At 40.6% G+C, this 144,179-nt stretch overlaps 8 protein-coding genes across 10 annotated transcripts; 3 read left to right on the top strand and 5 right to left on the bottom strand.

The window, feature by feature from the left end:
• The first annotated feature begins 1,773 nt into the window (after positions 1-1,773).
• Positions 1,774-11,414, top strand: LOC124151566. The gene is made up of 9 exons (XM_046524085.2): positions 1,774-2,423; positions 3,658-3,837; positions 4,666-4,783; positions 6,426-6,593; positions 8,065-8,241; positions 8,689-8,850; positions 9,356-9,461; positions 10,571-10,695; positions 11,107-11,414. Exons 1-9 carry the CDS (start codon positions 1,822-1,824, stop codon positions 11,374-11,376), a joined length of 1,908 nt encoding a protein of 635 aa, XP_046380041.2. The 5' UTR covers positions 1,774-1,821; the 3' UTR covers positions 11,377-11,414.
• Positions 11,415-22,611: 11,197 nt separating this feature from the next.
• On the bottom strand, positions 22,612-58,878 carry LOC124151568. 3 transcript variants are annotated; one of them, XM_046524088.2, is made up of 7 exons: positions 58,814-58,878; positions 32,345-32,470; positions 32,086-32,145; positions 29,278-29,346; positions 27,315-27,619; positions 25,837-25,941; positions 22,612-25,201 (listed from the first exon to the last, which is right to left on the bottom strand). In XM_046524088.2, the coding sequence occupies exons 1-7, from the start codon at positions 58,815-58,817 to the stop codon at positions 24,683-24,685; spliced, it is 1,188 nt and encodes a 395-aa protein (XP_046380044.2). In that variant the 5' UTR covers positions 58,818-58,878; the 3' UTR covers positions 22,612-24,682. The 3 variants fall into 3 exon arrangements, with proteins under 3 accessions (XP_046380044.2, XP_046380046.1, XP_046380045.2); XM_046524090.2 differs by having other exon boundaries at positions 25,837-25,901; XM_046524089.2 differs by lacking the exon at positions 32,345-32,470 and having other exon boundaries at positions 58,814-58,876.
• A 12,481-nt stretch (positions 58,879-71,359) lies between these two features.
• Positions 71,360-77,460, bottom strand: LOC125378729 (heparan-sulfate 6-O-sulfotransferase 3-B-like). Its single transcript, XM_048394681.1, has 3 exons — positions 77,434-77,460; positions 75,153-75,232; positions 71,360-72,151 (listed from the first exon to the last, which is right to left on the bottom strand). Exons 1-3 carry the CDS (start codon positions 77,458-77,460, stop codon positions 71,500-71,502), a joined length of 759 nt encoding a protein of 252 aa, XP_048250638.1. The 3' UTR covers positions 71,360-71,499.
• Positions 77,461-79,550: 2,090 nt separating this feature from the next.
• LOC124151567 lies at positions 79,551-94,661 on the top strand. Its single transcript, XM_048394450.1, has 9 exons — positions 79,551-80,209; positions 81,344-81,523; positions 82,376-82,493; positions 83,568-83,735; positions 86,751-86,927; positions 90,236-90,397; positions 91,221-91,326; positions 92,709-92,833; positions 94,308-94,661. The coding sequence occupies exons 1-9, from the start codon at positions 79,611-79,613 to the stop codon at positions 94,575-94,577; spliced, it is 1,905 nt and encodes a 634-aa protein (XP_048250407.1). The 5' UTR covers positions 79,551-79,610; the 3' UTR covers positions 94,578-94,661.
• A 3,994-nt stretch (positions 94,662-98,655) lies between these two features.
• On the top strand, positions 98,656-119,990 carry LOC124151564. The gene is made up of 12 exons (XM_046524083.2): positions 98,656-98,725; positions 100,913-101,725; positions 102,440-102,754; positions 103,648-103,799; positions 105,007-105,094; positions 107,058-107,108; positions 107,486-107,665; positions 114,680-114,853; positions 114,954-115,127; positions 116,312-116,485; positions 118,485-118,669; positions 119,374-119,990. The coding sequence occupies exons 1-12, from the start codon at positions 98,671-98,673 to the stop codon at positions 119,584-119,586; spliced, it is 2,574 nt and encodes an 857-aa protein (XP_046380039.2). The 5' UTR covers positions 98,656-98,670; the 3' UTR covers positions 119,587-119,990.
• A 60-nt stretch (positions 119,991-120,050) lies between these two features.
• Positions 120,051-123,037, bottom strand: LOC124151565. Its single transcript, XM_046524084.2, has 3 exons — positions 122,935-123,037; positions 121,826-121,878; positions 120,051-120,872 (listed from the first exon to the last, which is right to left on the bottom strand). The coding sequence occupies exons 2-3, from the start codon at positions 121,872-121,874 to the stop codon at positions 120,100-120,102; spliced, it is 822 nt and encodes a 273-aa protein (XP_046380040.2). The 5' UTR covers positions 121,875-121,878; positions 122,935-123,037; the 3' UTR covers positions 120,051-120,099.
• Positions 123,038-131,911: 8,874 nt separating this feature from the next.
• On the bottom strand, positions 131,912-133,520 carry LOC124151547. Its single transcript, XM_046524065.2, has 3 exons — positions 133,424-133,520; positions 133,168-133,222; positions 131,912-132,732 (listed from the first exon to the last, which is right to left on the bottom strand). Exons 2-3 carry the CDS (start codon positions 133,211-133,213, stop codon positions 131,960-131,962), a joined length of 819 nt encoding a protein of 272 aa, XP_046380021.1. The 5' UTR covers positions 133,214-133,222; positions 133,424-133,520; the 3' UTR covers positions 131,912-131,959.
• A 6,507-nt stretch (positions 133,521-140,027) lies between these two features.
• LOC124151562 lies at positions 140,028-143,661 on the bottom strand. Its single transcript, XM_046524082.2, has 3 exons — positions 143,569-143,661; positions 141,418-141,475; positions 140,028-140,828 (listed from the first exon to the last, which is right to left on the bottom strand). Exons 2-3 carry the CDS (start codon positions 141,461-141,463, stop codon positions 140,059-140,061), a joined length of 816 nt encoding a protein of 271 aa, XP_046380038.1. The 5' UTR covers positions 141,464-141,475; positions 143,569-143,661; the 3' UTR covers positions 140,028-140,058.
• Between the last annotated feature and the right edge of the window lie 518 nt (positions 143,662-144,179).

Below are 144,179 nucleotides of genomic sequence, written 5' to 3'. Positions count from 1 at the left end.
ACTTAGAATGCCAGATCAACAAGCAAGAGAAGAGGGTTCATACTAGAATTGAGAGATTGATGTCAGAGTATGAATTTATTTGGCGCAATGAATATGTCACACTCTGATCATGAGATGCTGTGTGCTGCAGGATTACTCTGTTTAATGCACGATAGGGTGGTGAGCCATCACGACTAAAAGTTACAAATTTAGATGATGCAGTTGCCTGGAGATGGGTCGATGACTCTATAGCGGAACAGTTCAATAGCAGGGAGAAAAAAGCTCTTGAGTGAAATGATGGTTGCATACCAAGCTGGAAAAGGGAACCATTTAGTTCCAGTCCTGATCCCAAGAGACTGTGTCGGTGCCTTGTCCATTCTTACAGACTAAGACAAGAGGAAGAAAGTTGGGAAATCTTGATCAATATCCTTGTTTTTCCAAACACACAGCAGTCAGCATATCATGTGCCAGGTTGGGATGCTATTAGGAGTATGTGTCATGCAGCTGGTGTGAAGCTTCAAGAGTTGTTGACAGCATCAAAACAAAGACACAGAATAAGTACAATATATGCTTCACTTGAGGTTCCTTCCTAGCTACCATTGCGAGAGAATATTTCTATAAACATAGGGGTCACAGCAAGGGTGTCAACCAGTATCCTCAACCAATTCAAAAAGTTACTAAAGTTGGGAAAACCTACTTCACATTCAAGTGAGTGAGTATGGTTTAACGCCGCTTTTAGCAATATCACGGCGCGGGATTCCAGAAATGGGGCTCACATTCAAGGTGAGTCATTGACTTTGAAGACGTTTTGTAGTCAGCAGGCTAGTGTTTGTCATCACGTAGTAGCCGGACAACATATAACTTGTTTGAGGTTGGTTGATTCATTGTTTAACGCCGCACTCAGCAATATTCCAACTATATGACGGCTAAATAACCAAGTCTGGACCAGACAATCCAGTGATTGACATTATCAGCATCGATGACATACATCAGCCAAGTCAGCGAGCCTGACCATCCAATCCCGTTAGTCGCCTTTTACGGCAATGCAGCATGGGTTGCTGACGATGTGTTCTACCTCGGATGTTCACGGGTCCTGCATCAATGTTTTCAAGCACAAGTAATATTTGTTTTGTTTGTTTTTATGTTTAACGCCGCATTCAGCAATATTCCAGCTATATGACGACGGTCTGTATGTAAATAATCGAGTCTGGACCAGACAACCCAGTGCTTAATATCATGAGCATCGATCCACGCAATTGGGATCGCTGACATGCATCAAACCAATTCAGCGAGCCTGACCACCCGATCCCGTTAGTCGCCTTTTATATAATTTTCATTATTTTAGCAAATAAATTAAATCAAAGATACAACAGTGCTATAAAGCTGCCTTCGAAATAAAATGAGATCCGGGGTGGAATAGGTCTTAAGCAACCCATGCTTGCCGTGAAACGCGACTATGCTTGTCGTAAAAGGCGACTAACGGCATCAGGTGGCCAGGCTCGCTGACTTGGTTGATGCATGTCATCGATCCCACATTGCGAGGATCGCTGCTCATGATATCAATCACAGGATTGTCTGGTCCAGACCCGATTACCTACAGCCGCCGTCATATAGCTGGAATATTGCTGAGCGCGGCGTTCAACAAAAAAAAAAACCCAACCAATTGAAATAAAATGAATATTCCATGTCCGCTGAGGTCACCACGTACAATCTACTAATAAACCTACTTACAAAGTGAATGTACTCCGATCGAGCTGATAAGATAAGAATATCTACACGAAACAGCTGTTATTGGTCTTTGGCAACATTAAAACGTTCAGTGAATCATACTGAGCTGCCACCATGATCGTCAGGGAGATTTGTGTCTACATTTGCTGCCTAGTCGGGCTTGTGCCGTGCATTGCGCAGCCAAGTAAGTCGGACTTATTGATGGCAGCACAATTTTTACAGTATGAAGTCCGCGATCTGCAAATCCCCAAAACCAAACATGCGTTTCCACCGTTTCGATGGGATGAAGAGCAGGGCATGTGGCCAAGTGACGTCAAGATGAATTTCCATGGCAACCCGGATTATGCTCTCTTTAGACAAATATTCGGCATCTTTGATAACAATATGTTTGCGACAACATACATAATGGCGTGTGTTGCTGAGACGAAACGATACATGGACGATCGATGGCATAACGACACGTCTTATGGGTTAATGAATGGCATCAACGCCATCAAACGTCATCATGATCTAAATGTGAATTATTCCAATTCCTTAATGACATTCTGGCCTCAAACGTATAACGACGAATCCAAGGTTTATAACAGCTACCCCGTAAATCTCAATGACGCGATCAAGCTGACTGAGCATTTACCTCTGAATGCAACCTATGCTTTTCTTGAAAGACTTGGACTCAAGGATGTGGACAAAATCGTCCAAGAGGTCATGCGGATAAGGTACACGTTATTATAGACTAATGGGTTTCAGAGACTTCACTTATGTGCGCGATGTACATTTGGTTGTAGAAGATACATGATTTTCATTATTACAGGGGCCACGGGTGGCCCAGTCGTCTAAGGCGCCGCGATTCGCTGTGCAGAGTTGCGTCCCTTGGGCACGCCAGAAACCTATGATTGTGGGTTCGAATCCCGGCTCGCCCCGATTATGTTTTTAGGTTTGTCAGCACCATACCCGTGCTCGTGGGTTTCACCGAACTGGTAAACGTCTGAGACCTGCATCACTTCGGGCTTGCCTCCCACATTAAGCTGACACGCCGTGATATTACTGGAATACTGTTAAAAGCAGCGTTAAACCCAACTCACTAACTTCATTTTACAAGTCCATGTTAAAATGTCGTCCAGAATGGAATACGTTATTTCCTACGATATCTTCTTCCATTAGTTGAGGTTTAATCAGGACAAACATAAACCATGGTTCAATCATTGCTTTTCAGTAGGTCCTCAATCTGAATTCCTGAAAACTCTAAACTTATCTATGTACAAAGCAGTGTAATTTTACGTTCTTTCTGTGGTAATTTATTTGACGAGACCCAAGTATTCAAATTAAACCTAAAATTTCCCGGATGTCTCCAATTCCATTTCCCCACGAAGTGAGTGAGTATGGTTTTACGCCGCTTTTAGCAATATTCCAGCAATATCACGGCGGACGACACCAGAAATGGGCTTCACCCATTGTACCCATGTCGGGAATCGAAACCGGGTCTTCGGCGTGACGAGCGAACGCTTTAACCACTAGGCTCTCCGACCGCCCCTCCCACGTTTTCGTCACAACGAGGTTCGATTGTATTTGGAACTGAATAAAGTTTTACGATCTCATTATCAAACATACCCAATGATAACCAAATCTCGATTCCAAGTTCCGAACATGAATATACTGTGAAATAAGATATGTGTGTAAAGAAAAGTTTGTTCTGATGACTCCGTGAAGATTCCGGGATAGAATAGCATGCTTGTCGTTAAAGGCGACTAACGGGATCGGGTGGTCAGGCTCGCTGACTTGGTTGATGCATGTCATTGATCCCAATTGCGTGGATCGATGCTCATGAAATCAATCACTGGATTGTCTGGTCCAGACTCGATTATTTACAGACCGCCAACATATAGCTGGAATATTGCTGAGTGCGGCGTTAAACTACAAACCAACCAACCAATCTGATGAATCATTTGCTAGAGGTGTCTACACACTGGCGTTCCACATCCCTCCGGACTTCGATGACACATTTCTCAACATTGGTCTGGGTTCCATCCTTGCCGAAATGGCCAAAGAGTTTCCCCGGGCGTTCAAACTTTGGTCGTCCCACAACACCAACCTTACGTCCGTGTTCGATGCTCTCAAGTACTACGCTTACAGGTGAGACACTGTTAATGTATTTACCGTTATATGACATGCCCGACGTTTCGACAGTTATTGTAAATTCTATGACATGCATCGCTACGTAAAAGAATACAGGCATTATCAAACATTGTATCCACGATACATCCAATTTATATGTATTCTTGTACCTTAAACGTATCTGACGAAATGATCGCGAATATACCCATCATAGAATAGGTCTTCAGCAACCCATGCTTGCCGTAAAAGGCGACTAACGGGGTCGGGTGGTCAGGCTCGCTGACTTGGTTGATGCATGTCATCGATCCCAATTGCGTGGATCGATGTTCATGATGTAAATCACAGGATTGTCTGGTCCAGATTCGATTATTTACAGACCGCCGTCATATAGCTGGAATGTTGCTGAGTGCGGCGTAAAACAACAAACCAAACCAAAACCCTTCATACCAAAACGCTTACCTATCCATTCTTCACAAAGGAAATTTGTTTTGCCGTGATGGGCACAGTTCAATGCTGATTTTAGTCATATTCCTGAAAAATAACAGCGAGAACAGCAAGAAATATAAACAATATATAATTTATCGATGTTGGTATACTAATATTTCCGCGCACTGGCGAACATTGTGAGCGTTTTATTCACTTGGCAATTGCACTGACCCCGCGGTGTGTACCGTCTACTGCAACAATGGACAGACACCTTGAAGTGTGGAAATACCTTTCTAAGGTCCGTTTGGAGGTCGTTTTTCTATCTTTACGTTGATGGGGGTGGTCGTCTTGCTGTAATTTGTGATTCAAGAAATATGTAAAAATATGTCTTAACTTAATCCCTATTTGCTTTGCCCCAAGACCGTTCTCCGGGGACCAACGTGTGAACACCATCGACACCAGGAGCTACTACTACCTTAGGCCGTGGTTGGAGCAGGAGAAGGCAGCCGGGCGTGATGTCGCTCTTGTGCCAACGTGGGTGAGTATGTACCCATGAGTTCTCTCGCTACAGAACGGTTGTCATTTTGTGAATTATTACGTTGCCGAAGTGACTCTTCCTTTTCGCAATGTGTGAAGCCCATTTCTGGTGTCCTCGTCGTGATATTGCTGGAATGTTGCTTAAAGCGGCGTAAAACCATATTCACTAACTCGCTCATCCTATTCGGTCGATTTTTATAGTTTACATATTACAATGTAATCACTTCATTGTTGAAATTGGTGAAATTCAGGTACAGACAATAATAGACTGACACCTGTTTTTGAATTCAGTTGTTAACCCAATTTCAATTCCTATGTTTCACGTCATAGTTTTTTTTATTAATGCACACCTTGAATATCCGGGTTAGAATTGGTCTTCAGCTTGTTGTGAGAGGCGAATAACGGGATCGGGTTGTCAGCGTGGCTGACGTGGTTGATGCACGATGTCATCGTATCCCAAATGCGTAGATCAATGCTCATGTCAATCATTGTCAGTCAGTGGATTGTCTGGCCCCAGACTCGATTATTTACAGATTGCTTTAGTATTGCTGTGTGCGGCGTTAAACAACAAAGAACCCATCATTGACATGACAGTTGAAAGTAAGAAACGACAAGCAGTAACACTGCAACATATTTATTTTTACAGGACTGTGTGATTACGTTAAGTAAGTTCCATACATAGATGCAATGTTTGTTTCTGCAAAGACCAATGACAAACGCTCCTCGTGCATTTAGGGTTCCCCGGCGTGCTGGTGTTGCTTTTGACAACCACTGGTACTATATGATAACTTAGACGGTCCTTTTTGTATTGTGTCAATATTCGTTTTATAAAAAGCATCAGTGTTCTAATAGAAAGGATGTCTTATGATTATGATTTACAAATGACATTATAGCGTGACGGGATTACCTTTGATGTTCGACCCGTGAAGATTCCGGGTTGGAATAGGTCTTCAGCAACCCATACTTGCCGCAGAAGGCGACTATGCTTGTCGTAAAGGGCGACTAACAGGATCGGGTGATCAGGCTCGCTGACTTGGTTGATACATGACATCGATCCCAATTGCGTGGATCGATGTTCACGATGTCAATCACTTGATTGTCTAGTCCAGACTTGATTAGTTTACAGACCGCCGTCATATAGCTGGAATATTGCTGAGTGCGACGTTAAACAACAAACAAACAAACAAACCTTTGATGTACAAACATGTGATCCCGTCACGCTATAATGTCATTTGTAAATCATAATGTTAAAGACATCATTTCGATCACTGGATTACCTTTGATGTTCAAATATGTTAGACCCGTTAAGATTCCGGGATAGAATAGGTCTTCAGCAACCCATACTTGCCGTAAAAGGTGACTATGCTTGTCGTAAAAGGCGACTAACGGGATCGGGTGGTCAGGCTCGCTGACTTGGTTGATGCATGTCATCGATCCCAATTGCGTGGATAGATGATCATGATATTAATCACTGGATTGTCTGGTCCAGACTCGATTATTTACAGACCGCCGTCATATAGCTGGAATATTGCAGAGTGCGGCGTTAAACAAGAAACAAACAAACCAACCAACCAAATCAAATATGTGACGATTTTGTTTCCTCACATAACATGCTACACATTACCTACGTTATGAATGTTCAGATCCAGGACACGGATGAAGTACGCACGTGGTATGACAAGGGCGTCATGATGCCTTTTAACATCAACAACGTTGACGTCACTGTGTGTGCCAACTTCATCTACGCCTTGACATCAGGCATCATCACTGGCGTCCTTCAGCCATCGTTATTGGATGATCCTGAAGTTATGGTAATGGGTTTTGAATGTTCATAAAGATATGTTTTTTTATAAATATGAAATACGTTTTTCATTTGATAAAATGAAGGGGATTAGGAAACACTAGTGGTTAAAGGGTTCACTCCTCACTCTGAAGACCTTGGTTCGAATCCCCCCATAAGTACAATGTGTGAAACCTATTTCGGGTGACCCCTGCCGTGATATTGCTGAAAGCGGCGTAAAACTATACTCACTCACTACTTGATATTAGGATCTATACCGAAACGCCGCCTTTACAGTAATTAAAGAAGTTGAAATCCATAAATTGTGTCCACCCCAATCCCCAACTTCATATGACCGGGGTCTAGTGGCAGAGCGTCCGCCCGTAGCGCGGAAGGTCCGGGGTTCGATCCCCGGCCGCGTCATACCAAAAGACGTTAAAAGGTGGTACTTGTTGTTACCCTGTCTGGCGCTCGGCATTAAGGAGCTAAAACTTGGACTGGTCGGCTCGGGGTCAGTATACTGTTTCTGAGTGAGGTTTTCATGTTAAACTGCGGCATGGTATCTTAGTGAGCTAGCACTATAAATTGGCATCAGTCCGGACTAGTACCAGCAGCCACACACACACACGTGCATGCACGTCGCTATATAAGTGCAATAATCTTGGACGCAACGTTAAACCCCATTTCACCTCACCTCACCCATCTTTATATGGCTATATATGTTGTTATTTTTTTTAATATCGCAGCACAGAAAGCATTAAAAGACACGTGTCGCCTGGCTCTTTACCTATATGATCTTTGAACGTTGTGACATCATTGGCACCATCTTCCTTAATTGCCAGACAATGTCATGCACAACCTTAGATGTACATGTGTACGTGACGAGTGTCATCAGTAGGGCAGGATACGCTCACCATTGGGCGAACGCCTGGTATCATCACTATGTGATAGCGCTTCTTAGACGCATACGTATGTAGAATTGGTCTTCAGCAACCCATGCTTGCCGTAAGAGGCGACTAACGGGATCGATGCTCATGTTGTCAATCACTGGATTGTCTAGTCCAGACTCTATTTATTTACAGACCGCCGTCATGTAGCTGAAATATCGCTGAGTGCGGCGTTAAACAACACACAAACAAACAAATATGATATGGTCGGAATCGTACAATGGAGGTACAATAAAGGTTTCTTATGAGCACAGAAAGGGTTTCGTCGCTATTATTTAAGTATTCATGACGTCTGGGTGATATTTCGTAACGTGACATTAACATAACAGAGGAGTATACCAGATCTGAAATCGTTAACATCTGTCAATCATGCACACTTGCGGTAATGACAGGTTTGTTTTTGTTCTGTTTAAAAGAAACTATATTTCTTGCTGAGAGAATATTTAAATAGTTCCTAAAATAGCCCCATTAATACCACTAGTGTTTGAAGTTATTAGATTAATGAAACGGAAACGTGTATGTATTTTGTTCAGACAAAGACTCCTTGCATTACAGCACATCTACAACGACACAGCCAGGATGATCGCTTTCCAAGTGTCGACAAACTTCTCCGACCGAGCAGACCTGGCGTTGACGTACTACCCCTCTGTCATAGAGTTCTACTGGTTCGTGGCCAGGACGTACAACAAACTACAGGAAACTCTGGACAGGACGGGATCGCTGCCACATAAGGTGATGCATCAACGTCTCATGGACTTTGCTTTAGTCATTCACACTCACAAACCCCCACATGCCAGTGCCCAATAAGTATAAGAGTACTTCATGTTATATATCCCCTGGGATAGGACGAACCCATGAAGAATGTTATGAGCTAAGACAACAAGACCGCTTGTTCAGTGACATGCATCAGATATAGTAAAAGCTGTACTAATGACTAAAACAAGGCTTGGTCTTCAACCGAAGATCAGAAGATGTTGAGGATTTTTAATATGGAAAGGGTTTTGTCTCTTCAATATGTATTCACACATAGTTGTCTGGTTCAGACATGACCGCATTTGTATTCTTTTCTACAGATGCAGATGCCGTTGTACTGATATCGTGTCGAACATTTGGAAGTGGATGCTGCGAAGACCAATCGACACATGCACTTGTTCAAGTAATCGGTGTTTCAATTTTTAGGGTATGGACCAGATTCTAGCGGACTTCAAGGACGTGTTAAGGACATACGCTAGTCCCCGGATCCTAGACCTGGGAACCCCGTCCTCTATGTATAACTTCTCGACCTTATACTACGACGACTTCCTCGGCGATGCTGACATAGACTACAGCAACAAATCAGCTGTAAGTTTCAGGCCAAAACGTATGATTAACTGTTTCGATCAGCAGCGTTATGACTCTCAAGTCATTTACTTAACATAAATGCGGTAAACAACAAACAAACAAACAAACTATACTTAATAAGTGAGATCAGCTAATTAACACACTAACAACAGGTAGTCAATGAGTCGAATATTAACATTGAGTTATCATCGTAGCACTGGTTCCACTTTGGGGAACATTCCCCCGGTGTCTCCACTCGTTGGTACATGTACTTGATTAATCTTCAGAGTACTATGTACTGTTTTCATCAATGATATTAAACATTCTTGTGTCTGGTGTTCATGTCGAGGGTAAAAATTATGCGTGTGTAGTTGCTTGCGAAGAGAAAAATACGTATTTGACATATAGAATTAAAGGAAGATTGAGTGGCTGATTTGTTTTGGAAAGGAAACCATAGTTAGAGAGTTACATTTTGGGATGAAAATAATAGTTGCGTATTGCGTATTGTGTGCTGTGTATAATTTAGCCAGATCCTGAAGATCGTATATTCACCACCGCAATGGCCATGACCGCTCTGCTGACCATCTGGACAACGCAGGACCAGCACACAGGGAAGATGATCTGGGATGCAGGTAGGTTTGTTAAGTCTTAGCGCAGTGCTAAGTCTGATTAGTTCAGTATTCGGTCGCCCCTGTATTTCATCTTTAGACTTTCGACAGTAAATACAATTCAAGATTTATCATGCGGGACCATGCTTTGTTAGTTGGTCTGTTGTTTAACGACGCACTCAGCAATATTCCAGCTGTATGACGGCGGTCTGTAAATAATCGAGACTGGACCAGACAATCCAGTGATTGGCATCATGAGCTTCGATCTAGGCAATAAGGATACGGTGACATTCATCAACTATGTCGGCGAGCATGAGTTGGTTTGATCGCCATTGTGATCAATACCATCTTCCCGAGGCAAGAGAGTTAACTGACTTTGAAAGTCCAGTTTCCACCCTTGCCGAACTAGACTGGAATTCCTGGGCTCGATCGTAGCGCCACCAGTGGCTATTACGAGTTATGTCCTTTCTATGCTTCTCCTGTTGACCAATCAGATTCCACCTCTCGTATCACTTGCATTTGTTTCAAACAAAACGATGGCCCTCAGTCAAGACGATCTGATCGATAATCAAGATCTATATTGTGATAAAACGAGTCTGACATCGCGAAGTGCATCAAATCACGTGAGCACCTATATTTAAAACATGATAAGATTAAGAAAATATCTGTTGACAACGAGTTAACGGTGCACATGCTTTGCAAATCCTGCAGTCGACCGAAATCTGCATGACACTCTACGAACCGGGTTTCGATTTCGGTGCGCGATTTTGATTGGACTATGCTGATTAGTCCAGCCAAATGTAACTCCATAATACCAGCCTAGTTCGGCAAGGGTGGAAACTGGACTTTTATAGTCAGTTAACTCACTTGCCTTGGGAAGATGGATCAATACAGTAATAGCACAACATTTAACAAACTTTGTCGATCCCACAGTTATGACAAAGCATGGTTTGGGGACGTACATTTCCACAGGGTATGTGAATTATTTCAACACAGTGTCCCAAGTTAGACGATAACTACACTACCTGATAACCTTTCAAATTTACCCAATGTTACTGACCGCAGCATGCTGACATATAAAAGATTTAAAATGTCGGTCCATACTATTATCGCCTTCGTGTTTATCCTCCTAGATACGCCCCTGGACATCAAGAGGGCCGCCAATATGACGGCAACGTGGTTGTACTACAACATCAACGGCGAACAACCGCTGTTGGCATGGAACGCGTTTTTCTCTGGATCATTCAAAGGCTACACTGTCAGTAAACGTTTGGTATTTCTTCATCTGTATGAGGCCTCACCACTGTGTACACTGTACTAGACTTTAGTATCAGGACACCTTGCGAGTTGTTCTCGCAAAACAATCGTTTAGAATGGCAACTGTATCTCGTAGTTTGAAGGGAAGATATCCTAGACTTATTTAAATATTTCTTGTATCTACCTAACTGGTGTTATAATAGGTCTTCAACAACCCGTCCCTGCCGTAAAATGTTACCCTGTTTGTCGTAAGAGGCGACTAACGGGATCGGGTTGTAAAACAGTTCACATTAATAGGTGGAATCTATTTCAGAAGATAATTGAGACTGATTATTCTCTGGCATTGAATTGTTTGTTTAAAGTGATTGCACAATTCTACAAAAAATACACGTGCATTGACATTTCGTTCCAGACGGACACATTCCATTACCCGATGAACAGACTTGAATTATTCAATGGGACGAGAATAAATAAGACTGAGATTCGCAACGAGAAGTTTATTCAGGGAGTAGAAGGGTTCATACCCGAAAACGAATACAAACAAATGATGGAGAAACTTCACACACCCACCGTCTTCCCGGGCTACAACTACAACGGCGACTTCTTCCCCTTCTGGTCCTCTGAAGCCTACACCTACGCCATCGGGATGCTGGGATTGGGGAAATACATTGGGACTTTATAATAATGCCAAAATATTAATAAATTAGCAAATTGTCCGGATATTGTCTTCAGTTATTCATTTAACATTTATATTGATGAACTGAATATATCTTTAAATTTACTAATTGCCACATTCGATCTAACTCTGGTAATCTAACTGTCAATAAAATCGACAAAACCCTTGCCATATTCATAAGTAATCTCTGCCAAAAGTCGTTTGTACAACATTAGCATACGATCGTATTCGCATTGTACGACAAGCATTCACTTCTCAAACGGAATGCTCGGGTTCGAATCCCCACATGGGTGCAATGAGTGAAGATCTGTTTGGTGTCCTTGTCGTGATATTGCGGGAATATTGCTGACAGCGGTGTAAAACAAGACTCACTCACATTTACACCTGTATGACCTTGTTACGAACCCAGACCAAGGACCACTATGACAGGTACCATTGATCTAGCCATCTGTGTACTGATTGTAACAGGATATATAATGTTAGTTTCACCTTTTAATGGGTCCTGGCTTCGTATTTCTTCTCATGCAAAAAACGACCAAACCTTTTCATGCTCATAAGAAATTTCCGATATCAGAAGAGTGAATTGTTCAGTACCGACTACATCATGTGAACGTGTTTATCAATCGCTATCAAATAGTGATGATACCAGGTGTTCGCGAACATTTGAACGTATCCTGGCCCACCGGTGGCACCCGTTACAACACATGCAAAGGCAAGTCAATTGTTCGCCTGATTTGGTTGATTGGTTTGTTGTTTAACGCCGCACTCAGCAATATTCCAGCTATATGACGGCGGTCTGTAAATAATCGAGTCTGGACCAGACAATCCAGTGATTAATATCATGTGCATCGATCTACGCAATTGGGATCGATGACATGTATCAACCAAGTCAGCGAGCCTGACCACCCGATCCCGTTAGTCGCCTTTTACGGCAAGCATGGGTTGCTGAAGACCTATTCGATCCCGGAATCTTCACGGGTCTTTGGGATCATATGGTACAAGTCAAAATAGGGATTTGCATTGGACATCATGCGTCAGATTTGGAAATAGCTGTAATATGACCGTGACTTGTAAACAAACATCATGAACTAAACGGGATTCTTAATCTCTGGGTTGTGGTTAAAGTTGGGTGGACAGAATGTGTATTCCTTACTCCTTGGTTGTATTTATTAATAACATACAACCTCCTCTCACTATTAATTTCATTATCTAACAGATTATATTATTATCACGCCCGACAAGCAAGTTCGACAGCAGGTCATTATAATTTATGGACCGATGTTTCCCCTGTTTTGAAGGTGCCTGCATAGTTGATAAAGATAATTAAGGTCAATGAAATTAATCACAAATTAAAACAATATATAAGGTACCTTTTTATTGACTTTTTAGGTAAAACAAAATACAACGTAAAATCGTCACTGTATTGCTATTAGCGGCGTAATACCATATGCATTCACTCACTCAGTGATATTTTCGACATGTTCACAACCATTGATATAACATTGATGCGTAACTGATGTTTTCAGAATATCGTCGTCGTTTCCTCTACACACACAAATGGCATGCTTATTTTCACATATTATATAGTGTTTTGAGCTTCTGGTTTTATATTTTAAGCAGCAAACTGAGTTCATCCTCACAGTTTTCATTCATAGACGCGTTGATCATTTAATATCGCAGTGATTTGAGGGCGCTTTTCCTGGTTTCTTTAGTGAATCTATACACCGAATCTCTTTACATTTGATACAATGGCAAAATCACGAAAACTATTTCACTACACTGAAATAATTAAATAATAACTTTAGACAGACATGACATACATCCTGATAAAATTTACCTTTCAGAAGGATTGTCGGATTTGCACGATTTAGAAACAAACTTATTCAGCAATCATTTATAGAATTCATGAAGAAACAGTTATATACGTGCTGGCGTCCATGAAGATAAATACAGTAATCTACGTTTATAACGAACACTCTTATAACGAACTTATTTTTTATTCCAGGCCATTTGTTGTATATATGCTGTGTATATGCTTAGAACGAACTTCGGTTATTACGAACTAAAATTAGTGGTCCCTTTGAGTTCGTAATAACCGTAGTTTACTCAGTATGTGATATGTGAGAAATATTTCAGTGGTCTCCAGGTTATTGGTGATGCTATTGGTAACGACTGTACGGTAATAAAAATATTCGAGAATTTTTAATCTTATCACAAGATGAGGCAACAAGTGTGCATCTTACATTGGCATTACATCTAAACTACTTCCCGTATCGGGCGGTCGGGTAGCCTAGTGGTTAAAGCGTTCGCTCGTCACGCCGAAGACCCGGGTTCGATTCCCGACATGGGTATAATGTGTGAAGCCCATTTCTGGTGTCCCCCGCCGTGATATTGCTGGAATATTGCTAAAAGCGGCGTAAAACCATACTCACTTCCCGCATCTTTCAACGCGACGTCGATATAGAGACGGAGTCCAGCTGAACTAAGCCATGCCTGACGTCACATAAACGAGCTTTTGAAATGGTGGTCTGTACCGACTCCAAGTTTGGGGAAAGTTGACGACGCGCATAGAGAGCCGGGAATCACCTTACAGGAGAAGAAAACAAATATCTAAACTGGTTCAAGACTATGTGCGTCGTCAGCCTGCGATATTCTGATACGATGAAACAGGGCTTAACCTACTAAAATCTCAAGCTCGCTCTTGTCACTGAAAGTTAAAGTACACTCTCTTATTTGTTTAAGGATTAGTGTAGGTTTACCGAAATGCGAGCCCTTGTGATATTAACGGACGGGCCAGTGCAGATTAACTACGTTCATATAAACAGTTGGGGTTTGTTTTAAACTTCTCTTGGGTGATACATCAAATAATGCGAGCTGTTTTCTGATACCATTTTTGTTGCGGCCATTTATGATTGCCTTATGATCAATTTCTTTTCTTATAGATACTACTTTAGAAAATCATATCTTGAAAGTTTTTTGATAGAAAAGAATGAAAGTGTGCACGAAGTTACATGGCAGCGTTTTTGAATGCGAACATTTGTACACGCATGCGCTTGTGCATGCGAGCGTCGTTTATTCGTGTTTGTGTATGCGTTTATGCGTGTGAATGTGCGAGCATTTGTGCGTGCATACGATTGTGGCGTGTGTTTCTTCGTGCGCGCGTTTCTGCGTGAGTTTTTTTTTTCGTTTTTGTGTGCACGTGCGTTTCTGCGTGAGTTTGTTTTTTTCGTTTTTGTGTGCGCGTGCGTGTGTAAAAAATGCTTCAGTTCAGAGCTTGTTTTCTGTACAGTTAAACAATAGAACATCCAAATGGACCACCGTTTGTGTCAAACTGGATAATTCAATGTCTTCAAGTAACACATGAGCCCTATATTACTGATTGCACCTAAATTTTCCAATGACGCGATGTCTTCCTCTGCTTAGAAAACATTATCAGCTACTCATTCAATAATCTTGACATTAATTTCGACGAAATCGTGCGTGAAGTGATCGGGAGATCTCACAACTCACCGTTGTTTACAGCAACCACGGTCATTTTACCGCCATTGACGGCTTGAAACGAACTTTAGTTGCAAGAGAATGAATACATATAGCGTTTTCGCAATCGAAATACATGTAGCGCGGGAAGTCTCTACGGTGACTGGTCAAGTTGTTCCATACGAAAAAATATCTGGCAACAGCAATCACCTGTACCAAAGTGCTACGCTTATGGTTCTTATAATTTTCAAATTTCAAATTTATATATAGTAAAGCTGTACCTAAAAAAGCACGATATTGGAATATATTTTTCTGATAAAGTGATAATTTCAGATACAATTTCTTCGATTGCATTCCTTTGTAGTTCGTTATGTCCAGTCCGTATATGATGATGATGATGATAATGATTATTATTATTATTGTTATTATTATTATTATTATTATTATCCAAACACCCACCATCATCATCCATCAAAGATCCACACATCATCCATCAAAAATCCGTAAGCATTCATTTCAATCCATCATCATCATCATCATCATCATCATCATCTATATATATATATATATATATGTGTATATATATATATATATATATCATCTATATATATCATCTATATATATATATATATGTGTATATAAACTTGTCCTCGTCGCTATATGGCTGAGTGAGTGAGTGAGTGAGTGAGTGAGTTGGGTTTAACGCCGCTTTTAACGGTATTCCAGTTATATCACGGCGTGTCAGCTTAATGTGAGAGGAAAGCCCGAAGTGATGCAGGTCTCAGACGTTTACCACCTCGGTGAAAACCACGAACACGGGTATGGTGCTGACAAACCTACAAACATAATCGGGTCTAACCGGAATTCGAACCCACAATCATAGGTTTCTGGCGTGCCCAAGGGACGCAACTCTGCACAGCGAATCGCGACGCCTGAAACGACTGGGGAACCTGTCCCCCCCCTCTATGGCTGAAATAATGCCGATGCGACATTACGTTTTAACTCACTCACTTACGATAGCCATATGTACATGTAACTATTTCTTTAAGAATGCGAAATCGCGAGAACGCGATTGCGACACTAGACTAATTCCGTGACCTCGTAATCTCGCAATCTCACGTTTTTTCTGCCCATACTATACAGTCATCTTGAACACGGGCGCCTAAGTCGTCTGAGGCGTCGCAATTCGCTGTGTAGAGTTGCGTCCCTTGGGCATGCCAGAAACCTATGATTGTGCGTTTGTCCACTCTCCAGCTAACACGCCGTGATAAAACTGAAATATTAATACTGTTCAAAGCGGTGTTACGCCAAACACACTCACCTATTCAGCGCCATGCACAGGCTGTGAATTAGGGCACATTACTAGTATAAGCAAGCATAGCAAGTGGATGTGAAGGCCGCTATGAATTAATAAATAGAGTTTGATTGATTTTTATTAAAAAAACATGAGTGGCGGAAGACATTTGCATTACATCTTTAAGGTATCAGTGTACGAATAATACAAAAGGGAGCGATTCACATGCATCATGCGTGTTCAGTAGGGCCACGTGTGTGGAGTATTTCATCAAGTAAAGAAAGAAGGACCACACATATATTTCTATTTCATAGGAACTTGGAGGCAATAAAATATTGTAAGACGGGATGTTTTTTAGTCTGGCGCGAGCGGATGAAAATTTATTAATTTATTTTGCACGGCCTAAAGTAACGATGGTGTCGCGTAAAATATCGGATCAGCTAATTTTCTCCGAACGCTACACATTGTTCTGTGAGAATTTTGTTTTAATGAATATGCTCGCCGTGTGTAATATAGCCTCATGGTGAATGACAGTGTCACCGCGAATAGCTGCAATACTGCTAATGCGGCTTTAAGCAATATATGGGTACAATGTGTGAAGCCCATTTCTGATGTCCCCCGCCGTGATATTGCTGGAATATTGCTAAAAGCGGCGTAATACCATACTCACTCACTCACTTCAGCAATATAAACTCACCCAGCTTTTGAACACTTTAATGTTGTCACTGTTACTTGACATTCATGTACATACTTTCTTTTGTTAAATCATATTGAGCCTGTTGAGGGTTTTAATTTAAAGTACACAAGAACCTGTAACAGCGGGAGAGGACTTGTATACAAAACATAGGACTTTGTGTATGTAAACAACATAGCATTTTCAAGCTGTCATAATTTTGCTAAATACTACTTTGAAAATGAAGAGCATGAAAGAAGTATGACCACAGGACTACTCACGTGCGCATGCGCCTAAACCTTTTGACATTACGCACGCTCACAGACAGCGTCTTAAACGCGAGGACGCGAGAAAATGAAATGTCGCATTCTCTCGTTCTGGCGAACACAGATTGAGGTCCAAATGTTGTTTTATCGCGTATCGTTATGTGCAAAAAAACAAAAACACACGAGAATGTCGGATCGCGAGAACGCGAGATTTTGGCCACATGTCGCGTTCTCCCGCCCACCATTCTCGCACTTTGGGCATCTTTAGCTCGTTTCCAAAGGTCGAGATCGCGAGAAATCGAGATCGCGAGAATGTCCCTTGCAGTATTTCATACGTAGCAGAAATCCAGGTAAAATCCTCGTCAGATCCGGACATTGCAATAGGCACAGGGGAAATCAATGAAGTGCTGAATTGTCAACAATGAATGTTTGATGTTGTTAGCGTCGCGTCATTTAAGTTCCTGGTACTATCCGTAAAAACATCTCAGTAACAACAGAGCAGCCTTTCAGGTAGAGCGAGCATCAGTTGTTCAACACCGCTCCACTCAGGCGAGCGTTAAAAGCGTCATTCTATATCAAGTGCATGCAATTTGAATGGCTTGTGCACTTGAGGGGGTCGAGACTGAACAGGTAACAGAATGATAAATCACACGCTGCATTCACCATAAATGGATCATGTCATGGTGAGGTGAAATATGGTTTAACGTCGCGTCAAATATTAGTGCATTCATATAGCGACGTGCATGCACGTATGTTCGTGTGTGTGTGTGTGTGTGTGTGTGTGTGTGTGTGTGTGTGCGCGCGCGCGTGTGTGTGTGTGTGTGTGTGTGTGTGTGTGTGTGTGTGTCTTCTTGAACGAGTCCGGAGTGATGCCGATTTATAGTGTTTGCCCACTGAGATACTATGCCGCAGTTTAACATGAATACCCCACTCGACGACAGTGTACTGACTCCGAGACAACCAGTACTTGTTTTAGCCCCTGAATGCCGAATGACAGACAAGTACCATCTTTTAACGTCTTTAGGTATGAAGCGGTCGGGGATCGAACTCATGACCTTCCGCTCTCCGGGCGGACGGTCATGACTTTATTTTCTATGTCAGATTGGAGAGCACAATGGTGAGAAAGGACGTTACTGTGGTCATCGCATTGTGTATCTTTAACATGTTTAAAGCGGGTTTAACGCCGCTTTTAACAGTATTCCAGTAATATCACGGCGTGTCAGCTTAATGTTGGAGGAAAGCCCGAAGTGATGCAGGTCTCAGACATTTACCACTTCGGTGAAACCCACGAGCACGGGTATGGTGCTGACAAACCTAGAAACATAATCGGGGTGAACCGGGATTCGATCCCACATTCATAGGTTTCTGGCGTGCCCAAGGGACGCAACTCTGAACAGCGAATCGCGGCGCCTTAGACGACTGGGCCACCCGTGCCCCCAGAGTTGCTCGAGGACAAGGCTAATATAGAATACGTGTGCTGAAAATAAAGAGAGTTTAATGTATTATCCCCATCGTTTCTGTTATAAAAGGGGCACGGGTGGCCCAGTCGTCTAAAGCGCCGCAATTCGCTGTGCAGAGTTGCGTCCCTTTGACACGCCAGACACCTATGATTGTGGGTTCGAATCCCGGTTCGCCCCGATTATGTTTCTAGGTTTGTCAGCACCATACCCGTGCTCGTGGGTTTCACCGAAGTGGTAAACGTCTGAGACCTGCATCACTTCGGGCTTTCCTCCCACATTAAGCTGACACGCCGTGATATAACAGGAATACTGTTAAAAGCGGCGTTAAACCCAACTCACTCATTCACTGTTATAAAATTGACAATTATGTCATGGGTATCCATGTTCAAAATGTTATGGATTCCATCATGGCATTTCTTAATGGACGGCCCATTCCGTGTTGCTTTGTGTCAATCTTCACAAAGGACGATTCCTGTTCCAAGTACAGAAACAAGCCTGCATGAAATGTAAGCATTATATAATTGTCAATTTTACCGCAATAAAAATATGCAGAAAGCATTTACAAACACGCAATTTCATATCAAGTTAATAAATCATTAAAATTAAAAAACAACATCGAAGACAAAGAAGTGACAACTAGACTGACCTATGTCTATCCACACATTATGTGTACTGGAAATGTGATCGAAATTACCGTAACCGTCCACTGATTTCCTCCAGCATATAAATACTTGACATGTTCTTCTCCTTATTTGCCGAATCTAACTAAGAGATCAATTCAGACCCGCATGTTCCCCCAAACAATACTGATGCCACGAATTGTAAACCTGCACAAGGATTTGATTGGTTGGGTGGTTTGTTGTTTAACGCTGCCCTAAGCAATATTCCAGCTATATGACGGTGGTCTGTAAATAATCGAGTCTGGACCAGACAATCCAGTAATTAATATCATGAGCATCGATCCACACAATTGGGATCGATGACATGCATCAACCGAGTCAGCGAGCCTGACCACTCGATCCCGTTAGTCGCCTTTTACGACAAGCATAGTCGCCTTTTACGGTAAGCATGGGTTGCTGAAGATCTATTCTACCCCGGATCTTCACGGGTTCCTGCACAAGGATGACACCAAGGAACAGAAGGTCCTTCTCTTCGTGAGATGGTTTGGAAAACTTGTTTTCAAATTGCTGGGACTTTATGGATCCTTGATTGATTGATTGTTTGTTGTTTTACGCCGCACTCAGCAGCATTCCAGCTATATGGCGGCGGTCTGTAAATAATATTAATAACATGAGCATCGATCCACGCAATTGGGATCGATGACATGCATCAACGAAGTCAGCGAGCCTGACCACCCGATCCTGTTAGTCGCCTCTTACGACAAGCATAGTCGCCTTTTACGGCAAGCTTGGGTTGCTGAAGACCTATTCTACCCCGGATCGTCACGGGCCTATAATTTAGAAATATTTATGAGAAACATAAAATATATATAAATTGTCAATACAAAAGAACATCTAGTCTAGAATATCCACTGCAACAAACTCCATGGAGAAAAACAGCTGTGAAAATTATATGAATGGACCACTTAAGATTAGCGATGACACAAGGTGTTCGCGAAAAGGTTAAGCATGTACGGCAGCACCAATTTCACACAAAGTCATAACAAGATAAGCATTTATTGCTTGACGCCGCACAGTAGTATCTCTGTCATGCGACACACGAATGCAAAGAAAACACTCACCATTTTGTCGTGACCTTGCAAGTGTTAAAGTGCAAACCATTTCAATAGTTTTATTTAAAATAGTGCAAACCATTTCAAAACTTATTAAACATTTCATTTATCTAAATACCTAACTGGTTCAATATTTTTTCCAAGTGCACCGAAACTCTATGCCCTTTGTCTGTTGACTATATTCAGCAAACATTCGGCGTATCACTTATTATCATAAGCCCCTCCGGGCAGGACCCTTAATCTCCAGCGCTATCTATAAATTTCAATTAACACCTCCTTACGTCGCCGGAGGTGAGGTGAGGTGAATGTGGGTTTAACGTCGCGTCTCTGATTATTGCACTTATATAGCGACGTGCATGCACGTGTATGTGCGTGTGTGGCTGCTTGTACTAGTCCGGACTGATGCCGATTTATAGTGCTAGCTCAATGAGATACCATGCCGCAGTTTAACATTTATACCCCACTCAGACACAGTATACTGACTCCGAGCCGACCAGTCCTTGTTTTAGCCCCTTAATGCCGAGCGCCAGACAGGGTAACAACAAGTACAATCTTTTAACGTCTTTTTGTATGACGCGGCCCGGGATCGAACCATGGACCTTCCGCTCTCCGGGCGGACGCTCTACCACAAGACCACGGAGGCGGTCTTACGTCGCCGGATCTTACGTATATACATACACGTGGGACAATGACCTTGCCTCTCGTTACGTAATACCTCGCTCTACAAAACCCGACTGACATGGTAAGTCAGGGAGACAGCCAGAAGGTAAGTGACAGAGCGAGTCTCCACCCGGGAACATTGGCCACTCGGTCCCGGTGTGCGTTCTGTCACGTTAATATCAACATGTACCTTCGACCTAGTCCAAACCATCAACAAAAAACATGGCTGCTGTCGTCTTAAACTTCACCCCTGAGTTTTGTCTTCCGTCATCACCCTGAGCTACCATCCGAGGGTCGAAACTACACGCCCTTGGACACAAGTAACACCTTTAATCCTGAGAGAGCACACATGGCTGATCCACACGGTACTCCAAGAAAGGATTACGAGGTGAAGCCATCAATACATGTTTTAAATGGCAGAAAGAATCTTCCGTACTTCACAACTGCACCTAATGTGTTTTCGTAGCTGTCTGTACACATATGGGCCATGTGTGGATAGCTGTCGATTGAATACCGCGTACATTGGCCGTTGCCGCGCTTTAATGCATTACGTCAGCGTGTGTTTGCACAAGATTTCAACCAAATAAAAGCCGCTTGAGCTTGTTCCTACAGAATGATTTCGGTTGGTTGGTTGGTTTGTTGTTTTACGCCGCACTCAACAATATTCCAGCTATATGACGGCGGTCTGTAAATAATCGAGTTTGGACCAGACAATCCAGTGATTAATATCATGAGCATCGATCCACGCAATTGGGATCGATGACATGCATCAACCAAATCAGCGAGCCTGACCACCCGATCCCGTTAGTCGCCTTTTACGACAAGCATAGTCGCCTTTTATGGCAAGCATGGGTTGCTGAAGACCTATTCTACCCCGGATCTTCAGGGGTCTCCTACAGAATGAATGGGATTTTTTCCATGCTACTTTGCGTTTCCTGAGACCATCTTTTGTTGAAGTGTCCAACCCAATATGTAGGGGACTCCACCTCGTTATCCACATCATATATATAATTGTCGAGCCGCTCGTAAGGGCACATAGGCTTTCACACAGGGTACATCGACTTCCACACAGGGTACATCATATTCCGAGGGACCAGTTGACACCACGAATGTATTTTGCGAATTAATTTAATATTGTTAATATTTTTAAAATCTACAATATCGTTATCAATAATGCAAGAGAACTGTTGACCAGACATCATGACATCCAATCGCCCTTGAATTACAATTTGATACTTTCGTTAAGATTACTAAGATCGCATATGATAGGTGTTCAGGTTCGATATAGTATTATCATATTCTAATCGCAATGGTAAGATGGGATCATTTCCCAGTAAGGTACGTACATGAAATCTCTTGAAATTAGCATTGAAATCGCATTTGATAGGTGTTCAGGTACGATATAGTATTATCATATTCTATTCGCAGTGGCAAGATGGGAACATTTCCCAGTAAGGTACATGAAATCTCTTGAAAGTAGTGCGTCTGCAAATTAATGCGACTTAATCCCCAGCCAACGCTGTTGGCATCCAGGACATTAACATATCTGCACATTTGTCAAATCGTTCACTGTTATTGTAGAGGTTTCCCAGCATGGCCTGGCAACATTCGTCTTTCTGGTAGATGCGTTAACGTTCCTTTGTTTTAATTAACATTGTTATAATCGTGTTGAACACTTGTTACATGAAACGCTGAAGCAGAGATAGATTTGCTTTGCTTTATTTGCTTCTGATAGATAGGTATGAACACTACAGAAGAAAATGTTGGCAAAACCAAACCATAATGTTGCAAACTTTTTGTGTGTAACCGTGAAAATTAAGTTGATCTTAGACATGAAAGTGCACCTGGGGAAAGTGTTAATCGTCCAGATTAACTTTATCTAAGATCATCGATACACCATGGACTGCATGTAACAGCTGTCTGTGACTTATTTTTTGCGAAAACCTGGTGTCATCACAGCTTATCAGTCATCCATTAATATGAAACTCCCGAGGGACCAGTTGTGACCACGAATGCATTCCGCGAAATAAATTTAATATTGTTAATATTTTTAGAATCTACAATATCGTTATCAATAATGCAAGCGAACTGTTGACCTGACCTGATCGTGACATCCAGAGTAATCGCCCTTGAATTACAATTTGATACTTTCGTTAAGATTACTAAGATCCCTTATGATAGGTGTTCAGGTTTGATATAGTATTATCATATTCTATTCGCAATGGTAAGATGGGAACATTTCCCAGTAAGGTACATGAAATCTCTTGAAACTAGTGTGTCTGCAAATTAATGCGACTCAACCCCCACCCAACGATCCAGATGGTTTGGATAATCCTTTACCTCGAGTAAGTGAGTGAGTTTGGTTTAACGCCGCTTTTAACAGTATTCCAGTCATATCACGGCGTGTCAGCTTTAGGTGGGAGGAAAGCCCGAAGTGATGCAGGTCTCGGACGTTTACCACTTCGGTGAAACCCACGAGCACGGGTATGGTGCTGACAAACCTAGAAACATAACTTTTCCTCGATGTTGCTGTACCAATCTGTTGACGGTCAACAGCTCTGAAGGACATTTCGGTATTACCCATGCCAATTATTCGCCAAACTTCGAGTCTTGAGGAACATGAATTTAGTGTCCGACGCCAGTTACTAATTGGATAAGCGTCGACTGATAGAGCGATTTTAATAAAGTGGGTGGCTTGTTTCAGTCGCTCCATGCACATGTTGTGTGCGTTAGAACCGGTGCAACTCTGTCCAAGTGTCAAATCTCTCTAGAAGGTTTTAAGTTAAGGCTCAGATCACACCCTGTAGGGTCAGAGCACTCCACCAGGTTCAAATGACTCCCATGACTAAACATTTACTATTTCAAATATCCATGTTTGATTGAATGTTCTGGAATGTCAACACTGCAAGTCCACAGATGAACAACCAGTTTCTACCTTTTCAGGCAAAAAGGTCACATGAACAACTGGAACCTTTAGAACTGTATGGAGAAGTAGAATGCTGCAAAAATGTAGGGGAGTAATTTGAGCCCAACCTTCTGAGGCTACAGTGGTTATTTGGGCGAGGAGAGTGACCTGAGCCTATGCTGAAAGCACCCAAGAGTGAATGTTGAAGGGATTGATTTCAACCTGGGGCGGTCTAGTGCTTAAAGCGTTCGCTCGTCAAACCTAAGATCCGGTTCGATAACCGATATGGGTACAATTTGTGAAGCCCGTTTCTGATGTCCCCCGCCGTGATATTGCTGGAATATTGCTAAATGCGGTGTTAAACCATACTGACTTCCTGATTTCAACCTGCTACACATGCATCAAACATTTACATTCTTAGCTTAGGATAGCTGTTCGTGACATTACCGATATGATTGTGACAATTACTTTTTCAGGTGGCACTTTACTTTTTCCCAGGTGTATATTCTTATCAATTTTTTCAGCTTTAGAATTTCTTTAAGGCAAGGTCAGTTCATGCACTGAGCCTTTTAAAGCAATATGTAGAGCACTTGCACAAGGTTTTGACATTAATGGATATTTCACCTAGTAACAATTGGCACGGTGTCCGTGGAGACTACAAACGTAAAAAGCCCATAACCATCAATGATGCCAAAAGGTAGCATCGTATGATTCATTAAAACTATGAAAACGTCAACAAAGTGTCTTCCTGAAGATATTTCGTGCAATAAGATCGCAACAAAAGCACACAAAAGAACAGATTCAAGAGGATGATAATCAAATATGGACAGTCTCTGGGCTGCTTGTCAGGCACCTTTTGTCTTTAACTGGGAATATAAATGATTGAAATATGGAAAAGTGTCCCCTCTTTTAATTTCATATTGAAGATTCTTAGGTCGTAAACTTTCGACATGTTTTCCAAACAATTGCATAGCAATCATATTCATTGCAGCTTGATCATACCGATGACACTTCCCATACTTGTTAATGGCATGATTACAATAAAGAACCGAGTTATCAGGACACATGCAATTATGATTAACAGCACACGTCGCCCATGGTGCAATTATCGCATCCCTCACAAACTCGTCATTATGAAACATCATAAAATTGGCTTCTACCATGGTAAATGGGGAGTACATGCATGGAGTGGAATTGAAATAGTTCATCATCCTTGTGTCAATAAATTGTGGAGCACGTCCTCCTCCTCCTCCGATGGTCAGCCCCTGCAGGAGGACGTCCTGGACAGATTTCCCAATTCCCTCTTTCGACAGCCTGATAGAAGAGTCCAACCACACCACAATGTCAGCAGCCTTTATATTGGCCTGAAAGTCACCATAGTAATTTCATTAACAAACATGTAAATATATATAAGGAATACATAATAATATCTACAATTGTTTTCTCTTTTCCCAAACACATGGCGCCATCACTGATTATCAGTGTCTATTTATATAATTTTCATCTCTTTCGACATAATCATGATCAAGGCTGACTGTTCTCTGGCTTTGGCGTCTTGAGTTTCTTTTAAGATGAACCGCCATCAAAGTTGACCTTTTTACGAGAAAAGCTGTAACTTAACCCACAGCATGACTTCCGTGAGAAGTTTGAAAACGTTTTATTCATGTAGTCATGAAACCTTTGTGCTGAAATTTCAAACTGAACAATTGAACGCTCATTTGAACGCTTTCAATATAATTTAATAACACACCTGAAATTCTAAATTTCTGAGAGGGGTCGCATTCTTTCTTTAAGGAATATGTTTTGACAGTTGATATACTGATCTTTAGAAAGAGCATCATATTTCGGCGCCATATTTGTACTTTTTATTTGTCTTTCAGCGATCAGGAAAAAATTTTGGCACCTCTTGTTGTATCCAGTAAGACGGTCTCATGGATAACAGGAGAAATCATCCAAATAATCATCCATGCACATTCAAGCAGTACACCAAACACTTCACCTGTATTATCATGGGTTTCCAGATGTAACAGTTAAGCCGCCTCATCCATGGGTCCAACTTTTGCACTGGAAAGATTTTAACATCACATTTGCAATGCTTTTCCAGCTGAAACAGATGCTCAATGTGTCAGGGGTGAGTAGGGTTATCACCACTTTCAGTCATACCAAGACGTTTAAGCTTCAAAGAAAAGGAAAGCCTGAAGCGATGCGTTTACCTCTATGGTGAAAGCCAAGGGCAAGGACACGGGCTGACCTACCAAATATCATATATTTTGCTGAATCTGGGATTCTAACCCACGACTACAGGATTCTAGCACGCCTTATGGACGCAATTTCGAACAGTTTGCATTAAAAATAACGCAGAAAAACAACACGTAACTCTTGTATTTAGTGGAGTGTTCAAAATAAGAATTTAATCGCAGAATAGATGTTCTTTTAATTCGGCTAAATTGACAATAATCGCCAACCACTGAAGTGATGGTGTAAATCCTGCTGGGGTCCATGCAGGTAGCAAAAGTACTGTAAGTCCCCATGGACCCTAGCGTGGTGATCTACCTTCAGTTGTTGGCGATTTATAGTCTGTTTTTATATTGTGTTGCAAAATGATGATATATTTTTACATGCTCTCTAACTAGTTTTATGTAAATCTGTGATATTATAGTTATTATACTGCCCTTCGTCGGCAGAATTTTATACAGTTTAACATATATTGTTAATGTCAAATTTTGTTTCGTCACGATATGGCTGAAATATTGCCGATGTGACGTTAAACTTTAACTCACTCACTAAAAATAAGAAAATACTAATAAATAACAAATGGTCCGACTACTGTCAGAAACAAACATTTTACCATCCTTGATTATCGTATTCACCCACTCGCAAACAGAGCGTCGTTTCCGAATTGACGCCACGATCTGTGTTTCTTACTGACGTTGTACATATTTTCTCCCGCTCGTGAGCTTGCAATCAACAACTTATCAAAATACTTCTTTCGAACGCGACTCACAACCCCGGCCTGAAGAGATTAATCCTTGGTATAAAAAACTGATAGTAATATGAACATTAAGGTGGAAATGATGTGATACTGAAGATTAAGAACAGTAAGTATGAGAAAAGACCTTCAAGGTGTTCCCAGATGTGTTTATGATGGAGACCACAATGAGAAGTTGCTGATTCCGGAAGTAGAAGCAACGAGCCCCGAACGGATTGATTCTAACTCCTAAATCAGCAGCTTTTCAATAGATTCCTGGCTCCAAATCAGCTGCATCGCAACAGCGTAACAAACTCAAAATGGCCCAAGAAAGGACTCAAGGTGAATGAAATACATTTATTTATAAAACTGTTTATTTCTATTGGAAGGCTAATGATGGAATCGTGTCCATCGAACCAGACTCACAACGCATCTGTGATTGTGAATGGGTGTTAAACATGTATCGAGGAATGAAGATATACTAGTCAGGATAGTTATGGTTTACATACCTGAGCGCGTTCTGTTGGCTTAAGTCCCAGATCATAGTACCTAAGTGAATAATTACTAAAGTGTGCTGGGATGATTTCATGAAAGTTTTTCAGCATTGCTTGGGATTCCATAAAGTGGTTCGACGATGCTCCCGTAACGAAGAGAATCCGTTTTCCTGTAGGTTGTACTTGCAATTCCTCCAACTGACTCATTCTTTTCAGTGTTGTCATATCCTCTGCGCGCATCGAGCTGAGAACATTCTGGAGTCTGACTACAGGCCGTTCTGGCAAATCCTGATGACATTCTGGATCAACACATTGAGATGCTAAAAATCAACAAAAGATGCACAAATATAATATTGTAAAAGTTTTATATATGACGTAAACGTGAGATTTAGTTGTGAGGTATCAATTTATATACACCATTTTAACATTTTTTGTATACTAAACAGTGCCGTGAAAAAGAAGGTACACACTTTAAAATTGGATTTGACCATCATGAACAAACAATATCAAATTGTTACTAGGCTGAAAACAGCCACCAAAACACTGCAAACGTTTGGTCCAAACCACAACCTGAACCAACGCCGAACCCTACTTTAAAGAATGCGGCAAATGGGAGCCAACCACATACAGACTGAAAAACACTTCAATCGTGGACTCTGCAACCATCGTTAGACAGTGGTACAACACAGGACAGGGCATGATCAGGGACTTGCACACTTTGCATGCGCGCAACACGTTTGCCACAGCGACATAAACGGTAGCAACAGCGTTTGGTCGGCGCATAATGGGGTGATGGTTATGGGAGGAATTTGTGGCATAAACGTTCGGGACATGGCAACCTCAACAACCAGATCTACAGGGATGACGTTGTTCAACCAGTGGTGTTACCACTCCTTCACCAGCAGCGACTGGTACCACGTTTCCGGCATGACAACGACAGGTCGCGCACTGCAAGGGTCGTGCAGGATTTCTTGACTGCGCACAACCTAAACCCCATTGAAAACTGGTGGGAGCATTTGGCCCGTCCGATCAGGAGGTGTCCTCATCCACCACAGATCCATCAACTGAATGACGAGTGGCAACAGATTCACCAAAGGACTGACATCAATGAAAAGGCGAGTCCGTACGTGCATTGTGCATCTTATTGGCCTTTTGGAATGTATGCTATCTGTCAACCACCCCAAATTAACCATTAAGATGCCTGCTTCACTCGAGACGTCCTGTGTAATAACCTTTTTGTGAAATGGAATTGAAAGCCCGGGAATTAGGGTAATTGTGCATGTTGTTTTTTTTGGTTCGTTCACGTAGATGTTGCAACCGGATTTAGCGATCTTGGGCGGCATTGTTCTGTCGGCTATGATGAATCTATGTGCTGTCTGTGAACCATCGTTGTTGTGGCCTTTGATAGAATAACCAACCAACATAGGCATCGACGTGTGTAGATAGATAACGTCTCAATGCATGTACATTTCAGACCCTTGAAAATCCGGGATAGAATAGTTCTTCAGCAACCCATGCTTATCGTCAGAGGCGACTAACGGGATCGGGTGGTTGGTTCGACGTGGTTGATGCATGTCATCGTATCCTAGCTGGTCGGATCGATGCTCATGATGTCAATCACTGGATTGTGAGGTCCATATGCGATTATTTTACAAACCGCCGTCATATTGCTGGAATATTGCCGAGTGCGGCGTTAAACATCAAAGAAACAAACAACAACAAGCAAGTACATTTATAGGCAGCTGCGTTTTTTTTCTATTAACCATGAACGCTTGTTTACAGTTACGTTGCTGTCCGTTGGCTCTATTCTTCGCATGTCGCTATTAGGAACAACTCATTGTGAAACTGGTATTCACCTTGCGTTCAATTCCATTATCTTTTCTGCCTATTCCTTTTGTCACCTACATGTATGCTACTTTTAAGAGCATTTGTTTATGAACATGTATTTCATTATAAAACAATCAATGTTAAGCCTCACATGGATTCATGTCTTTTTTGCATGTAGGTGTTTCTGGAATAGTCGACCAGAGGTTGGACTTCTGCAACGCTGTAAATATAAAATATCTTTTATGAATATCCTTACAGACAATTTGTGCCGTATCTCAGATATAAACGCCATTGACAAAAGATTAATAGATAAATATGAAAGAAAACCTGTGAAGATCTTTTTGTCTGATGAGGTGGCTGATGCGATCATGTTGTCAGGCTCGCTGATTTGGTTGATGCATGTCATTGTTTCTTAACTGTGTAGATCGATGCTCATGGGATTGGTCACTGGATTGTCCGGTCCGGGATCGATTATTTACAGATCGGAGTCAAAAAGCTAGAATATTGCTGAATGCAGCGATAAGCAGTCAGCTCTTCCCAGTGCTTACTGTCCTCCTCCACAAATAATTACAAGAACTCATATCAGTTCAAGAGTTCATCAAGAGAGAGTAGTCCAAGGTTGAAGTTCGACTTGGCTAGAAGCATTGACATCAACGGGCTATATGGACTATATGGACCTTATGTCTATTCTTCTTGGTGATTGATTCATGATGTTTAAGACTAAACGTTTTTTATGAAATAGATCGATTGCATTAAGTTAGTGAGTGAGTTGGTGTTGACGCCGCTTCTAGCAATATTCCAGTTATATCACGGCGTGTTAACAAACACGTTAATCGTGATCGTGTTCTGGAGTGGACCTTGTATATAATCCATACTTTTCATCTCCCGAGCAAGCACGCATTCACACATACATCATCATCATCATCATCATTATCATCATTATCATCATTATCATCATATATTTCTAAAAAAGAAACAGAAAGAAAAGAGAAAGTTTCTTAACATGATAATAATTTATATTTAACAAGATGCCGGTTATACTGTACAAATATTTGGCGATAAACATTTTGCTTGAAGATTTGTATGAACATTTAAACAGAAAGACGTACATAAACAAACACACTTACACTCAATGGTACTTACATGTATCTATTATACATATGAATTTTGCAAGGTTCTTAATTTCTGTTACATTTCTGGAAAATATATATTTTTTGTATATTATTATATTCGGATATTGCACATATTTATTTGAGATAAGTTTAGATCTAGATTCACGGAACGCTTCACATTTAGACAGGTAGTGGAATTCATCGGCTACAGCTGGCGACATACACAGTTTACATGTCCAAAATTCTCTTTCTATACCAAGCCAACGGCCAACTTTGACAGGTTGATTATGGTTACAGGTTCTATGTTTTAGAGTAGGATAATAAATTTGTTTAGGTAGAAGAAAGTTTTCAAATGACGGGATATCTTTTAAAGATTTATAATAATACACTTTTGAACTTCTCTCGACGTCAGATATCCAGTTTTGATAAAACTGATCTTTTCAAGTTGTTTTTTTCTATCTGAGCAGTTAGCCACGGGCTGGAAACGACATAAGATCACACTTAATAAGGATTTGCCTCACATTTCTTATCCAGTCATTTTGTTCATTGGTAGATATGAATTGCAAATGAGCAAACTTATAAATAATTTGTGATTGTTTCGGTGCAGGTCCGGGTTTACACAGTTTATACCAAACGTCAACCACCCGTTCAGCTGCATAAATCGACAAAGGTATTCTACCTATTTCTCCATAAACCATAAAATTTGGGGTCGCATTTCTAAGACCACATGCAAGTTAAAGGAATGTCTGTAAATAATCGAGTCTGGACCTCACAATCCAGTGATTGACGTGAGAATCGATCCACGCAGTTGGGAAACGCTGACATGCAGCAAACAAGAGTGCGAGCCTGACCACCCGATCCCGTTGGTCGCCTCTCACAACAAGCATAGTCGCCTTTTACGACAAGCATGGGTTGCTAAAGACCTATTCTACCCCGGATCTTCACGGGTCCTCATCTACTGGATATCCCAGCCCACATTAGGATGCTTCCCCTATAATATATGCTAGTCCGCATTGTGGTACCTCCTCTGTTTCCGGATATGCCAGTACACACTGTGATACATCCCTCCAACTGTATAGGGCAATCCAACCAACGAAGCTTTCTCTCCTGCTGGAAATGCCTCGACCTGAAGCTCTCAGGGGGTCACGGGTGTCTCACTCGTCTAAGGCGCCGCAATTCGCTGTGCAGAGTTGTGTCCCTTGGGCACGCCAGAAACCTATGATTGTGGGGTCGAATCCGAATTGCGTTGGTTCCTTACCAAAATTAAATTCACGAAACCCTTTCCATAATACCAACTTATCGGGGGGTCACGGGTGGCCCAGTCGTCTAAGGCGCCGCTTTTCGCTGGGCACGCCCAGAAACCTATGATTGTGGGTTCGAATCCCGGTTAGCCCAGATTGTTTCTAGGTTTGTCAGCACCATACCCGTGCTCGTGGGTTTCACCGAAGCGGTAGACGTCTGAGACCTGCATCACTTCGGGCTTTCCTCCAACATTAAGCTGACACGCCGTGATATAACTGGAATACTGTTAAAAGTGGCGTTAAACCCAACTCACTCACTCACTTTGATGCTCTCTTCCCAGTTGAATGAACAAGCGAGTATGTTTGTAATCCATAATACAAGGCCCGAACAGTGATAGTTATTTTAACAATTTAGTATGGTAAAGGTACGGAGAGAAGACGGTACGGTAATACCTGTATGCGAGTTTTTTGTCATTTTATCTTTGTCTATAACAAATTATTATTTTGATAAATATTTCAACCCATCCAACAACAGAAGTACTGAAATTGAAATCGTAACAAATCTAGCGTACACGTATGTTCACAATACACGTGTTACAGACGTACCTTCAAGTTTCTTCTGATAGAGATTCAACAGTTTTCTAAAGGATTCGTCGACTTTTTTACCTGAAAAAAGAGAAATTTCAAATATATTTCCTCAACTTCAAAAAACCCTTATTGATCTAATTTCTCATATACGAGAATTATGAAGACGGAGTTGCGTCCCTGAACCGTGTAGGGATCCCATGTTCCCATGGTGAATAATGAATAACATTCAAGTGAAAAAAGCAATCAGAAATGTTGAATGAATAAAATTGAATATTACCAGGAAATTCTGTCATGTTGTCTGTATACGACATAGAGTTTTGCGTTGTTTGGTGTCTGTGCCAGCACATCACCAGCAAGAGAATGACGACAGGCGCGAACAGGCACACATATATCTTTTTGTAACCTGAAGAGGAAGCACCATATATGGCATTATCCTCTGACTTCGCTAAGACACAAAGACAGTACATTAGGCGACATATTTATCTCTTGGTTTATGGATGCGCCTCTTTCAAAGTCCAAATGAACTCTTGGCTCTATGCATCCACGAATTTCCATATTTTCAATATAGATCGCGATTTCATGCTTGAAACGTTCAGAATAACATGATTTAACCCAAATCTTTCGTCAGAGTCTGAAAATTATCATATACGAGGACAGTACCGTTTCTGTAATTGATTGGCTGCCTTGGGTCACGTGCTTAAATTTGACCAATCACGAACCTTGTAGCATATTATGTGGGTGAAACAATATAAGTTTTGTTAATGTACACTGACATGTATGTACACTTCGACGTGTGTGTTATTCATACAAAGCTTCGAGAACGGAGGTATTGGCTCATGTTAGTGAGCGGACAGCCACTATCATCGGGAAATGGGTGATGCCAATATTATTTGTAATTCTTTTTAAATGATGTTCCGACTACGTAAACAAATGAAAATAAAAAAGGTAGGTGGATTTTATGAAATCTTATATTTGCCGAAAATTGTTTAATGTTCACTTCATTGGTCCTTAATCTGGATGGTATGTGATTCATAAACACAGTCTCGTCATGAGTTCGGAATCGTACAATGTCGCTTTAATTTATGGCACGTACTTGATCGGCGCGTATTTCCCATTAACAAATACAATGATAACGGTAATAATTTTAGTCAAAATAATTAGGAAAGCGCAAGGCTCAGGAACGTCTGAGTATAGGAAAAGGATTAATTTTATACTTTCGAAAGTTATATACTCGTCAAATACGCAAAAGAATATCAACCGGCTTTTAAAACTTATTTTTTTAGAAGGTGCTCATTGTGTTTATTGCCAGATAGTTTATGCATATACATTTTCCCGATATTGCTTATTTTAAAGTTTATTAATAGTTTTAAGGTTCGTCCGCCTAATTGACGGGATTCCACTTTCTCATTTGTACATGACACTTAAACAGTGTTCTGTTACTGTAAACAGATTAGTTTCAAATTCCAAACTGGTGATATCTATTCAGACTAATGCTTAGTCTCTAAAACTGTATAGTTTTGAAAGAAACAAGAAACTCCATTTAAATTGAACAGGAGCCCCAGTTATATGGGAGATTCCGAGATGAACCTACTCTATGGATATCTAAGCTGCCACCCAAACCGACCCAAACGGGACCCGAAAGCTTATTCTATGCTATATGGTCACATGGAAGTGCACCAGAATTATACATTGTATTCCGGACGATTGTGTTCTTTCATCTACTTTTAAATGTTGCCTATACACTTATAATCTGGACGTACTACTCATTGTTCTATTTATGTCATCCTATTATATATATATATTTATATCAGATATACATTAACGCATGTTACCATTCTAAAGTCATACTCTCATATAACCTTACATTGTTCATAGTATCAAAGTTTATTCAACAACATCAAGATCAGCAATTTAAACTACTGAAACACCCAAACACAAGGCTGTTATCAAGCGCTGGTGCAGACGTGATGCATCGTAAAAAACTGTATCGTGATGTCATCAGAAATACAATTTCTTGCAACATTTATACTACGAGATAGTAAGGCTAACGCTTACTCACCGGTGGAACGTAGACAATATCGCTAATACAGATATCACGTATTTGAATGTTAATACTAAAGACAACACTCATTATTTTTGCAGTGACGATATAACACTTATACACGTTTATTGGTGACTTTCATCAGTTTTGCTATTAATTTTAATAACTTTGTTTTCACATATACAAGTAGCAATACCCGACTAGCCTGTCATACATACTTATGGGGCAGTTTTCAACCTTGTACTGACTTACTCTGGTGTTCCCGAGGGGAGGTTTTTGGCTTGGGTGTTATACCCCGTTTTTCTGGTAATCCTATTATTACTTCATTTTTATCTAATGACACCCTGTTCTCTGGATCACGGCTCCGTGACTATCCATAACAATTAAGATGAACATTCAGATCAAGTACATGAATGAGTTTGTTTTGACGCCACAGTCAATCAAAGACCAATGCTGTGCGGTTTGATTATACACTTCTACCAGGTCGAACATCGTGGATCTTTTTCTACCTAAAGAGAATCATAGTTCATATGCTAATCCATCTATTGCCTACGAAAACCGTCCCGCTCAAGATGACCTTACTCGTTGTTAAATCCATTCAAATGCGCTGAAATGTGCGTGTCAAGGACAGCTGATGTCCGATGCTGAAGAACCGCGTTCACAGCTGACCGACTTGGTATTTTTCTGCTCTGACAGAAACTGGATATACTGACCCACAGCTGTTATAGATATTTAACTAACCCCTGATCAAATAGATGCCCTTCGTTAATCTCTGTGTGGAGTACCGTATATACCTGTGATAACGATACCTGTGGCGATGCTGATGGTGGTGGTGATGATAATGATGGTGACGGCGATGATGATGGTGATGATGATGATGGTGATGGTGATGATATGCTGATATCCTTGCATTTTACAGTGGTGATAAATATTATCTGTGATTGCAAACTTTAACATTTGAAAAATGAAAACACATTAGGTTGATCATAATTATGATCAAGGCCGCTGGCGTTGCCTAGTGGTAAAAGCGTTCGCTCCTCGTGCCGAAAGTCCAGGTTCGATTCTCTGCATATCATAGGCACAATGTGGGAATCCCCCGCCGTGATATTGATGTAATATTGCTAAGGCGGCGTAAAATCCAACTCACTTAAACTCTCATAAATCACTGTGCCATTGCTAACAAGGTTCTGCAGATGGCACCGGAGTATGTCAAGATTCAACTCTCGGTTGTTCTTCTTCCATTATATCTCACTAGGTGGCGCTACTGGCTTCGCTAGGTCGTTCATTCATCCACAGGGCTGTGTACATGAATGGCGGCACTTTCTTAAAGCGGTTGTCAAGTAGGAGTTTATGTCCTGGGAAGTTCACCTCAACCGATTCCAGCAGTCCTGCTTTTATCTGATCCATTGACCTAAGTTTGTGGCTCTGTGACAACACGTACAAAAGAAAGTCTTTGTACAGGAGATGCAATGGGCTATTCATGGCATATCACAGGCTTTTACGTATTGTGAACCGGCCTCGCGATATCTAATCCGCTGTCCTCGCATAGATATTAACATATCTTCGAGATCTGTCTGAATGAATGGCGTGACAACATTCAAGGAGTACGTTAACGGTTATGTGAAATATTAGAATGATTCCACCATAGAAGCCAAATCTTAAAGTTGTTTGATTCTTCGGTAGCATTTTCAATAAATGTTGTTCACGAAAGGTTCCTGAATACATTAATCGAGATTACGCTATCCGCATGGATGACCTATTCCTGCATAGATATATCTAGATCGGTGACGCTAAGCCGGTGACCCGTACCCAGATCCGGACATACCAGTGAAACAGGCACTCACTCACTCACTCACTCACAATGTATCAATCTATCAATCTATCAATCAAACAATCAATCAAAATGGAAATCGAGTGACGGATGCTTGACTCATTGTAAGTCTTTGTACGCCATTGTATCGTTGCTGGTGGTACCAGTTACCGGTTTGGGCTAGACGAAGCATTGACGAACCAAGAGTTTAATCAAACGTCTCCTTGAGGGAGACTGGTATCACACCTGTGATCCCTGGCGATAAGAAATATGACATTGCGTACCAGGCCAGCAGTTAGACGTATCAACGTGTCATCGTAATTTCTCCTCGGCGTAATATATATCTTGCAGGTGTACGTAAACAGGATGTGTTTGGTAACTTGAGCAGGAAGCACAAGTGCACGCGTACGAAGGGATGGTATTTCAGATGACAAATTAAAGAAGACAGAGAGATTGTGACCCAAATTTAGTGACTGTACGCAAACAGGATGTGTTTGGTAACTTGAGCAGGAAGCACAAGTGCACGAAGGGATGGTATTTCAGATGACAAATGAAAGAAGACAGAAAGATTGTGACCCAAATTTAGTGTCGCACACACGAATTTTTATTAAATGTATCCTCGAGAGTCAGTAAGAAACTAGAAATAACTGCCTTTGTTCTGTAAATCTCACCAAGTTTCAGCTTTCGCCCCTTTGTGGAATGAGGTTTCACATTTGTAAAATGATCTCTGTTATCTGTCTGTACCATCAACTTAACTGCCCTCACCCCCTGCAGTTTTCCCGTCCCATATTGCCAAGCGGGTGACCCACAAGGAGGAATACGGCCCTCCCTCAGTCCAGACTCATGAGTTATACTGTGCCTACTACAATAAGTTGTGAATACGTAGCCTTGCTGTGGCCAAACATTTTGTAACAATTTGGCAAACTTTGATATGTAAACAGCACATATAATTCAGTTTTATTTCATCTTAACATATCAGTTGAATCCCACTTGACCTTTGAAGATCCGGTTAAGAATAGATTTACAGCAACCCGGCCGCCCATGCTTGCCGTTATAGGCGACTATGCTTGTCGTAAGAGGCGACTAAAGGGTTCGGGTGGTCAGGCTCGCTGACTTAGTTGATGCATGGGATCATATCTCAACTGCGTGGATCGGTGGTCGTGATATCAATCAGTGGATTGTCTGGTCCAGACTCGATTATTTACAGACAACCGTCATATAACTGGAATATTGCTCCGTTTTTTCCGTTTTTGTTGTTCTTTGTGTAACACAAAGAACAACAAAAACGGAAAAAACGGATCCTACTTATTTTGTGGATACCATAACAATAAATCAAACCAACAGATCGTCTGAGCTAGCTAAATATAAAAAAAATAGTCGATAGTTATATTTCCCTCTGTTGGTCCCACGTAAAATGTTTTTTTCATGAATGCTGTAAATCATGAAATTAACGCAATAATAAGTCAGCACATTAATGCGAGTATAGAAGAACCCTGGCCTCAAATGCGTCATGACATTTATGAGAGTAGCGTTGCAAAAATCACTATAGTCATAAAAACGATTTTTACATGTATAAATACATACAGAGGAAATGCTTTTTTATTGTAGATCGACGCTTACATGCGCATATAACCTATTCACCAGTACTGTAATATTTAATTCATTTGTCTTTTGATACATATAGATAGGAATATGGAGAGGCTGTCTGAAGAAATATAGACATGCATGGGATCTTTTGGATAGTTGTACTTCACGGCTAGACAAACGCTTAGTCCCTGAAAATACATTATTTTGGTTAAAACGAGAAACTATAATTAAATTTAAAAGGAGCCCAAGTGAGATGGAAATTTCAGCCTGAACCCGTTGAACATCTAGGCTTGTTTCATTTTGGGCTATAGCATTGCAGTAAGGCCTGGGCGGAAGGGAAAATAATATGGTTCAGGGACTGTGAGACAAACTGCATCACGGTCTGTATCGCCGTCATGATCTCTAGAGCTACGAAATTTGAGCCATCTGAGACAGCCACTCGACACCTGTTTGCACCCATCAGATACCAGTCACTACTGTCACTACTCCTCTCTCCAAACGAAAAAAAACCCGAAAAATGTCGGAAGTGTATATTTTTAATCCTTCTAATTTACTATTTAGATACATGATTTAACTTAAAAGTAATTATATAGATATGTGATGCTGGTACCGTTTTGTCGCCATTGTGTAGCTATTGTGGAGTTATTATGAATATCAAATACATGTCTTGAAATATAGACTTGTAAAAGAGTTAATCAAAGAACAATATGCAGCCATTGAACTGGCGTGTATGGATATATTATCCATTTACTTATACACACTTATTATGGACATATACAGAATTTCATTGTACCTTGTTATTGAAAAAATACCCGTGAAGATCCGGGTTAGAATAGGCCTTCAACAACCCATGCTTGTACTAAGGCGGCTAACGTAATCGGGTGGTCAGGCTCGCCGACTTGGTTGATGCATGTCATCGATCCCAATTACGTGGATCGATGCTCGTGATGTCAATCACTGGATTGTCTGGTCCAGACTCGATTATTTACAGACCGCCGTCATATAGCTGGAATATTGCTGAGAGCGGCGTTAAATAAAAAAAACAAAACAACCAACCAACCCTATTAAAGGATTGCAAAGCAGACACCCAGATGTTCATGAAACGGCCAGTAAACGATGATCAGCAAGCCTTGGTGATATTAGTTGTCAACCACGCGATCGTCGGGCACGGAACGCCCTGATTAAGCTGTATTTGCACACCAGATGGAGTGAACAAAGTTGACGAGATATTTAAGCTGACGAATGTTTACTGAGCATGACGTTAAATAAAACTTGAAACTTAAAACTTGGGCCTAGCATGCAGAAGCTTGCGACACATTGAAATCAGATCAATTAACGAAGATACATGTACACTACTGTCCAGAAGTTGATTCCCCTTACACGCGTTGAGAACGCGTATAACACGCATGTGGCACGGGTGTGCACCGGGGGTGCAGCGCGTGGGTAACCCGTTGAGCCTGCGCGTGCCATGCGTGTAACACGGGACTGGGTTTCCACTCCGTGATCCATTCCACTAGGACCGTGATCCGGACCGTGATCCATTCCATTAGGACCGTGATCCGTTCCACTAGGACCGTGATCCGTTCCACTAGGACCGTGATCCATTCCACTAGGACCGTGATCCGTTCCACTAGGACCGTGATCCATTCCACTAGGACCGTGATCCGTTGTGACAAGCCGACAGTAGAACATGGAGTGAATTTAGATACGCGTTAATTGTTTCGGAAAGCACCGAGTTGACACTATCGTCGCGGGTCGGAAAATGTTCGCAATTAATAAAGTGATTGTGTTTGTGGATTGCGGAAATTATCGTTTGAATTTTTGCCTACATAAATCATTCCAGGTGATTCGAAATATAATGATGTTCGTTCGCCAACTTTATGCTTCAGATAGTACAATTATGCTAGAGCAATCACCACCACTAGTGTTTTATTTTTTCTCACTTAGGGATATGTTCCTCTTCCCCACACCCCATGTTTTATTTTGCTTTGGTAAGAATTAATAACAGGTAGTTTTGTGGGGGACTCTACCATTTACCATTAACATTATAAGAGGATATTGGAAATGAACATAAACTACCATGTTGTCCGGTTGTAGATAGAATTTGTGGTCTTTACAATCATCTGGCGTGTACAAAATGGGGTATTCGCAGGACGACGACCCCTCGAATATTTTCCATTCGCAGGACGACGACCCGCCGGTACGCCTTTGGTGTGTTGTGTTGTTTTAGGAGGGGATTCACTCCTTGGTTAGTGTCAAAAACTGAAATATGTACACGAAAACTGAAATGTGTTCACTGAATTGGTGAACTCTGATTTTGATAATCTAGTGAGTACCATTTACTCAACTGATTGACTCAACAGTTACTCTGTTATAAATCTCCGAAACATGGTAGTCTGTCTAATGATCAAGAAACCTAGTGTCAAAACCTAACAGACTATATAATAAACGCAGCCAAAACCTCCATCCCCTTCAAAACATCTAAGACAGTCAAACCGACGGTACCATGGTGGAATGAGGAAATAGAACAGACTAGACGAAAACGTAAATCAGCCTTCAATAAAGCAAAACGCGACTACAAATATTTAAACATAGCCCACGAACTAAACCACCAGGTTCAAAAACTAGTCCAAATAGCCAAAAGTAGAGACTGGAAAAAATTATGCGAAGGTATAAATAACCGTACAGATGCCAGAATGGTCTGGCGCAAAATCCACGCCATCAGAGGCTTAAAACGACATAATAGCATTGAGAGTAAATAAGTTATGTTTCTTATGACAATATACATGTATGTTATTATTTCAATCCAATTATGATAATAATATTTATCATATAATGGGCAGGTTTCTCGGTAGGATAAAGCCAACGGATAAAAACGATATCCGTTGGGGTCATATGCGGATAGAGATGCAAATATCAAAGGTCAAGTAGGACTACTTTCACTGTTTATAAACAAACATGGCGTCGTCCTCGTCATTCGGCGATCGAACAGCAGAAGACAGAGGGTAATCTGCTACAGTACCAGGCCGGCCAACGTCTCCCACCAAAAAAGAAGTTCTGTGATATACAACGTAGAATCAATCAACTGAAGACGAGACTGATCCAGAATAAAGTCAGCGTAATTTTCTTTGCTGACTCAGCGTCTCATCTTCTCAAACTGTCTTAATTGCCCATCACTTTTGTGAATCTTATATGTAAGTCATCTTGTACATATACATTCAAATTATTTGTAAATAAATCAATATTCCACCCTTATTGTCTTTCTTTCGTTCGTTTCAAATCCAGTTCCACTTTTTTACTTGCTGAGTTGTTAAAATAACACTCGATACCCACTTTCACTGTTCATAAACAAACATGGCGTCGGCCTCGTCATTCGGCGATCGAGGCAAAATTAACCATCGGGAATCTGGATAAACAACAGGGATAATTGCTATCATTATCAAAAGAACAGTCTAATATACTGAAAATCAGTGTCTAACTGTGACGTAGCTAAGGCATTTTATAAGTTTTGGCTACTTTGGAGGTATAAATTTCGAAACAATTTTGCGAGGGCGCGAGGCCTAGCCAAGCGGGATCAGTAGCAATATCTGTGCTTGTAGACCTCTGCGACTTGAAACCTTCTCCACAAATTAAAATAGTTGGATTTGGCCGAAATATGTTTGAATTGATACCTTGTTTGGTTTTGTCGCTGTGTGAACATCTGACTACACTTCTTAACCTTATGACAGGACAGACCGACTGTCAACAACGTCTGACCGTGCCCGTGACGTCTCATAGACTAGGGTTAGAGTAGCTTCCCTTTGACAAAGGGCAGTTACTCTAGCGGACAGACCGATGGATTGCCGCGAAAGGCAATTAAAAACAACTGTTGTTTTGCGTATATGTTGGTTCGCCACTGTATAAGAAAGAGATTTCAGTTGGAACTATATTGGCTACTGTCACTGTCCGACTGACACATCACTTACCCTGTGACGTAATAAATATTAAAGCGCGCATTCCAGGAAAACTCGCAATGTTTCGGTAATGTTTGTGAGAGAGGGATAGCGATTTTAAAGCACAGAATTAAAGCATGACATTATATGATAAAGAGGTTATCACGCTTGTGTGTTTGGGGATGGTAAATATCCTGTATTAGGAATAAACACTATGTATTTAGCTCGCCAAGGCTCGCTAAATACAATGTTTATTCCTAATGCAGGATATTTACCATCCCCAAACACACTCGCGTGATAACCTCTATATATCTACAATATTCTTTCTGTAATTTGATGATGTATGGCTCCAGACAATTGCTGACATGCCGAACGACCAACGCTGTGTCCAGCTCGGCGACTACGTCACCACAACCTGGGTTGAGACAGAGAAGGAGCCTTGGAACCATTTCAACAACCAAGGCCCTCGCACCAATAACCACCTGGAGGAATGGCATGGACGCTTAAAGAAAGTCATCGGCTAAGCCCATCCCAACATCTTTGAGCTGATAAGATTTCTAGGAGCTGAACAGCAGAAGACAGAGTGTAATCTGCTACAGTACCAGGCCGGCCAACGTCTCCCACCAAAAAAGAAGTTCTGTGATATACAACGCAGAATCAATCAACTGAAGACGAGACTGATCCAGAATAAAGTCAGCGTAATTTTCTTTGCTGACTCAGCGTCTCATCTTCTCAAACTGTCTTAATTGCCCATCACTTTTGTGAATCTTATATGTAAGTCATCTTGTACATAAACATTCAAATTATTTGTAAATAAATCAATATTCCACCCTTATTGTCTTTCTTTCGTTCGTTTCAAATCCAGTTCCACTTTTTTACTTGCTGAGTTGTTAAAATAACACTCGATACCCATTGTTTAACTAGATTGGCGGATTACAATATTCGCAGGACGACGACCTCACTTTTTGCTAGTTTGTTTTCATACGACGCAGGGGGTCGTCGTCCTGCGAATGAACCTACAAAATGTATACAGAATCTCTTTAGGGTTTGCGGTTATAACAATTGCCCAATGCGCATACTGAGTATTGCTGCTTGGGAACACCAAAGAATACAGTTTATTATTAGAGGAAATTGATGTGAATACTTATACCATGCAGAAACGATATCGTAAGGCTTTTTAATCCTCTCTCTCTCTCTGGGTAATCCTGTCACGCTGATGGAAGGAAGTCAACCTACAGGTTCATGCATTCTTTGTCGGGGTCGACTCTCCTGCTGATTGGGAGACAGACAGCAGTGGTCGTCTCATTTATTTTATTGGCTTTACATTTCCACTAATCGTATATAATGGTCAATGTCACGACAATGGTGTTACTAGAATGTCAAGACCATGCCCCAGCCCGGGCTAGGTTAAAACAAGAATTGCAGTTAGATCCGCTATCTGTCATAGATCTCCTAAAGCCAAGAGATGCAATAGCGAAGGCCAAACTAACTCTATTTCTGAGAGATGGACAGCTGCTCGAACGTATATAAACAGAGCAGCCAAGGATAAAAATGAAATCATATCAATATAAGAAAATAGAAATCATATCAATGTAAAAACAGAAATTATGTGAACACCGAACTCACAATAGATATGTGAACCCTTCTCACACACAGGAGTCCCAAAGAGGGACAGGTCAGCCGAAATTGCCTAGGCAGAAGGCGACCTCTTAAACACTTAATGCAACAACAACAACAATGGTTAACGTTACTAAACTACAAACAGACCACACCAAGTTAAACTCCCACCTTCACCAAATTAAAAAACACAAAATCGGTTAGGGCCCCCACTGCAACTTAAAATAAACGCCTAATCACGTAATACTATATTGCACACATTACCAGCAACACAGAACAACACTCCAATCCACATAAAATTGCAACAATCAAATGACACTAGCAACGGTACTAACATCCCTAAATGACTTACAAACCTTTAAAGAACGAGGCATATACCTTATCAAAACAGGCCTAATTGGCCGCATTTAAAAAATACAAGTACAACAAACAAGCTGCCAATAAACCCTTAAATTCTTAACCTATAAAAACACACAAACTCCTTTTAGTATCTGGGTAATTTTTGTCAAAGTTTCAAAAATTTAACATTACCTTGTCCGGAAAAATGAAATTTGATGATAAAAAAACCCAAAGCAGATGACAATAAAACCGATCGACCAAACGCATCACGGCAACGGCCATGGTAACCCGATGCACGTGAGTTACGTGCAAATTAAAATGCACATGCGTAGGCCCATTTCTTGCCCTATAAAAATCCACCCAGATCGGATAATATTCATTCGTTATTGAATTGCTACCATATGCCAAGATTGACAAGAAATCAGCGACACCAACCCCTATTGCAAGCTTGACAAACCGCCTGGCAAGAAGCCTATGCATTTCAAGTCCACGTAAGGACCATATACATGCTCCAGCAATGGTACCAGACCACGAACACTACAGATGACCGACCACGTAGTGGAAGACCGAGGGTCTCCATCCGACGTTATAATCGTCAGATTGTGCGACAGCATCTTCAAAATCGCTTTGTTACTGCTGCGGAAACCGATCATGGGGACACACAAGCGACACATTAGTGCGGACACCGTGCCTCGACGATTGACGAACAGACACCCCCACTGTCACAGGCAACACCGAGGACCCATTCTGACACCACGTCATCGCTGGGACCGTTTTCAGTGGGCAACACAGCACCAGCATCGGCGCAACCAGCTGTGGAGAAGAGTCCTCATCTCAGAAGAGAACCGTTACTGTATCTCAACAGCAGATAGGATAGAGAGAGAGAGAGAGAGAGAGAGAGAGAGAGAGAGAGAGAGAGAGAGAGTCTGGCGACGCCGTGGAGAACGGTATTCGGATGCTTGTGTTGTTGAGAGGGACTCGTGGGGTGGTCCGAGCATCATGGTGTGGGGTGGAAGTGGTCTTGCACAGAGGGTCGGCCCTGTGGTCTTCTAGAAAATCGCTCCAGGGAGAGGCAATGGTGTCACAGCAGCTCGGTACATTGATCGATTCTTGAGACCACACGCAGTACCTCATTTGGCACGTCGCCGCAACCATGAGTTTCAGCATGATAACGCCCGTGCCCACACGGCCCACAACAAGAGACTTCCACCATCAGGATGGCATCAGAACCATGCAGTGGCCTGCCCTCAGTCCCGATTGAAATCCCATTGAGCACCTGTGGGACGAGATTCAAAGACGGCGACCAAGGCCGACAACTGCAGCTGAACTGCATCAGGCGTTCCTCAGAGTGTGGGCTCAAGTGCCTATGGCCTTCATCAACCGCCTCATCCATTCCATGTATCGACGTTGCACGGCAGTCATCAATGCAAATGGCGGACACTAGTATTGTGTTTCACTTTAGGAACACTTTAATTTCGACCTTGAGGATCAGTTTTGCCAAGTTTCATCTTTTTATATGTCTCAAAGTATGTTTACAATGTTTGGACAAATAAGGTTTCTCATATATCTAGCCATTGTGACGTTTCTTTTGCGGTTCAGTATACTTTATCATTGATTGGTTGTTAACTGGTCACTGGTGCCTTAATCATGTCATTAAACAATGTCATTGAACTGAGTTAGCTTTAACAGGTTTTGATAAATACTCATAAAATCATCAGCTGAGTTCAAGCACTCGGTGCTGTGAGCGTTTTGGGCTGTAACTGTTAATCCCCTGAAGTGTGGTAGCAAATTCAGGATACACATCTGTGAATAAAACTAATCTGTTGTCTGTCTTTGTCAAAGACGATCACACTTTGTTAGAATCAGTGTGTAGCTGTGACAACTTACAACTGGTGACATTTTGGTCAAATTGACAAGTGATTATGAATTTTAATATTCATATGATTATAGTTGTACACTCAAAATGACAAGTGATTATGAATTTTAATATTCATATGATTACAGTTGTACATTCAAACTGTTAATATAAATGTAATATAAATTATTTATATTACCAGTATAGGGAAATGTCAGTGCGGGGTATTGTCCGAGCGGGGATTCGCCTACTCTCTCGAGAAATATATATTGTCTGTGAGTGAGGTTAAATGTTACGTCACACCAGCAATTTTTCAGCTATATTGCGACGAAGTTATTACCAGCTTGTTGGACTACATATAACATGACAGCTTTACTTTAAGTTTGTATGTTCTAATAATACAGGTGCTTGAATGACTCAGTAGTTCATCATCAATTAGAGTTTTTATTGTGTAAAGAAATCATTCAAGCTTGCAACAATAGATGAAAAAGCTGATAAATTTGGACCGCAGGAGAATGAATGTTACCGATTAACAACTAAATACAGGGAGTCGATATGTAAGCACAGTCATGGCGCAGTTGAGACGCGTGACAGTTAGAACGCTGGAGCAAATGATGGGACCCAGCGTCAACATTCCCCAGTAACACTAACAACTAAATACAGGGAGTCGATATGTAAGCACAGTCATGGCGCAGTTGAGACGCGTGACAGTTAGAACGCTGGAGCAAATGATGGTACCGAACATTCCCCAGTAACACTATCAAAATCATCATCACCCATTACCATCGGAGAGACAGTTCTCAGCTATATCTTGTGGGATCAATCACCTTTAACATGTCTAAGAATATACTCACTTTAAGGGATGGTCGGGTAGCCTAGTGGTTAAAGCGTTAGCTCGTCACGCCGAAGACCCGGATTCGATTCCAGACATGGGTACAATGTGTGAAGCCCATTTCTGGCTGATATTGCTGGAATATTGCTAAAAGCGGCGTAAAACCATACTCACTCACTCACTTTAAGGCACTCTGTAAGTCAAAACTGGGCGCCCTGATTAGGGTTTTAGGTTTGACAGCACCATGACTATACTCGCCGATTTCAGCGATATATATTATTTGTTACCTAGATCTTACCAAATAAGCCAAATGTCTTAAAATTCCACTTTGTTGAATAGTACAAAAATATGTGTGTTAAAAATATATATACGTTTCTTTGGTTTTATTGTACACATTATATGCACTGTAAATTGTAAACAATCTACCTTGCTGAAATGTAACTTAAACATATTTAAGTATGATCTTCACATGCCAATGTATGTGGATGAAAAGCAACTAATTATAAAATAAAGTTATGTCTTATGACCTCTATAATCCCTGCTGACGCTATCATAATGTTCAAATTCCACCTGCCACACCACGCGTGAATAATAGGTAATAACATAATCAAATGATACAATCTTTCCGTGGGATCGTACCGACATTTATGTTCATGAAGAAAGAACGAGGGTATTTCTGTGACATAAATTATTCAACGTTGACGAAGAGCAAACGCGCAAATACAACCAACTACACCCGTATCGAAATGAAACAGGCGGTTGAATGCGCAGAGATATCGTGACTACAAAACGTGATGCACATGGTGAACAAGTTCAAGTAGGGCGTTTCAGCTACATGCTTTGGGGGGTAATTGGTCGTGGAAAATTATACACGGTTGGAACACTACAATGGCGGTAAAATGGTGAAGCAATCGAACTGAAATAGAGGCCTTGACTATTAATAAAAATCGACAAATATTAATCTGTTAACGAGGTAAACATGTTTTCTAAATGTCATTCTCTACCATCGATTATACGACATGCACTGTTTGTAATGCTTTTAATTTCAAGTATGACAAGCTGCTATCGTTTGATTGTAGCTAAATGTTACCGCGTAAACGGGTCTTGACATCTGTTACATAGTCAAACGTATATATATGCGCCATGGTATGCACGTTTCGTTTTAATAGCCTGCAATCCATTTTAGTATTACCCATTGGCCTGACCCGGCCCGACTTTTAGGCAATCCCAAAGGTGTTGACATCTGTTAAATAGTCAAACGTATTTACATTTGTAACAAATGTTATATTTGGGATAACACTTTCTTAGTAAAGTACAGATTCTAGTACTTTTGGGGGGTTGAGTCCCGTCCCTGATTCGAACCCACACTTGCCAGAGTGAGGCACCTAATCGCCAGCACACAAAGTCAGCGATCTAACCTACTCAGCCACCGAGACTCAACCCAAAAAAGTACTAGAATCTGTACTTTACTAAGAAAGTGTTATCCCAAATATAACATTTGTTACATTTGACCGCTTTCTAAATGGCATTGTGTATTCATGGCATTGTGTATTCGTATTTATATTTATCTTCATACGCTGGGCTTAATGTATAAATATTCATATAGTTTAATGTTGAAATGTGGTCTAGCACTTGTATAAGAAACACATTCTCTAGAAAAAAATAATTTGGCATTAAGAAGCCTGACACATATTTATGTTCCACGTAATCTCTAGGTTTTTTAACGTAACATCCATGGGTATTGCACTGCACCTCTAATCTGTTCAATCTTACCTGACTGCAGTAAGACATTCTACACATCAATGGTCACATATGCATTAATATAGCTAAAATTGATAGAATTATCATTAAACCATCCACATGTTATCAGAAATGAGCGAGCCACTGTAACTTGATAATACCCTCATATTGCTTGACAACGGGCCATTATCACGCCAGTTGTTAGATGACGTCATAGGATAGGATCGGTGACGTCACGTTCAATAGTGACGTCATCTGGTTTGTTCTATGACGTTTCCATATTTGTAAAAGTGTGTCAGTGACATTCGTATTGATTACGGTAACTGTTTCAAACCCGATATTGTTGTTTCTTTTTATTTGATAAAAAAATCCATCCATTTTAGCTATAATAACGGTAAAGCTATTTTTCAGGGTATTATCATTTACAGAAGCTCTTGGTCTTTTCAACTGCGCTCCTTCGTCGGGCAGTTAATGGAAGACCTCGGGTTTCTGCAAATGATAATGCCCTGAAAAATAGCATTACCCTAATAATAACCCAATCGTTCATTATGAGATTGTTGTCATTACTTAGAATAGTACACAAAATGTATATTTTTTGCAAGTATAGAGCCACAAGGCTCTGTAGCTTACCTGAATTATGAAGTAATAATTTGATATAACTTCAACCTTATTTTGGTTCAAATATCTTTAAAGCTGCAATGGATAGAATTATCATATTACCGCCCGCGTGTTATCAGAAATGAGCGGCCCACTGTAACTTGATAATATCAGTTATGGTGTCTTTAGTTGCCGTATACGGTGTCATGTTAGGTTACCAGAAAGATATTGGGCGAGGCGTATACGCCAACTAAAGACATCATAACGTATTTATTATGCCAAAAAGTTTACATTGTTTGGTGTCTATATCTCACATGAAAACTTGACACAACCGACAGGACAGGACAGGACTAGGTACATATCATTCCGATACAACGCTTTAATGTAAACATAAACGTTAACAATGGAATATATAATACACTAAATGTGAACGTTTAAACAAGTATTATAGGTAAAATGGATAGCATTTTCATTAAAATGCCAGCATGTTATCTGAAATCTGCGGGCAACTGTAACTTGATAGCAGTCCGCCTTCCCCTTATACGACGGGCTGTTATCTATTCTTTTGTTATGTGACGTCATTTGCGTCACGTTTCTTGCTTGTGACGTCATCCTATATTATGTTCTATGACATTGCTTTTGGTAAATCAGTTACCTCCGTTGTAAGTTTTTTTCTCTAAATTTTATATTAAAAAAGTCACGAATGTTGTATCTTTGAACATTAATGTCCTTGCACATCACAATTAATGACATTAAAACACAAAACAGTGTCGAATGACGAATTTCTATATTTCACATATTGTTATGTGAAATATGTGAGGTGGGTGTTGGAAAATCCAAAATGGCTGTTACTGACGGCATACGGACCCATATTAGGTCAGTAACAACCGTCTTGGATTTTTACTGACGGTATACGGCCAAATCAGGGTTAGTAGTTCTACTTTCTGTTTGGTCAATCTCACTTTGAGGCTTAATAATGCATCATATCGACGAGGGCCCATTATCACACCTGTTGTTAGGTGACGTCTTATTGATGTTAAATAGTGAACACTATATAAGGCGCCAATTTAAACTATTTGTTTCTTATTTTATGATATCAGTAAATCACTTATGGATTCCAAAGAATGACTTTATATCACACATTTGATTTATGATATCATGTTATATTTATTGATATCGCAAAATGAATTTTAGATATCATAATAATTATATTATATCAAATAATGTATTTTAGCATATAAACAATCGATTTGTAATATTTAAAAAAGCAAATGTAGTTTTTGATATCACAAATTGTGAAAATTACATTCGCTAGAGTGTTTTGTATTTGGGCGCCAGCATGTATATAGATAGATATTTATTTGCATACCTCCTACTCTACTGGGTGAATGTTTGTAACTCAACGTTTGGTGTTTTGCAGGATATCCTTCTCGCTAAAATGAAGCAATATATGACCACATGAATTGTTCATGATGGTATTATATCTTTAGCCACCGTAAATTACAATCGTTGCTTGTGATTCCAACACAATTGACAAATACTTGAAAACACACTTTAATGTACGTTGAAAAGAATATATATTGTAAATACTGCAAACACGAAAACGTCGTTTTTCCGTATACGGTCATTGGACGGAAACACGACTAAAATTTAATTAACATTGTTTAATTGGTGAGCGTCCAGAATGTGTCCGGAAAAACGTCGAGCTTTTCAAGCGTAAAATGGACGGAAAAACGATGCCTTTTGCTCCGCCTTGGATAACTGTTAACGGCCTATCAGACGGCTCTGGTCTCCCGACGTACGTGATGCCCAAGGGTTCCGTTAGTGAGCATTAGGTTTCGTATTTCTGGCATGCCTTGCTCAAGTATCTGTCGCGCGCAGTCCAGCGAGATTTGCTGATTAGTCAGTATCAGGATATGTGACATGTTAATGGAATTCAAAACCGCGCCAAGAATTCAAACCAAACCATGTTACTAGTGTATTGAGATAACATTTCCCTCTGCTATGCACATTTACCTCTACGGATAATGGAATATGTTTTATTTGGTTATAACAGTAACTATTGTTGTAATGTGAAGTTACCTCGATAAACGGCTTTTCCATTGGACGAGAGGCTTGTCACATGACCCCGAAATTGAAGAATAAGAGAAATGAACGACACATTTTGACGTTCATACGTTTTTCACGTGACTGTATTCTTGAAATGACGTAAACATTGACTACTTCCATATTCTTGGGGAAACCCTTGGGAATTCCAAAGCACGAATTCATACAGAAGCGTTGTTTCATGTCATTTGGACCATTTATGTTTGAACTTAGCATCTTACCATACATTGGGATAAATCAGAGAGTTTGAATGCATGCCCGTTCAAGGATACCCTCGCTACAACCCATCCTAGAGAAAGAAACGAAGAAAAGCACATCCAAACTACCGTAGTGACAGTCTACAACGTCTTTGAATGTACCTTACTATCTATTTGACACATCTTTACAATCACCTTTCAATGGTCGACCAACTGATCAGTGATGGCAAACAGCAACAGTTACATTAACAGCTTCGGAAATATCTCCTGTCACGTTTATTGTGTCGGCCATTTCGAAGTCTTGTACTTGATGTAAATGTTTTACGACGCTCTGTCATTGTGATCGACTTACTGAGGTAGTTCCTAAGAGACCTTTCTCATCTAAGGAGGATAGGTTTGGAATACAGTTCTTGTAAAAAGCTAAAATAGATGTTTCTGAAAAGCAATCTGAGCAGACTCATGTGACCTCTCTGTTTGGGAAACTATTTTATTTAGGGATGGCCAATTAAAGCACCATGCGTGTATGTGATTTGTTATTTTATGTATACAAATACGGCTGTGATGGTTAATAAAATACACTGACGCAAGTATATTCTAATCAAATCAACTGGATAATTGAATATGCCTTCTTTTACATATTACATAACATCACTCCACATAATTTGGACACTACGGTGATCGCATTAAACACCACTTTGAACAGTATTTCAGTTACGTCACGGCGTATCAGACTGATGTGGGATAAAAATACGACGTGGTTCAGGCCATCCAACGGGTATTCGCGAAAAGGTGAGCGTATCCTGCCACACAGGTGGCACCCGTCACAAACACATGCAAGGACAAGTCAATTGTTCACCTGAAAAAAGCACGGAAACACACAATGATGCCAGTCCTCACTATTACCGAGCATGTAAAGCATTTTGTTCGACAAAAACATTGACGTGTATCAATGATAGGTTTCTACAGGAAATAAATGTAATACATTTGACAAGGTATTGCAGTTGAACTCAACACCCATCCCATTATTGATAATCCTTCTTGAAGGGCTATGAAAACAGAAGCTGCAAAACTTCATCTTTTAATTGGCATGTTATGCTTCTATTTCATAACTCGGTTTTATTTGCACGGATTACTAATGGAATCTTCGACATTGTCGCGTTGTCGCATTGACGCCCTTACAAAAACAAGCAAAACGTGTCAAAATCAGCCAAAGCGCGACAATTCGACAACGCGATATGTTTTCCTTTGTCGCATTGTCGCTCTTTGAATCTTTTTTTTATTATTTACGATGCCGTAACGCGACATTTTCAAGGTCAAAATATGTCTCGTCGCATTGTCGCCCCATCACAAATGTGCAAAAAAGGCGTAGAGTTCAATTAATATTTCAGCTAGGAAGAGATAACCAATTATATCTGTCGTGGAAGTTCAACCTGATACATGTACGTTTATAATTGAAAACATAAGTCCGTTCGCCGATCCATATCGTTTTATAATGTTTTAACTCTTCTCTTTGTTACACAGTGCTTTTTGCTTGGTAATATGATCTCCGTTATCTATCTTAAAGAGACACCATCCCTAGGCCCCTCTGCATAAGTACCAGCACTGAGCCTGTTAATGGAATGTCATTTTGTAACTTGAAACTCGACAATCTCTGCCCAGATACATTCTGACCACTGGGGGATATAGTATATAAGTGTTTAGTGTTCAACTCCCAGTTCCAAACACGTTGTACCTCCTCAACAATCCACATTCCTCTAGTGCAGTGATCGTCTGGAAGATCTTACTCTTGACCGTATCAGACAACTGACGAGTGCACGCCTGACCTGTGACCTCATTACATCCCCTATGAGGTGTTTGCCGAAGGAAGAGGGGCAGGAAATGTGTGCTCCAGCCCCGCGCGGAGTTCGCGACACACTGTATACGGCATGTTGTACACAGTATATTGCAGTTGATATAATGTATGCTGCTTGTGACACTGATTTGCGGAAAGTTACAACTTTCAAGATTCAAGATTCAAGTTGTATGTATTTCTTATACAACAGATCGCCGTCATATATCACTGGAATCAGAGACCATATCATATCTTGAATACTGCTGAGAACGGCGGTAAACTACACACAAATTTCGTTCATAATGGAGCGCTGCAATTATTTATAACAGAACCATATACATATGTAGTGCAAACTCACTCACTCTGTTTCGAATGTTCAGCAGAAAATATATATGAACCAGCTGTGAGGAGAGATGTCAGCTTTTTATGAGCAGTCAAATAGGGAAGATAAAGGACCCCTCACTGATTAGGGTAGACTAACATTTAGTCTCTGAAATCTTATATTACACAATATCCTTCTTGACTCTAAAAATAAAAAAAAATCCCTATGCTGTGGAATAGAGCTAGCTTGAGCTGGCTAGACTTGCTTTTGTAAGCATTTCTAGATTATTATTTTTTCATAAAATAAATATATTCCACGGTCATGGTGCAGGACTATGATTAGGGTCTTGTCTATTTAGGAGCACATTTGGCCATGTTAGATGATATAACCAAATCCCAGGAGATCCGGCGGGGGGCAAACTGGTCTTGCTATTCTGGGTATGAGCGGGGACGTAGACCCACGATAATAAAGTTAAAAAGGAGACCAACTCAAGTCCCCAATCTAGCCTGAAAATAAGAATTGTTCTGTGCTCCTTTTTAATTTCATTATTTTCGTTTTGTAGACATTGAGCAGGGAAAGAAATTGATGGTAGATTAATATCACATGTTACCACTGATCCAGTTAAATTCATCACACAATAAGATATGATATTTGACATTACGAAGTGCATGATCATGTACATGGTCATTGTAGTAATATACATACTAGTAAACTTGATTATATTTTTGTAGAATAGTGTAGCGCGTCTTAACAATTACTATCTGATATCCGTACTTGTCATACGTGTATTGACATCGAACAATGGACGACAATTCGACATTCATTTACGAGCTATGAATAGCTTCAACAGGGACAGTACCGGTGTCAGTAAAATATTCGTAGTAATCTATATGTATCTATTAAATAGTATGTTAAGAAGACCAGAACAGTGGTTACTTTCAGGGATAGAAGTGAGGTAATCTAGACTTGCCAAATCGTTCTAGACTTGAGCTGGATTCCTTTTAAATTTATTCTCTATGGTCTGGGAGATACACATGGGCGTCAGTATCGCATGGAAAACTGACGTGAGAATCACGCCTGGGCCAGCCTCGGTCAGTGTAATCGGATATATTGTGGAGTTCCGACTGTTTGCTGATGAAACAAGGGCTCGCGAACAAGGGCACAAAGTAGAGATTAAAACATTACCACCTCACACAAGTCTGTTCGTATCAGATATGATATTGTGATTTGAAATCTCGTTTTGAAAAATTGAGAGTTATTGTATACTCTGTATTCTTTCGTCATGGTAGAATACATATTTTCTGTGTTGCTTTTTAAATTATCCACAAATAATAAGAACTACAATGTTAACATCTATCTGGAGATATATAATTATAATACTAAAGCCCATATCTGATAAATTGGACTAATCGACTAATATTTCTTTCTTAAAAACTGCCCGTTGAAGTCATTCTAATTCTTATAGTATATGCTATGTATAGTTTAAAAGTTGAGAAATATTGCATTTCAATTGTGTATCTTTCCACATGTTGAATTCATTATGATTTCTGCAATAAAAGCTTAACAGCTGAGAGTGATATAAACGGATATGATCCATATTGTGATAAGTGAATTATTAATTTCTTATTATGAATTAGGGGGCACGGATGGCCCTGTCGGCTAAGGCGCCGCGATTCGCTCTGCAGAGTTGCGTCCCTTGGGAACGCCAGAAACCTATGATTGTGGGTTCGAATCCCGGTTCGCCCCAATTATGTTTCTAGGTTTGTCAGCACCATTACCCGTGCTCGTGGGTTTCACCGAAGTGGTAAACGTCAGATACCTGCATCACTTCGGGCTTTCCTCCCACATTAAGCTGACACGCCGCGATATGACTGTAATACTGTTAAAAGCGGCGTTAAACCCAACTCACTCACTATTATGAATGAAATAAACTGAAATACAAAAAGATAGTACAAACAAATCATTTTAATCTGTTCTTGTGAGCAGGTAACCAGTGATCGAGGCAACTCACTGACGTTACCATTTGTGAAAAATCAAATATTCAAAGTTTAGGTGTTTGAACAAGTGCATTGTATGACGAGAAATCAACACAATGATTAAATTATTAATCCAATTATTTTATAAATAAACCTAAATATATAGAAAATAAAAGTTTGATTTCTCATTGTTGGAAGGTGTTTAATAATAGTGTTTGTTTGATTGTTTGTTGTTAAACGCCGCATGCAGCGATATACCAGCTATATGACGCCGGTTTGTAAATAATCGAGTCTGGACCAGACAATCCAGTGATTGATATCATGAGCATCGATCAACGCAATTGCGATACGATGACATGCATAAACCAAGTCAGCGAGCCTGACCACCCGATCCCTTTAGTCACCTCTTACGACAAGCATTAGTCTGGCATACAGATCATGAAACAAATATATCCAATACAGCCCATGCAAGTCTATAATGTTTGGCAAGTCTAGATTACTGCAGCATCAGGTAAATGAAAATTTCTGGGCTCCTTTTTATTATATTTTAAAACTATAATTTACCAACTGTTAGTCTAGACAGGCATATTCGCCTCTAACGGCAAGCATGGGTTGCTGAAGACATATTTTAGGATTTAATTGATATATTAAAATGAAATAAAACTGAATTATATTTGCTGTTTACATATCAAAGTTTGCCAACTTGTTATAAAATGTTTGGCCGTAGCAAGGCTACGTATTCACAACATATTGTGCTAGGCACAGAAAAGCTGGACTGAGCGAGGGCCAGGCGACCCTTTCCCTTGCTAATCAGCAACCATATTAGCAACGCTTGGTAATTTGGGACGGAAAACTGCAGGGGGTGAGGGCAGTTAAGTTGATGGTGCAGACAGATAAGAGAGATTATTTTACAACTGTGAAACCTCATTCCACAAAGGAAGAGGCGAAAGAACAGAGTCAATAAGCTTCGCTCAGTCACACCAGAGTAAGTCAGACCATGATTGAGAACTGCCTAATCATGATGTATGGCAGACCAGTCGAGTAGTGCTACATGTATATGTGAAAGGAAAGTTATTAAAATGAAGAGCAAAACTGTTGGAAGTTACCAAGAAAGCGTATAAGTGTCATTTCGTCACTGCAAAAGTAATGACGAGTGTTTGTCTTCAGTATTAACATTCAAATACGTGGTATATGTATCAGCGATATAGTCTACGTTGCACCGGTGAGTAAGCGTAAGTCTTACTATCTCGTAGTACATACAATGTATATTTGCAAGAAAGTGCTTTTCTGAAGACATCACGATACAGTTTTTACGATGCATAATGTTTGCACTAGCGCTTGATAACAGCCTTGTGTTTGTGTTTTAGTAGTTTAAATTGCTGCTCTTGATATTGTTGATTAAACTTTGATATTATGAACAATATAAGGTAATATGAGAGGATGAATTTAGAACAGGCCTGTAATCTAACACGCGCGAACTGATCACTGAAATCTGAGAAGTAGAAATAACGGTAGACGCTGTTGCTTGATTGACAGTGTCAGTCAAAAAAGGGAGGAACTTGATGACATAGTTCTCTCCCAGTAAATTCCGATGTCAAATAACGACGTTATTTGGATGGAAATACGATGGTTCGAAAGCGTCCAAAAAAAGTCGTTTTTTCCGTCCAATGACCATATACGGGAAAAAACGACCGTGTTTGCAGTGAAAAGGGGAATAAAGTTCAATGCAACAGTGTAGCTGCATGTGTGTTAATACTTATAAAGTGAAAACCATTCCCCCGGAATAAAAAAATGATGCAAATAGCTTCGAGAATTATGAATTACATAGTTAGGAAAACGCGACGTAAATGTTTCACACCATACCCTCATGTGTTGCCGTAGCTGGGGCCGACAATCACGTCGACAAATTAAACGACGCGGGTTCGAACTCCACTGGCGATACATGTTATCCGACAAAACTTGAAAGCATTCACTTGTCGAAATATTTTAAAAAATAGTTCCGTCACTTCCAAGTGCAAAGTAATTCAAATGTTGGTTCAATATAATGTATAGTTGACAAACAGCTCTCCATTCCTGAAAAATAACTGAGCGTTTAAACAATACATTGGCGTCACATATGTGTTTTAATGGATTCAACTATGGTAAGCATGCATAGGTGTACAGTGCAGATGTGAATAGGAATAACATAGCTGAAGCAAAGATGGGCCCAAGTGGCCCAGTGGTGGAAAGGTTATCGAAACGGTGGGACATCCATCTGACATGTTAGCAGCTGTTAACTACGGTTATAGCGAACTCAAAGGGACCACAAATTGTAGTTCGTTATAACCGTAATTCATTATTTGCATATATACAGCACAGATACAGCAAATGGCAGGGACCTAAAAACCAGTTCGTTATAAGCGTGTTCGTTTTAACCGTAGTTTACTGTATATGTAATCGGGTCCTGCCGAGCTAGAGAAAGTTTAATCCTGCTCGGGTTGTGTAAATATGTTGGACAATTTACCTGCAGGCAGGTATTGAACCTACGAGTTTTTTTAAACAGGTCATGTATTCAACACTGCATCCGCAGTAAACATTCGTTCCCTTCTTTGTGACATCACATTTTCTTCCTTATTCAACACCTGCCTGCAGTGGGACCGCAAGGGGCAGAGATGTTTGTTTAATCTTGCCATGAATACGTTTTATTGACATAAGTGAATACTGCTTGAGGATATAATAGCTTACTTTGTGTTGTTTAAATTTATTTAGGGACCTTGGTAGTCTCTGGAGAACAATATGATTATAACGTACCTGCTCATTAGACCCGTGATGATCCGGGATAGAATAAGTCTTCAGGAACCCATGCTTGCCGTAAAAGGCGACTATGCTTGTCGTAAACGCGACTAACGGGATAGGGGGGTCAGTCTCGCTCACTTGGTTGATGCATGTCATCGATCCCAATTACGTGGGTCGATGCTCGTGATGTCAATCACTGGATTGTCTGGTCCAGACTCGATTATTTACAGACCGCCGTCATATAGCTTGAATATTGCTGAGTGCGGTAAACAACAAACAAACAAACAAACAAACACACATGCTAATTACGTTCTGAACTGAATATTAAAATATATTGATAGACAAAGTATCATCACCAAAGCACACACTGCGTTGCAAGTGATTTCGCAGCTCATGCTTTTTGGCAGATGTAAATAGGAGATATCAGTGAAACCGCCTCATCAGTTGCGAATTTTAAGATATGCAACCAGATTCAAAGTGACAATATAACTATCCACAAGGACTAGGCTGTATGACCACAGGCCACGACATCTTTTCAACGGGCAATGTTCCAAATGAGCAATATTTCAACAGCTTTGGGACAATCGAGGGACTAAATCCGTCAACACCCTGTCTAAATCAACATAAACCGAACTAGCTTTAGGAATAACCGAAATGTGTCGAGTTAGTGTGTGTGGGGGTGGGGGGGGGGGGGGGAAGGAGCGGGTATATTTGATAGTAATAAATGGCACATGGTTTCGTTCACTTAACCAAGTGAGACACTTAAGTGCAAGGCGAAACAGGGATATGTTTTGTTTTCTAAAACTGAAGCAAATATATTTTTAGTTTCATGTTCTGGATAACAATAATTTCATTCCCCCAAATTCATTCTGTCATAAATCAAGTCGATTGATTGATTATTATTAGAAATTTCATTGCAGCATGGAGATTTTATGTCCAATCGATTCAACTCTTCCACGGCTTTGTCAGTCGACGATAGCAAATGGGACACCGGTTGTATCGTCAGGTCATGGAAACCTAAGGAGATAATTCCCTTGCCCTTAGTTCGTCATAGTCTCAAAATATAGCACAACGTTTCTATAAATATTGACATATGAACAAAAGGCTTCGACATGTTCATTGTCAGGTGTTGTTTTCGATTAAGTTAAACTTGTACAATAGTTGAAATTCGAAGTTTAACAGAACTCACCCATTGCGACAGAAAGCTAAGATCCAGCAGAGAACATGCACACCTTGTCACTGCAGAGCGTGGACGCTCACTGACGTATTGTGAGCATCTGCTGTAATTTGCATTGATCTATGGGAACGTGTTAGGGTCATAAACTTGATCTGTGCAATATAATATTTGCGGTTTGTAGGGCGAAGTGAAGTGAGATGAAATGGGGTTTATCGCGATCAAGATTATCGCCTTACATATGCCTTCACTGTTTGTAAACATGTATGTTAATGAAACGACAAAACCCTTTCCATATCCAATAGAAATATCTGCATAAAGCAGAGTCGATTGTGCAATTCCGACTATATCATGAACATGTGTTTATGAATCACTATCACTTAGTAATGATATCCTGCCCCATCGGTGGCACCCGTCACAAACACATGCAAAGGCAAATCAATTGTTCACCTGAAAAAGGCATGGAAACTTCTGGTACAAGTCACAAGTAATACTTCCCATTGTATCACATCATACTTCTTGTTTTGTCGGGGCGGGGACGTAGCCTAGTGGGTAAAGTGTTCGTTCGTCACGCTGACACCCCGGGTTCGATGCCTCACATGGATACAATGTGTGACGCCCATTTCTGGTGTCCCCTCATATTGCTGGAATATTGCTAAAAGCGGTGTGCCTGGAGGGCCAAGTCTTGGAAAGGTATATCCATGTTACAATAAAACAAATCAATAGTTGGCATCGATGTGGCTCTCGGCAACATCTTTTATCATGCATACACACTTATTCAAACAGGCTGCAAATGTCGTCACCATCGACTTCGTATCATGCTCCTCCGACTAAAAGGTTTTCATACGCCTTTGTTTACGTAACGAAATAACGACTGATTGTGTGTGTGTTGTCATATGGTCTTCACAGCTGTTGTTGCAAAAAGACACTTGCATGTTTAATCAATGGTTGTACACATTCCTGACATCTCTATATTTTCCTGTTATTTTCATTGTTGCATATAATTCTACCTAGGGCCTTCATAAGTGGTATAAGTGATATGAAGCCTTTTACATTTGTTTTTGAAATAGTCGCAACTGATATATCGAAGGTCAAATTAACTTTCAATGTCTTTCAGTAAAACATATTCACAGTAACTGAGGAAGAGCTCTCTGTAGTGCGATGATATCTGGTAATGTCACCCTCAGAGTGGGGCATATTGTGTTACAAACCTCAATGAAGCTGGTATGTCTAGATATAACAAGTACTTGTACCGTTACAGATAATCTTCTTCTCATCTCACCAGGACCAAAGGCCCAAGTGAGCACATTGTCGATGACTTTATACTTTCACTCAGAACAAACTGGAAGTCTGAACATGAAATTTATGGATATCATCATACATGTATTAGAACTGATGTATGTTCATTAAACAGCTTAACATCTAAAAGGAATTATAGATGAAATTGAAAAATTGTCTTCTCCAAAAGTACATGCTCAACTTTAAGGGGATGTTTACAACTAAAACAACACAGACTATTACTTCAGCTATCTGATAGGCCCAGGCTAACATTATTTAATAGAAAAAAGACATCTCGAAAAATTGCACCCGCACACCTGCCGGATACCTCCTGGATACCTTCAGCAATGTTCAATCTCTTGGTTAGTTTCAAATATATTTTTTAGGTGTTTCACACTTAATTGAACAAAATGCATCCCCCAAATTGTGACATTTTTGGGGGAAACTTTTTTGAGGTATCCGGTGGGGTATCCGGTGCCGGTTACTTGGACACCCAGATTGAGGTATCCGGTGAGGTATCCGGTGCCGGATACCCGGATTCCAGGAGGCATACTTTCCCGTGAGGTGTCCAATGCCGGATACCACTGATTCTTGCAAGGTATCTGCCACCGGATACCAGGATGCATTTTGGGGAAGTGTCCTGAGGTATCAGGAACGGATCCGAATACCGGAAACTGCATTTTTTTGCTGTGCACTGACAATTAGCTGTACACAATCAGAGGTGTGTCATCATAATCACAGCGAATCAGCAGGGACGATTCAACCTTCTCGAACTTGCTTTATGTTAATCTTACATGTAAATTGGACACATTTTGTCTGCAAAACAAGCATTGAACATAAATCTCACGAGATTGTGTCAAAGTGTCAGTTCACTAGCACATCATTTCACGGCGGGCACTATTAAGTGGAAATTTATCAATAATACGACAATGATTTTTCTTTTTCCGACTGTACCATAAAAATGTGTGTATGAATTGACATAGAGCGGAGAGTTACCGTTCGTGGATAGTAGCACGCAGTGTTTCAGCTTGAGGTGAATTTATTGCCAAGTATACTTCTATATAAGATATTGAATATGTCAGAAGCAATTGTCATCAGCATATATGCCTTGTGTTGTTGTTGTTGGTGCTTTAAGTGTTTAAGAGGTCGTCTTCTGCCGAAACTATTTCGGCTGACCTGACCTGGGACTCATGTGTGTGAGTAGGGTACACATATCTGTTGCGAGTTTGGTATTCACAGAATTTCTGTTTTTGTATTAAAACGATTTCCATGTGAGACATGATACAACACAGCTGTTGCCATTGGTTCGATAGTTTTGTATATTCGTATATAATATTACTCACTGTGTTTGGCCTCGAGCTTGAGTTTCTGCCGCTGATGGCTTGAAGTGCACTTAGCGAGTCTGATAGGAAGACTTCTTCCGGTAGTTCCAGTATGAGTTTGTGTGCATGATTAATTGCCTCCACTTCAGCAGTGAATACTGACCATCGGGCAGGCGATCCGAATGTGCTTGGGGTTGGAGCTGTGGATATGGATCCCGTAACCAACACTGTTGTTGATAGGATTCTTTGATCCACCAGTGTGATTTAAACAATATTTATTTCCAAGAAAAAAGGAATGGGATTGGTGAACAGGTTTACACCTCTCCCTTCAAAGAACATTTAACAATTAATAAAAGTAAACTGTACATAAAATATAAATTAAGATTAATTGTGCCTACTGTCAAATATTATGATGATATTCAAGTCACACACAAATACAGGCATACGTATATCGGTACATAAACAAACAGCATTCACACATTCAAACAACTATTTGATCGATGTAACCATTATAAAAAACATATTTAGATTTTAAATCTTTTTGATTTTGCAATGAACAAATGGACAGATTTTACAATAGCAAGGTTAGTATCAGTAAATCCAATCCAAGTCATGTACAGTAAACTACGGTTATAACGAACTCAAAGGGACAACTAATTTTAGTTCGTAATAACAGTTGGTCGTTATACGCATATATACAGCATTTATACAACAAATGGTCGGGACTAAAAATTAGGTTCGTTATATCGGTCAGTTCGTTATAAGCGTGTTCGTTATAAACGTACTTTATTGTATATCCCTTTATATAGTAGTACATCTTGTTCCGAAGATTACAGTAGTTGCATGAAAAGAAGTAATGTGTAGGATCCTCATAATGATATCCACAAGAGCAGGTAGTAGATTCATGAATATGTCTATGATATTTGTGTACATTTAAATCACTGCATCCTCATCTGAGGCGGTAATGGATAATTTGACAGAAACAGGTACCATAGTCGAAGTTAAAGCTAAATATTTTAGGATTTTCTTTCGTGGTGATACATTTAGTGAAGTCATTAACAGTATATTTTGACTGAACATTATTCGGTAATTCTTTCCACATTCGCACTGTGTCGGGTAAAAATGATTTGTTCTAGCAGTGACAGTCTGTATCTGTGACGAAGTTCTTAAATTGTAACGTGAGCCCGATGAGACATTAGGGGGAACAAGATTTCATGGATATTTAGGGGCCAACTTGTTAACCATTTTGTAAAATAATTTAATTTTTGGATAAGGGTTTAAGGTTAGTTTCAGGGTATAGGGTACCACGAGTAGCTCCACATATTGTTTTCAGTGCGTCTCAATGTAGCCTTTCCAATACCAACGCTTGTTCTTGAGAACAGTTATCCAATACCTGGTCACAATAGTCGAATATTGGCAAAATAAATGATAAATATATATTCTGGAACGCTTTTCTGGACAGGCGGTATTTGAAAGTTCTAAAGCGGTTAATCATTGGGCTTACTTTTTCTACTATATTATCTATATGATTTGACCAGTAGCCATCTTGCTGTATAATTAGCCCTAGGTGTTTGTGCGATGAGACCTCTGTTATTAGAGTAACTTTCATTACAAGAACAGGTTTTTTTTCTTGAAAACATTATGGTTTCGGTTTTGTGTGGATTAAACGTTACTTGCCATTTATTTGCCCATACGGATATCCTTTCTAGATCAACATGTAAATTAATCGCTGCTGTGTTATATTAGGGTCATCGACAATAATATAAAGTGACGTATCGTCTGCAAAGAGACGTATATTACTGTCTATATCATCATCCAGGTCATTTATAAAGATCAAATATAATAATGGTCCTAGGACCGATCCCTGTGGAATACCTGCCGTGATAGATTTTTACTGTGGTTCTTTACCATTAATAACCACTTTTTGTATTCTATTTGATAGATAACGGTCAAACCATTTCAAATTTCTTCGAATTCCACATGAAGATAATTTATAAAGTAATCCTTTATTCCAGACTTTATCAAAGGCCTTGCTAATATCACAAAACACTGCCCTTACTTCTTTTCCATTGTCCAGTGCCTTTGAAATAAAATCAGATAAAATACAGATGTAATAATTGGCTGGTCGTGGAATCGCCTGGTATAAAGCCTGACTGGAGATTGCTCAGAATACTGTTGTCTTTGAGGAAGTTGAACACATGTCTATGGATACATTTTTTTCTAAATACTTTTGCCAAACAACTTGTAAGTGCGATTGGTCTATAATTACTGCATTCATTTACATTTCCTTTCTTGGGAATTGGTAATAAAGATGCCAGTTTCCATTTTGATGGAAAAACAGAATATTTAAGTGACATGTTAAAGATTAATGATAATGGGAAGGATATGCTTTTAGCAGAAACTTTGATAAGTTTGTTTTTTTATACCGTCAGGTCCGGATGCTTTGGTGGTATCAACAGAAAGTAAAACATCATGAATTTTCCCTGGGGTGAGGACAATACGGTCCAATGTTTTAGAACACTCAGTACCTACAGCTGGCATTGTTTTTGACGGGAATTCGACTGTCGATTGTTCAGAGAAGTAGTCGTTTAAATTATTAGCTTTACAAACATCATCATCATAAGCCTTTTTTTACATATATAACAGCTGGAAAGAGAGTATTTGGATTTTAGAAAGCGCTTCACCAAACTCCACCAAGTTTTAGAACCTCGGGAATTATTAATTTTTTCATCCAATTTTTTGCAGTAATTTTGTTTTGCAATTCTAACAGAGGTGACAACTAGATTTCATAATTGTCTAAAGGTTTTCCAATCTGAGGGATAGTTTATCTTTTTTGCAGTTTTAGGTTTACGGTTGCGATTAAGCAATAAACGACTGATCTCATTGTTCATCCACGGACTGTCCTTACTTCTTACCGTAATAATTTTGTTTGGGACGTAAACGTCGTAGCTTTGACAAAGTATTGAAGTGAATTTTGTAACTGCATCATCTACGCAATTGCTATTTATTAACTCGTTCCAGTCATTACCATTGAGATCTACCAATAACCTATCAACATCGATAAGATTAAAATTAAATGTTTTTTTCTGGAATATGCAAATCATTTTGGTTTAGGTATATTAATTCCTATGTACACTGGACAATGATCACTACAAACAGGGTCAAGCACACCGAAGGTCGTTACTATAACGTGATACAAACATCGAATCAAGTAGCGTACTAGAATAGTAGGTTATTATAGTTGTCTCAGTGATTATCTGTTTTAGACCATATGTCGAATGAAGATATTATTTCTTTTGTTTATTAACTCCATAAAAATCAATGTTAAAATCTCCTGTTATAATTGGATATATATTAAGGCCTATGGCATTACCTATAGATTTGACAATGAGATCCCAGTATGAGTTGCTATTGTCTGCTCTATAAACATTTCCAATTATTACACTACATTTCTTTTACACTCAAGTCCAATTTTAGTTGGTCCATGTGTTTAACGTGTAAACTATTCCTGACATATATTGCAACCCCACCACGTCTAGTGTTGCGACCAAGCCTCTATAGAAAATGATAGCCAGGTATAGAGACTTGGCTATCCGGAATGCAAGGATGTAACCACGTTTCTGTAATACAGATAACATCACAGCATTGAAACTCAATAGCTATGGGGTCTATCTTATCTTTAACACTGCGTACATTTAGTTGAACTACATGAGGGCCTGGATTTGGGTGGATATCTCCACAGCAGAGCAACATAATCATTTGTAGGATAGGGTGGTAGAGAAGATGTGATCTATATAGAATACCCGCATTACAAAAAGGTAGACTATTATGGAATGCATGCGTGTTCTTTGAGTACATCGCTGTTAGAAATATGCCCACCGACTGCCTGTAATGTACAATATCAACCCCAATGGTCGAAGTTCATTTCAAGCCAAGTATTATATATTAACAGACAATCGGTGATTGGAAGTGAAAGTGAGAAGACGTCTTCAAAAATACATTTGGAAATAACAATGATGATATACAAGGTAATATTTGCACAATAGGGACTGTAAAACACAAGGATTTGCTGGGGAAAATGTAAGTGAAAAATATGATTTAAGTTCATTTTGAAAGCTCGGGCAAGGTCGGACCAAACACTTCTGACAGAGATTTTCTTAAGAAAATACAGTAAAAGTGTTTGACTTGAACGGTTCAGTTTTCTTTAAACGCGATAAACTATGGCATTATAAAGTGGGATATAGGTAGATATAACACTGATCTATAGATGTAAACACATTTGAAGATACATCTGTGGGTTTAAAGTTGATTTTGACAGCCCGGGCCAAGTCGGACCAAACACTTCTGATAGAGACCATGTTGAGAATGTAGAGGGAAAAGGGCTTCACTTTGAGCTCCTTACTCTCTTTAAATACCGCTATCTGTGACATTATTAAGTGGTATAAAGGCAGATATAATACTAATCTATAGATGTAAACACATTTGATGATACATCTGTGTGTTTAAAGTTGATTTTTACAGCCCGGACTAAGTCGGACCCAACACAAGCCAAACACTTCTGATAGAGACTATGTTGAGAATGTAGATGGAAAAGGGCTTCACTTTGAGCACCTTGTTTTCTTTAAATACGATGTACTGTGACATTATAAAGTGGTATACAGGTAGATATAATGCTAGTCTATAGATGTAAACACATTTGATGATACATCTGTGAGTTGAAAGTTGATTTTGACAGCCCGGGCCAAGTCGGACCGAACACTTGTGAGGCTGTTGAGAGTATGGGGAGAAGAGGTCTACTTTTTACCAACGTGTCTGCTTTAAAAATGATGAACAGTAACATTATTAAGTGGTATTTACTTAGATATAGTACTGTCCTATAAATGTCAACGCTATGCCGACAGATGGAAATTCGTATCACGATAGCTAAAAGTATTTGATACTTTTCAAATCCTATTACGTTTAACGATTCCCCATTTACATGTTGCCTAGATCAGCGACGCTTACACACCGCTCCACTTTCTGGTTTTCAAGCGATTTTCTCCGAATCACTTAATTATGGTGCACGCTCTTGGTTGATGATTGTTCATTAATGTCATGTGTGTGTGTTGCATCAATGATATGTAGGCATGGTCGCCGATAATGGAGTAATTAGCCAATACAACTTTGGCCCGTCTTGGCCTGGCCCGGCCCGACTTTTAGGCAATCCCCCAAAATATCGCGTTCTCGCGATCTCGCATTCTCGTGTTTTTGATACATAGCACTTTTTATCAAAAGTCGACAACGTGAGAATGCGACATTTGGACATGATGAAAAATTTCGCAATCTCGCAATCTCGACTTGTCAAATTAGGCCACAAAAACACAAGATCGCGAGAACGCGAGAATGCGACATTTCATTTTCTCGCGATCTTGCGTTCTTGTGTTTTAGACGCTGTCTGTGCGCATGCGTAATATCATAAGGTCAAGGCGCATGCACACGTTCGTAGTCCGGGGGTCATGCTTCTTGCATGCTCTTCATTCTCCAAGTAGCATTTAGAAAACTGATGACGTGAGCTTGCAAATGCTATGTAATTTACATGCACAAAGTCCCATGTAGAGTAGAGTAGAGTCCTCTCCATTTGGTACTTTAAACTAAAACCCTCAACATGCTCAATATAATTCAACACAGAAAATGTCCAGTTATAGTGAAAACATTAAAGTGTCCCGAAGCCGGAAACAAAATATCACTGTCAGTGAGAGAGTAAATATTGCTTAAAGCCACATCAGCAGTATTGCAGCTCTTCGCGGCTGCACCATCAGTTACAGAAATAATTACAGGCCAGTGATTGTCAACATGAGGCAATATTATACACGGCTAGCCTATTCATTAAAACAAAACTCTCAAAGACGAATTTGTAACATTTGGCTAACATGAGACTGTCCGATGTTTTTTACACGATACCATATTCGCTATTTTAGGCCATACAAAATTAATTAATAGATTTTCATCCTCTCCCACCTGACTACAAAACATCGCAACTTACATTATTCTATTGCCTCAAACTTCCTAGAAATAGAAATATCGCTGATATTTGTGTTCCTACTCCGTACGTGTAGCTCTACTGAACACGCATGATGCATGAGAAACGAACCCTTTGACAGCAATTGTAAACAGATGCCTTATATAGTTCGATAAGAGAACGTATTAACAATAAAATGTTATTAAAAATGCGTTCTGTCTCCCATGAATTTAACTATTGATGTATTGCGGCCTTGACATCCACATGATCGCTCAGTCGTCTGAGGCGTCGCAATTTGCTGTGTAGAGTTGCGTTCCTTATGCGCGCCAGAAACCTATGATGGTGGGTTTCGTCCCATTTCAAGCTGACAAGCCAGGGTATAACTGAAATATTAATACTGTTCAAAGCGGTGTTAAGCCAAACGCACTCACTTATTCAGAGCCATGTCGGTCCCTATTGGGGTACTTATTCAGTATAAACATGTTATTGTTTTTTTTATCGAACTATTTAAAGCATCTGTGTACAGTTTCTGTCGAAGGGTGTGATTCACATGCATCATGCGTGTTCAGTAGGGCTACGTGTACGGAGTAGGAATAGACATATTAGCGATATTTCTATTTCTAGGAAATTTGAGGCAACAGAGGAAAGGATGAAAATCTATTAATTAATTGTGCATGGCCTGACGCACCGAAAATGGTGTCGTGTAAAAACATCGGACTATCTCATGTTAGCCGGGCCCGTGAAGATTCCGGGGTAGAATAGGTCTTCAGCAACCCATGCTTGCCGTAACAGGCGACTATGCTTGTCGTAAGAGGCGACTAACGGGATCGGGTGGTCAGGCTCGCTGGGTTGGTTGATGCATGTCATCGATCCCAATTGCGTGGATCGATGCTCATGATATCAATCATTGGATTGTCTGGTCCAGACTCGATTATTTACAGACCGCCGTCATATAGCTGTAATATTGCTGAGTGCGGCGTTAAACAACAAATCAATCAATCAAATCATGTTAGCCGAACGCTACAAATTCGTCTTTTGAGAATCTTGTTTTAATGAATATGCTAGCCGTGTATAATATTGTCTCACGGAGAAAATCACTGGCCTGTGATTATTTCTGTAACTGACGCGAAGAGATGCAATACTACTGATGTGACTTTAAGCAATATTTACTCTCTCACTGACAGTGATATTTTGATTCCAGCTTCCGGACACTTTAATGTTTTCACTGTCCGTGAACATTCATGTACACAATTTCTTTTCTTAAATTATATTGAGCATGTTGAGGGTTTTAACTTAAAGTACATAGGAAACTGTACCAAAGGGAGAGGACTCTACGCTACATGGGACTTTGTGCATGTAAATTTCATGGCATTTTCAAGCTCAAGTCATAAATTTTCTAAATGCTACTTGAAGAATGAAGAGCATGAAAGAAGCATGACCACCAGACTGCAAATGTGCGCATGCGCCTTGACCTTCTCATATTACGCATGCACACAGACAGCGTCTAAAAAACGAGAACGCGGGATCGCGGGATCGCGAGAAATGTCGCATTCTCGCATTCTCGCGTTGTCGCGATTTTGTGGCCTAATTTGACAAGTCGAGATTGAGAGATTGCGAAATTTGTCATCATGTCCAAATGTCGCATTCTCACTTTGTCGACTTTTGGTAAAAAGTGCTATGTATCAAAAACACGAACATGCGAGATCGCGAGAACGCGATATTTTGGCCAAATCTCGCGTTCTCGCATTCTCGTGTTTTTGGCATATTTAGCTCGTTTCCAAAGGTCGAGGTGGCGAGAATGTCCCTTACAGTATTCCAAAGCGTAATCAAAATTAGCCTTCTAACAGTTTGTGATATCCTTCGAATATCAAGGAATATGTACCTTATTAAAGATTAAAAAAATGATGGGGCAAATGTTCATGCGGACCATATCCAGGTAAGTTAAGAGTTATTCTGCTGTTAAAACCAGAACACTAGGAATTGTGCTATGAAGTGCGTTTGAAGATACACATGGCCCTTGTGGTAAAATATCGGTTGATGACGCACATTGTATAAAATGGGTGGGTCCCCCCTCAACGTATATTGACCTATACATTCGAGTACAGTTGTAAACACACAATATACTTTGTAATATATCAACGTTGATTTTAAAGGTCACCATGTCACCATATCACACGTTCGAGTATAATGGTAAACCCACAATATACTTTGTAATACATAAACGTTGATTTTTTTTTAAGTCACCATGTCACCGCATCACACGTTCGAGTATAATGGTAAACACACAATATACGTTGTCATATATAACCATTGGTTTTATTTGTCACGTGCACCATGTCACTATATCACACGTTCGAATATAATGGTAAACTCACAATATACTTTGTAATACATGAACGTTGATTTTTTTTAAGTCACCATGTCACCACATCACACGTTCGAGTATAATGGTAAACACACAATATACGTTGTCATATATAACCATTGGTTTTATTTGTCACGTGCACCATGTCACTATATCACACGTTCGAATATAATGGTAAACTCACAATATACTTTGTAATTATAAATGATCCACCAGTGTATATATGGGCCCAGTTGTCCCAGGTAGTTTCAATTTTTAGTGATAACTGCTTATCGTAGTAGGGTTGGGTTTTCTTTTTAGTTACTTCTGATGTAAAAGCAGTGTCAAATTTGGGAGTTTTCATAGTCTAGGGAGCGTGTAACCCTTTGTAGTGACTTTCTGGTGGCTGAATGTCATCACAATTTTTACCGAGGCATCTGCTTTACAGTTGCCGTTGCTGCCAGCATGACTGGACAGCAAACACAGCACAATGTCTTATTCAGCTAAGGACACATTGATATGACACCTTAAAATTTTAGCTGAGAATGGATGATCCAGTTTTCGATTTTTGATTCCTGTTAACTGGACATATTGCTATTGTGTACTTCGGCAAGAGTAGACTAATATGGAGGAGAGAATACGTTGTTATATGTTGGATTAGACTGGTGTGGTCGAAGTTTAGTGTTGCAATGTCATGCCAGTTTTATTCGTCTCAAATTAAGAACAGGGCTATCCGCAGACAAACTGGCAGTGGACGATGTTCTAAATGCTACAAGACAACCGAAGTCCCTGGTGGTGAACGGTATCAAGTGGTGAACGGAGGCAACCGTATAATCAAGTTTAAACCAGATCAAAGTTCAATTGCAGAAGTGTTTTTTTTCTAAATCTCCATCCCACTTAGTATTTTGACCACATCAATTTATCAAAATACTGCCACACTACAACAACAATCCCTCGTCTCAATATAACAACTCCTCACCATACTACAACAACAACACCTCACCATACTAAAACCTCTCACCATACTGCAATAACTTCTTGCCATACTAAAGCAACAACTCCTAACCAAACTACAGCAACAACTCTTTTCGCCATACGATATGGCTGAAATATTGCCGATGTGACGTTAAATATTAACTCACTCACTACAACAACTCCTCACAATACTACAACAATTCCTCGCCATACTACAGCAACAGCCCTCGCCCTACCACAACAACAACTCCTCACCATACTGCAACAATCCCCTGCCATACTACAGCAACAACTCCCCACTATACTACAACTCCTTACCATACTACAACAACGTCCATCGCCATACTACAACAATTCCTCGTCATAATATAACAATCCCTCAGCATTCTACAACAATCTTTCGCCTTACTAAAACTACATTTGGCTATTCAACGACAAATCCTCCTAATAATTTAACAATCCTTCACCAGACTACAACAATCCCTAGCCCTACTAAAACTATATCTCGCTATTTAACAACATTTTCTCACCATACCACAACAATCCTTCACCATGTTACCACATTTTTTTTATTTTTTGTTACAGTTTTTTAATTATGTACATCATTTTTTTCAAAACACACACGAAGTAATTACATACACGTCCATGGCGCACAAGCCATCCCGCGATCTCATACACCATAATTTCTTGTGGATACACAGCCAGGATCCACTGCTCTCAGGTTCGAACCCGGAAACTCCCCATCAGAACCACCCGAACGTTTACATTTCTAAACACCGATATGTCAGCTGTGTCCTGGCTTTTCAAAATCTAATGTTCTATATTCTTGTATCAAATTTAATAGAGAAGTGTCCTTTGATCGCGCAGCCAACATCTGCAATCTTTGGAAAAACAAACCTTTCGCATACTGATATAACATGACGTCAAATCTGTTCAAATGAAGTATTTTGTCACGTTGCACATTGGATAAATTGACTATGCCACTCCTTGTTTTACTGGGTGGAGTATCCTTGAATTTGGTGATGAAATTCAAGTTGAAAGTTTTCTCAAACAAGATCTGTGATAATTCTTGATAACCTGTCAAGCCGAAGTAAGCCATGTTCCGTAAGTTCTCTTTTGCACTTGCCAGCATGAGATAGTGCCTTTCGTCGTTCGTGAGACCGGAGGCGGAAGTATTGTAACAACCAACAATGCTCAGGTTGGCTAACATACGGGTTTGTCTGTTTATGGCGAGATTTGATGCGCAGTCCATGAAATCTTGAAGAGTGACGTGAAACCAGTTCGTTGTATTAAAGCATGGGGGAACTTCCTTCTCTGTAGCTGGACGGCCATTGCATACAAGTCGTGCCTTTTCCCATGTTGTTCCACGATATACATGTTTCCATTCGCTGACGAACCTACGCACGGGGTCTCTTACCATCGTGATGTACATGTATCTGACAAACATACAACAAAAATACGCATGTGGTGACAGATAAAAAATGAATATGTAGTTGATAAACATACAAAAGACAAGAGACAAAAGAATTCAAATCCTTAATAATCCGTTCTGATACAATTATTAATAATTTTGACTTTAAATAAGGCCATAGATCATGCCAAATTGTCAACTGTCGTCTTAGGCCCGGGTGCAGTGACTTAAACGCTGGTAAGTTTAGACGACACGTGTCAGACATACCATACTGCACTTGTGGATATCACTTTGAAGATGCAATTCACTTTTCTATATCTGTCAAAAATACGATACTATCAGAAACACTAGTATGTATTTCTTCACACGTGGGTTAGTTTAAAAACGATATTACATGGCAGTAGTTCAGTCTGCAGTTTTACAAACATGACCGTCCTGAAATCAGTTCACGATTTCATTGTCAAAAGCAAATGATTTGACTAGGTTATTTTTATGCGTGTAGCAATGGAAAACTGCATTATCTTATTTCACAGACACCACTTCAATGTATTGGCTTCATGTAATTCATTTGTGCATTTAGTATGTTTACGTTTAGCACTCTCTTATATATAACCAGCTGTTGTTGAGATATTACCTGGAGAGGTATTTACATCAGCAAGTTTTGCTTGTTTACCAATCCAGATTTATTTTGAAATAAAAATATGTTTAAACCAAAGACAAGAAACATTGTACATTCAGAAAAGCCATTCTGTTTCACGCGTTCTCCATGACTAGACTTATCATACGTATACAGTAGAACACGGATATAACGAACATGGATAGAGCGAATAAACGGATGCCCCGAACTGTTACAAAATTCCAGATTTATCTCCTCTATTCGTATTTCGCACACGGGCCCGGCCAAGCCATTTATAGAATTTTGGAAATTTTGAAATTTTGAAAAAATGCCAAGAGGGTTTGGGGGACGAACTAAGGGACCTGAGTATGGAAGTTTGTTAGTTTGATTATGTGGTCTGGTTTGGTAGTTTATTGGGGTATTAAATGCGATTTATTAGTCCTGTTTTGATTAAGTATACGCCTAAGGCTTTGAATTTTTCTCTTTTATTTTGTGGGTTTAGGATTGCTTCTAGAGTAAGAGCCTTATGTAGATTTAGGGTGGTTTGTAGTGTATTTCTGTGTGTTAGGTAGTGGGTGCAGTGTATGAGTGCGTGTTCTGGGGTTTCTTGTTGTTTGCAATGTGGGCAGGTTCCTGTTGCGTGTTTTCTTATTATTTTGAGGTGGTTATTTAGGTTGGTATGTCCTATTTGGAGTTTAGTAATTACTATGTCGATTTTTTTGGACGGATGTAGAATTTTTGGTTTGGTTAGGGGCTTTTTGAGAACCTTTTTGATTTGGCTATTTGAGTTTTGATATAGGCTATGCCATTTTTGGTAATTATTTGTTTGTTGACACTTTTAATTTCTGATTTGGAGATGGGTAGGTTTAAGCTTATTTCTGGGATTTTAAGGGATAGTTTAGCTGCTTTATCGGCGTTTTCATTGCCGTATATTCCTACGTGGGCGGGGATCCAATTGAATACTATTTGTTTGCCTGCCTTAGTTAAATCGTTTGAGCTTTTGAGTATCTGATTTATTAGTTCATGGCGGTTTTTGATGTTTTTATTTTGGAGGGCTTGTAGTCCACTGAGCGAGTCGGTAAGTATAAGGATGTTTTGTTGTTTTTTAGATTGTTGATTATGAAGGGCTGAGGCCATGCCCATTAGTTCGGCCGTGAATAGTGATTGATTGTTTGGGAGTCGTTAGGATTGTGTGGCTTTAGTTGGTTGTGTGATGTGGACTCCGATACCTGTGTGTTTGGAGATCGGATCTGAGGATCCGTCTGTGTAAATGTGACACCAATTTGGCAGAATAAATACAAAATATTTGCAAAGGTGGTATACAGCTACACACAGATATTGTTAAAATATATTTGCTTCTGTTTGCCCATGATATTTTAAATGATTTCTGTACTGTACTGTACTGTACTGTACTGTACTGTACCCGGACTTCAAAGTCAGATAAATGTGCTGGAGCAATTTTGTGAACAATTTGGATGAAGCGTTAGCACGAAAATGACCTAAGTTATTGTACTTAAATACGGCGGTATGTTTTCAAAAAGGGATGTTCATCTTCTAATCTATATATCTTTAATGGCCGCTGTCGTGCCGATAACTCAGTGGGTAACTTGACTTTTATTTCTAGTGCATGTGTAAGTGTAATTGATTAAATAATATGAACAAGTGACTTGTTTACACGTTGTTCAGATTTAATTAACTAAACTAGGCCATGATCACCTCACGTGCCAATCACATGTTCATTCCAGTCAAGTGTTCCAACTAACAAGAACAATGCTTCACGAGATACACATTTTGCTGATGTCAGCTTCAAGTTTAAATGGGACAACGATTGTGCAAACAAGTTCCGGGAGAATATTCTCCCTGCTGAAATAACTGATATGTTCAGATGACTGTGTTAGTTAGCCCTGTCAGATGTAAATAAAGGAACAGAAATGTTTTCAGATGCTTTACGTCGAGCGGCAGAGAAAGGTAGAGTTTATGGGTGTTAAAGATGATCAGTCTTGGTTTGATAAAGAATGTCGATATTTAAAACTAGAAACCAAGCGATTGTTACACATATTCAGAAGAAGAACAGATAGGTTTTCATTACAGTCTTATACTGAGAGCAGGAATAAATATAAGAATCTCCTTCGGGATAAAAAGAGGATTACGCCGATTTCAGCAATATTCCAGCAATATCACGGCGGGGAACACCAGAAATGGGCTTCACACATGGTACCCATGTCGGGAATCGAACCTAGGTCTTCGGCGTGACGAGCGAACGTTTTAACCACTAGGCTACATGTTCGTTTGTAAACACTGAAAGAAGTATCTGCCTGACCTTTCACATTTGCATCTCCATCCGCATATGACCACAACAAAAACCGTTCCAGCATTGGAACCTTCCCATTATATGATAAATAACTTTTACCTGCGTTGGAAATGTCGGCCGTAACGCTTGTCCATTGCCCCGTCCACACATTCATGAAGGTAAGTCCAGTCTGGGTGGACCTTACACGGCCAAACATTGTTTACCCATTGGAAAAGAACATTAGAGCTCCAATGTATAGAGCAGTTATTTGGTGTTTCGTTATTGCTCTTACACCATGGGCTGACGTCAACGTCGTTAGTCAGATGGAATTCCAATGTAGAGCTTCCTGTTTTCTGTATACGCATGAAGACAATGACATCACTTCCATTGGCACTGACGTTGAAGCTTCGAATCAAATCATCTTTTCGGAAATCATCCTTGGTAAGCTGTGTCACGTTGTATGATTCATATTCGTCAAGTTGAGAAATATGATGACTGTTAATAAATTGGATCTTTGAAGAGTCCCTATTGCCTCGGATAACCAATTCATACAAAGTTATTATAATATTATAGCTAATTAAAGCTGCCGTGACCACATATGCCAAAACAGTAATATTCCGTCGCTTTTTCAATGCCCTCGTCATCTCCGTACGTTTTCCGATCAAGAGGATAAGGAGACGGTCAAAGTTCCTCAGCAGGCTGCTGCCAGTGGTACTCGAGATACTGATTTACTCATATGCAACCACTGTCGTTTTCCGTAGCAGGGTGACTTGATATACATCTATATTCCACGCCCATCTGTTGTTCACATGTGTTGATGGGCAGAGGATTAGTTGTCGCTTTGAAATTAATTATATTCCTATTATATAACTTTCGTGCCAGCTACAATATTAATTAATTCCATACTCAATATCTCAAGTTATCACTAGTATTCATATGAGTGTATATCTGCATGATGAGATTGTCTTCTTGAATAGCAACAAGCAACTAGCAATGACATATGATACCTCACTACCTACCAGGCAGCCTGAAATGTTTGTACCAATCCAGTTGATATCACACAGCAAGCAATACATGCAAGTTGAACTCACTTTAAATTCTATCCATGAAACAGCAGGTCAATGCATGGCTCCCAACTGCAGTGTGAAGACCGCAATGCAATGTTCCCAACTGACGTGTGAAGACAGCAATGCAATGTTCCCAACTGACGTGTGAAGACCGCAATGCAATGTTCCCAACTGACGTGTGAAGACCGCGGCCATCTGTTCTTCACACGACACGATGACGATTTCGTTTATCGGTTTTTGTTTCTTTCGTCTTCCTACCTATTGAAAACTTTGTTTGTTTTTAACATTTGACATACATAGAGGTATCTTTGATAATCCAATTGTTTTAAGACATATTTATGATATTTGTATATAAAAAGCATAAAAGAATATACCACAATATATCGTGGGATATAACTCGCTGTATGTCGCTGCTCTTACGGGTGCCAGTTTCACAAAACTGGAAAACTCCTGAGACCTGCATCACTTGAACATCACCTTGACACGCTGTATTGTAACTGGAACACTGTTCGAAGCAGTGTTAACAGAAACCTACTCAATAAGGTGCACGATCATCAAGACCATACATCACGTGTATTACAGTGTTCCTTTGCCAAACTACAGCTATACCTCACTGGGTTCGATTCCCGACCTGGGTACAATGTGTGAAACCCATTTCAGGTGTCGCCCACCGTGATATTGCTGTAATATTGCTTACATCGGCGTAAAACCATGCTCACTAACTCCATACTGCATGACAATGATCCCTAATCCTAATACATGAACAGTGATCTTCCATCACGTTGTATTTCCCTTCACCAAACAACAACATTTCAAATCATATTACAACCATTTGCCTACAGAAATCTTTCATCATGCTAAATCGACATCTTACCAACAATACAGTAAACTACGGTTATAACGAACACGCTTATAACGAACTGACGGATTTAACGAACATACTTTTTGGTCCCGACTATTTGCTGTAGTTATGCTGTATATATGCTGTATATATGCTGCATATATGCTTATAGCGATTTACGGCTGTAACGAACTAAAATGAGTGGTCCCTTTGAGATCGTTATAACCGTAGTTTACTGTACATTGTTCTATCAGCATGCTACAACGATCCCTCGGCATACTTCATCGATCTCTTTGACATATCACGACAAGCTATCACCTTACGTCAAGCATCCCTCTGCATAAAACAACCGATTGCCATACGACATGTCCCACGATAGTATAGCAAATCCTAACGATAATAAAACTATATCTCGTCATTCTACAACAATCCCTCAGAATATCCCTTTCCATATGCAACAAAAACCCATCACCATACTATGAAAACCACCCACCACTGTACTTCTACAATCAATCGCCATAGTAATGAAAAACATAATACATGCATTTATGCTTGAGAAACTGTAAGACTGTTTTAATCTGAGATTTGAAAGGGAAATAGTGGGATCGGATTCGAGTTTTTTTAGCAGATTGTTCTAATGTGTTACAGTGATCCTTACCTGTCACCTGGGTTGGCCCATAATGAATGTCGTAAAAGGCGACTAACGGGATCGGGTGGTCAGGCTCGCTGACTCTGTTGATGCATGTCATCGATCCCAATTGCGTGGATCGATGCTCATGATATTAATCACTCGATTGTATTGTCCAGACTCGATTATTTACAGACCGCCGTCACATAGCTGGGATATTGCTGAGTGCGGCGTAAAACAACCAACCAACCAACCAACTTAATGAATGTAATTGATGTTCCATAATCTTTTGTGAGGTTTATAGGTATACTTTAAGGCTCGTGTAATGTATGAGCTATCATCAGGCAAGTGAAATGCATTTGATTTCTCCACGAACATATCTTATTTGGGCCAATATCAAATGAGGGTTTACTGGTTTTGGTACTTATTATTGTGATGTATACAGACGTTCTTCATCCCAGTAATGGTATATTTTACGACTGTTTCAATATGTATCTCGGAGAAGTGAGTCGATCAAGGGAGAATCGAGCGTGTGAGGTCGAGAAAACAGGATGGAGAAACAGTGCGAGAGAAAGTAAGAGAAAGAGGGGCACTGGGAAAAAGACATGGCGAGGGACAGAAAGAAAGAAGAAGTGAGTCGATCAAGGGAGAATCAAGAGTATGAGGTCGAGAAAACAGGATAGAGAAACAGTGCGAGAGAAAGAAAGAGAAAGAGGGGCACTGTAAACAAGACATGGCGAGGGACAGAGAGAAAGAAAGAGATAATAGAGATCACTACTTTCATTCAAAACGATGATGACCTAAATTTACAAAATTCAAAGATTGAGCTTCTTCTTCATGATTAAACAGACTTTAGCGAAAGAGAACACAAAACATGCAATGAAGGTTCTTTATGTGGACGGCCAATACCTGCTACCGTTAGGGAAAGGAATGCTTACTAATTTCGCGAATACATGGAGTCATCATTGATTTTCAGTAATCTATTAAAACAATTTTCACCGGTATTTTGCCTTTTACTCACACGGGAATCTGTCGGATAATCGAGACTGATTATTCTCTGGCGTTGCCATTTATATTTACATGCTGACATATTATATTTATTTGAATGCAAATTGGGACGGATTTTCAATGATTGGTTTGGTTGGTTGGTTTGTTGTTTAACGCCGGACTCAGCAAAATTCCGGCTTTAAGACGGCGGTCTGCAAATAATCGAGTCTGGACCAGACAATCCATGGGCCAGTCATTAATGTCATGAGCACCGATCCACGCACTTTGGATCGATGACATGTATCAACCAAGTCAGCGTGCCTGACCACCCAATCCCGTTAGTCGCCTTTTACGACAAGCATAGTCGCCTTTTACGGCAAGTATGGGTTGCTGAAGACCTATTCTACCTGGAATCTTCACGGGTCGATTTTTAATGAGAAATAGAAAAACGAAAATTGAAAATAATATCATGAAACAATAGGAAAATAGATTGCGGCATAAAAATTTATAAATGTCACAAATAGTTTATATTCCTATTTTAGCAAAGACCCTAAGCAACTGATAATAATGGACATAACCTTTCCTTTATGAAGCACTCACTACGTCCCATGGATGTGTCCAAGACATTGTATTACCCTAGTTAACAGGCCAGGGCGCCATGCTCTCACATTTCATTATCAGCTTATCCAAAGACGCTACGTGACAATCGAGTAAACTCAGCAACTTCGTCGTTCTTAGGCCTATAATGTTATTTATGCTAATAGTCCGCAAAAAATGTATGTGGATAAGTATCAATGGGAGGTCATGAAAAAATTAATAACTTGACACACCATATAAATGGAATAAAAGTGTTTTGTTTTTTACAATAAACACATCAGATATTCTGAACAAAAAATCTTGCATGCTGTCTCAAGGTCATCACGTACACTCAACGTAGACCATGTGGATCTAAAGTCATTGTTATCCGACTTGATAAGATAACACATCAACCTCAAACAGCTGGTTTTGGTCTTCGGCAACTTTTGAAAGTCCACTTGATCATATTGACTGCCCCCATGAACATCAGGGCGGTTAACTGTCTTTTCTTTGTAGTAGGCCTTGTGCCGTGCATTGCTACACCTAGCAAGAGGGATTTAATCTTGGGAGCTGAAGTTGCTCTCTATGATGTCCGCGATCTGCAAGTCCCCAAAACCAAACATGCGTTTCCACCGTTTCGATGGGATGAAGAGCAGGGCATGTGGCCAAGTGACGTCAAGATGAATTTCCATGGCAATCCGGATTATGCTCTCTTTAGACAAATATTCGGCATCTTTGATAACAATATGTTTGCGACAACATACATCACAACGTGTGTTGCTGAGGCAAGACGACACTTTGACCCAGCATGGTATAACCAAACCATTGGCTTGGTGATGAATGGCATCAACGCCATCAAACGTCATCATGATTTAAATGTGAATTATTCCAATTCCTTAATGACATTCTGGCCTCAAACGTATAATAACGACTCCAAGGTATATAACAGCTACCCCGTAAACCTCAATGACGTGATTCATCTGACTGAGAATTTACCTCTGAATGCAACCTACGCATTTCTTGAAAGTCTTGGACTTAAGGATGTGGACAGAATCATCCATGAACTCGTTGAAATGAGGTAATATATTATGTTATTGTCATTTAAGCAAGCTTACGAGGCGTATTTATATTACACAAATGTTTATAGAAGATATCCCATTGAGAATCACCGTCAAGCATGTCCTGCTTGACTGTGATGATTTTATCATCACAATGGATAAATATTTCATGTTCAATCCATAAAGATTTTTGGGATACTATTTGTTCTCATTTAGTTATTGTTTATTTTAAAGGAATATAATTGTGTAATAAATGTTCTTCATATGTTTTATATAAAATAAATGGCTTTTTGAAATTGTTAGAAAGAATTGATATCTGAGATTGTTAGTGGCTGGATCTTCGAAGGGGTTAAAGAAGAAAACATCGTAAGTCCATGTCATTCAAAGAATATTTACATCTACTTCGTTTTTAAGGTAGACTTTTTGTCATTTTAATTGATGGCTAAAGTTACGTACAATCGCCACTGGAGGAATGGTGTAAATCCTGCTGGGGTCCATACAAGTAGCACGGGTATTGACTGTAAGTTTCAATGGTCCCCAGTAGGTGGCGATCTATAGCTTGTTTCTATCATGTATGGTTACGTATGGTGATATATTTTTAAGATTATCCAGTAATTGTAAACAAAACCTGTGTAAAGTATAGTTAGTTTTCTATCCTTCTACGAAGACCGCCTCCGTGGTCTTGTGGTAGAGCGTCCGCCCGGAGAGCGGAAGGTTCGGGCTTCGAACCCCGGCCGCGTCATACCAAAAGACGTTAAAAGATGGTACTTGTTGTTACGCTGTCTGGCGCGACATTAAGGGGCTAAAACAAGGACTGGTCGGCTCTGAGTCAGTATACTGTGTCTGAGTGGGGTATTCTTGTTAAACTGCGGCATGGTATCTCAGAGGGCTAGCACTATACATCGACATCATTCCGGATTAGTACAAGCAGCCACACACACACTACAGTACGTCAGATATCACTGCTTGACCACATTCCTGCTGCACTGACCAAATCTCGATATACTGGCTTATTATAGGGACACTAAGATGAAATATGGACTTGCTTATAGCCTCAACACTAATCGTACGTACTGATAAAAAGGTTTGAATACAAATAGCATTTACAATAAACAAAGTAGATTGATATTTCATATTCTTCTGAATATTTCAAGAAACGTCTCCACACTGGAATTCCACCTACCTCCGGATTTCGATGATACTTTCCTCAACATTGGTTTGGGTTCGATGCTTGCCGAAATGTCTCTAGAGTACCCCGGAGCGTTCAAACTGTGGTCGTCCCACAACACCAACACTACGTCCGTGTTCGATGCTCTCAAGTACTACGCTTACAGGTGATAATCGAATCTTTATCGCATGTTCTTATGACCGGGCAGTCTTTAACGGTAATTTACCCATAGCCCATTCCAGATGATGGCCTTACAATGTCCGCATCTGTAAATATATAATTCATGTGTATATATATATATATGTTGATATATTTGTATTGCTCAAATACGTTTATATTTCTTAAACAGTCAAGACATAAACTGAAAAAAAAACTACCATCAACGCGTGAGATTAACCAATCTCGATTTAGCACTGAAACAGATTGCATTGGCGTAAAATGCAAAATAATAGTGAAAATTAAATTATTGATCCGTGAAAATCAGTGATGACACCAGGTGTTCATGAAAAGGGTTATCATGTCCTACTGGTAGCACCAGCCAATCACTGAAGTTGCATAACAAAATATGTGTTTTTATCTTGTCTGACACACACACGCACGCACACACACATACACACGATTTGTTGAGTAAGCGATTATAGTTTCATGCCATCTCCAGTCGTATCCCAAGAATATTCTACCGGGTACCCAGGTAACGGCTTCACACAATGTGCCCACGTTGGGATCAAACTGAATCTTGGTGTGCCAGACATTACTGACCACGTGGTAACCCATAACTTACAGAAGGTAGACAGTAAATTGAAAAAAAACATATAACAGAACCGGTAATTTTCCCGTGTGCTACTCTCTACTATGTCATCCTGCCAGCATACATTGTGGTCAGTAAAATTGGTTTGCAGATCCTCCCATCCTTCTGTTCCTGCACATATTCCCGTTTCTGCAATATGACATTGTAGATATTAGTCATGATCGCTGAAACCTTCCTTAATAACAAGAAAAAAACACTTTACACCCCAAGACCGTTCTCCGGGGACCAACGTGTGAACACCATCGACTCCAGGAGCTACTACTACCTTAGGCCGTGGTTGGAGCAGGAGAAGGCAGCCGGGCGTGATGTCGCTCTTGTGCCAACGTGGGTGAGTATGTACTCTCACTCGCTTGGTATGAATAAAACGCATACCGTATTTATTATTATTTCAGTGAATTACATGTTACAGGCCTAGGTGAGTATAGTTAAGAGTTTCATCAGTCTACTGGCTGTAAAATACAGAAATATATCTTGCATCAATCATATACGAATATACATATAACACTAACACACACACACACACACACACACACACACACACACACACACACACACACACACACACACACACACACACGCGCGCGCGCGCGCGCGCGCACACACACACACACACACACGATGCACATGGGTTACATCTACGAACTGCACCTTTTCGTTCTGTGTTTAGCCACCTCACTGCCAAGTGAGATATGTTGTCTAGATTAGAGAATCACGGTAAGCATTAATACTTATTTATGATAAAGTAGACTTTCCTGACAGTAAGTGTTCAGAAATCAAAGATTCCAGATTAACGGAGTTCGGACTAACAAGGTGTTTGATTCGACGTTGAACCGAATTTGAAATCGTCGTACATCCCAGGTTTCTCATTTACCCAACTCACTCACTCGGATAAGAGCTGTCAATTTTAGCCAATTCGTGTCGTTCCGAATATACGTATATTCTATTATTGTAAGAAATAAATAACAAAGTGGTGTCAACTATTACATACAACATGTGTGACCCGCCGGGAGAAAATAGACATTATGGGTGCTAGGATACAATTGGGCTGTGACGTCATAAAGAAAGGCGTTTAACGTCACCTTACTTCTGTAAAAATAACCACGTGTGTAAAAACATATCGTATTTTCTCTCGATAGTTCGTAATGTAAAAAAAACATTATTTTAAATCATTTCAGAATGCATGTTTTGAATAAATAAATTATTACATAAACAGTCATACGTCTGAAAATATTTGATGCTATGTGTCTCTGTAATAAATATGAATTGAAGCTTATCACTTGTATTTTTGTGGTCCCAGGATACTGAATATATACTGAAAATATAACGAGAATTCAAAATGGTATTTTCACCCAAAAGGTCCCTTATCTCTTGGTGGATCACAGATAGTCTATCCCCTGTGCAGGTCCAGGATACTGATGAGGTACGCACCTGGTTCGACAAGGGAGTCATGATGCCTTCCAACGTCAACAACGTTGACGTCACTGTGTGTGCTAACTTCATCTACGCCGTGACATCAGGCATCATCCACGGCGTCCTTCAACCATCGTTATTAGATGACCCTGATATCATGGTATCGTGTTTAACACATTTTAAACATTATTCTTTATCAGTTGTACTGTTTTACCGGTACATTGTATTGGCAGTATATGTTCGTTTCACAAGGTGTGTGCACCGTCTTGTTATATGTACGGTGATGTGTTGGTAATAATGTGTAAAAGGCGAATGACCTTCGAGTATACGTATTCTTACATCTACCTCCAAGCATTCTAACATCTACCTCCAAGCATTCTTACATCTACCTCCAAGCACTCTTACATCTTCCCCAAAGCCTTCTTACGTCTACCTCCAAGCATTCTTCGATCTATCTCTAAGCATTCTTACAACTACTTCCAAATATTCTTAAATCTACATCCAAGCATTCTCACATCTACGTCCTACCCTACGTACATCTACCGCCAAGCAATTTTACATCTTCCTCCAAGCATTCTTACATCTATCCCCAAGCATTCTTTTTAACCTCCAAGCATTCTTAAATCTACTCCCAAGCATTTTTACATCTACCCCCAAGCCTTCTTACTTCTACCTCCGAGCATTCTTACATCTACCTCCGAGTATTCTTACATCTACCTCCAAGCATTTTTACATCTACCTCCGAGTATTCTTACATCTACCTCCAAGCATTCTTACATCTACCCCCAAGCCTTCTTACTTCTACCTCCAAGCATTCTTACAACTATCTCTCAGCATTCTTACATCTACCTCCAAGCATTCTTACATCTACCGCCAGTCATTCTTACATCTACCTCCAAGCATTCTTACATCTACCTCCGAGTATTCTTACATCTACCTCCAAGCATTCTTACATCTACCCCCAAGCCTTCTTACTTCTACCTCCAAGCATTCTTACAACTATCTCTCAGCATTCTTACATCTACCTCCAAGCATTCTTACATCTACCGCCAGTCATTCTTACATCTACCTCCAAGCATTCTTACATCTACCGCCAATCATTCTTACATCTACCTCCAAGCATTCTTACATCTACCCCCAAGCCTTCTTACTTCTACCTCCAAGCATTCTTACATCTACCGCCAATCATTCTTACATCTACCTCCAAGCATTCTTACATCTACCTCCAATCATTCTTACATCTACCACCAATCATTCTTACTTCTACCGCCAATCATCCTTACTTCTACCTCCAAGCATTCTTACATCTACCTCCAAGCATTCTTACATCTACCACCAATCATTCTTACATCTACCTCCGATCATTCTTACATCTACCCCCAAGCCTTCTTACTTCTACCTCCAAGCATTCTTACATCTACCGCCAATCATTCTTACATCTACCTCCAAGCATTCTTACATCTACCTCCAATCATTCTTACATCTACCACCAATCATTCTTACTTCTACCGCCAATCATCCTTACTTCTACCTCCAAGCATTCTTACATCTACCTCCAAGCATTCTTACATCTACCTCCGATCATTCTTACTTCTACCTCCAAGCATTTTTACATCTACCTCCAAGCATTCTTACATCTACCTCCAAGCATTCTTACATCTACCGCCAATCATTCTTACATCTACCTCCAAGCATTCTTACATCTTTCTCTCAGCATTCTTACATCAACCTCTAAACATTCTTAAATCTTACTCCAATCATTCTTGCATCTTCCTTTAAGCATTTTTACATCTACCTCCGAGTATTCTTACATCTACCTCCAAGCATTCTTACATCTACCCCCAAGCCTTCTTACATCTACCTCCAAGCATTCTTACATCTACCAACTATCATTCTTTCATCTACCTTCAAGCATTCTTACATCTACCTGCAAGCATTTTTACATCTACCCCCAAGCCTTCTTACTTCTACCTCCAAGCTTTCTTACATCTATCTCTCAGCATTCTTACATCAACCTCTAAACATTCTTAAATCTTACTCCAATCATTCTTGCATCTTCCTTTAAGCATTTTTACATCTACTTCCAAGCATTCTTACATCTACCGCCAATCATTCTTACATATACCTCCAATCATTCTTACATCTACCTCCAAGCATTCTTACATCTACCTCCAAGCTTTCTTACATCTACCTCCAAGCATTCTTACATCTACCGCCAATCATTCTTACATCTACCTCCAAGGATTCTTACATCTACCTCCAAGCATTCTTACATCTACCGCCAATCATTCTTACATCTACCTCTAAGCATTCTTACATCTACCTCCAAGCATTCTTAAATCTACCTCCGAACATTCTTAAATCTACCTCCAAGCATTCCTACTTCTACCTCCAAGCATTCTTACATATACCTCCAAACATTCTTAAATCTACCTCCAAGCATTCTTACATCTACCTCCAAACATTCTTAAATCTACCTCCAAGCATTCCTACTTCTACCCCCAAGCATTCTTACATGTACCTTCAAACATTCTTAAATCTACCTCCAAGCATTCTTACATCTACCTCCACACATTTTTAAATCTACCTCCAAGCATTCTAACATCTACCTCCCAGCATTCTTACATCTACCTCCAAGCACTCTTACATCTTCCCCAAAGCCTTCTTACGTCTACCTCCAAGCATTTTTAAACATACCTCCGAGCCTTCTCACATCTACCTCCAAGCGTTCGTATATCCCCCTCCGAGTATCCATACACCTACCCCCGACTATTCGTACATCTACCTCAGAGTATTCTTACATTCTTACACCTACCCCCGACTATTCGTACATTTACCTCAGAGTATTCTTACATTCTTACATCTACCTCTGATAATTCTTACTCCAAAAGCTGCATATTCTTACGTCTACCTCCGAGTGTTCTTACATATACCGTCGATTCTTCGAAAATCGACACCCGAGTATCGTTACATTTACAGTTAACTACGGTCATAACGAACTCAAAGGAACCACGAATTCTAATTCGGTATCACCATAGTTGTAGGCATAATTATGTATACAGCATATTTACAGCAAATTGACGGGACTAAAAAACAGTTCGTTATATCCGGCATTTCGTTATAAGGGTGTTCGTTATAAACGTAGTTTACTGTACATCAGAGTACTCTATTACAGCACATCTACAACGATACAGCCAGGATGATCGCTTTCCAAGTGTCGACAAACTTCTCTGAGCGAGCAGACCTGGCGTTGACGTACTACCCCTCTGTCATAGAGTTCTACTGGCTCGTGGCTAGGACTTACAACAAACTACAGGAAACTCTCGACGGGACGGGATCGCTGCCACATAAGGTAATGCATCAACGTCGATGGTTAGCAAGACGTTATTTGACTATTACATCCTTCACTCTCAACGTAATCACCATGACGAGACGGCATCACTGCTACGTATGGTGCGTCATCAACGACAATGGTTACCAAGACGACATTTAACTGTTAGATCATGTATACTCACATTATCACCATGACGAGACGGTATCACTGCTACATATGGTGCGTCATCAACGACAATGGTTACCAAGACGACATTTCACTGTTAGATCATGTATACTCTCATTATCACCATGACGAGACGGTATCACTGCTACATATGGTGCGTCATCAACGACAATGGCTACCAAGACGACATTTAACTGTTAGATCATGTATACTCTCATTATCACCATGACGAGACGGTATCACTGCTACATATGGTGCGTCATCAACGACAATGGTTACCAAGACGACATTTCACTGTTAGATCATGTATACTCTCATTATCACCATGACGGAACGGTATCACTGCTACATATGGTGCGTCATCAACGACAATGGTTACCAAGACGACATTTAACTGTTAGATCATGTATACTGACATTATCACCATGACGGAACGGGATCACTGCTACATATGGTGCGTCATCAACGACAATGGTTATCAAGACAATATTTAACTGTTAGATCATGTATACTCACATTATCACCATGACGGAACGGGATCACTGCTACATATGGTGCGTCATCAACGACAATGGTTACCAAGACGACATTTAACTGTTAGATCATGTATACTGACATTATCGCCATGACGGAACGGGATCACTGCTACATATGGTGCGTCATCAACGACAATGGTTACCAAGACGACATTTAACTGTTAGATCATGTATACTGACATTATCACCATGGCGGAACGGTATCACTGCTACATATGGTGCGTCATCAACGACAATGGTTATCAAGACAATATTTCACTGTTAGATCATGTATACTCACATTATCACCATGACGGAACGGTATCACTGCTACATATGGTGCGTCATCAACGACAATGGTTACCAAGACGACATTTAACTGTTAGATCATGTATACTGACATTATCACCATGACGGAACGGGATCACTGCTACATATGGTGCGTCATCAACGACAATGGCTACCAAGACAACATTTAACTGTTAGATCATGTATACTCACATTATCACCATGACGAGACGGTATCACTGCTACATATGGTGCGTCATCAACGACAATGGTTACCAAGACGACATTTAACTGTTAGATCATGTATACTGACATTATCACCATGACGGAACGGGATCACTGCTACATATGGTGCGTCATCAACGACAATGGCTACCAAGACGACATTTAACTGTTAGATCATGTATACTGACATTATCACCATGACGGAACGGTATCACTGCTACATATGGTGCGTCATCAACGACAATGGTTATCAAGACAATATTTCACTGTTAGATCATGTATACTCACATTATCACTATGACGGAACGGGATCACTGCTACATATGGTGCGTCATCAACGACAATGGTAACCAAGACGACATTTAACTGTTAGATCATGTATACTCACATTATCACCATGACGGAACGGGATCACTGCTACATATGGTGCGTCATCAACGACAATGGTTATCAAGACGACATTTAACTGTTAGATCATGTATACTCACATTATCACCATGACGAGACGGTATCACTGCTACATATGGTGCGTCATCAACGACAATGGTTATCAAGACGATATTTCACTGTTCGATCATTTATACTCACATTATCAACATGACGGAACGGTATCACTGCTACATATAGTGCATCATCAACGACAATGGTTACCAAGACGACATTTTACTGTTAGATCATGTATACTCACATTATCACCATGGCGGAACGGGATCACTGCTACATATGGTGCGTCATCAACGACAATGGTTATCAAGACGATATTTCACTGTTCGATCATTTATACTCACATTATCACCATGACGGAACGGTATCACTGCTACATATAGTGCATCATCAACGACAATGGTTACCAAGACGATATTTCACTGTTCGATCATTTATTCTCACATTATCACCATGACGGAACGGTATCACTGCTACATATAGTGCGTCATCAACGACAATAGTTATCAAGACGATATTTCACTGTTCGATCATTTATACTCACATTATCACCATGGCGGAACGGGATCACTGCTACATATAGTGCGTCATCAACGACAATGGTTATCAAGACGATATTTCACTGTTCGATCATTTATACTCACATTATCACCATGGCGGAACGGGATCACTGCTACATATATTGCATCATCAACGACAATGGTTACCAAGACGACATTTTACTGTTAGATCATTTATACTCACAGTATCACCATGGCGGAACGGGATCACTGCTACATATGGTGCGTCATCAACGACAATGGTGACCAAGACGACATTTAACTGTTAAATCATGTATACTCACATTATCACCATGACGGAACGGGATCACTGCTACATATGGTGCGTCATCAACGACAATGGTTACCAAGACGACATTTAACTGTTAGATCATGTATACTCACATTATCACCATGACGGAACGGGATCACTGCTACATATGGTGCGTCATCAACGACAATGGTGACCAAGACGACATTTAACTGTTAGATCATGTATACTGACATTATCACCATGACGAGACGGTATCACTGCTACATATGGTGCGTCATCAACGACAATGGTTACCAAGACGACATTTCACTGTTAGATCATGTATACTGACATTATCACCATGACGGAACGGGATCACTGCTACATATGGTGCGTCATCAACGACAATGGTAACCAAGACGACATTTAACTGTTAGATCATGTATACTGACATTATCACCATGACGAGACGGTATCACTGCTACAAATGGTGCGTCATCAACGACAATGGTTACCAAGACGACATTTAACTGTTAGATCATGTATACTGACATTATTACCATGACGGAACGGGATCACTGCTACATATGGTGCGTCATCAACGACAATGGTTACCAAGACGACATTTAACTGTTAGATCATGTATACTGACATTATCACCATGACGGAACGGGATCACTGCTACATATGGTGCGTCATCAACGACAATGGTTACCAAGACGACATTTAACTGTTAGATCATGTATACTGACATTATCACCATGACGGAACGGGATCACAAATACATAAGGTGAAGCCGTCAAAGTCATTGGTTTACAAGATCATACTGCATCGTCAATAGTTAACAAAGGACCTACTTCTGTTTCTCATTATGTTAACTGTGTATGCTTTGTCTAGGGCATGGACCAGGTTCTGGTAGACTTCAAGGCAGTGTTGAGGTCATACGCATCTCCCCGGATCCTGGCCCAGGGAACACCCTCCTCTATATATAACTTATCGACCTTATACTTCGACGACTTCCTCGGCGCTGCCGACACAGACTACAGCAACAAATCAGCTGTAAGTTGCTGACGTACTTGTGACCAATGAACCAGCGTTGACTGTTGAATCTTTGGTTTAACTTAGACATTAACAGTCGTAGTTCTCAAGTAACCTTTCATAAACGTGCCCACGTGCTGCTACTCTCCGGATATAAACCAATTTTAATAATGTTGAGTGTAATGTCTACAACTTGAGAATGTGAAGATGATACAAAACCTATAGTATAGGGGCCAATGAAGGAATTGGATTTGCATTGATAAGGAAGCAGGTGTTGTTGAACCACAAATGTCGGAAATAGAAAACGGATTTTGACAAATGATAAGCATGGACGTCGGACGTCGACATTACGCCATGGACCCGTGAAGATTCCGGGGTAGAATAGGTCTTCAGCAACCCATACTTGCCGTAAAAGGCGACTATGCTTGTCGTAAAAGGCGACTAACGGGATCGGGTGGTCAGGCTCGCTGACTTGGTTGATACATGTCATCGATCCCAATTGCGTGGATCGATGCTCATGATGTCAGTCACTGGATTGTCTGGTCCAGACTCGATTGTTTTACAGACCGCCGTCATATAGCTGGAATATTGCTGAGTGCGGCGTTAAACAACAAACAAACAAACAAACAAACATTACGCCATGATTTTTTTTATATTGATTTTATTGATTTTTTTTTTATCCGGGGGATTTTCACTTGTTGTACCCACGTTGCTATATAAGTGCAATAATCTTGGACGCGACGTTAAACCCAATTTCGCCTCACCACCTCACTTGTTGTACCAGATGCCTACTGGACCCAGTCTGACATAACCACGTGTTGTGAAAGAGTTGACTTTATTTTAGAGCAATCCTGAAGATCGTAGATTCACTACGTCGATGGCCTTGACCGCTCTGCTGACCATCTGGACCACGCAGGAACAGCACACAGGGAAGATGATCTGGGATGCAGGTAGTGTACGATAGGTCACATTGGGATGCAGTGATATGTTGAACAGCCGGTTTAGTTTAGAATTTGATCAAATGCAATTCGACATTTAAAGTTCTTTTATTTTGTACTGGGGTATAGTTCCAAATCTGAAACGTGTAATCTGTTATGATAATATATGGTAATCCAGATGGTTCTGACTTCAAGATCAAATATACACCCACTCGTCATGCATTGTTGTATTGACGCAATACAGACGGTTTAGTTTATGAGATATGCATTGACGTAATATAGGCGTTATAGTTGATGTGATATGCTTTCACGTAATACAGACGTTATAGTTGATGTCATATGCTTTCACGTAATACAGACGTTATATTTGATGTGATATGTATTGACGTAATATAGGCGTTATTGATGACGTGATATGCTTTCACGTAATACAGACGTTATAGTCGATGAGATATGTATTGACGTAATATAGGCGTTATTGTTGACGTGATATGCTTTCACGTAAGTAAGTCCCGATAGTTTTACTTCGCTACAGTGCGGGCTACAAATATGCAGTAACTGTCGGACAAAACAAAAGTATACACTTGAAATTTGGAATTTACCACAAATTACAAACGTTCTCAAAACGTCATAGAAAACAGTCGCCGAAACTCTACAAACTTAAGTTCGAAAACACAACAACTAGGGTATCAACATCAATCCATCAGCATCGAATAACCATATCCTTTGCTGAATATTTAGCCACCATCAAACATAGGTGTACATTGTCTTTTACCCGGCAGTTTAGAAAGAAAAATTCCATCAATGCAGTGAGCGCAATTACGAGCCGTTCACATTAAAACTTTTGGTTGTGTATGCCACTGAAGTTATCGAAAATGTAACATATTCTGATACTCATAAAGTAACATCAGGTAATAGCCATGAAGTAGGTCGGTTCTTGTGATAATACTGCCCTTTCTATCTGACATCCCTTGTTAACTTTCAACCTTTTGTTATCTCAGTACTTTTGTTGTTCTTACATGTACATATATATGCTCTCGGACTCATAGGGGCAGCCGGGTAGCCAAGTGGTCAAAGCGTTAGCTCGTCACGCCGAAGACCCGGGTTCGATTCCCGACATGGGTACAATGTATGAAGCCCATTTCTGGTGTCCCCCGCCGTGATATTGCTCGAATATTGCTACAAAAGCGGCGTAAAACCATACTCACTCACTCACTCACTCACTCACTCTGCCTCAAAGCATCCATTCACCTGATGAAGGAATAAGCATATACTCCGAAACGTTATGTTCCTCGCAATAAACAAGTTGACATCCATAAATTCTTTTCCCTCTAATGTTTGTTCACAGATATTCCCTTGTCATTGTTTCTAACACCTCCGACCTTTTCTGCTAGATACCCCCGAAGACGTTAAGAAGGCTGTTAACAAGACGGTCACGTGGGTGTACTATCACTCCGACGGCGTGGAACCTGCTGTACCGTGGAACGTCATATTCGCCGGCTCGTTTAAAGGGTTTACGGTCAGTGCAAGATCTGGTCCCACTTGCACAAAGCGATCTTAGCGCTAAGATGATCGTCATTCCAATACTTAAACATAGGCTTACAATAGTCTTAGCGCTAAGATCGCTTTGTGCAAGTGGGCCCTGGTCTCTTCAAAACTAATTGGGGCGGTCGGGAAGCCTAGTGGTTAAAGTGTTCGCTCGTCACGCCGAAGACCCGGGTTCGATTCCCCACATTTGTACAATGTGTGAAGCCCATTTCTGGTGTCACCCTCTGTTATATTGCTATAATATTGCAAAACGCGGCGTAAAACAATACCCACTCACTCATTCAAAACTCACCACTTTTAATCTCTGTAAACCGTTATGTTGTTTTTCGTCATCTTCCCGTGGCAAGAGAGTTAACTGACTGTAAAAGTCCAGTTTCCACCTTTGCCGAACTAGGCTGGTATTAAGGAGTTACATTTTGGCTGGACTAACGAGTCTAGGCATAGTCCAATCAAAATCGCGCTCCGAAATCGAAATCCGGTTCGTAAACTGTCATGCAGATTTCGGTCGATTGCAGGATTTGCAAAACATATGCACCGCTAACTAGTTGTCAGCAGATATTTTCTTAAAAAATTCATATTTTTAATCAAGGTGCTCACATGATTTAATGCTCTTCGCGATGTAAGACTCGTTGTATCACAATATAGAGATCTTGATTATCGATCAGATCGTCTTGACTGGGGGCCGCCGTTTTGTTTGAAGCAAATACGAGAGTGTTACGAGAGGTTGAATCTGATTGGTCCATAGGAGAGGCATAGAAGGGACATAACTGGTAATAGCCACTGGTGGCGCTATGATCGAACCCAGGAATTTCATCATACTTCGGCAAGGGTGGAAACTGGACTTTTAAAGTCAGTTAATTCTCTTGACTCGGGAAGATGTTTTTCGTCTGCTGGAACCATCGTTCGCCCACGGGGTTGTTACCTAAGGGCAATACAGAATAGTGGAATAACTCTTTCCACGCCTGTATGTAGCGTTTTACATGATCTAAATACATACGGGGATTTATAACAGCGGTATCATATAAACACACCCATAACTCTTTATATCCGTGGGGAATCGGGGCGAGATTACAGGTCACCAGCAACATATGCATGTACTATAAGAGGCGACTATATAGGTCGGTGGTCATGCTCGGAGACTTGGTTGATTGCATGTCATCATGTATATCCCAATTGCCTGGATCGATGCTCATGATGTCAATCATTAGTTTACCTGGTCCTGACTCGATTATTTAAAGACCGTCGTCATATAGCTGGATTATCCTGAGTGCGGCCTTAATCAACAAGGAAACAAATATAACGGTTAATTATAGAACTGAGTGAGTGAGGGAGGGAGGGAGCGAGTGCGTGAGCGGTCAGTATCACCTGCACTGTATGAACTGGACCAATACTGAGTTTTGTCAAAACCAAATGAATTTTATTTTTCAAGTTGACATTTTTTGTAGATGGATACGTTCGAATACCCAATGAACAGACTGGAGTTATTTAACGGGACGAAAATAAACAAGACCGATATTCGCAACGAGAAGTTTATCCAGGGAGTGGAAGGGTTCATCCCTGAAGACGAGTATAAAAATATGATGGAGGAACTTCACACCCCAACCGTCAATCCCGGCTACAACATCGACGGCGACTTCTTCCCCTTCTGGTCCTCTGAAGCTTACACCCACGTCATCGCGATGCTGGGCCTGGGGAAATTCATTGGGACTTTGTAATAATGAACAAACATCAATAAAACAACAAATATATGTTTGTTCGACGTTAGAGTAAGTGTCGCCTAAACATATTCATCACGCTAACCAATTTATTTGTTTCTATTATCGTTCTTATGAGGTCACACAGCAGTTCCGGGGCGGTGGTGTAGCCTAATGGTTAAAGCGTTCGCTCGTCACGCCGAAGACCCGGGTTCTATTCCCCGCATGGCTACAATGTGTTAAACCCATTTCTGGTGTTCCCCGCCGTGATATCGCTGAAATATTGCTAAAAAGGCGTAAACCAAACTCACTCACTCACTCACTCACTCACTTACTCAAAATAAACCACGCACACCAGGGCCTTCTCCACTTCACACTTTTGAATTCTGTGGAATATTCCCTGGTCTGTGATATCATTCTCTGACAATAAGGTACATGTAGATCTTGCCATTTTGACACATTACTAAATCACCATTCACGGGGGTTATTTACTGTGTGTTTTGGAATCTAAATATCGTATATTTACTCGAAGAATTGAATTTCAAATAAAGCACATTAGTGATCACGGATATCTGTTTTTCAAGGTTCTCATACCATTGTATTGCGTGAGTATTCGCGTTTAGTAACCTCGTGGTTAAAGCACGTGTTTGGCATGCTGAAAATCAAGGTTCGATTCCATAAATTTTTCACAAATATGAAACCTATTCCCGCCGAGAAGATGACGTAAAAGCTCACTCACTGATCCAAGTTTATTCTGTGTGCTGAACTTGCCGGCAAGTTATGCAGAGTTGCATCCCTTTGTTTGCAGGATTTTCTGCTTGTGGATTTGAAACCTGCTCTTAAATCTCTGGTATGTTGTGATCATGTTGTGATAAAATGCAAACTGCGACGACCTGCACGGCTGCATGCTTTATTATCACAAATATTCAATACAATCAGGCTATAACAGACAACTCATTGTTGTAGAACCAAGGTGTATTTACAGTTAATAATAAACAGGATAAATAAGGTGGGACATCCAAGTAGATATTGCTATATTACATGACATTAAATCAAGTATCAGTTGCTACTACTTAGGTTTGTTTGTTGTTTTTTTGTCTGTTGTTTTTTTGTCTGTTGTTTAACACCGCACTCAGCAGTATTCCAGCTATATGACGGCGGTCAGTAAACAAACGAGTCTGGACCAGACAATCCAGTGATTGAAATCATCAGCATCGATCAACGCAATTGGGATCGATGACATGCATTAACCAATTCAGCGAGCCTGTCCACCCGATTCCGTTAGTCGCCTCTTACGACAAGCATAGTCGCCTTTTACGGCAAGCATGGGTTGCTGAAGACCTATACTTGTGGAAGCGTGTGAGATATTTTGTCAGAGCAATACAAAGTATGCTAACGTTAACGTTCAATGCCTTATTAATATCACCAGGTGTGAAGTGTTTACGGTAATCTGTTACATATGTCACTGCACTTTTCACACATTATATAAGACAAAAATCATACAGTGCCAAGAAAATATTTTATACGAGGTTTGTTAAGGAATGATTGGTTCACATGAAGTCCATCCTTTGTTTAAGTAATCTACCGTTCTCAGACCAGCGGTCAAGTGTTAGTTAACACAGTTGACCCCTACTTGTACGCTACCGCTTCGGGGGCGGATTACCGACTTTGAATGTCGCCACTACAGAGTCAGTGTAACCAATGACAACACTCCAAAACATAAATATCGGAAAGATTTGCATGATCAAAAACACATCGTACATGTACAAGCAAATGTTCAGCGAAATACTGTTTCATGAATATCGTACATGTTCATACACATGTTAAGCGAAATACTGTGTATATATGAATACGATCGGATAACAGCTGTTTTCAATATACACATATCTGTCATAGGAGCATGTTACATAGATACACATCAAACAAATGTATTAGTGGCGACACATTTCCCTGGCTTGTATGTCGGTGTCATGGGAAGCAATAAACATATTGTTTCCCTTGCTGTCAGAATACAAGCCCATTCACACTCTAGACGCACACATCGTATAACTTCACTAATCTCATCGGAATGGCTGATTGTCATTAAGGATAATTAGCATTTGTATATAAAGGGGGGTAATAAAAGCGGAGAGGGTAGCACAGTCGTCCACGACGCCGCAATTCGCTGTGCAGGATTGCCGCCCCTGGCGCTGGAAATAAATGATGGTGGTTCGAATTCCCAATTCGTCCTGATTGTTTCGTGGTAAACGTCTGAGACCTGCATCACTTTGGGCTTTCCTCCCGCATCAAGCTGACAGGCCGTGATATAACTGGAATATACTTTCAAATTGGCATTAAGTCCTTCTCACTCACCCACTGGTTATACACGAACATGTCACAAAATAAATAGATATGACACAGGAGTCGCTGGATCTCGAACACCAACGCATCTGACACCGCGGGTTATACACTGACTCCCTACGCATCCCTGCACAACTTGGCCTGCCCGTTGATGACAGATGCCTATATCTTACACACCTGTGGGTGAGAAACCCATTTGAGATAAATGATATCAAACATATGTGTGAGATCGAATTCCAGGCCCGAGAAACAGATAACTGCACTCGTGCCTATCAGATACCATTTATCTTACACAGCGTTGTTTCAAAGACCCGTGAAGATCCGGGGTAGAATAAGTCTTCAGCAACTCATGCAAGCCGTAAAAGGCGACTATGCTTGTCGTCCGAGGCGACTAACGGAATCAGGTGGTCAGATCGCTGACTTGGTTGATGCATGTCATCGTGTCCCAACTGCGTGGATCGATGCTGATGATGTCAATCACTGGATTGTCTGGTCCAGACTCGATTATTTACAGACCGCCGTCATATAGCTGGAATATTGCTGAGTGCGGCGTTAAACAACAAACAAACAAAGAACCAAATCAAAGCGTATCTAACTCGCTTTCGCTCGTGACATACGTTTCGAAACAATCCGCTGTAAGATAAATGATATCTAAGAGACACTCTTGTAGTAATCTCTATTTATCATCCAAAACTGGCTCCCACAGGAGATATCGCTTGTGTGAGATCAAGCGATATCTATACTGTAGATATCGCTGCAATGAAATTGCATCACAATGCTTTGCAGACCATTGTGACGTCATTGGTTACCATGATGTCACAATCAAATGACATCACTAATGGCTCTGCTACTGAAGCTGTTAGCAGTACTTTTTACACTTAAGACACTGCTTATTACTTTCTACAAACTGAAAAAGTTGGAAGAATGATGTTGGATGATAAATAAAATCTCACCCTCGTGTCTTTTGATATCAAATATATCAACACTCGTTGATAAAAGTGGCAAAATCCTCGGCAAGCCTCGGAATTTTTCCACTTTTATCAACTCGTGTTGATATATTTGATATCAAAAGACACTCGGGTGAGATTCTCTATTTATCATCCAAAACTGGCTCCCACAGGAGATATCGCTTTGATTAGATCAAGCGATATCTACACTGTAGATATCGCTGCAATGAAATTACATCACAATGCTTTGCAGACCATTGTGACGTCACTGGTTACCATGACGTCACAATCAAATGACATCACTTATGGCTCTGATACTGAAGCTGTTAGCAGTACTTTTTACACTGAAGACACTGCTAATTACTGTCTACAAATTTAAAAAGTTGGAAGAATGATGTTGGATGATAAATAAAATTTCACCCTCGTGTCTTTTGATATCAACACTTGTTGATAAAAGTGGAAAAAATCCTCGGCAAGCCTCGGAATTTTTCGACTTTTATTAACTCGTGTTGAGATTCTCTATATCATCATCAAATAGGGAACTGAAGGATATCTCAGTTGTATATGGTCTGTGTTTTGACACAGGATAAACCATTCGATCAATGAACTACTTAGGGGTACCAATGTTGACGTTACTTAAGCGACGTCGTACCACGGAGAACGTGTAGCCACTGGTGTGTGGACCAGGTGATATCCCCTTACATCACACACTGGGGTTTTGTTAACGGTTTATTTTATTTGTATATGTTAGGTAATTCTACATTTCGATGTTTAGTATTCGCCCTAATGGACATACATAGAGTGCGCGCCGCTTGGACACGGAGAAGATGAATGTCCTCCTGATAGTGGTACTCCTATCCGTGGCAGCGATGTGCCTTGGAGGTACGTACTAATATTTTAAAACTTGAGATACAAAATGAACGGCAATGAGACAGATTTGGCCAGAATGAGTTTGGCAAATATCTATAATACCGCTTTGAACAGCATTTTATTTACGTCACAGCGTGTCAACCCAAAGTGATGCATTTATTTTACTTCTGTGAAATCCTTGAGTGCGAGAATGGTGCTGACAAACCTGGAAACATGATTAGGGCGAATTTGGGATTCAAACCCACGATGAAGCCGAGGTTTCTGGCACTCCAAATAGGACGTAGCTCTACACATTCCGACTCAGACGACTATGCCATCGTGCCCCTACTCTGTATCTAAGTTTCAGCACATTAACCATTAAGGAAACGATAGCTGACGGTGCTTACATCATTGTTTTAGCAATAAGGCCAGAACCCCTGTCGATGGCCTTGCACGTATTAACCAACAAATTTCCCTAACGTGCATGGGAATGACAGGTGAGAACAGATCTCCTTCTATATTCGTACGAAGCACATGCATGGATTGGGAGGTCAGGTTCTGTGACTTGGTTAATGGTGAAGTACGTTGGTGAGGTACGTTGGTGAGGTGCGTTAGTGAGGTACGTTGGTGAGGTGCGTTAATGAGGTACGTTGGTGGGATACCTTGCTCGCATTATCACAGGTTAACTGGTCCAGGCTCGATTATTACAGGCCGCTTTCGTGGAGCTGCTCGATTAAGAGTTAAACAGCAACCAACATAATGACATGACTACAGATAAACTTTGACGTCATAGGAAGATAAACTTTGAGGTCATAGGAAAAATGACTTCAGATAAACTTTGAGGCCATAGAAATAATGACTATAGATACACTTTTGGGTCATAGGAATAATGACTACAGATAAAGTTTGAGGTCATAGGAATAATGACTACAGATAAAGTTTGAGGTCATAGGAATAATGACTACAGATAAACTTTTAGGTCATAGGAATAATGACTACAGATAAACTTTTAGGTCATAGGAATAATGACTACAGATAAACTTTGAGGTCATAGGAATAACGACTACAGATAAACTTTGAGGTCATAGGAATAATGACTACAGATAAACTTTGAGGTCATAGGAATAATGACTACAGATAAACTTTTAGGTCATAGGAATAATGACTACAGAGAAACTTTGAGGTCACAGGAATAATGACTACAGATAAAATTTGAAGTCATCGGAATAATGACTACAGATAAACTTTGAGGTCATAGGAATAATGACTACAGATAAACTTTGAGGTCATAGGAATAATGACTACAGATAAACTTTGAGGTCATAGGAATACAAAATATATAGGAAAGGAATACTGATATATAGCAGCACACTTTCGAGAGAATCAATACCGTATTCACAGTATTAAGCGCACTGCTCCAATAATCGTCCCTTGATCAATTTCTAAAGGGATCTGTAAATAATCATCATAAACGCCCCCTTCTAAGAGTGGCAGTTTACATGACATATTTGCTTGTGTAAACAGAAGCACTATATAACTATAAAACTGCCTAGTTTTAAACTATTATCGATTATTCATGGATGTCTTAACTATTTCTGTTCCGTATCGCTCGATCTGTGTAGGGTCATAATATGCGCCCCGCTTTGTCAATTTTTCAAACGCCCGGGGTGCTAATTACATGAACACGGTATATCTACATCAATAGCTTGAAAATCATTGCAAGATAATGAATTATATGCTTGTCGAGCTGCCTGCAGGTGATTTGCTTAAAATACATGTATGTATAATAGAAGCATTGTACACATACATTGTACACATACATTGTACACATACATTGTACACATACATTGTACACATACACTGTATATTAGTGAATGCATACTATTCCCTGTATAGTGAATACATATTTCATTACTATGGTAATGGTGAATATGCAAAGGGTTCTGTCTTCTATATTCATACGTTGCATATATATTACATGCATAATTGATGTACATCATGCAGATATTAGAGAGACAGAAGTGAATATTAGAAGCATTGTACAATCATATTTGTACAAAATGTTGGTAATGAATTGGGGGTGGGGGGTGGGGATGGGGGTGGGGATGGGGGTGGGGGTGGGGGGGGGGGGGGGGGGGCATCATGCTTGGCAGCGGAAGTATTGACTTCAATATGTTTTCACAAAACAAAAACTAAACGATATGTTTTTTTCTTTCGTAGCAAGAAACAACATAGGCTTGGAATTCATCGTCGGTTTCCTTGACAACGAAGAGACAGGGGCCACCTTGGATTTAGAGATATTTGTCACCACAATCTCCAATACACCGGCGAACGTCACCGTGACGGCTCCATCCTATAACCCATCCCTTCTCCGTGAGACGGTCGTCACTAGGGGAACCGTCTCTAAACTAACCCTGCCATCGTCACTTCGGGGCACAGGCTCAGCCGCAGAAAATAAAGGAGTCTTGATAGAATCCACGGAAGAAATAACGGTGTACTGTGTCAACAAGGAGACATACTCCACCGACGCATTTGTAGCGGTGCCGACGGAGGCGTTGGGTACTGCATACTACATCATGACGTACCGGACCAACCCCGCAATGATGTTCGTAGGGACAGAGGACTCTACCGACGTCCACATCGTACTGCCGTCCCCGCCGTCGCAGCCAATCAACATCGTTTTTGGCGGCGTCACGTACATTGATGGAGATGTCCTCAAGCTTCGCATCAATCGTTTCGAAACGGTTCATCTTTATCAAGAACAGACAAATGTGGATTTCACGGGAACTTTGATCCAAGCTAATAAACCCGTCGCAGTGTTTTCTGGCAACAGGAAAATTCCGGTTCCGATTCTAGCCGGAAGTGGCGACCACGTGGTAGAGCAGATGTCGCCGATCAATACATGGGGCAAGGAGTTTGTCTACGTCAGTACTCCAGACAGAACAACGGGGGACCTGGTTCGAATCCTGGCCGCTGAGGCGTCCACTATAGTGACTATCACTGGGGTCGGCAGCGTCACTATCACAGCTGCCGGTAATTGCCATTTGATATAGCCCAGTTCACATGTTTTATTTTTACCGAATTAGGGCGATAACATTGGCCTGAGCAACAGTACAAGTTATTAGAACATCCGATGTAGAAGTTGTAACACTAGTTTGTTTATACCACATACATGTCTCTATATATGTAAAATAAACTACACGAACATGGCGATTGTTCAAGTGAAACGGACATTTCTGGATATCAGTCACTTATATTTACCTGAAAGGTTCCATTTCATAGATCGGTAAGTACGTAGATATATAACTGGATGGATTGATGGGCGGACGGACGGATTGATGATGATGATGATGATTGATGGATAGTGGATGATGGAGAGTAGTGGATTGATGGATGGGTGTAAGATGGATGGATAGTGGAGGATGGATTGATGGATAGAGGAGGTGGGATGGATGGGTGTAAGATGGATGGGTGTAAGATTGATTGATGAAATATAGATGGTTAGTGGAGGATGGATAGTGGAGGAGGGATGGATTGGTGTAAGATGGATGGATGAAATATGGATGGATAGTGGAAGATGGAGAGTAGGGGATGGATGTAAGATGGAGAGATGAAATATGGATGGAATGGAGTATGGAGTGGAAGATGGATGGATGGATGTAAGATGGATGATGGTAATGATGGATGTACAGTATGGATTGGTGATGGTGATGGATGGATGGTACAATAAGAATGCCTTTTTTCCAGGAGGGTTCTTCGAGCTAGGAACTAATTCAGGAGAAGTGAAGTCCATCACTGCCTCGAAGCCAGTACTGGTGGGTGTGTTCAGTAAAACCGATGCCGTTTCGGATCCGAACGGCGGGGACCCTTCTATGTACCTGCTGCCCCCTACAGCGCAATACGCCCCCAACTACGTCTTCAGTACAGTAGAGACGCCAAGCGGCAACTTCACAAACTACCTCAGCATCGTCGTCAATGTCGACGCGACATCGGGTCTCAGATTAGACAATGTTGCCATCGATAGTCTGGGCATAACATGGATCAATGTGCCAGATTCAGCAGGTAAGGTATCAGTAGTAGTCGTAGGAGTGGTAGTGGCAGCTGTCGTGGTAGTGGAGGTGGTGGTTGTAGTAGAAGCATTGGTGACAGTAGTATTAGTTATATATAGCAGCAGCAGAAGGTCTTCTAGAAATAGAAAAAGTAAATGCAGTAGTAGCAGCAATATTAATATCAGTTTGTTTGTTGTTTTAGGCCACATTCGGCAACATTTCAATTATATGACGGCGGTTATTAATATCAATAGCACTAGCAGTAGCAGTGCACGTAGTAATAGTAGTAGTAGTAGAAGTAGTAGTAGTAGGAGGAAGAGGAGGAGTAGTGGAAGTAGTAGTAGTAGTGGTGGTAGTAGTAGTAGTAGTGGTAGAAACAGAAGTAGTAGAAGTAGTTGTTGTAGTAGTAGTAGTAGTTGTTGTAGTAGTAGTAGTAGCAGCAGAAGTAGTAGTTGTAGTCGTAGTCGTAGTCGTAGTAGAAGTAGTAGTTGTAGCAGCAGAAGTAGTAGTAGTAGTGGTAGTAGTAGTAGTAGTAGCAGCATAAGTAGTAGTAGTAGTAGTAAGTAGTACTAGTAGTAGTAGCATAAGTAGAAGTAGTAGTAGTAGTAATAAGTAGTAGTATTCGCAGTAGTAGCAGAAGTAGTAGTAGTAGCAGTAGTAGTAGTAGTAGCAGAAGTAGTAGTAGTACTAGTAGTATTCGCAGTAGTAGCAGAAGTAATGAAAGGCATGGAAAGCATTGTACTTAATGCACCAAACCGTTAAGGACGCACTGTTCATCCTTTGTAGCTCAGGGCGTTTCCGATACCAATCATAGCACAAGTCCACTTCTAACTTAACAGTTGTCTCACTCGACATTGTCTGTGGGACAGAGAGGAACCTAAAGTCTGGTCCGGCTTTATGTTGTAGATCTGGTTGCCGGAACTGTCAGCGTCAACCCCGGCAATCACGACGTGTACCACGAGGACCCCACTGTTGTCTTCATGGGCCTGTGTACCGGGGTAGCGCCCTTTACGTCCTACGCCTACTCGTCAGGGATGAGACTTGCCTTAATCAATGAGGTACGTGGGGTGTGTGAGTGACTTTGGTTTCACTTCCATTCTTGGAAGAAGTGAGTAGATATAAAGGTTACCAGAGACAAGCTGTTATAACTTCAATACGATACAATGTAGATCGTGTGAACACTGTGAGTGAGTGAGTGAGTTGGGTTTAACGCCGCTTTTAACAGTATTCCAGTTATATCACGGCGTGTCAGCTTAATGTGGGAGGGTAGCCCGAAGTGATGCAGGTCTCAGACGTTTACCACTTCGGTGAAACCCACGAGCACGGGTACGGTGCTGACAAACCTAGAAACATAATCGGGGGAACCGGGATTCGAACCCACAATCATAGGTTTCTGGCGTACCCAAGGGACGCAACTCTGCACAGCGAATCGCAGCGCCTTAAACGACTGGGCCACCGTGCCCCCTAACGCCGCTTTCAACAGTATATCGGTTATATCATAGCGTGTCTTATTGATGTGGAGGAAAGCCCGTAGTGATGCAAATGGTTGCCATTTTGGTGAAACCCACGAATAGGGATTGGTTCTGACAAATCATGAAACAACCAAGGCCCATGGAATTCGAATCCATAAAATGTCTGGTAAGCCTGAGGGATTCAGCTCGACACAGCCAACTGCGGCACCTTAAGACGACTTGGCCACCCTTGTCCAGATGAAGGTGGGCATTGAAGAACAAGGTTAGAATTGTTGATCACCCCGGAGCCATCAAGCTGAGAAATATGTTTTCGAATAATTGCCTACGGCCGTCTAACTTTCAATCTTCTCAGATCCATAGGGGACACGGGTGGCCCAGTCGTCTAAGGCGCCGCGATTCGCTCTGCAGAGGTGCGTCCCTTTGGCACGCCAGAAACCTATGATTGTGGGTTCGAATCCCGGTTCGCCCCGATTATGTTTCTAGGTTTGTCAGCACCATACCTGTGCTCGTGGGTTTCACCGAAGTGGTAAACGTCTGAGACCTGCATCACTTCGGGCTTTCCTCCCACATTAAGCTGACACGCCGTGATTTAACTGGAATAATGTTAAAAGCGGCGTTAAACCCAACTCACTCACTCACTCTCAGATCCATATCACATATTTGTGCAAGACCTGAACCGATAAACTCCAATGAACAACATCATCATGACTATATTTTCTGTGTCCTAACATGTTTCTGTGTCGTAATATGTCAAGCCATATTGACACACTTAGGTATTCTGTCCCTCGTTTAGGCCTGTTCAACTACAAGTGTCGTAGCCGGTGATGTCGTGGACAATGACTGTGACGGTCGAATTGACGAAGAAGAAGCCAATGGACTCGGTAATTTGAACATTGATGATTAAAGAAATATTAATACGGAAATGTGTTTATCATTTGAATATGTGAGAGCCTGGTGGTTCTGTAAATGGCTGATAATAATGTAGCATCGACACAGCTTGACGATTGTTGGTATGACAATATGAGTGAGTGAGTATGGTTTTACGCCGCTTTTAGCAATATTCTAGCAATATCACGGCGGGGGACATGAGAAATGGGCTTCAAAAATTGTACCCATGTCGGGAATCGAACCCGGTTCTTCGGCGTGACGAGCTAACGCTTTAACCACTAGGCTACCCGACTGCCCCGTATGACAATATGAAATAGTAAATATAACTTATTGATACTCAATGTATTTTGATCCTACATGAGGTAAAATGTTTAAAAAGCGTTCCTCTGCTCTGTGCGTATGCACTGACAAATATGTACTAAATAGATAATATAAATGACGAGTGTTAGAGATTCATTACTCGGTGAGGCTTACTGACGACAAGTCACATATTGTTGTTTTCACCGCACTCAGCAGTATTCTAAATATATGATGGTGGTCTGTAGATCATCGAGTCTGGACCAGACGATCCAGTGATTGACATCATGAGCATCGATCCACGCAGTTGGGATACGATAACATGCATCAACCAAGTCAGCGAGCCTGACCACCCGATCCCGTTAGTGGCCTCTTACGACAAGCATAGTCGCTTTTTACGGCAAGCATGGGTTGCTGAAGACCTATTCTATCCCGGGACTTAACGGGTATTACTAACGACTAAAGGGAAAGGTGTCAATATATTGTGATATGATATACTTGATGTTTATTGCGTACTTATATATAAAAAAACATATATAATATAATAATACAATTTATCCGACATGACTGAACTTGTAAACTGGTAGAATTATGGTGTGTGCTCCGACCTATACTTTAAAGAAAACACCAGCTATGTACAACAATATGACATCACTACCTGTCATTCAGGGATCGTATTTACATATATGAATCATGTACGTCATCAGAAATCAGTCTGACTATCTGTGTATTGGTATTTGTTTATATCCGAAATGCAGATAATAAACGTCGCCGTTGCGTGTGATTTTGCGTCAGTCATGACGAACTGAAACATATTATATATATTCCTCAATCCTTGTTACTATAGTCTTTTCTGAACAGTATGTGTCAAAGTATGCAACGAATAGTCAAATTGATCTATCGAAATTAGCGAAATTGCTACACAGTGTAAAATTTGAATTTAGATTTGTTTACATTTTTAAACCAGTACAGTTTGCCGAGCACATCGTTCGTTTTCACACCTGATTTATTTGGCTTGATTTCAGCGAGACCATTTCCATATTAGTGACAAATACAATTTGTCATTTAATCCATGAAATGTATGATGGAATTCAGGGATGGATCTAAATCAGCTGAGTGTGAAATAGACATAGACAGCATACCTGAAACATGATTATAAAATAACAGTTACTTTGGAGTTGGTGATTTTTCTAAACATGCTGAACGTTTCTCCAGTTAATTGTTTCAGAATGTTCATTGGCAATGTGATAAATTTTAGATTCCCCTGATCACATGTGGTATATTCGGAATTAAATTACCCGACATTTAGACTTCAAACTATTCACCAAATAACGCCGTGAATGGTTACTTGGTACAATGTAAACAATTTACAGATACCATGAAGAGTAATTTTGCTTTGTCTAAAATTATTGCGGAGGATATCACACAACAGAGACATTCCGGCGGAATTGATAACTGTGAATTTTTTTTTATGGAAGTGGTGTAGTTCCAGTTTTCTTCAAGGTTAGGGTTAAAGAAAAAGGACTTGTCCCTGTGGCGTCTAGGGAGCTCCTGACTTACGAGTTTCTTGAGGGGTTATATGAATACGGATGATTTGCTATGGGAGTTGCATTTCTCGATGTAGCTAAATACCATTCTAACCATACAGTTCGATTCCAGATGATGACGGCGATGGGTCCATTGACGAAGACTTAGCAGCTCCCAGGCGAGGTGGGTAAATTTTGTTATGATCTTTATGATGAACAATACAAGCTGTTATAATCTCAATATGACACAATGTCGATCTCGTGAGTTGGCTTCAACGCCGCTTTAAGCACAAGTAAAACGTTGGGGGAAGTATTTGGTTTCACTCAGTGTAGCTGATCGTAGCTATTCGACATGAGGAACCAACAGCAATTTAACTACTTACATATGTAGAATATGTGAAGTCAATTTCTGGTGTGACCGGCCGTGCTTGAATATTGCTAAAAGCAGCGCAAAACATACTCGCTGTTTCTAAAACGCCATGAGGTGTGCGCGTCATTTTTTCCTCGGTCAATGAATCAGTATGCTTTCGAAAGTCATTACGTGTGTTCTTTAATTGACAGTTAATGGAGGGTTCAGCCTTTGGACATCTTGGACCACATGTACAGTCAGCTGTGGAGGGAACGGAACTATTTCCAGGAACCGGAACTGTGACAATCCTGCACCTGCGCAGAACGGCTTGCCGTGTCAAGGGAGCCTGTCCGAGACTGAAGTCTGTGTGTCCCCAATAGCTGATTGTCCTAGTAAGTTATAAATAGAATATGACCCTGGGCCCACCTCCACAATCAAGTTTTACCGCTGTGACATTTTCAGTCATAGTTAAAAAATAGGGTGCTATGATCGTCGCTGTACAATCGCATATTATTATTATGATTTTTATTATGATGTACACGTGACTCCCAATCAGGAAATCAGCTATTGTATTGTTAAATGAAATGTTATCCCAGTTGTAACTAATATTGATGTTATGTTTCATCCATACACAAGTCATTTAATATAATCAGAATAGTTCCATAGAAACGACTATGAATGCTGCGATAACAATAGGATAATATGTTATTCCTGTAATCGTAGTAACTTGGGTTTCTGTGTTAATATTTTACATTGTTGTGCAAAAAACAGTTCACAGCATGCATCAAGCTCTATGCAACTTTAAACATTTATTTGTATTAATTTAAACGTTATAATAATTAAACCGCCTCCGTGGTCAAGTGGTGGAGCGTCCGCCCGGAAAGAGGAAGGTCGGGGGCTGGGTAATCGGCCGCATCATTACAAAAATACGTAAAAAATTGGTACATGTTGTTACACTGACTAGTACTCGACATTGAGCGTCTAAAACAAGGACTGGTCGGCACATAGTCTGTATATTGTGTCCGAGTGAGGTTTACATGTTAAAATGCGGCATTGTGTCTCAGTGGGCTAGCACTATAAAATCAGCATTAGTGCGGTCTGGTACAGGCACACACACACACACACACACACACACACACACACACACACACACACACACACACACACACGCACACGCACACGCACACATGCACACACACACATGCACGTCACTATAATAATCTTGGACGCGACGTTAAACCCCATTTCACCTCACCTAATAATAATAAATAAATGTGACCCGTGAAGATCCGGGGTGGAATAGGTCTTCAGCAACCCATGCTTGCCGTAAAAAGGCGACTATGCTTGTCGTAAGTGGCGACTAACGGGATCGGGTGGTCAGGCTCGCTGACTTGGTTGATGCATGTCATCGTATCCCAATTGCTTGGATCGATGCTCATGATATCAATCACTGGATTGTCTGGTCCAGACTCGATTATTTACAGACCACCGTCACATGGCTGGAATATTGCTGAGTGCGGCGTTAAAAAACAACAACAAAAATATATAATGATGAAAGATGCACCATTGCTGATACAGAGAAAGAGCATCAGTATTAACATGCCAATCATCAGTGTCACCTCGGCGAGACATTCTTATAATTAGCGACGCACTCGTGTTATATTAATGTGTCATACATGTGCATATCAGTTGCATCTCATCACAGTCGGCAAATATGGCTGGTATGCATTTTTTGGTTTAATGTTTTGAGATTTGAGGCATGTATGTTGTCCCACTAGTTGAGGCAATTATTGCAATCTCAATAATCAGTATCCTTGACTGAGGGCATTTCGACTTATTTTCCATTCTTAGACAAATGCAGCTGAATGTCACGACTAGGATGGGATTATGTGTCCTGATAGGACACGTGGCTTTTCACATGTGTAACGCATGCCGGTACAATTCTAATTTGACATGACTTGTGTGCCAGGGTTAAATAGGTTTGAGCTATCTGTTCTTTGAACACACGAGTACACCTGTTGGTCCACAGCACTAGTATTTCGTAAAAATATGTCATTGTGTTACTTTTTCGTAAAGTACAAATGCGTTGTGACAATTGTTCAGCAATGGCCATGTGGAACGTTGGAAGCGTCTGTCAGCTGGCCCGTGAAGATCCGGGGTAGTATAGGTCTTCAGCAACCCATGCTTGCCGTAAAAGGCGACTATGCTTGTCGTAAGAGGCGACTAACGGGATCGGGTGGTCAGGCCCGCTGTCTTGGTTGATGCATGTCATCGATCCCAGTTGTATGAATCGATGCTCATGATATCAATACCTGGATTGTCTGGTCCAGACTCGATTATTTACAGACCGCCGTCATATAGCTGGAATATTGCTGAGTGAGGCGTTAAACAACCAACCCACCAACGTCAGTCATCTGCAGCCAACCTGCCGAGCCGCTGTCCCAGTGTCAAGTCATCAACACATAGTATTCTTATTTAACGTACCAGACACATCAATGCCCGACTGGACCCGTGAAGATTCCGGGGTAGAATAGGTCTTCAGCAACCCATGCTTGCCGTAAAAGGTGACTATGCTTGTCGTAAAAGGCGACTAACGGGATCGGGTGGTCTGGCTCGCTGACTTGGTTGATGCATGTCATCGATCCCAATTGCATGGATCGATGATCATGACATCAATCACTGGATTGCCTGGTCCAGACTCGATTATTTACAGACCGCCGTCATATAGCTGGAATATTGCTGAGTGCGGCGTTTAACAACAAACAAACAAACAAACAAACAATGCCCGACTGCCACGTTTTGTGTCACCACATCTTTATGGTCCGCCTGCAGTATCACACACTTCATCCACAGAGTCGTATGATTCAGTTTGGTTTGGTTCATTGTTTAACGCCGCATTCAGCAATATTCCAGCGTGTAAATCGAGTCTGGACCAGACAATCCAGTGTATGACATCATCAGCATCGATCCGAGCAATTGGGATCGATGACATGCACCAACCAAGTCAGCGAGCCTGACCACCCGATCCCGTTAGTCGCCTCTTACGACAAGCATAGTCGCCTTTTTACGGCAAGCATAGGTTGCTGAAGACCTATTCTACCCCGGATCTTCACGGGTCCATATGATTCAGTGGTCACTCGGCCATTCTCTAAGTTTATTAACAGGCCGCTGATCCGCTCATGACCCTGTTGTGCAAAGGAGAGATGTTATGGTGTCTCCGGTGTCGAGTTGTGGTTGATGCCTTGTTCTTGGCATGTACAATTTGATGGCATGTAATGCTGAAAGGATATTGCAGTCACCTGCTACGAAGGCTCCTCAAAAAGGTTCTAAGTCTTACAAACAAAGCCATCAATTGTGAAAGTGTTTGTATTTTTTTCTTTAACATTATCTCCTTTTTTTCAATACACTTCTCATTTCGATAGTGAAGCTTTTCAGTTCCAGTAAGGAAGAGGTTTTCTGAAGCCACCCTGAAAAATCAATTCACAGCAGCTTTGAGGTCATCGTTGTCGTCATAGCTCTTTCCACGAAGGTGTTCTTTCAGTTTAGGAAACAGGTGGAGTATGGCGTGTGGAGAAGCTCTTCAAACCCACATTGTCGCCTTTTGCGAGTCGAGGAGTGTGATTAGAGGCATTGTCATGAAGTAGTAGAACTCCAGCAGACAGCATTCGTCGCCACTTTTCTTTGGTAGAATCTCTCTAGCGATTAGGCGAATCAGCATAGTAGGCAATCAGTAAGTAATCAGCAAGGATCACATCCTTTGCATCTCAGAATACAGTGGCCATAACTTTCTTCACTTATCTTGAAGACTTGAATTTCTTTGATCCCGGAAAAGTGGAATGGTGCCATTCCATGGATTGACGTTCATAGTGGTAGACCAATGTTTCATCACCCGTTTCTAATCTCTTTTTGAATTTGACGAAATTCTCCTCAGTTAGCTCTAAATTGTCTCTGGCAATGTCAGTCCTTTTTTCCTTAAGATCAAAATTTAGACACTCTTGCACCCAACAAGCAGATAAATGTAAATGTTCATGAATAATAGGCTCAATGGATCAATGGCTTAGACTTGTCTTCCTCAAGTTCAGCAATAGTAATACGTTTGAGTGACTGTATGCGTTTTTCTGTCTCCTTGATTGAATCTTCATTGATGGAAGTTTAGGGATCCAGACCTTGGGTCATCACCAAGGCTTGTTCTCCCAGCCTTAAACATATCTTACCCCGTTCAACAGTGGAATAGCTGGGGCACTTATCATCATACTTTTGTGACATGCGGTCATGAATTTCTTTGGGAGTACTTTTCTCTGATGACTGTTCGGTACTTAATTTCTGTGTCCATTTGGAAACCTATCAGGTTTAACTGCCTGATGATGTGTTATAGATGATGACACGGCATCGTTGATCATGTTTTATAGACGGAGCGCGGTATCATTGATGATGTGTTATAGACGGAGCACGGTATCGTTGATGATGTGTTATAGATGACGCACGGTATGGTGGCTGATATGTTGTAGATGACGCACTGTTGGTTGCTGATATGTTGTAGATGACGCACGGTATCGTTTCTGATATGTTGTAGATGACGGACGGTATGGTTGCTAATATGTTGTAGATGACCCACGGTATCGTTGCTGATATGTTGTAGATGGCGCACGGTATCGTTGCTGATATGTTGTAGATGACGCACGGTATCGTTGATGACATGCTATAGATGACGCACGATATCGTTGATGACATGTTATAGATGGCGCACGGTATGGTTGCTGATATGTTGTAGATGACGCACGGTATCGTTGATGACATGTTATAGATGACGCACGATATCGTTGATGACATGTTATAGATGGCGCACGGTATGGTTGCTGATATGTTGTAGATGACGCACGGTATCGTTGATGACATGTTATAGATGACGCACGGTATGGTTGCTGATATGTTGTAGATGACGCACGGTATCGTTGATGACATGTTATAGATGACGCACGATATCGTTGATGACATGTTATAGATTGCGCACGGTATGGTTGCTGATATGTTGTAGATGACGCACGGTATCGTTGATGACATGTTATAGATGACGCACGATATCGTTGATGACATGTTATAGATGGCGCACGGTATGGTTGCTGATATGTTGTAGATGGCGCACGGTATCGTTGATGACATGTTATAGATGACGCACGGTATGGTTGCTGATATGTTGTAGATGACGGACGGTATGGTTGCTGATATGTTGTAGATGACGCACGGTATCGTTGATGACATGTTATAGATGGCGCACGGTATGGTTGCTGATATGTTGTAGATGACGCACGATATCGTTGATGACATGTTTTAGATGACGCACGATATCGTTGATGACATGTTATAGATGGCGCACGGTATGGTTGCTGATATGTTGTAGATGACGCACGGTATCGTTGATGATATATTATAGATGACGCACGGTATCGTTGCTGATATGTTGTAGATGACGCACGGTATAGTTGCTGATATGTTGTAGATGACGCACGGTATGGTTGCTGATATGTTGTAGATGACGCACGGTATCGTTGATGACATGTTATAGATGACGCACGATATCGTTGCTGATATGTTGTAGATGACCCACGGTATGGTTGCTGATATGTTATAGATGGCGCACGGTATGGTTGCTGATATGTTGTAGATGACGCACGGTATAGTTGCTGATATGTTGTAGATGACCCACGGTATGGTTGCTGATATGTTATAGATGGCGCACGGTATGGTTGCTGATATGTTGTAGATGACGCACGGTATTGTTGCTGATATGTTGTAGATGACGCACGGTATGGTTGCTGATATGTTATAGATGGCGCACGGTATGGTTGCTGATATGTTGTAGATGACCCACGGTATGGTTGCTGATATGTTATAGATGACGCACGGTATGGTTGCTGATATGTTTTAGATGACGCACGGTATAGTTGCTGATATGTTATAGATGGCGCACGGTATGGTTGCTGATATGTTGTAGATGACGCACGGTATCGTTGATGACATGTTATAGATGACGCACGATATCGTTGCTGATATGTTGTAGATGACCCACGGTATGGTTGCTGATATGTTGTAGATGGCGCACGGTATGGTTGCTGATATGTTGTAGATGACGGACGGTATGGTTGCTGATATGTTGTAGATGACGCACGGTATCGTTGATGACATGTTATAGATGGCGCACGGTATGGTTGCTGATATGTTGTAGATGACGCACGATATCGTTGATGACATGTTTTAGATGACGCACGATATCGTTGATGACATGTTATAGATGGCGCACGGTATGGTTGCTGATATGTTGTAGATGACGCACGGTATCGTTGATGATATATTATAGATGACGCACGGTATCGTTGCTGATATGTTGTAGATGACGCACGGTATAGTTGCTGATATGTTGTAGATGACGCACGGTATGGTTGCTGATATGTTGTAGATGACGCACGGTATCGTTGATGACATGTTATAGATGACGCACGATATCGTTGCTGATATGTTGTAGATGACCCACGGTATGGTTGCTGATATGTTATAGATGGCGCACGGTATGGTTGCTGATATGTTGTAGATGACGCACGGTATAGTTGCTGATATGTTGTAGATGACCCACGGTATGGTTGCTGATATGTTATAGATGGCGCACGGTATGGTTGCTGATATGTTGTAGATGACGCACGGTATTGTTGCTGATATGTTGTAGATGACGCACGGTATGGTTGCTGATATGTTATAGATGGCGCACGGTATGGTTGCTGATATGTTGTAGATGACCCACGGTATGGTTGCTGATATGTTATAGATGACGCACGGTATGGTTGCTGATATGTTGTAGATGACGCACGGTATAGTTGCTGATATGTTATAGATGGCGCACGGTATGGTTGCTGATATGTTGTAGATGACGCACGGTATCGTTGATGACATGTTATAGATGACGCACGATATCGTTGCTGATATGTTGTAGATGACCCACGGTATGGTTGCTGATATGTTGTAGATGGCGCACGGTATGGTTGCTGATATGTTGTAGATGACGCACGGTATAGTTGCTGGTATGTTGTAGATGACGTACGGTATAGTTGCTGATATGTTGTAGATGACGGACGGTATGGTTGCTGATATGTTGTAGATGACGCACAGTATGGTGGCTGATATGTTGTAGATGACGCACGGTATCGTTGCTGATATATTATAGATGACGCACGGTATAGTTGCTGATATGTTGTAGATGACGCACGGTATAAGGTTGATGACATGTTATAGATGGCGCACGGTATCGTTGATGACATGTTATAGATGATGGGACGATATCGTTGATAGTACATCAAAGTTGATAGCATGTTGCAGTTGATGGTATAGTTCATGACATTGTCGACTCTATTTTTCAGTTGACGGCAACTGGACAGAGTGGGGTAACTGGAGCGCATGTTCAGTGACCTGCGAAAGTGGAAACCTGACGAGGTCAAGGTCATGTACGGAACCTGCCCCACAGTTCAATGGTACAGACTGTGACGGCGTTGCGCAGGAAGCTCAAACCTGTCACACAGGCGTTCTTTGTCCAGGTGGGAGAAGTCAAAACATTTGGTTCTTATCAATCTTCTATGGACACATCGCGCCAGCCATGACAGTTAATATGTTGTTTTCTTTCAACTCTGCTTACAGTGGATGGTAACTGGGGCACCTGGTCTCCGTGGAGCCCTTGCTCTGTAACCTGTGCGTCTGGGTCACGCGAGAGGTCAAGGTTATGCGATAACCCTGCAACGGCTAATGGTGGAATAGATTGTGCAGGACAGGCTAACGAAACGGAATCCTGTAACACTGGTGTCAATTGCCCGGGTGAGAACTTATTGTCAAAACGCATGCCCCGTCCCCTCATGATGCGTTTTGGTAAGTGGCTAATGCGTGTGTACAGAGGATATATAATTTGTAAAGTTTTATTGTGATTGAATGTGATGGCTACATTATTCCTTTAAGGGTATGATAGATATACTTTCTTACTGGTGGAGATGAGATAATTCATCAGCTTGTCAAACAGGAAACCTGTCGATCTACCTGTGAGGCACACTATGAAGCCCCTTCCTGCCATACTGGGGTTGTTGGGATACAGGGTGGTTAAAGTGTCCTCACGTCACGCCGAAGACCCGGGTTCGATTCCCGACATGGCTACAATGTGTGAAGCCCATTTCTGGTGTCCCCCGCCGTGATATTGCTGGAATATTGCTAAAAGCGGCGTAAAACCATACTCACTCAATCAATCACTCACGCCGAAGATCTTGGTTCGATATTGCAATGTGCACAGCAAGTATTTATGATATTGTTTGTTTGTTATTTAACGTCGAACTCAGCAATATTCCAGCTTTATAACGGCGGTCTGTCAATTATCGCAACTGGACCAGACAATCCAGTGATTGACATCATGAGCATCGATCCACGAAATTGGGATACGATGCATGCATCAACTAAGTTTGCGAGCCTGACCACCCGATTTCGTTAATCGCCCCATTTGATACGCCATGTGGCTGGCATAAGCGGCGTAAAACGATACTCACTTACTCACGCACCCTTGGTGTCCATTGTGTGTGTATGTATCAAGAGCTGTGCTGGTGCATACGCAGAGTATCACATGATCACTAAACGGGACACGCGACCCAGAACATGTATCTGTGTTTATCTGCCTTTCCACAAAGCATAAATGGGGCGGTCGGGTAGCCTTGTGGTTAAAGCGTTCGCTCGTCACGCCGTAGACCCGGGTTCGGTTCCCGACATGGGTTCAATGTGTGAATCCCTGGGCCATGTAAAATCGTGGACAATTAACATGAATAAATGATGTCCAAAAAAAATTAAAAATGTTAAAAAAATATATAAAAATGTGTGAAGCCCATTTCTGGTGTCCCCCGCCGTGATATTGCTAGAATATTGCTAAAAGCGGCGTTAAACCATACTCACTCACTTTCTCACTCATAAAGCATAAATGTTTATTGATGATAATGAAACTTTAAGGTAACCTACTTGTCTTTCAGTTCATGGCGGTTTCCAGTCCTGGACTTTGTGGGGCGCATGCTCAGTGACCTGTGACAATGGAACTCAAACCAGGTCACGTGACTGTAACAACCCAGCTCCGCAGTTTGGTGGAGCCAACTGTTCCGGAGGTTTCACGGAAATGGTATCGTGTGACCCAGGCATCAGGTGTCCATGTGAGTTTCATTCAATGAGACGACTATTTTACACCCTGTTACAGGTGAACAGATTCTTCGTTTTATAGTGAAAGAGCATCGCGATATACTGTCAGAACCATTACAATCAGATCTTAGTTCTCGCTTTTGCTAAACGAAGATCTGACGACATCCCATTACGGGTCACGTCAGAACGACATTTCAACCAACCAATCAGAGCGTCACTTACCAGATCATGGAAGTGACAGTCTGAATGTGTTTTCTAGTCATGCAACCACGAAATATTTAACACAGGGTATTCGGAACGACAATTACGATTTTTGTGATAATATCCATACAATCTAGGCCATCAAAATATGTTTCGAAGCGTAGTCGCAAGTTTGAAACTAGTGCCGTTAAGCTCGAGAAAGCTGCCTTCTGATATGGAGGTTTTATTCGATATACATGTTAAATCACTGTGCGTGCAGGAATTTGCAACTGGTGACCGACAAAAATAATTATTTTAAGAAATTACAATGAAATCATAAGAATTCAGATTGTTGTAGCACAACTAGTTTATGTAGATACGTCAAGGTGTTTAACGTCGCTTTAAACAGCGTTTCAGTGATTCACGGCGAGTGTACTTCATGTAGGAGGCACAACCGAGGTCAGAAGTTTACCAGTCTCGTATAACACACAAGCATGGGTATGGTACTGAAAAACACAGAGCACAATCAGGGCGAACTGGGAGTAGTGTTCACAATCACAGGTCCTTGGCAGAGCGAATTGCGGAACCCTAAGACGGGTGTCACACGTGTTCACATGTGTATGACACTGTACATTTTGTCACAAGATACCTGTTTCCGTGAGTTGACATGTATATTGTGTCACTAGATACCTGTTCCCGTGAGTTGACATGTATATTGTGTCACTAGATACCTGTTCCCGTGAGTTGACATGTATATTGTGTCACTAGATACCTGTTCCAATGAGTAGACATATATATTGTGTCACTAGATACCTGTTCCCATGAGTTGACATGTATATTGTGTCTCTAGATAACTGTTCCCATGAGGTGACATGTATATTGTGTCTCTAGATAACTGTTCCCATGAGTTGACATGTATATTGTGTCTCTAGATACCTGTTCCCATGAGGTGACATGTATATTGTGTCACTAGATACCTGTTCCCATGAGTTGACATGTATATTGTGTCACTAGATACCTGTTCCCATGAGTTGACATGTATATTGTGTCACTAGATACCTGTTCCCATGAGTTGACATGTATATTGTGTCTCTAGATAACTGTTCCCATGAGTTGACATGTATATTGTGTCTCTAGATAACTGTTCCCGTGAGTTGACATGTATATTGTGTCTCTAGATAACTGTTCCCGTGAGTTGACATGTATATTGTGTCTCTAGATACCTGTTCCTATGAGTTGACATGTATATTGTGTCACTAGATACCTGTTCCCATGAGTTGACATGTATATTGTGTCACTAGATACCTGTTCCCGTGAGTTGACATGTATATTGTGTCACTAGATACCTGTTCCCGTGAGTTGACATGCATATTTTGTCTCTAGATACCTGTTCCCGTGAGTTGACATATATATTGTGTCACTAGATACCTGTTGCCGTGAGTTGACATGTATATTGTGTTACTAGATACGTATTCCCATGAGTTGACATGTATATTGTGTCACTACATACCTGTTCCCGTGAGTTGACATGTATATTGTGTCACTAGATACGTATACCCATGAGTTGACATGTATATTGTGTCACTAGATACCTGTTCCCATGAGTTGACATGTATATTGTGTCACTAGATACGTATTCCCATGAGTTGATATGTATATTGTGTCACTAGATACGTATTCCCATGAGTTGACATGTATATTGTGTCACTAGATACGTATTCCCATGAGTTGACATGTATATTGTGTAAGAAACGCAATGCCATTTGTATTTGCTGAGATAACTAGAAAAGATACATTAAACTGACATGTATATTATATCACATTATATTTCAGTGCCTGGGGGGTGGAGCACATGGGGTGCTATGAGCCCCTGTTCCTTGACTTGTGGGGGTGGAGTCCGGGTGAGGAATCGCCCATGTAACAACCCTGTACCGGATCCTGGAGGCGACTGTCCCGGTGTGGAGCTTGAGATGGAGCCATGCAACACACAAGTGTGTCACCCATCACACACTAATATGGTGAGAACATAATGTTTGTTGGTTGGTTAGTTGTTTAACGCCGCACTCAGCAATATTCCAGCTATATGACGGCGGTCAGTAAATAATCGAGTCTGGACCAGACAATCCAGTGATTAATATCATGAGCATCGATCCACGCAATTGGGATCGATGACATGCATCAACCAAGTCAGCGAGCCTGACCACCCGATCCCGTTAGTCGCCTTTTACGACAAGCATAGTCACCTTTTACGGCAAGTATGGGTTGCTGAAGACCTATTCTACCCCGGCGTCTTCCGGGGCGAGAACGTAATGTAACGTTGTACTTACCAACATGCTGAAATTATTGAATATTGATAAGTTTCATGTTTTCATAATTTTAGACGGTCAGTAAGATGAACTAGCTTGTCACAGTTACGCAGACAATCGAGTTAGATGTCTTCAGATATATATGATTTTTTTATTTTTTTTAACGCCGCACTCGGCAATATTCCAGATATATGAGGGTGGTGTGTAAATAATCGAGTCTTGACCAGACAATCTGTCTTCAGATATGGCCCCTTCACCATATCTAAAAAAAACGTATTGAATGAAGTTATAGTGCATAACGCGGTGAAGATGTTTTTTAAAAGACAATCTTGTCGATCCACGTGTCTGTGCTACGTTCATCACTATATAAAACACCAATTTACATGCTTATCACGTAACACACCCTTTCACTTCAGACATGCAACCACCAGTGGTTTCCGTGCAGAGATGGGAGCGTTTGTATTCATTTCCTTATGAGATGTGACTGCGCATACGACTGCGCAGACGGAAGTGACGAAGAGGTTGAGTATGCACGCTGTGTACCTGACATCGATAAATGCATAATGACAGACACATCGTCAGTCCTGTTACCTGCATGCTGGCTGATTTGGCTTCTGCTTGTACTGTAGTTTATTGTGGAAACACTACCGAGACGCATCTCCCTTGGTGATGCCAACGATATTCATATGCAAATGACGCAAAATATTTGAAATAATTTCAAACATTTGTTTGTGTTTAGTCGATCCAAAAATATTATTTGATTGCTATTAATAAATTCAAAGTAAAGGAAAGGGAAGTATGAGTGCGATAGCTGGAATTGTGTTTCAATCATTCTGCAAGCCATTGTACATAATGTCTAATGGCAGAACTGTTTTCGACATTATAATTGCTTTCACTTTTCGTAGGACGTCTGACTTCCTTAATATTTCCTCCCCTCATCTACCCGTTTAAACATTATCTACAAACATACCCATGCGTCTTATTCCCGTGAAATACTTGTAACTGATTTTAAATTAAAACATGCTGCAAATCATCAACATTTCAGTTTTTATGTGTACTCCTATTTCGATGACGACGATGAGAACAACTCCACTTTCATTGAAACCATTTTATTAAATGATGTTGGCGTGTACATGTGTACATTATCCTATGATGGCAGGGTTGCCGGCATCGGTAGACAGAACAAAGTTCTTGAAGTAGGAGTAGCAGTCATGAGTTGGAGCCCAAGTGCTGTCACGACCACCAAAGAAAGTTGAGAAGAATATGCCATCCAAGTCAACGCTAGCTTTGGCCCGAATGTTGAGTTGGTCGATAGTGAAAACCAGTTTACCATTATACCACACCTTGATAGAACCATCTGTCTTCCCAGGGGTGTTGAGACGGACTGACTGAGCGATGTTCTGCCAAACGCCTCGCTGGAACCTCCATTTACCACGTCCCATAGAGTACCCTTTTATGGAGTTGCAGACCACGTGGTCACAGAAACCGTCAATCTGATGAGTTTTATCTTGTATGTAGCCATACACCTCTCCATCCCCGTCCGCCCTCCACATAAACCTGGTCGAGAAGCAGTTGTCCGAGTGCCTTCCACCAGAGCAGTTGGTCCATCCCCCAAACAGCCCCGGTAATTTTCCTCCGCGCCTGAAGTCAAAGCTCTTGTCAAAGTAGACATCATAACTGAAGGTCATGATGCTATGGTCTTGAGTCGGCGTTGCAAAGAACTGGACACCTTCATTGGGGCCATGGCTACTGTAGCGGCCCTTCTCGTACCAGACTTTCAAGACGTGGTTGCTTCCACCGTCAGGGTCCGTGACGACAGATCCAGATCCATGGTCGTAGTCGTTGGAGGTCAGCGCATGCATACCATTGCGGTAGTTTGCTGGGTCAAACTCTTTATGAACCCACAAAACCGTTCCTAGGAAGAGGAGAAAACAGAGTTAGTTAGTCCTTCTTGATATCCATGCGCTTATTTCGTGATCTTAAAACATCAGATTTAAAACAACAAGATGAAACTCGTCATTAGAAGCAATCAAGCTTCAACCAAACATATTGCTATTCCCAATAAAAACGTCTTTGTCTTCTTTATGTTTCAGAGAAGGAAAACAATTCCTTCCAATCTATGAGAGACCATGTGAACGTAATTATCAGTGAGCAGGAAAATTGCTGGCTTTACTCCACTGTCGGTAATTTTCCAGAAATGGTCTTTTCACAATGTAACCATGTGGGAAATAAAACCCGGGATCTCGGCGTGACGACCCAACGCTTCTTGAGTCTCTTGAGATGAGTGTTAATGACTATTGTTTTTGGTTTTGGTAAATATGTAGGGAAGAGAATATTAACCTAGCGAAGTGAAGCTGGTAACATACAACTCAAATATAGTTAACTCTCAAATCAGATTAGTTTACCCGTACGAAATCAATAGATTCCGATTAATGTACGGCAAGAGTGAGTGAGTGTGAGTTTATGCCCCTTTTAGCAGCTTTGTAGCAACATCATTACGGGTAAACACCAGACATGTTTCATGTGGGGAACGGACGAACCATAGCTTTAACCTCTAGGCTACCCCACCACCCCTGCTTCATGTTAGAGGACCCGTGAAGGTCCGGTGTAGAATAGGTCTTCAGCAACCCATGCTTGTCGTAAGAGGCGGCTAACGGGATCGGGTGGTCAGGCTCGCTGACTTGGTTGATGCATGTCATCAATCCCAACTGCGTGGATTGATGCTCATGATATCAATCACTGGATTGTCTGGTCCAGACTTGATTATTACAGACCGCCGTCATAAAGCTGGAATATTGCTGAGTGCGGCGTTAAACAAAAAACAACCAACCAACTCCATCTTAGAGATATATATTGATAATCAAATACCTTCGACGGATGCGCCGATAGCCAAAAATAGCAATAAGACCAGCTCCATGATTCTGAACGTAGAAAAAACGATAAAAAATCAGTATAATTCTTTGTGATTGTGTTTACATCATCCGATATTCCAATAAATAAAAGCGACAAAACCCTTTCCATATTCAATAGAAATCTCTGCAAAAACAGTCGATTGTACAGATGTCACGAAATCATTAAATATTTCTTTGTGATTGTGTATACATCATCGGATATTCCAATAAATAAAAGCGACAAAACCCTTTCCATATTCAATAGAAATCTCTGCAAAAACAGTCGATTGTATAGATTTCATGAAATCATTAAATATTTCTTTGTGATTGTGTACACATCATCGGATATTCCAATAAATAAATGCGACAAAACCCTTGCCATATTCAATAGAAATCTCTGAAAAAGCAGTCGATTGTATAGATTTCATGAAATCATTAATTTTATTTCTTTGTGATTGTGTATACATCATCGGATATTCCAATAAATAAAAGCGACAAAACCCTTTCCACATTCAATAGAAATCTCTGCAAAAGCAGTCGATTGTATAGATTTCATGAAATCATTAAATATTTCTTTGTGATTGTGTACACATTCCAATAAATAAAAGCGACAAAACCCTTTCCCTATTCAATAGAAATTTGTCACAATTCACAGTGGCTGATATCGGCTTGGCCGTTAAAATACGTATTTCTGTTGATCTGTTAAATTTTAAGTATATTTTGATTTATTTTCATAACGCCAATGTGACTTTACGGAAAATGAGTCTATTATATCTGCAAGCAACCTGCCGTTAAACACGTAGTAATGGTTACTATCACATTTACCAGATTGGAGCATATAGGAAGTACACAAACAAGTTATAGAAGCTCTCCTTACAGCTCAGATCAGATCAGATCCCGATTCTCATTTTTTTAAAGATATATTAAATAATTAGAAATGTTAAATAGAAAACCTCAGCGCCATTGGATGCTGAGTATCGATTGTGCACGGAAACAGATTCCATTGAGCGTAAGAGGCAAAATAGTTATGAAAATTATTTGGATAAACCACTGAAAAGCAAACATCCACGTTGTGTTACTACTCACCGGGTTGACTTTCTGCCGCAGCTAACGAAGCAGTAATTTCATGTCAATTTATATAGAGTTTTGAGACTCTTATCGAGACAACCCCCTGACCTCCTGCACGAATCACGCGTGTATGCTGACATACCGTGATTAAAGGTCAGTATTTCGCTTCGTTGACAATCATTTACGTTAACTTCTACTGACAGAATCAACCCTAACGGTAAGCATATAGTTCTTCCCTACTGTGACAAGGGGGCGGTCGGGTAGCCTAGTGGTTAAAGCGTTCGCTCGTCACGCCGAATACCCGGGTTCGATTCCCGACATGGGTACAATGTGTGAAGCAAATTTCTGGTGTCCCCCGCCGTGATATTGCTGGAATATTGCCAAATGCGGCGAAAAACTATACTCACTCACTACTGTGACAAGACAATGTCTCTTTTATCTAAGTATTTAACTTTCAAAATTAGTTGATTCGCGTTTATTCTAGCTCTGGTCCTCGGTGTTTTGATGAGGCGGCTTGGATGCGGATGTGTGTCAAAACACCGGAAATTGTTCTTTAGATGAACTTATGTCTTCAACTGTCCAATAGTTAATAATGCGTTAATAATATCATAGAAGTTCTATTCCTGGTTAGAATAGATTCCAAGCAACCTATGCTGGTCGTGAGTGGTGACCAAATGGATCGGGTGGTGAGGTTCGGTGACTTGATTGCGTGTCATCGTACCCCGGCGGCGTGAATCGTTGCTCACAATATCGATCATTGGGTTGTATGGTCATGACTCGATTATTTACAGACCGCTGTCATGTAGCTGAAATATTACTCAGTGCGGCGTTAAACAAGAAAACAAGCTTTAACATTTACACCTTTTGAGGTAAACTTGCGCATGCTGTTTCCACAAAGATTATCAGCTGCGTCAAAGGACTCTTTATGAAACGTTGTTTGATCAGGGTTACAATTCTCAAACGTTGTTTGATCGGGGTTACAGTTTCCAAACGTCTTGTGATCAGGGTTACAGTTCTCAAACGTGTTTGATCAGGGTTACAGTTCTCAACGTTGTTTGATCAGGGTTACAGTTCTCAACGTTGTTTGATCAGGGAAACTGTTCCCACAAACGTTGTTTAATCATGGTTACAGTTCTCAAACGTTGTTTAATCAGGGTTACAGTTCCCAAACTGTGTTTGATCAGGGTTACAGTTCCCAAACTTTGTTTGATCAGGGTTACAGTTCCAAAACGTTTTTTGATCAGGGTTACAGTTCCCAAACGTTGTTTGATCAGGGTTACAGTTCCCAAGCGTTGTGTGATCAGGGTTACAGTTCACAAACGTTGTTTGATCAGGGTTACAGTTCCAAAACGTTGTTTGATCACAGTTACAGTTCTCAAGCGTTGCTTGATCAGGGTCACAGTTCCCAAACGTTGTTTGATCAGGGTTACAGTTCTCAAACGTTGTTTGATCAGGGTTACAGTTCTCAAACGTCGTTTAATCAGGGTAACAGTTCCAAAACATTGTTTGATCAGGGTTACAGTTCCCAAACTTTGTTTGATCAGGGTTACAGTTCCTAAACTTTGTTTGATCAGGGTTACAGTTCCAAAACTTTGTTTGATCAGGGTTACAGTTCCCAAACGTTGTTTGATCAGGGTTACAGTACTCATGTGGCTTGATCAGGGTTACAGTTCCCAAACGTTGTTTGATCAGGGTTACAGTTCTCAAACGTTGTTTGATCAGGGTTACAGTTCTCAAACGTTGTTTGATCAGGGTTACAGTTCTCAAACGTTGTTTGATCAGAGTTACAGTCCCCAAATGCTGTTTGATCAGGGTTACCTTGTTCGCCTGTCTTGTTCAAGTAAATTTGCCTTGGATTTGTTTGTGACAGGCATGTGCAAATAACGCATTCGGGAGCATGCGTTTGTTCTGAGTTGGACAATCCCGAGAATGATGACATGAGCAACGACCAATGCTACACCTGACCATCTGATCCACTTAGTCGCCTCTCACGACCAGTATTGGTTGCGGGAACCATTAGGAATCCCTTCGGAGTTGGAGATTGGGATTAAATAGAACACCTTCAAATTCATCCCCCTAATTACTATCTCATTTTCTGTCTGATAGAGGAAGAGTACATTCTGCAGTTTGTGATGAATATATGAAACTTGACATGGAGTTAGAAATTGCTGTGCTGCTGGATTTGTAGCCAGTCATTGCTTTCTAAAAGGTTTCTCCAACAAGGTCGAAAATGTTTATCGGCATTTTTTATTTTGACGAAGCCTCAAATACAATAAGGGAAGGTTCAAATGTGAAGTGTATTTTAGGTTATAATGCTACTCTCAGTACTGCTGGATATGGGGCCATTTTTTCCAAATGGTTGCCAACAAGGTCGAAAATGTTTATCGGCATTTTTTATTTTGACGAAGCCTCAAATACAATAAGGGAAGGTTCAAATGTGAAGTGTATTTTAGGTTATAATGCTACTCTCAGTACTGCTGGATATGGGGCCATTTTTTCCAAATGGTTGCCAACAAGGTCGAAAATGTTTATCGGCATTTTTTATTTTGACGAAGCCTCAAATACAATAAGGGAAGGTTCAAATGTGAAGTGTATTTTAGGTTATAATGCTACTCTCAGTACTGCTGGATAAGGGGCCATTTTTTCCAAATGGTTGCCAACAAGGTCGAAAATGTTTATCGGCATTTTTTATTTTGACGAAGCCTCAAATACAACAAGGGAAGGTTCAAATGTGAAGTGTATTTTAGGTTATAATGCTACTCTCAGTACTGCTGGATATGGGGCCATTTTTTCCAAATGGTTGCCAACAAGGTCGAAAATGTTTATCGGCATTTTTTATTTTGACGAAGCCTCAAATACAATAAGGGAAGGTTCAAATGTGAAGTGTATTTTAGGTTATAATGCTACTCTCAGTACTGCTGGATATGGGGCCATTTTTTCCAAATGGTTGCCAACAAGGTCGAAAATGTTTATCGGCATTTTTTATTTTGACGAAGCCTCAAATACAACAAGGGAAGGTTCAAATGTGAAGTGTTATTTAGGTTATAATGCTACTCTCAGTACTGCTGGATATGGGGCCATTTTTTCCAAATGGTTGCCAGCAAGGTCAAAAATCAAATTTTATCAACATATCTTTGTCATTCAGTCTCACATAAACCAAAACATATTTACTCCAGGATCCGATCTACAATGACCGGAGGTATGGAATTAAATAACGACAGGATGCAACATGTTGTCAACATATCGCTGGCAAGTCAAATGTTAATTCACTATAACCAAATCAGTTCGCCTGTCATGTGTGATACCGCCACACACCATCACACTAACGCCCTCATACCGATCATGGTCGACAACTGCAGTCCTGGCATACCGCTGGCCGCTGCGTCGCCAACAACATTTTCTGCCAAATGTGAATAGGAGGAAAAACCTTGATCGTCTGTAAATACGTTGTAACGCCATTGGCGCACATCCCGTCCCACGTGTTGTCGAACCCACCCCAATCTATGCCGCCTAGTGTCATACTTTCACTGGACGCCTTGCTTTCGGGCAAGCTTCACAGAGCCAGTGTTCACAAGAATATCTTGCAATTCGCATTCCCGTTATTGCACGGTGTTCTCTATTAATAACAGGAGCAGATTTGAATCTATTGTATGGGAAACTTAATGTAGTGAGATGATGTTGTCTAGATGTCGTTTGCTTTTTGGCCTGCCACGCCCAGGTCTCCTTTCAACCCCACCCGTTTCATGGTTCTTGTCCCATAGTTGGAGAAATTACACTACTTGATTGGTCAAACGTTCGGGAAACTTGCGATATTGACGTCCCACCCCCTAGCCTCTATCGTACCCACAATTATCCATTTTGTTTGTTCATTGAGACACTGTGCGGCGGCATTTTTAAGCGTGTGCTCAGCTTAACTGCATATGTGATTCGTTCTCCTACAGGTGCAGACACTTTGGTTTCTGTTTGCACGTGTTGTTCATGCCGCCGCGATTCGCTGTGCAGAGTTGCGTCCCTTGGGCACGCCAGAAACCTATGGTTGTGGGTTCGAATCCCGGTTCGCCCCGATTATGTTTCTAGGTTTGTCAGCACCATACCCGTGCTCGTGGGTTTCACCGAAGTGGTAAACGTCTGAGACCTGCATCACTTCGGGCTTTCCTCCCACATAAAGCTGACACGCCGCGATATAACTGGAATACTGTTAAAAGCGGCGTTAAACCCAACTCACTCACTCACTCACTCACTCATGCGTGATGTGAAATGTCATTGTGATTAGATGTGACGTTCAGATGCATTCCAAAGGTAGTTTCTGTAACGTACACCTCAACGATACCCAATTGCGTGGATCGATGCTCATGATGTCCTTAAACAACCAACCAACCAACCAACCAACCAACCAACCTCAACGATACCCAATTGCGTGGATCGATGCTCATGATATCCTTAAACAACCAACCAGCCAACCAACCAACCTCAACGATACACAATTGCGTGGATCGATGCTCATGATATCCTTAAACAACCAACCAGCCAACCAACCAACCTCAACGATACCCAATTGCGTGGATCGATGCTCATGATATCCTTAAACAACCAACCAGCCAACCAACCAACCTCAACTATACACAATTGCGTGGATCGATGCTCATGATATCCTTAAACAACCAACCAGCCAACCAACCAACCTCAACGATACCCAATTGCGTGGATCGATGCTCATGATATCCTGAAACAACAAACCAACCAACCTCAATAATAGCTACATTCGAATCAGTAGTTCCCTATTTTGTGTAGGTATTATATATGTATTCGTATCTAATATTACAACGTTTAATACATTCAATTTGCGATACTTCAGATTAATGTGAAACATATTCGAGGATTTGTGCACAGGACTTTCAAATTGGAGAGACCTGAAGCATAGATTAAACTGTGATTTTGCCACCCCGAGCAGAAATTCTGATCTACATGCAGAAAGAAACAAATATCCTGTACCAAACTTTCCACATCTATGTTTACTATCAAGATTCAACATATGTATTTTCCCAGATTTGATAAATGGTTATCAAGGAAAGAAAGAAACAATAGCCACGTTTTCGTGTCAAGGTGACAGTTGAGCACGAAGTCGTGCAATTTTTCAGAGCGATTTAACACTCTTTAAGATCCACATTTCTCCTCAGTGGTTCATTGCATGTAGGGGCGGTCGGGTAGCCAAGTGGTTAAAGCGTTCGCTCGTCACGCCGAAGACCCGGGTTCTATTCCCGACATGGGTACAATGTGTGAAGACCATTTCTAGTGTCCCCCGCCGTGATATTGCTGGAATATTGCTAAAGGCGGCGTAGAACCAAACTCACTCACTCACTCATTGCGTGTACCTGGCAACACAAGAACATGCTATGAGTACGTGTTCTTTGCATTTGACACTCTCTTGGGACATTTGAGAATGAAATGTACGTAGATTGTTGGCACAAAGAGTAGAGTAGATGACCAGTGGTGCTTGCAGAGCTGCAGCTTCAAAATGGTTGTTCAAAATCATGCTTGTAAAATAGGTTGTTATTCATAAAAAAAAGTGCATTGCATTCAACATATTTGTTCTGTATGATATATTATACTTACAGGGAAAAGAAAATTTACACACATGTTTCAGTGTGGCTGAAATGAACTAAATAAGAAGTGGTTCGTCTATGGCGATGCATTTGCAAAGTTTTGTTTGTTTGTTTGTTGTTTAACGCCACACTCTTCACGCCAGCAATATTCCAGCTATACGACGGCGGTCTGTCAATAAACGAGTCTGGATCAAACAAGTAAAGCATTCAGGACGTTGCAGTGTGTGTGTGTGTGTGTGTGTGTGTGTGTGTGTGTGTGTGTGTGTGTGTGTGTGTGTGTGTGTGTGTGTGTGTGTGTGCGTGCGTGTGTGCGTGTGTGTGTGTGTGGAGGGGGAATGAGGGTCATTTCCAAATCTGATGCATGAATGACATGTACCATATGTTCCCTTGTGTTTCAGGTGAAGGACAAACTTGCCTATTTTCCTGTGTTATCGCCTTATCAGTTTAACTAAAGTGCATGAATAGAACAAGAATAGGGTCATCAGATAGTGAGCATGGAGGTAGACTGGAAATTCTTTTCAATATAAGTGAGTGGGTATGATTTTACGCCGCTTGTAGCAATATTCCAGCAATATCATGGCGGGGGACACCAGAAATGGGCTTCACACATTGTACCCATATACTCGAACCCGGGTCTTCAGCGTGACACGCGAACGCTTTTATCACTAACCAACCCTACAGCCCCCTTTTCAATATGGTTCAACAAATAATAAAAAAACATTGTACATGCAAAACAAGTACCTCAGTAATCATCGGAAATATCTTCTTTGGCAGTCCATTGGACGTTTGAGACTGTATCATAATCATATTTTTATGTGTTATACTAAACCCTTTTTTACTTGTGACTTTTTTAACCTTATCTAAAAAAAGCAATGAAGTAGTCGGTTAGTAGTTCACCTATTTCTCGTGTTGTGATTATGTTCATGATGTCAATCACTGTATTTTCTGGTCCAGACTCGATTATTTACAGACCGCCGTCATATAGCTGGAATATTGCTGAGTGCGGCGTTAAGCGACAAACAAACAAACAAACAGTGGTCGTGTAGAAGGAGTCTTGTGTAGGCACAGATGTTATAAAGGAAAGAAATCCTGTTCCTCTTAGTCATTAAACACTTTTTCCAAATTTTTCCAAGGATTTATTAAATAACAGCCAACAATCTTTGTGTTGGGGAGCGGAAGATTTCGAAGGAGGGCGTTTTACAATGTATGATCAGGACGGGAAGAAACATTTATTCGCGGACGAAACATCTAGTGATATGGTCGTAACTGAAGACAGACTAAATCAGAACCTTCTCTCTCTCAACCAGTGGGCAAGCACATGGCTTGTACACTCTTATCCAACCAAGACAAAATACATGTTTTTAGTCACAAACAGGTACAGGATTATCCAACTATCTGCTATGCTAACAGTGCCATTGAACATGTAGAAACCAACAAACATCTGGGGGTCACCTTATCTCAAGATACGAAATGGACTGCACATGTTTCAATTATTGCTAGGTCAACAGCGAAAATGGTTTCAGCTATGCGTAAACTTAAATATAAATTAAACAGATATAATCTGTCAAAATTCTATCTGACATTTATAAGACCTATTCTGGAATACTCGTCGGAAGTATAGGACAACTGTTCTGCTTATAACGAAAATAAACTTGAATTAATACAACTTGACGCTGCCAGAATTGTGACAGGATTGACCAAATTTGCCTCGAGAGAAAGTTTATATTTCGAAACCGGCTGGCTACCACTGAAAGAGAGACGAAAAATGTAAAAAACTTACGACAGTGCACAAAATAAAAATAAATGAATGTCCCTCATATCTAAATGATTTGTTACCCCACAATAGATCAGCTGCTTCAAATTATAACCTACGTAACAAACAGAACATGACTGTACCTTTCGCCAGACCAAGTACATTTCAGAAATCATTTATAATAGACTCTTTAAAACAGTGGAATTCACGAAATGAAAATATTAAAAATAGTATCTCTGAAGCTGAATTAAAAACAAACATTTATCCGAATGTTATTAAATCTCCATATTATTTCAGTTATGGAAAACTTCAAATTAATATTATCGACAAAAGACTTAGACATAGATGTAACAATCTAAATGATGATTTTTTAAGGGGTTAATTTGTCAGATACTATTTCTTGCCCTTGCGGTTCCCCATGCGAAAGTGCTTTTCACTATTTTCTTGAATTTAAACAAATATTCTCTGATAAGACAATCTTTGTTTATCAACATTAGGAATATAGGGACTCACCCAAATTTAGAAACAATTCTTAGTGGTAACAAAAATCTATCCCAAGAACAAAATAAGTTAATTTTTAAATATGTCCATCAATTTAGTGTAGAAACAAACAGATTTTGAAACAGATTTTAAATTGTATCTTAATATAACAAGAATTATATTTCACGAGCTACTTTCAAATTATCTTGATTTGACATGCGACTTGCACATATAATAACATGGTTGTTTCAACACAAAAAGTCTTAGTCTTATTTTTATTTTTTATTTTTATTTTTGTGTGGTTTTTTTTCTATTAGTTTGGCTATTCGTTATAACTTTGATTTTGATATTCAACAATAGCATTCCATGTAATTATCACAGCTTAGTTACCTTCTATATTTCCCGCCCTCCACATAAATTTAAATGTCTATTACTATATTAACTACTGTGTTATTTTATAAATATATCATGTACCATTGTATACAAAAAATGTAAATTCATCATATGTGTATATATATATATATGTATGTGTGAGTGTATGTAGGTATTTGTGTTTGTGTGTAATACTGTATGTATATATGAATATGTGTGTGTTATTATATTTTCTCAGGGCGGTCGGGTAGCCTAGTGGTTAAAGCGTTGGCTCGTCACGCCGAAGACCCGGGTTCGATTCCCGACATAGGTACAATGTGTGAAGCCCATTTCTGGTGTCCCCCGCCGTGATATTGCTGGAATATTACTAAAAGCGGCGTAAAACCATACTCACTCACTATTTTTTTCTCATTACTTGTAATTCCTATTCACTGTACATTTATTCTGCACTATCATTATTCATATACCACAATGCAAAAAAAATAAAAATGAAATGTATATAGGAGAAGGCCTCGTAAGTGTGTCACTTGTTCCTAATCCAGTTGATTTTCCGCAATAAAATATGTTGAAATCAAACATTTCCCTCCCTGGGGATGTCAGAAATGTTCCGCATTCACACGGTTGCCGTATGATGCGACTTAATGGGGTCGAGTCTCGATGACATGGTTGATTACATGCCATCATACCCCGATGACAAGCGACGTTGCTCAAAATACAAATCACTGGGTTATTCGTGAGTGTGTCGTTTTACAAAAAAGCATGTAAAAATATATATTAAAAATAAATATTTTCTATTTCAAATTATCTTTATTCCGAAACGATGTCTGCTCGCACATTATCCTATAATGGTAGGGTGACCAGAGTCAGTGGACAGAACAAAGTTCTTGAAGTAGGAGTAGCAGTCATGAGTTGGAGCCCAAGTGCTGTCACGACCACCAAAGAAAGTTGAGAAGAAAATGCCATCCAAGTCAACGCTAGCTTTGGCTCGAATGTTGAGTTGGTTGATGGTGAAAACCAGTTTACCATTATACCACACCTTGATAGACCCATCTGTCTTCCCAGGGGTGTTGAGGTGCACTGACTGAGCAATGTTCTGCCAAACGCCTCGCTGGAACCTCCATTTACCACGTCCAAGAGAGTACCCTTTTATGGAGTTGCAGACCGCGTGGTCACAGAAATCGTGGACCTGATGAGTGTGATCTTGTATGTAGCCATACACCTCTCCATCCCCGTCCTTCCTCCACATGAACCTGGTCGAGAAGCAGTTGTCCGAGTGCCTTCCACCAGAGCAGTTGGTCCATCCCCCAAACAGCCCCGGTAATTTTCCTCCGCGTCTGAAGTCAAAGTTCTTGTCAAAGAAGACATCATAACTGAAGGTCATGACGCTATGGTCTTCGGTCGGCGTTGCAAAGAACTGGACACCTTCATTGGGGCCATGGCTACTGTAGCGGCCCTTCTCGTACCAGACTTTCAAGACGTGGTTGCTTCCACCGGCAGGGTCCGTGACGACAGATCCAGATCCATGGTCGTAGTCGTTTGAGGTCAGCGCATGCATACCATTGCGGTAGTTTGATGGGTCGAATTCCTTATGTGTCCACAATACCCTTCCTGGAATTGGAAACAAAAACAGTTTGTCATAATCGGCTAATATCGAAAACCCTTTTTCATTGTCTTAATGTTTCTGAACAAGACAACAACAAGAAACAGCTTTACATGCGAAAACAATGATCCTTTATTCCTATGAATATGACGTAAATGTCAGCTACAATTGCCACGTGGTGATTCCGGGTAAGCATATATTCTTGGCAACCTAAGCTTGGATCGTATGCTCTAGAATCCGTTATAATATCGCTGAGTATTGTTAAACATTAATAAAAACATTTTGGAGCGTTTACAAAATGTAACATAGGCCTAAGACTTAGACAAGTGGATATTTTAACTATATAGAAACATCAAACACAATTCAAAACATCAGAATTGAGTAATGCTTTACTTTTAAAGCTGTATTCCTTGATATATGGGGACCTGGTTAGTATAACGTACCTTCGACAGATAAACAAGTAACTAGTAGCACAAGCAATACCTCCATGGCTCCAGGCTAAAAAGAAGAAAACCAATAAGGCAAATAAATAAAATCTATCCTGGACATGCTCCATTCAATATCAAACGGTAGCAGAATGAAATATTGATCTGTATGTTTGTACTTTCGGTTGCAAAATATGCACATTAAGATTCACAATTTGCCACATATGGAAAAGGGATTGAGCGTCTAAACTAGCAGTTGGGTTTGACCTCTTACCTGTTTGGATGTCTGCCACCGATTAAAAACTATATATTGTTCTACATTTTTATCTTATCCTGAGGTTGACCCTAAGGCAGACTGGTATCCCTCGCAAGATTTCACGCAGTTGGGAAGGTATACATGGCGACATGTTTCCTTGCTGTAAGAAGCTGTATCGTGAATTTGATGACCTTCACACAGGGTTGGTTGGTAGGTTGGTTTGTTGTTTAACGCCGCAATATTCTAGCTATATGACGGCGGTCTGTAAATAATTGAGTCTGGACCAGACAATCCAGTGATTGATATCATGAGCATCGATCCACCCAATTGGGATTGATGATATGCATCAACCAAGTCAGCGAGCCTGACCACCCGATCCCGTTAGTCGCCTTTTACGACAAGCATAGTCACCTTTTACGGCAAGCATGGGTTGTTGAAGACCTATTCTACCCCGGGGCTTCACACAGGGCTACAGGTTGGACAGCAAACATGTTCCGAGAATAGGTGTTATCACTATGCACCAGTGTCTCCATCAATCACCAATGTAGACTCTTCTGTTACAATTACCTTCGGTGTATACTGAATGAAGACCTCCAAGTAAAGATTGTAAATTAGAGTGAGAAGAACAGAAACCAAAAAACATCATTCTATTTATTTTTACCTGGAATGTTGCTGTGATAATATTAACAAAACATTGATATTTACGCACAAAAAAATGTAGATTTTGCAATTTGTTGTAGATTAAGGGACGATTTATTTTTAAAGACGTTGTTTTGAGCAGAGGGTTATGAATGTGTGAGTGAATTGGGTTTCACACCACTGTGAGTGGTATTTCAGTTATCATGGTGTGTCAGATTAATGTGGTAGGATTCGACCAAACTGTTGCAGTTTGTAAAAGTTCACCATTTGTCAAACCCACGACCTGATCGGGTGACAAACCTAGATGGAATCCTGGGGTGACTCCTTGTTATTATCTTGATTGTTACCATTGCATGTCCCATTTTATATTTTATGTTTTTGCTAAAACACTCCTTCTCTGTTTTGCCTTTCCCTCACTCGAGGTTTTGCATTTTCAATCAGAAGCGACGATGAGTGTTATAACTAACATATGAGCTGTCTCAAAGCAAGAAATACTAGAAAGAATAAGAAAACATCAAGAAACCTTATATTTCAACAATACATCAGTAGTGGTATGACAAGAAACTGATGACAGCGGGCGAGAGAATGTGCAGCATGCAGGCAACTGTAGTCACGAAATGTAAGATTGAACATCATTTCCTCACTCGTCCCAGTGGCTCAATTGGAAAACATTGGGTAACAATACTAAATGTGATAAGTGAGGATGCAGGGTCAAAACACGTGATCCTCCAAGCAGGTCTTACGATTCAAATGTAAAACTTCCATGCAGGTCTTACAATTCAAATGTAAATTCTCCATGCAGGTCGATCAATTCAAATGTAAAACCTCAATGCAGGTCTATGTAATTCAAATGTAAAACCCCCAAGTAATACCTCTCACAAGGTTACTATGAGACAGCAAGATACGTACAATACTACAGGCAAAAGTGGCTGTAGGTCTACAAATGTGCCGAACAGGTCTTGAATTGGAACAAGCAGGATGTTACACGAAATATATAATGTCAGTAGCTGATGATATATTTGAGAGTATTTGTTGCATTGCGGGGTTTTGCAAAGCTTCTAACCGTCATATGCACATTTACACCTCTCCATCACAATCCAACATGATATGAGTATAACAAGTCTCCAGTTAAAAGCATAAATAGGGTGAGGCCCCGAAAGTCCGCATTATCAGTGCTTCAAGGAAGGTCATTCTATCTCACCACACCCAAGGGCAGAGTGGGCCCACATTCGATTCTATCACACTGAGGCGACTTGAAATCAACGATATCTCACAAAGTAATTACTTATAAACTCAAAGTAAGGCTCACTTATTGACCCAAAATGCATGAAATACCAACAACAACGTAAAACAATAGCAAACCACACGAACACTTGCCCTGCGAAACTAGGCCATAGATTCATGAGGGAATTCCTTTTATGGAACAGTTCCGAGCGTATCTAAGACGCCATTGCTTGAGATTTTTTACCTTTGACGTCATAGATAGGGGTCATATGCAAATGGCTTGGCTACGTCTGACGAAGTTTTACAACGCAGTGTTCCACGGCAATATTATCACCTCGTAATTATGGGACATAGAAGAAATTCGAGAATGTTGCGTTAATTTAACGCGTGTGAAGAGTCTTCATGTTTGCAATTTTACGTTCTGATTAAAGAGAATTTACCTCATCTTCAAGAATATGGACAGATGCTGCATTTTTTTAAATTTACATCTGAAGAAAAACTTGTCCGTAATAAGGATTTTCAGGAAGAAGAGGTACATGAACACTTAAGTTCACATGGATTTGAACAACTATCCTAAATATGATTGAGATGTCTTGCCTTACAACAAGTAACAACTACGACAGAAGAAGACCTTTAACAAAGGGATGTATAAAATAAATAAATTGAATGATGTTATACATAAACTGACTGAATTTGAAAATACATACTCAGACATTCAGGTATCCACCTCAGAATACAGTTGAATTTACTGTTTGGAAACTTTTAACCAAATACCTGTTTGGATTTCTTGAAAAGTATGACAAACTGGGTGCATGTTTTTGTAACAAGTTGTGTCAGGTCATTTAAATAGACTGGGCCGTGTTGCCGAGGGTTTGCCTGCCCAGGAAGAAAGAAAGAAAACATTGTTAGTTTTTTTAACAGACAATGCCATTTAGAAAGTGGTCAAATGTGACGAATGTTATATTTGGGATAACACTTTCTTAGTAAATTACACATTCTAATACTTGTCGGTTGAGTCCCACACTGCCAAAGCGAGGCACATAAACCGCCAGCAGTCAGTGATCTAACCCACTCAGCCACCGAGGCAACAACAAAAAAGAAAGTCCGACAACTAGTAGTCTAGATAACGTACTTTGTGTACCCCTCTGAAAAGTGTAAATTGGCACGGCTCCCATGACAAAAAGCTGTGAACACAATGCCATTTAGAAAGTAGTCAAATGTTACATCAGCAATTTGATTATTTGTGATCTGTTGATTATCTAACGAATCAATTTGCCCATTGTGATGGTCAGATAATTAGAAATCGTCTACATGAAGCTCATCTCCAGGCTCGACGGCCATGTTTTGTGCCGCCCCTAACAAATCGTCATTTTTGCCACATGATTGCACCACTATGACTGAGTGAACCCCACTCAGTATTGAGCAAGGATGGACACTAGACAATACTATTGGGATGTCATACTTACACCCTTTGTTGTCCCGATTGTAAGGCATGTGGCACGAATCGCCAATACTCACCTCCAGCAGCCCAACATTCATAGAATGCCATGGACGACAATGAGCACAGTCCTTTCTCACAATACACACGTCTGGGTCATGATGGGGAGTGTGCGGGCGCCGACCACACTGTCTGAACTTGGCCAGGCGCTTCACAAGGAGAGGGACAGACTCCCTCAAGTCGCCACTGGGAGAGTGAGTGTGAGTGTGTATGGTTTTACGCCGCTTTTAGCAATATTCCAGCAATATCACGGCGGGGGACACCAGGCTCGAACCCGGGTCTTCGGCGTGACGAGCGAACGCTTTAACCACTAGGCTACCCGAGGGACTCGCCATTGGGAGACTCATACGCAGTGTGCATCATCAAGTGAATGAATGTGTGACAAATGGTGGAGATATTACACACTACTGATCCAAAAACGTCAACTTTCCCATCTTACCCCTTTCATCCTTCAAGAATGTCATAACATCTACTATTGTACTTCAATGCCAGTGTAATGTGTTCCCAGTTCGTTAATTATTGTCAAACGAATTTAATTAGAATCTAATTTCTCTCACAGTTTTGAAATTTTAAGCTATTTTCGAGTACCCCCTACTTTGTTAAAAGAGTATAAATGTGATCACACTCAGCATATAAGTAATGATGTCACAAAAACAGGACTAATATTTCAAAACATGGTCCGTTTTCATGACTGGTTGGATGTAGATTTACAAAACATCAAAATCGTACATAAAATCCTTCAGTCATAACTGCTAGCTTCTTCCCAGCTCACAACTGATTCTGATTTAATGGATTGTAATCTTGAGTTAAGTCGCATTGTCAATGGTTCAAAAAGCGAGCTTACTCTGCCTGCCGAATCGAAACTGCAATTATTTCTCTTAGGCTTGCTTCATGTCTGAGTTCCATGATATCGTAGGACTCTGGTTTGCGGCAATGGTTAAAAAAAGCGAGCTTACTCTGCCTGCCCAATCGAAACTGCAATTTTTTCTCTTAGGCTTGCTTCATGTCTGAGTTCAATGACATCGTTGTTCTCTAGGTTGCTCCATGTCTTAGTTCCCTTATATCATTGAAAGTAGGCTTGTCTCGTGTCCAAGATTCAAGAATTCATTGCTGTCCTAGGCTCCATCATGTATGTGATCCCTGATAGCATTGGTCTTAGGCCTCTTCATATCTGAGTTCCCTCGTGTCCGAGTTCCTTGATACTTCTGTGGTCCTTGATATGAATGGGTTTCATGAAACTAATCCGCAGGTCAACAGGAGTGTTAGGATTGTCACCTGATCGAAGATTTGATACACTGATCTGTTTTCTACTTCTTTTCATTAAAGGGCCGAACGTATATACTAGTACCAACAGACTGTGAACTAAAACAACACTAACACAATGATAGCTGCAAGGAAACCATTCTCATGCTTGGCCATCAAACATACGGGCAATTAGCTTAAATAATATTAAAATAAGGAAGGAATCTCACACTGAAAAAACATGGACAGGGGATTTAATGTGCAAAGTTATTTTATTTATCTCTGTCTACTCACAGTTCCTGCTCAAAACGTCATTTGAAACAAACGAAGCGTTTTCAGGTAAGGCTTTTATATACGTAGGTTACATTAATTAAAATAACACGGAACATAAATCCAGCGCATAATTTTTTAGGAAAGGGTATGGGCACTCGCATTTTTAAAATGCGCATTTATGTCTAAATTCAAGAGCTCGCATTATTTTTATGTCGCATTAAATTCCTGTTTTACAGTATTTGTCTTTGGCTAGCCTCATGTCAGAGATCCATTAAAGTTCAGACATTATTGCGTTCCTGTTTATATAACTGCTGACGACTTTAAACATTAGAATGGTGTGCTATTTTTGGAAGAGAATTATGTTTGCCTCTTGAATTATTGAATTACTGAAAATAACCTTTATGCTTTGTAACTATTTTTGTAAAACTGTGTTTTTGATGGTTTTTGATGTTGTTACTGTTCAAACTTCAGTGCGCAGGTAAAGCGTGTTTGTTTCAACTTCAACGCCGAACTCGGCAATATTCCAGCAACATGACAGCGGTCTGTTAATAAGAACCTCCACGAGTTTGACCACCCAATCCAGTTAGTTGCCTCTTCTGACAAGAATAGGTTTCTGAGAGCCCTTATTCTTAACCGGAATCCCCACAGATTCAGAACTGTTGCGAATGGGGCAGCATCTCAAATTGATATATGCAACAGATTCGTTCTCATAGACCCCTGGGGTTAACGTGTGTAATGGGATGTCTTTCAAGCGATGATTTCCACAATATAACAGTATAGCAAAACATGGTCTAGTGCTGTGGATGCGTCACCAAACTCGATCAAGTGCTGTGGATGCATCACCAAACTCGATTTTATGCTCTGGAAGCATCACTATTCACGACCTAATGTATGACACCTGGTGTCATCACTGATTTTCAGTGATTTGTTCCTATATTCTCACCGCTATTTTGTCCTTTGCGCTCAAAGAAATCTGTTTCGGCAAATAATCAAGACTGATTATACTCTAGCTTTGACCTATTAAATACACATACTCTTTTTTCTTCAATACAACTCCCAAGAACATTATTACGTTTTTTGCTTTGGCATGACATGCTGAAGTGAGCAGTATTCAATTGATACATTATGTATGTCTGTATGACGTGAATCTGGCTAGCGAACCAGTGATATATGATTTGATCATACGCCGCCTTGGTATGACAGTGAAGTCACAGAGGCTGACCATACCATTTCAGTTCGGAGGATGAGCATGAGGTACCGAGGCCTATTTTAACATTGTGCCCACGCCAGGGAAATACGATTACTGTATCATGTAGTACACCTGTTATTAAATGAGAAGTAATATAAAACAAATATTTTTATTTATTTTTTTATAAACGACTTACGACTTACAGTATAAGAAAAAATATCAATGTCCGTAATTTACTACTTCTTCTGATACAATATTGACGTTTGTCACAATCTGCCCTTATAATTAGTAGATAAGCATCCATACATTTCGCCTGCCTCCAACGAACTAAACGAAGTTGAACAGCTGAAACACTGTGTATGCTGCTATAACCATTATGCACTTATTTGCTATCCACTTAAATGAGGGAGCAAAGAGTTCGAGAAGCAATTGACTTGAGTGTGCAGTGAAGGCCTGTTTTCTTCACACTTACGAGAGAATAACTAACGTTTGACCACCAACGCTATAGGATCTAGGTACGTGTGGTTCTTTAGATACTTAAGCAAAAACGCAATAGCAGGAATGCAGAAACGTTTATTGTAGAGACATTTAACCAATAATAACTGGATGACCACTGTCGGTAGACAGGACAAAGTTCTTGAAGTAGGAGTAACAATCACGTGTTGGGGCCCACGAACTGTCACCACCACCGAAAAAGGTTGAGAAGAAGATGCCATCAATATTGATTGACTTTGCCCGGATGTTGAGATGGTCGATGTGGTACACCAGCTTCCCATCATGCCATACTTTAATGGAGCCATCTGTCTTCCCGGGAGTGTTCAGGTGGACCGACTGAGCTATGTTCTGCCATGCACCGCGCTTAAATCGCCAGTTCCCTCTTCCCATTGAATAACCTTTGACAGAGTTACAAACAGCATGGTCGCAGTACCCCGACACCTGGTGGTGGGAGTCAGGGATATAGCCATACACCTCTCCATCGCCATCCGCCCTCCACATGAACCTGGTCGAGAAGCAGTTGTCCGAGTGCCTTCCGCCGGAGCAGTTGGTCCATCCGCCAAACAGTCCCGGTAATTTTCCTCCGCGTCTGAAGTCAAAGTTCTTGTCAAAGTAGAGGTCGTAGCTGAAGGTCATAACTGTTCGAGAACTTGTTGGTGTTGCAAAGAACTGGACACCTTCATTGGGGCCATGGCTACTGTAGCGGCCCTTCTGGTACCAGACTTTCAAGACGTGGTTGCTTCCACCGGCAGGGTCCGTGACGACAGATCCAGATCCATGGTCGTAGTCGTTGGAAGTAAGCGCATGCATACCATTGCGGTAGTTCTTTGGGTCGAATTCCTTATGCGTCCACAGAGTACCACCTGAATGATAAGATGGGATGATGTAAACGTCTAGTACACATACCTGTTCACATTGTCGAGACACGCTATTGTCTTGCTTGAATGTTCCTCATCTACTTAATGTTCCATTCATATGATAAAATATATTCCTAATAATGCAATAATAATATTTCAATGAATACATGTACTAAACTGTTCTATGATACGGAGCAGTGGGTCGGACTAATAAACATATATTATTTGTTCATCAAACAGAAACTGTGTTCGACTCCCGACTTGGATATAATGTATAATTTTTCTACACCTTGTAAAACCTTACTCACTCACTCACAGCCTGTTATGCTATTTATGTTAATGAGCGCGGTCGGGTAGCCTAGTGGTTCAAGTGTTCGCTCGTCACGCCAAAGACCTTGGTTCGATTCCCGACATGGGTACAATGTGTGAAGCCGATTTTTGGTGTCCCCCGCCGTGATATTGCTGGACTATTGTTAAAAGCGGCGTAAATCCATACTCACTGACTCACTCATTTATGTTCATGCTTATAGTATTGTGTTGACGCCCTACTCGCACATTCCTTATATTGTCAAATATATACAAAGGGCTGACGTACCATCGACTAGTGCAAAACCACACAGGAGAAGTGTCACTGCCTGCATGATGATCAGTGGCTAAAGGAATGAAAGTACAAATACATGATATTATGACAAAATAGAACTGCCATTGATATTGTGCGCTTTGAAAACCAAGCATTACCACAATACCACAATCAGATGAAAACAGTAAGCATATAGATCTGATGAGTAGTAGAGGTGTAACGATACGGGAGGGTCGCGATACGATACGTATCGCGATACAGGGGTCGCGATATGATACGTATCACGATACATTGTTTACTGGTACAAGCTAAGCCAAGTTGATGTCTTTCTGCTCTCTAAAAGATGTGACAAGTACAGTTGAAGAAGATTTAATGTGTTTATTTACTGTTATAGCAAATTGTCAGCAACACAATATGTTTTACTGAAACAACAAACTGGCTTTGAAACTGTTAAACGTATTTCATGTATTTTCTTGAGTATAGTGCGCACCAATGTATAATGCGCACCCCCCCCCCCCCCCCCCCCTCTAGCGGGTACAATATTTTTGAAAAAATTTAAATTTGAAAATTATGCGCAGAAAATAATTACACTGTACTCTTCAGCGAAGTGCGCAAACGAACGGGTGATGAGAAACTTGGTCAGTACAAATTCGAAATTTGAGATGTTGATTTACCGTTTAAATTGTATTTTTTGTTCAGCTAGGCATGGTTTTATATCCAGGGATTACGATTACCTTGTGTATTTTCTCGTAAACTAAGTCGGACACAGCAATCAGCTGTACACACGTTTTCTTGGAATCTACTGGTGATTCGGTCAAGACACACCCAGTGATATAACTTTACAGGATTTTAATGCAAGGATCGGCAAAAGTTGTATCTGAAACTTTTTTTATCAGGAATAATATATTCCAATATCTTGTTAATTTAGATGCAGCTTTTACTAAACATATTTAAAATAATAATAACCCTAAGCGAAACAGCTGATCGCTATTGTCGGGTATTATTTTTTACATGCAACCAGTCACCGTCAAGGCTCCCGTGCACGTGATCGCTTGATCGCGAGAATTACGTGTTGACATAGAATCGTCAAACAAAAACAAATATGACTTTTAACGAATCAAAGTATGGCATTTAGGATATATGTATCCATTCTCTGTCAACTTAAGTTCGTTTCAAGGCGTCAATGGCGGTAATCTGACCGTGGTTGCTGTTAATAACGGTGAGTTGTGCGATCTTCCGATCGCTTCACACACGATTTCGCCGAAATTAATTAAAACAATATTAAAAGGAATTTTGAATAAAATTAATGAAATAAGTTACAAACAAAAGTCCAGATATACAAAGAACACTTGTTATAGCCAGACAGTGTAATAACATGAATAATTTGCGAACTTCAGTATGGATTTGTTGACATGGTATTTCCGGTGTTACGTGCTCACGGTAATGTCTTTCCATGGGGGAAAAAACATCAAAACTCATTAATTCGTGTATAATGCGCACCCCCTTCTACACAGCTGTGTTTTTTGGAAAAAAGTGCGCACTATACTCAAGAAAATACGGTAAGTAAATCTGTGTTATGAAAATATCGTATGTATCGCGATACATGCTTTCCAAATCGATGCATCGTATCGTGGGCTGTGCATCGGGATACAATACTGTATCGCCGTATCGTTACACCACTAATGAGTAGTATAGATCTGTAATATGTAGGTACTTCATTGATTGCTGCACGGGAATTTACGTCAGTGTTTCTAAATGAAAAGTATGTTTAAATCAGGATTGGTTTGGTTGGTTTGTTGTTTAACGCCGCACTCAGCAATATTCCAGCTATATGAAGGCGGTCTGTAAATAATCGAGTCTGGACCAGACAATCCAGTGATTGATATCATGAGCATCGAACCACGCAATTGGGATCGATGACATGTATCAACCAAGTCAGCGAGCCTGACCACCCGATCCCGTTTAAATCAGGATAAAATTGTAAGACGTGTACGTCCGTAAATGCTCTTTGCGAGAATATCTTGATTCATCATTCAAATGTAAACACATCGTCGCTGTGCCCAGTCATCTGACACACAAGTGTACTCATGTGCAGTGTTAGCTGCGCAATGTGCATCACAATGCTGTTGTTCTGAATGGATTGTAGGGAAAGGGTTGACTACTCACCTTAAGCACCGACCAGGACGATAGCTACACGCAAGTCCTCTATGTCATAGGTTCTTGGGACCTTGTGCTTTTATCGTAGTCATGATTTGACCTAGGTTGACCTCAAGTTGCACTTTTGATAGTGTTGGCACAGTTCCAAATTCCTATCAGGGACAATCCTTACATTTCCAAAATCGTGTCATACTTGTGCTTCATAATTCTAACATCAAGGTGATGTTGCTTAAAGAATCCAAATAATTTTATATTATGAACTGGACACATGTCATGCCTTATGCCAAAGATCATGACGGAATCACTTTTAATCCTTTCAAAAAAATTCCAATCATATGGTATTGATAGAAGTGTGGGTTATGGTGATCCGTCCTGTAAGCAATATTTGACATGCACATATACTAGGAACAATATTTAAGAGAACCCCCAATGATATTTAAATAAATGACGTTGTGGAATTCATTCTTCGTAGGAAATGCAATATCTGGTCCCTGCCCCGTACGCATCGATGCAGGCACTGCATCTACAGAGCATACTGGAAACGAAATGCTGAGGTCGGTTGCGAACCCTTCGGTCCTGAATATTCCAAACGTGTTCCATTCGTGACCCGACTAGAGACT

The sequence above is a fragment of the Haliotis rufescens genome, unplaced genomic scaffold (assembly GCF_023055435.1).
Source record: "Haliotis rufescens isolate VD_foot unplaced genomic scaffold, xgHalRufe1.0.p SCAF_13, whole genome shotgun sequence".
NCBI lineage: Eukaryota > Metazoa > Mollusca > Gastropoda > Lepetellida > Haliotidae > Haliotis > Haliotis rufescens.
Note: the sequence above shows the minus strand (reverse complement) of the source record. Positions and strands in the feature narration are given on the sequence as shown.

Excerpts from the sequence above, each read along its gene's own strand:
- LOC124151566 (XM_046524085.2), top strand. The coding sequence starts at position 1,822 with ATGATCGTCAGGGAGATTTGTGTCTACATTTGCTGCCTAGTCGGGCTT. Across the intron at positions 3,838-4,665 it reads CTCAAGTACTACGCTTACAG|ACCGTTCTCCGGGGACCAAC; the intron begins GTGAGACACTGT and ends CTTTGCCCCAAG. Across the intron at positions 6,594-8,064 it reads TGGATGATCCTGAAGTTATG|CACATCTACAACGACACAGC; the intron begins GTAATGGGTTTT and ends CTTGCATTACAG.
- LOC124151568 (XM_046524088.2), bottom strand. Across the intron at positions 32,146-32,344 it reads CAACATGACAGAATTTCCTG|GTAAAAAAGTCGACGAATCC; the intron begins GTAATATTCAAT and ends CTCTTTTTTCAG. Across the intron at positions 25,942-27,314 it reads AGCCAACAGAACGCGCTCAG|CTGGAAAAGCATTGCAAATG; the intron begins GTATGTAAACCA and ends CATCTGTTTCAG.
- LOC125378729 (XM_048394681.1), bottom strand. The coding sequence starts at position 77,460 with ATGGCGATTGATTGTAGAAGTACAGTG. Across the intron at positions 75,233-77,433 it reads TTGATTGTAGAAGTACAGTG|GTCCACCCAGACTGGACTTA; the intron begins GTGGGTGGTTTT and ends TGGCCGTGTAAG. Across the intron at positions 72,152-75,152 it reads GGCCGACATTTCCAACGCAG|ATACATGTACATCACGATGG; the intron begins GTAAAAGTTATT and ends TATGTTTGTCAG.
- LOC124151567 (XM_048394450.1), top strand. The coding sequence starts at position 79,611 with ATGAACATCAGGGCGGTTAACTGTCTTTTCTTTGTAGTAGGCCTTGTG. Across the intron at positions 83,736-86,750 it reads TAGATGACCCTGATATCATG|CACATCTACAACGATACAGC; the intron begins GTATCGTGTTTA and ends ACTCTATTACAG. Across the intron at positions 90,398-91,220 it reads ACTACAGCAACAAATCAGCT|AGCAATCCTGAAGATCGTAG; the intron begins GTAAGTTGCTGA and ends ACTTTATTTTAG.
- LOC124151564 (XM_046524083.2), top strand. The coding sequence starts at position 98,671 with ATGAATGTCCTCCTGATAGTGGTACTCCTATCCGTGGCAGCGATGTGC. Across the intron at positions 101,726-102,439 it reads CGTCACTATCACAGCTGCCG|GAGGGTTCTTCGAGCTAGGA; the intron begins GTAATTGCCATT and ends CCTTTTTTCCAG. Across the intron at positions 103,800-105,006 it reads GACTTGCCTTAATCAATGAG|GCCTGTTCAACTACAAGTGT; the intron begins GTACGTGGGGTG and ends TCCCTCGTTTAG.
- LOC124151565 (XM_046524084.2), bottom strand. The coding sequence starts at position 121,874 with ATGGAGCTGGTCTTATTGCTATTTTTGGCTATCGGCGCATCCGTCGAA. Across the intron at positions 120,873-121,825 it reads TATCGGCGCATCCGTCGAAG|GAACGGTTTTGTGGGTTCAT; the intron begins GTATTTGATTAT and ends TCCTCTTCCTAG.
- LOC124151547 (XM_046524065.2), bottom strand. The coding sequence starts at position 133,213 with ATGGAGGTATTGCTTGTGCTACTAGTTACTTGTTTATCTGTCGAAG. Across the intron at positions 132,733-133,167 it reads TACTTGTTTATCTGTCGAAG|GAAGGGTATTGTGGACACAT; the intron begins GTACGTTATACT and ends TTCCAATTCCAG.
- LOC124151562 (XM_046524082.2), bottom strand. The coding sequence starts at position 141,463 with ATGCAGGCAGTGACACTTCTCCTGTGTGGTTTTGCACTAGTCGATG. Across the intron at positions 140,829-141,417 it reads TGGTTTTGCACTAGTCGATG|GTGGTACTCTGTGGACGCAT; the intron begins GTACGTCAGCCC and ends CTTATCATTCAG.